This window comes from Anomaloglossus baeobatrachus, chromosome 3, assembly GCF_048569485.1.
Source record: "Anomaloglossus baeobatrachus isolate aAnoBae1 chromosome 3, aAnoBae1.hap1, whole genome shotgun sequence".
Lineage (NCBI taxonomy): Eukaryota > Metazoa > Chordata > Amphibia > Anura > Aromobatidae > Anomaloglossus > Anomaloglossus baeobatrachus.
The window spans coordinates 29,097,362-29,227,778 of record NC_134355.1 but is presented as its reverse complement, the minus strand read 5'-3'; the positions used below and the strand labels follow the sequence as shown (position 1 = coordinate 29,227,778).

The 130,417-nt window shown below is 48.4% G+C and overlaps 1 protein-coding gene across 1 annotated transcript; it reads left to right on the top strand.

Annotated features, from left to right (window-relative positions):
- The first annotated feature begins 27,786 nt into the window (after positions 1 to 27,786).
- LOC142294905 (calpain-8-like) lies at positions 27,787 to 128,000 on the top strand. Its single transcript, XM_075337968.1, has 20 exons — positions 27,787 to 28,053; positions 57,974 to 58,043; positions 60,213 to 60,331; positions 61,250 to 61,383; positions 67,986 to 68,151; positions 77,761 to 77,841; positions 77,937 to 78,022; positions 87,342 to 87,416; positions 87,681 to 87,838; positions 92,047 to 92,207; positions 99,272 to 99,483; positions 101,175 to 101,211; positions 108,117 to 108,167; positions 111,147 to 111,210; positions 116,125 to 116,189; positions 118,145 to 118,213; positions 120,568 to 120,646; positions 123,405 to 123,521; positions 125,448 to 125,506; positions 127,855 to 128,000. Exons 1-20 carry the CDS (start codon positions 27,787 to 27,789, stop codon positions 127,876 to 127,878), a joined length of 2,094 nt encoding a protein of 697 aa, XP_075194083.1. The 3' UTR covers positions 127,879 to 128,000.
- The last annotated feature ends 2,417 nt before the right edge of the window (positions 128,001 to 130,417 follow it).

Genomic DNA, 130,417 nt, shown 5'->3' with positions numbered 1-130,417 from the left:
CTTACTGCCATTTTGTTTCCTTTTGCAGCTCCATAGCCCTTACTATGACCAGTTTACAGCACCCATTGTCTTCTATAGATTTTGAGGTCCAGGGTCAAGTTCGGTTCATTTCCGGGTACCAAACCGAACTTTTAACTAAACCCAGCAAACCCAAACATTCACGGGTCCGCATATCACTACTAATGAATTAACTCTAATAGCTATAGGTGTAACAAACAAAATTTTTATCAACCATTGTTGAAAGTGAGTACAGTAGATCAATTTATTGCACTGGTTTAACAAGTTATAGATGAACTAAAATTAGACAATGCATCTGATGACATATTCAATCCTATGTTAACAAGTAAGGAGTTACAGTATGTGCCTTGAAGGCATTAACTTATGGCAGCTCCTCAGAATCAAGTCGGGTTATAAGGGTGGGTCCTTGGTTGTTGTGAACACAAATCAGTTTTTGGATAAAGTATTGAGACGTTATTGATTTATATGTCAATAATGTCAATAGTGAGTGATCCAAAATTTCAAATTCATCGTAGGATACAGTATTCAGTACTGATAAGAGAGCGCTAAAATGCTTGAGTGCTCGATACTTGACTCAAGCAGTTCGAGCACTCAGATGGGCTCACTTAGAGTAATGAGTATAATGGAAGTCAATGGGAAACTTCAGCATTTTTTGCATCCTCTCTTCCTTCCACCTTCGTCCTCCTTCATAGCCCCATGTACATGACTCTTCATACATTATCCACACAGAGGCCCCCATTTTCACTCTTGTGCATGCTCACTTTGATCTTCCCTGCTGAGGGCAGAGCAAAGTACTATAATGCGTAGGCGCAGGGAGAGGTAAAAAAAACCACCCGTGCATGTGCATGTGCACTAAAATACTTTCATCTTCCCTCAGTAGGACAGATCAAAGTACGCTTGCGCAGGAGCACAATGGAGGCCTCTGTGTGGATGACGTAGGATGCCTCATCCACATGGAGCTAGGAAGGAGGACGGCGACTGCTCAGGAAAGAGGAGGTGCCTGATCTGAGACCAGCGATGTCCATCGCACCGGACCGCCCCCACAGGTGAGTATAATAAAGGTCTTGTTTAAATTAGAAATATCGGCCTGGGCACGTACATAAAGTATTCTAGAATGCTGTATATAAGGGTTTACTGGTGCTGGCCGCTCAGGATGGTCTCTGGAGGCAGGGTCAGCAATGCTGCTGGCTCAGAGGAGGGCATGTTGTGGCTCAGCAGGGTTGACGATAGTGCGGGCTGTGGGGTTGTCGTGGAGGCAGCAGCGGACACCATTGATCAGCCGGTGGGCTGTGGGGATGTCACTGCAGTGGAGCGACTCAGGAGGGTCACAGTACGGGGTGTCTCGGCGGCAGGTGCCATTGATCTAACTGCTATCTCTATCTCTCTATCTCTATCTATCTCTGTTGAATCCCTACGGTTGATGAGATGGACTTCAAGAAAATGGCCACGGAGGCGGCACATGCGCAAATAAGTCTCAATGGCCATGTTCTTAAAGTCCATCATGTCACTCTGCACATGCGCTGCCTCCGCGGCCAGTTCCTTGAAGTCCATTGCATCAACCGCGGGCGATTTAATTGCTCCCACAGTCAGATCAATGCACCTGCTATCGAGACACCCCGTCCTGTGACCATCCTGAGCCACTCCACTGCAGTGACACTCCCGAAGCCCGCTGGCTGATCAATAGCACCTGCCGCCGTGACACCCCGTCCTGTGACCCTCTTGAGCCAATCCACTGCTCCTCCGAGCCCTCAGTATCGCCGACCCTGCCTCCTATGACCCCGCTCCACCACCGCCACCCCGGTAAGCCATATCCGGATTGTAAGACGCACACCCATTTTACCCCCAGTTTTGGGGAGAAAAAAGTGAGTCTTATAATCTGCAAAATACGGAACCAATAGCCAAAATAAAAAAAAATAAAGAAAAAATGTAGCAAAAAAACTACTTTGATTTTTGCTTTTCACTGTATTGATGAAAAAAAGTGGAATAAAACATGACACATGTAAACAACATTTATATGTCTCAAAAATGTCATCTTGTCCAGCAAAATTTATTCCCCAATCAGCAGCATCAGCAGAAAAACAAAATGTATTGCTGTCAGAAAATGGTGATGGAAAAACATTTTTTTCAATAAAATTGTTTTTATTATGTAGAAGCAGAAAATCATAAAAAAATGTATAAATGTGGTATTGCTATAATTGTACAGACCTAAATAATAAAGCCGTATGTGACGGGGTATGCGGCAGAGCAGTAAGGGACGCCAGGCCAAATAACAATCCAAAGGGCTTTATTGGAACCACAAAGATAAAGCACCAAACAAATATAAATCCTTAAAGTCTGCAAGGAGTCCACAACAAAACAAAAGATCCAGGGGCGCCTCCCGGTATTCCAACACCAGGGAAAATATGGCAATGATCCTTATGAGTTCCTTCAGTCCAACAGGGTGAACAACAAAACGCAATCCCACGTGGCCACTGATCTCCAGTCTGTGACAGTCCATACACAGGCTCTAGGATCCAGCCTCAGCAATAGATCCTAGTCCTTCTCCAGTCGAGATCCAACTAACTGAACTAACATGGGTCTCATTGTTCTTCTCTCCTGGGATCAGCCCCTTAGGTGGGCAGAAGAGTCCAACTCCACCTGGACACTTGATACATGAATGGACTTTAGAAGTCCTGGCTCTTTCTTGTTTACCAAGTTGTGGATTTGAGAAGTCCCATGCTGAGAAGAACAAACAATCCCCCACCAGTAGTACATACAGGACAGTCAAGGAGAGACAGACTCTTAAGGCCCCTTTACACACTGAGACTTTGAGCGATCCCACCAGCGATTGCAACCTGGCCGGGATCGCTACAAAGTCTCTGGTGAGTCTCTGGTGAGCTGTCAAACAGGCAAACCTGGCCAACGACGCAACAGCAATCCGGACCTGCAGAACGACCTAGCTAGTCAAACACTGGAAACGAGTGATGTCTCACAATATCTGTCAATCACTATTCTCTGTCAGTCGGTCTCTCCCTCTCGGTCTCTATTCTATCTCTGTCGGTCCGTCACTATCTCTGTCCCTCTCTCACAGTCTGTCGGTCATTTTCCCCTCCTCTCTCATACTCACCGATCCCCGATCCCCGGCGCGGCGCTGCACGGCATTCACACTGCTGTGGCGGCTTTTACTATTTTGAAAAAGCCGGCCGCTCATTAAACAATTTCGTATTCCCTACTTTCCCCGCCCACAGGCGCCTATGATTGGTTGCAGTGAGACACGCCCCCACGCTGAGTGACAGGTGTCTCACTGCACCCAATCACAGCAGCCGGTGGGCGGGTCTATACTGTGCAGTGAAACAAATAATTAAATAATTAAAAAAACCGGCGTGCGGTCCCCCCCAATTTTAATACCAGCCAGATAAAGCCATACGGCTGAAGGCTGGTATTCTCAGGATGGGGAGCTCCACGTTATGGGGAGCCCCCCAGCCTAACAATATCAGTCAGCAGCCGCCCAGAATTGCCGCATACATTATATGCGACAGTTCTTGGACTGTACCCGGCTCTTCCCGATTTGCCCTGGTGCATTGGCAAATCGGGGTAATAAGGAGTTATTGGCAGTCCATAGTTGCCAATAAGTCCTAGATGAATCATGTCAGGCGTCTCCCCGAGAAACCTTCCATGATTAATCTGTAAATTACAGTAAATAAACACACACACCCGAAAAAATCCTTTATTAGAAATAAAAAACACAAACACATTCCCTCATCACCAATTTAATAAGCCCCAAAAAGCCCTCCTTGTCCGGCGTAATCCATGGACCTCCAGCGTCGCATCCAGTTCTGCTACATGCAGGTGACAGGAGCAGCAGAAGACACCGCCGCTCCTGTCACCTCCACGCAGCTAATGAACACAGCCGCGCGATCGGCTGAGCTGTCACTGAGGTTACCCGCTGTCACTGGATCCAGCGGTGGCCGCGGGTAACCTCAGTGACAGCTCAGCTGATCGCGCTACTCACCGCCGCTCCGGTCAGCTCCACGCAGCAACTGAGGTGAGTAGCGCGATCAGCTGAGCTGTCACTGAGGTTACCCGCGGCCACCACTGGATCCAGGTAACCTCAGTGACAGCTCAGCCGATCGCGCGGCTGTCTTCATTAGCTGCGTGGAGGTGACCGGAGCGGCGGTGTATTCTGCTGCTCCTGTCACCTGCATGCAGCAGAGCTGGAAACGATGCTGGAGGTCCGTGGATTACGCCGGACATGGAGGGCTTTTTGGGGCTTATTAAATTGGTGATGAGGGAATGTGTTTGTGTTTTTTATTTCTAATAAAGGATTTTTTCGGGTGTGTGTGTTTATTTACTGTAATTTACAGATTAATCATGGAAGGTATCTCGGGGAGACGCCTGACATGATTAATCTAGGACTTATTGGCAGCTATGGGCTGCCAATAACTCCTTATTACCTCGATTTGCCAACGCACCAGGGCAAATCGAGAAGAGCCGGGTACAGTCCAAGAACTGTCGCATATAATGTATGCGGCAATTCTGGGCGGCTGCTGACTGATATTGTTAGGCTGGGGGGCTCCCCATAACGTGGAGCTCCCCATCCTGAGAATACCAGCCTTCAGCCGTATGGCTTTATCTGGCTGGTATTAAAATTGGGGGGGACCGCACGCCGTTTTTTTTTAATTATTTAATTATTTATTTCACTGCACAGTATAGACCCGCCCACCAGCTGCTGTGATTGGGTGCAGTGAGACACCTGTCACTCAGCGTGGGGGCGTGTCTCACTGCAACCAATCATAGGCGCTTGTGGGCGGGGAAAGTAGGGAATATGAAATTGTTTAATGAGCGGCCGGCTTTTTCAAAAGAGGAAAAGCCGCTGCAGCAGTGTGATTGCCGTGCAGCGCCGCGCCGGGGATCGGGGATCGGTGAGTATGAGAGAGGAGGGGAAAATGACCGACAGACTGTGAGAGAGGGACAGAGATAGTGACGGACCGACAGAGAGAGAATAGAGACCGAGAGGGAGAGACCGACTGACAGAGAATAGTGATTGACAGATATTGTGACACATCACTCTTTTCCAGTGTTTTAAGTCCCCTTTACACACTGAGACTTTGCTGCACAGCGGGAAACAAAGGACCAAAGAATGGTCCTGAACAATTTGTAGCGATCAGCAACTTCACAGCAGGGGCCAGGTCGCTGATGTGTTTCACACACTGCAATGTCGCTGGGGAGGTCGCTATTACGTCACAAAACCGGTGACGTTACAGCGATGTCGTTTGAGATGTTGCAGTGTGTAAAGCCACCTTTACACCATGAGCAAAGGTGGGGGAGGGACACACTGTTACACCGTATTATCAGTACCAAAAGTCAACGGCATGAAAAAAAAATCCAATAAACAACTCCTGAATTGCTGTTTTTTGTTCATCCTGCCTCCTAAAAATCAGAATAGAAAGTGATAATAAAAATGTGATATGCCTGAAAATGGAAGCAATAAAAACTCAAAACAAGCCTTCACATGACTTTGTCAACAGAAATATACAAAAATAATAGTTCTCACAATATGGCGATCAAAAACTTTTGTTTGCAAAAAAAAACAAAGATTTTTTAGTGTGTGATTGTAATGAGTGTACCTCGCTCTGGGAAGACCTCTGGTGAGTCTGCGACCAGAAAGTCCCAATGGCTAGGTCTGCAGCTTGTGTTTGAGTGAATCTCTTTTATTTTAGTGCTGTTGAAGTTAAAGACTCTTTGGTTTCTGGCTATTCTTTGTAGCCTTAATCTCTGGTGCATCTCTTTGTGACCACTCCCTCATTTTAAAAGTCACATGTCTTACCATCTGATGCCGGTTATAGAATCTCGTTCTTGCGCTGACCCCTTTGAAAGGAGCTTGTCTCTGGGAGAAGCTGAGGAGTGGGGACAATTGCATCTGTGGTGCTTAGCTGCATTTTAGGAGATTTGAGTGTTTTCCTTTTTGTATATTTTTCCCTCTGTTTGTCTCTCTTTCCTGTGTTGTATTATTGCAGTGTTGAGAATAGTGCTCTTGCCTGCCTACTCACTAGCCAGGGTGAGTTCAGGGAAAGCGAGAGTCTAAGGGCTAGAGATGAGCAATCTTGATTGGAAAAGATTGAAAAATTTCTAAATCATACGATCCTTGGTGGGATCGGTTTGTGATCGAAAATCTGAAAAGTCAGCAATGTTCGGTTTGGATCAGTACATGTGCGCGGCTTTTCTAAAACTTTAATATTACTTTGGCTATATGATGAGTGTGGAGACTTGTTTAATGATGGGAAGAAGTGGGGAGACGTCAGAGGAGTGGCAACCTAAGTCAAATGTCCCTCTGCATATAAACTACAGACATTTGGCTCCGGCGCCATTTTGTGATTGTTAAAGCTTAGGTAAGGTACTGTTAGAAAGTGATCTTAGCTAGGTGTTTAATCACAAGTAGAGAGAGAGAGATAGGAGAGTAATAGTGTAAAATAGGGAAGTGCAGTGTAGGGAACTAGAGATGAGAGAGTACCAAAATATTTGTAATCGCTATACTTGTAATGAGTTCTTTATAATACTTATACAGGTCCTGATCGTGAGTACGTACCTTATCTGCTTGTTGCAGCCCGTGACGATCGCAGCTCTGTGCCCGGGGCCGGCGCTGGCAGGACTTTACTACAATTGAATCATTTGCAGTGGAGCTGTCTGCACTATACCAATATGTATATAAATATACAGAGTGCAAGTCAAAAAATAGAATCAATAAAGATGCATATCTACTAATTTGATAATAAACACCAAAAAACTGAGCTGTAACAAATGTTCAATGAACATGCAACATTACAAGCATGTGAATTGCAGCCTCAAGACTAGAAAAAAACCAAGGAGAAAAATTGTATGAAAAATACCCTGACTATAAATAAATAAATTGCAAGTGCTTAATAACAGGGTACTTTGTATATACATTTTTGCAAAAAGGTAAGAAGCCGTCCCACCTCGTCACGGTGTACCCATCTGAGACAGTCCCTAACCTACTAAAGTTAAAAACATTTTCTGTACCTGACTTGTTACAGCTCAGTTTTTTGGTGTTTTTTGTATGCTATCTGGTTTTATTGCAAGTTGGGGGCGCAGCCCTCCTTATACTGAGGCTGAACAATTACCTGCTTCTCACTTTGCTGTGTATTTAATCTGGGACACAGCTGACCACTTGTTACCATCCACATTGGAGTTTTGATAGACACAAGTCAGGTATGTATGATGGTTTTAACTTTAGTAGGTTAGGGACTGTCTCAGATGGGTACACCGTGACGAGGTGAGACAGCTTCTTTTTGCAAAAATGTATATACCAGGTACCCTGTTATTAAGCACTTGCAATTTATTTATTTATAGTCAGTCAGGGTATATTTCATACAATTTTTCTCCTTGTTTTTTTTCTAATTTGATAATAGTATAATGCTATAAGAACGCTGAAAAATGCAATTTGCTAACTGGAAAGTGAAAACATGAATAATGAAATGCATACCTGCCAAGATTATTTGGAAAAAAGAGATATTTAGCAATAACATTGGTCAATGTAACCGAGCCCCAATACCTCGCCAAGGTATATCTCTATATTGGTGTCCCTAGCTCTGTGACCCTAACTATGAGTCATCTCAATACAGACAAATTCATAATTTTTTGGCTTGCACTCTGTATATATATATATACATTGGTGCTCACTTCAGTTATCCATTTTAGTATTATGAATTTTTCTGAATGTGAACACAGCTTCGCCCCTTTCGGCCATGTTTTTTGCATCTCCTATATAAGTAAGTCCTTGGTTACCACTCTCCACACATAGCAGTTTTTAATTGCATTGAGATGACACATATATACTGCATAAAGTTTGTTGAAAGGCTGCAGCGCAACCAATCAACAAGCTTTTCGGCTATGGCACTTCTCAGCCATCACAACCATGCCAAGTACTGGCCTGGCTGTAACTGGCTGGTCGCATCACTACATCAGGTCTAAATAGGACCCTCTGAAGCAATGCTCAGCACACACTGTCCTCTGTAAATTGACAAAAGCAAAGTAAGTCTCTCCACCTACATATTGTACACTTCTATCTGTTAGTGCCTTTCATGGGCACTAAAGAGTATTTTCAGCATTGTTTAACTAATAGATAAATAAATAATAGAAATAGAAAAATGGCGCTGGGGAGTCATCCCCCATTTTGGATAATCTGCCAAGTTAAAGCACACAGCTGCGGGCTTTAGTTTGGTTCATTATAAAAAAAATGGGGTGGACCATTTTTAAATTATGTACTTATAAAAAAAAATAAAGAATTGAAAAAAAATGTTGTGGTGTCCCCTCTATTTTTGATAACCGGCCAGAGTAAAGCAGACAGCCGCAGACTGGTTTTATCAGGCTGGGAAGGCCCATGATTATTTGGCCCTTCCCAGTCTACAAATACCAGCCCGCAGCCACCCCAGTAATGGCGCATCCATTAGGTGCTCCATTCTATCATTTCGCTTCCACTCTTCCCAATTGCCATGGCAATCAAAGTAATGATTTATGGGGTTGATGTCAACTGTGAATTGACAGCTGGCAAGAAGCCCAGGGGTTAGTAAAGGAGAGGTGTCTATTAATCACCCCCATTACTAATACATTGAGTATAAAGTAGAAAGAAAACGTAAACAATAGTTTATTTGAATATAGACTCCCCCACGCTATCTCCCGTTCACCAATTTAATATAAAAAAATCTTCAAAGTTTCAAAGTCATCTAATGCTGTAATGTCCCACAACATCCATCGAATCCTATGGAGCCTAGTTCTGAAAATGAACTCCATGGGTAAATCCTGGTCAGTGTCAGACATATAATTGAATACAAGTGCGCCAACCGCTGACCACTTTACCTTGGCTGGTTTTTGAAAATAGAGGGGAGCCCAAGCCTTTTTTTTTAAATTAAAAATGTATTGCCTATCCACATGTTTGCAGGGCCCTTATTCTCCTCTTAGCCCCATTTTTCTTCCTTTTGCAGCCCCCTAGCCTTTACTACGCCCATTTTACAGCAGAAAAGTTTGGGTCCACCTTGACTTCTGTGGGGTTTAGTGTCTTGAGTCAAGTTTGGATCCCAACTATTGAATTAACTCTAACAGCTATGGGCGTAACAAAAATTATTTAATTATTATCAACCATCATTGAAAATGCGAGCTGTAGATCCATTTATTGCACTGGTTAAACAAGTTATAGTTAGATGAACTACAATTAGATAATGCATCTGATGACATATTGAATCCCATTTTGACAGGTAAAGCGGTATAGTGCCTTGAAGGCATTAGCTGATGGCAGTTCCTCAGAATCAAGCCGGGTTATAAGGGCGAGTCCTTGGTTCTTGTGAATACTTATCAGTATTTGGATGAGGTATGCAGACAAGTTAACGATTCAGATGTTAAATATATATGAAAAGATACAGTAGATAGTGATCAAAAATTTCAGATTCATCGTAGGATACAGTCTTTACAAGTAATGACCGAGCACTAAAATGCTCAAGTCCTCAATACTCGAATTGAGTAGGTTGGACGCTTAGAAGGGTTTGATTCAATTGGGATTGGATTATTGCAACCTATTACTATGCGGCCTCCCTTCTAACAGTCTCGCTCCCCTACAATCTATTCTAAACTATGCTTCCTGGCTAATCCACCTGTGCCCCCGCTACTCCCCGACCTCTCCTCTCTGCCAATCCCTTCACTGGCTTCCCATTGCCCAACGACTCCAGTTCAAAACACTAACCATGACATACAAAGCCATGCACAACCTGTCTCCTCCCTACATCTGTGACTTAGTCTCCCGGTACTTACCTGCACGTAACCTTCGATCCTCACAAGATCTCCTTCTCTACTCCCCTCTCATCGCCTCTTCCCACCATCGCATCCAAGATTTCTCTCGTGCCTCCCCCATACTCTGGAATGCTCTGCCACAACACATCAGACTCTTGCCTACCTTGACAAGCTTCAAAAGGAACCTGAAGACCCACCTCTTCCGACAAGCCTACAACCTGCCATAACCCTCAGTCTAATACAGTGCTGCACAATCAGCTCTACCCTCACCTACTGTATCCTCACCTATCCCTTGTAGACTGTGAGCCTTCGCGGGCAGGGACCTCTCTCCTCCTGTACCTGTGTCTTGTTTTGTTAATGATTATTGTACTTGTCCCTATTATGTACACCCCTTTCACATGTAAACGCCATGAAATTGATGTCGCTATAATAATAAATAATAATAATTCAAGTAAAGAGTATAATGGAAGTCAATCGGAAACTCGAACATTTTTTCCAGAAGATCCCAGCAGGAGTATTGGGGAGACGGAAAAATTGTTGAAATGGATGGAAAGAGTGCTGAAATGGAATAAGTACTGCATAGGGAAGACGCCTGGATGCATCTCGGACTTCCAGGTCGCTGCTGGGAACAATGGTGTCAGACTATTGGGCAGTGTGCACAAGTAGTGTTTTATCACATTTTTGATATGTTGTTAACATAAACGAACCTGTTCGATAAAAGTTTAGCGAATTTTAAATTTGGTACAAGCCTTAGCCTGTTCGGCTCGGGCTCGGTGACTTTCCCCAAAAGTCGGCAATGTTCGGTTTTGTTCGATAACTCGTCGCGCTTTCCAAAAATACTTTTCTAATAACATGTTATGATTTTGGATATGATTTTGGTGCTGTATGATGAATGGTGAAATGTATTTAATGAGTGGAGGGGGGGGACTTGGGAGAAGCCCGAAGCGCGCATCTTTTTTCCCCAATTTTATTGGTGGATGTTCCTGCAGCCAATCATGGTGCAGCAAATATCTACAAGGCTCTGACATAAAGGATTGTGTTATTGCCTGCCTAAATGACATGTCCCTTTGAATATAAAATGAGGACATGCAGTGTTAGAGCCATTTTGTAAATGTTAAACATTCGGGAAGCTGCTGCAGCCGGTGCTGCCAGACAGTTAGGTTAGATAGAGGTAGATAGAAGTAGTTAATATAGATAGGAGAGCGATAGTGTAGAATAGGGACGTGCAGTGTAGGGAAAGCTGTGTGCCTCAAATCGGCACTTCATGATAGAAATAGGGATTGCTACTGGTGAGTGCCTGCTAAAGAGTTGCCAGTAAACAATCTAAATAGGTATTGCTACTTAATACTAGTGATGTGAGTGTAATCGTTACTATTCGCTACTCGCACGGATAGTACGGTATTTGGGTTACTTGTTACATTGCGTGTTTTTGTATACTCGCCTCGCATTGCTATGTTCTGAGTGCTATAGCATTTTTATTTTTTTGTTTATGGAGCTGCATCGTGGCTTGTTTTATGTGGGATAAGATGATGTTTTCAGGGGTACCATTTTTATTTATATATGTCTTTTTGATCGCATTTTATTCCACTTTTTTTGTCAGCCGTATGTTGAAGAGTCATGGTTTATGTTTTGTTTTTGTTCTGTTTTTACCTCTCCTATATACTGTTTTTATGTATTTGGATCTTATTGACTGTTAAAATAAACTTTTATCATGTTTCTCTATGAAGTTTTGGATGTATTTAGGCTTTGACACATCAATACATAATTGTAATAGCTTTGGAACGCTTCAACATATCACAGTAACCTTAGATTGTTTTTTTGTGCGACACATTGTGCTTTATGATAGTAGTAAATTTAGGTCAATACGTTTTGAGTTTATTTATAAAAATATTTTACGATTGACAATATTTTTTAAGAATTAGCAATTGCAAAATTTGGAATTTTTATGACTAGAAATGAGCCAACCTGAAGTTCGATGTTTGAAGTTCTGGTTCGAACACAGACTACAAAAAACAGAGTTTGAGTTTGAAGTTCGAGTGAGTTTCTGAGTGCAAACCACTCAAGCGAGCAGCTCTGTGCTTGGGTATGAGTGATACTCAGCCCTGTGGAGCCCAAATACTGACTTACATTAAGGTTTGAGTCAAGTCAGGGTCACAAACCGAACTTTATCTAAAGTTCGACTGTACCTTCCGAAACGAACTTTTAAAGATTCTCTCATCTCTATTTATGACCTTTGCACACATACTGTATATATTCCAAACAAAATAGTTTTTAAATAAGATTTACCATATACAGTGGAACCTTGGATTAAGAGTAACTTGGTTTGAGAGTGTTTTGCAAGACAAGGAAAGCTCTTTACAAATTTGTAACTTGGTTTAAGAGCAATCATTTGCAAGAAGAGCAAATACTCACCGTGCACACTTCCGGTTCTGTCCTTTCACCACGCTCTGACCCTCTCTGGAGGTAACTTTCTGTCCATATGTACTGTAAATTGTACACAGTATACCATTGTACAGTACAGTATATACACTATACAGTATTTCTATCAATTTGCATTTGTGGCTACAGTATTGTACTTTCTTATTGATAACTAGTACAGCACATTACTTGTATTGTACCTCCCGCACACCAACAATTTTATTGTAATCTAATGTGCAGTTTAATTTATTTTGTATGCTTTTACTGTACAGTATTGTGTATCATTGTACTGTAGTAATTTTATGTTAATGCAGTCCATTATTTTGTATTATTGCAATAAGTTTGTATAAATACAGCAAATATTTTTGGGTTGTGGAACGAATTGTCTGCTTTTCAATTAATTCCTATGGGAAAATTTGCTTTGATATAAGAGTAACTTGGTTTATGAGCACACTCCCAGAACCAAGTATGCTCGTAATCCAAGATTACACTGTATCTACTTTTCATAAGCACACATTTTTAATGTCCATATTTTTAGGATATTAGAAAACTTAAAAGTTGTTAAAATCTATAACACAAGTACCCCAACAAGTTTTACAATGGCCTTGGTGTAAAGTGGCTTATAGTAAATACCCTTGATGAAGTTGGATTAATGGTGAAACATGTCATTGATGTTGCTTCATCGGGGTATAGGGACTGATAGCATCCTACTATAGATTCTCTCACCTCTTGGCATCACAGTCTGGGTCCTATCTTGGATCTCTTCATACCTAACCAACTTGACATTCAGCGTCTCTCACACTCCCACTACCTCCTCATTCATCTTGTCCCCTATCTTTCAGTGTCCCTCAAGGTTCTGTCTTTGGACCCCACCTTTTTCCCAGGTACATATTCAGCCTGGGACAGCTCATAGAGTCGTAAGGCTTTCAGTATCATGGCTATGTTGGCGATACTCAGATCTACCTCTCTGGAACTGATATCACCTCCTTACTAACCAGAATCCCACAATGTCTGTCTTCTATTTCACCCTTTTTCTCCTCTCGATTTTTAAAACTTAACGTGGACAAAACAGAATTCATCATCTTTGGCCATTTCACTTAACACCCCGAATAGACTTATTTATCATAGTCAATGGTTGTTTCATTCTCCCCAGTCTCCCAAGCTCGCTGCCTCGGGGTAACCATTCACTCTGCTCTCTCCTTCAAGCCACAGAGCCAAGCCCTTTCCACCTTCTGCTAACTCCAACTTAAAAATATTTCCCGAATACGTACATTCCTTAACCAAGATTCTGCAAAAACACTAGTGCATGTGTGGCGCCCTGGACAAGCCAGGTCGTCACAGGTACTACACCAACACACCCCACACTCCCGGTCAGGCACACCAAAGTCAGACAAAAACCCTTGTTGCCTTCCTCCAGGGGCTGATGTCCACACCAGGGGGTGGGCCAGGCGGTTGGTCCCGCCCACCGAGGAGTTCACAGTCCTGGAGGCGGGAAAAGTGGAGAGATAGAGTTTGGAAGTGAAAGGGAGAGGAAGGAAAGTGGTAGAGGAGCAGACTGAAGTTGGTCCGGGTGTGTGGCCCGGACGGATCAGCAAGGTTAGCAGACGGTGATGCAGGAGTGGCCTATTAGAGCTAACCATAAGGACCGTGGATGGGCGGTGGCCCGGCGGTACCGGACCGGTACGCAAAGAGAAGCCAGCACCATCCGGCAGGGGCTTACAGACCCCGGCAAGGCTAGGAGTCGCCGTGAATTTGCCAAATCCGTTAGCGAAGGGAACCTCCTGGGTTTCCCAGCTGCCAAGTCCCGACAGAAGGCAACAGTCCAACCGAGAGAGGGAAACACAGTCACCGCCAAGGCTAAAGTTCCCAGGGCCAGAGCCTGCGGGCAAAAAGGGCTCCTTCAGCACCCATCCAAGCTGGGGAGCGGGTTACCGGTGGGAACCCATTGGAACCGTACACACTACACAGGTGCAGTGAAAGGCAGTCACCATCAACCTGCCGGGAGGAGAAACACCGCAGCCGTCTGTGGCACCCGTCCATCCAGCCGTTTGTTTTACCGGAGACTCTGTGTACATCATTGGCTGAGTGAGTACCACCGTGCAGTGCGGCACAGCGCTGCCCCCGCGACCCTGCACCTCGCCAGGCCCCGTAACCCGCCTGCAATCCATCCCTACCCCATCACCGGGCCCCGGGACAACCACCCCCTACCCACGGAGGGGAGAACTAACATCCAGGCTGCTCCCTGTCATCGCTCCCGGGACCCCCGTCCAGAGCAGCGGTGGTGTCACCAATCTCACCACAACCGTGGGTGGCGTCACAGACAATATCAAATCCCCACAATCAATCCCCACCCTTTTCACTCACGGGCGAGGAACGCCGCTTGAGTCCCCGGGATCCGGCCCACCGCTCGAGCCACCACCGAGCAGCAGCAGCCGCAGCAGCAGCGGCCGGACCCGAGCAGTGGAAGAGCGCAGCGTCCCCTCCTCCGCCCGCGACACATGCCCTCATAATCTCCCTTGACTACTGCAATCTCCTGATCTGTGGCCTCCCTTCTCACACTCTGCACCTCACCAATCTATCTTAAACTCTGCTGCCCGACTAATCCACCCTCCGCTATTCCCCAGCCTCTTCATTCTTCCAATCCCTTCACTGGCTTCCCCCTGTCCAAAGACTCCAGTTCGAAACCCTAACCATGACATACAAAGCCATCTAATACCTGTGTCCTCCATCCATCTGTGACCTAGTCTCCTGATCTTCACAAGATCTCTTTCTTTATTCCCCTCTGATCTCCTTTTCATACAATCACATACAAGAGTTCTCCCGTACATCCTCCATACTCTGGAATCTCTCCCCCAACATATCAGGCTCTCACCTATTGTGGAAATCTTCAAAAGGAACCTGAAGACCCACCTCTTCCGACAAGCCTATAATCTATTGTAACCCTCAGTCATCTATTATGCTGCAAGGCCATCTCTATCCACACCTACTGTATCCTCACCCAACCCCTGTAGACTGTGACTCTTTGCGGACAGTGTCCTCTCTCCTCCTGTACCATTCTGTGCCTTGTATTGTTCATGATTATTGTACTTGTTTTTATTCTGTATACCCCTTTTCACAGGATAAATGGTGCTGTAATCTAATATATAAAGCTGAATGTGTGTGTGTATGTGTGTGTGTGTGTATGTCCGGGATTGGCATCAGCACTGTCGCAGCTAGAGCCACAAAATTTTGCACACTCACACTTCTGGACCCCGAGAGCGTCATAGGCTATGTTTTGAGGGGAAATTTTAACCCCACTCTTTACAGTTATTCGCCAAAAAAACTGCCTCCATTAAAGTGAATGGAGCTGGGAGCCACAGTGCAGCCAGAACTTCAGAAGAATGCACAGCCACGCCCTTATATGGAATGTTGGCGTGTCACAATGCAGCCAGGGACAGAGACAGACATAGACAGGGAAAGAGGCAGACACAGACAGGGAAAGAAACAGACATAGACAGGGTAAGAGACAGACACAAAGAGACAGACACAGACAGGGAAAGAGACAGACACAGACAGGGTAAGAAACAGACATAGACAAGGTAAGAGACAGACACAAAGAGACAGACACAGACAAAGAGACAGAGACAGACACAGGGAAACAGACAGAGGGAAAGAAAGGGAAAAAGACAGACAGGGCAAGAGACAAAGAGACAGACACGGGGAAAGAGACAGAGGGAAAGAGGGAAAGAGACAGACAGGGAAAGAGAGGGAAAGAGACAGACAGGGAAAGTGACATATAGATAGACAGGGAAAGAGATTGAGACAGATGGAAAAAGAGACAGACAGTCAGAGACAGACAGGGAAAGAGACAGACAGACAAAGAGAGAGACATAGATATGTACAGAGGGGGACACACACATTATAATTACATTTCTATCTATTTGTTTTGTGGTTTTTGTGTGCAGAATACATTTTTGTTAATACATTCTATATTGTTAACAGGAGTTATTAACCCGGGCGAAGCCGGGTAGTACAGCTAGTAATAAATAATTACATAGAGTGTAGTATAGGATATGGATAGTTGAGCTGCGCTATCACCACATCAAGAAAGTATGATTGATTTATGTCTTTATTCTTTCATGCACAGGTCAACGCATTTCAGGAGTCTCTGCTTCCTTCATCAGGACGACAGGCGAAAAGAACATAAAAAAAAATAAGAAATTTTATGTTCTTTTCGCCTGTTGTCCTGATGAAGGGAGCAGAGACTCCTGAAACTCCTGAATAAAGACATAAATCAATCAATCGTACTTTCTTGATGTGGTGATAGCGTGGCTGAACTACCCGTTTCCTATACTACGCTCTGTATACTACACCTGGGGCTGCAGCTGTTCACCTGGATTTATCCTTGCTGTTACAGGGCTTGTGACTGGCACAACCTCTATAGGTGAGTCTGTCGCGGGCGGGGAGGAGGGTGTCAGCACACTACGCTCACCCCTTCTGCTCGGGTCCGGCGGCTGCTGCTCAGTGGTGGCTCTAGCGGTGGGCCGGATCCCGGGGGTTTCTCGAGCGGCACTCCTCGCCCGTGAGTGAAAGGGGGTTGTTGGGTGAGGGGATTGTTTATTGTCCGTGACGCCACCCACGGTTGTGGTGATTTCACCACCGCTGCTCGGTGTGGGGATCCCGGGGATGGTGATGCGGAGCAGCCAGGTGTTGTGTTGCCCCTCCGTGGGTAGGGGTTGGTGATCCCAGGGCCCGGTGATGGCTTGGGAGGTGCAGGGCCTGGTGGGCGCAGGGACGCGGGGGCAGCGCTGTGCCTTGCGGCACTGTGGTACTCACTCAGCCTGAGACGTTGACACAGTTTTTACGGTAAACCAAACGGCTGGTAAGACGGTCCCACGGACGGCTGCGCTTGCTCGCCCAGTAGGTGACGGTGATGTCCCTCTTCCTTGCACCTTTGTGTACTTGTTGGTTGCGATGGGTCCCCACCGGTAACCCGCTCCCCGGCTTCAAGCTGGGCCGGAGGAGCTCTACTCTTTGCCCGCAGGCGCTGGCCCTCAGAAACTGGTGCCCTGGCGGTGGCGGTGTCTCTGCTGTACAGGTTGGGCTGTTGCCTTCAATCGGGACTTGGTTGTTGGGGGATCTACGTCCCCTTCACTGACGGATTTGGCAAATTCTGGCGACTCCTAGCCTTGCCGGGGTCCGAGAGGCCCCTGCCCTGGTGCTGACTGTCCTTCGGAACACTGCTCCAGACCGCCGGGCACACAGCCTCCGGGGTCCTTCCAGGAACTTCCAAACGGTCCCCCTCCAGACAGTCACCGCCGTCGCTGACTTTGCTGACCTGTCCTGCACACAGCTGGACTACTTCAGGCTTTTCTCTCTGTCACCACTCTTGCTTTCCTCCTTTACCACTTTACTTCCTTCTACTTTCACTTCCTTAACTCCTCTTAGCTGTTTACTCAAGCTCTCCCTGAGCTCTAACTGCTCTCTAGCCCTCAGCTAGACTTCCATGTTCTTTCAACTCCACACTCTATCTACTCACTGCCTGGTTCTCTCCCGCCTCCAGAGCTGTGATCTCCTCGATGGGCGGAGCCAACCGCCTGGCCCACCCCCTGGTGTGAATCATCAGCCTCTGGAGGAAGGCAACAAGGATTTTTGGTTAGCTTTGGTGTTCCTAACTGGGATGTAGGGTGTGATGGTGTGTGACCTGTGTCCCCTGGCTTGCCCAGGGCGACACATTCCCCCTTAGCAAAACGCAGACCGTCCGCGGGCTGCCGTCCAACACCGGTTTTATTTTTCTGTAAAAGATAACATGGTAAATCAAACAAAAATACATTTTTAATAACTCTTCCCTTAACGGGAGGCACATTTTACTTTAACGTTGCATAACGGTTTACGGTTACGGTTTCCGCTCTCTCCCACCCAAGTAACCTGGCCCTGATGCTGCCCCTAAAGCCCAGGCAGCACCACTTGACCCACAGTCCAACACACGGTACCCGAGCGGGATCTGTCCTTTCCCTCCAGAGGGTAGCCACCGGTTCCTTTGGTGGCTGGGCCCTAGCCTGCTCCGCTCAGGGCCCTCCCTCCAACCTGCCTCTCCGGAGGCGGCCTGCGGAAAACGGTAACGGTAAACAACATATTTACAAGCCACTAACGTCTGTGGTTGCCCTGCAAGTTCACGGGCTTGTCCATGGATAGTTCTCATGCAAAAACAACTTTTTAAACGGTCCCCACGGGGACAACGGTGCCGGCTCCGGCCGGTTACAAATCACAAGGCAAATCAGGTGAACTTCGGATCATTTTCTTCTTATCATTCAAACTTTCAACTTTTCAACAAAATGGTGGTCCCAACGGGGACTGGACAACGGTGCTCCGCTGCCCTACTCCAGGCCTTCAGCTTCATCCGAGGGAGGGGGTGCCGAGCTCACTCTGCTCTCCTGGCTGCCCCGTAGTTTCACATCCAGGGCAAACCACCCCCTCTCTCCGCAGTGTCGGGTGTACCGCACAAGGTCTCCCGGCATTAGGTTGCGGCCAGGATGCTCCTCGGGCAGGTGGGCATTCACATCCCGCCGGGCTACAAACACTTCGGCCTCCAGGCCCGGCTCGTAGATGAACCCGTAGCCCCGGCGGACATCAAACCGCCTCACCTGTCCCTCGTACAGCGGTCCCCGGACACGGAACGTGGCCTGGCGGAGACTTTCTTTTTCTCGGATAGCTCGGGCCACCAGCTCGGCCTTCTTCCGCTCCCTCTCGGCGATCTCCAGACCCAGCGGTACCGGCTCCCTATCCCAATACGGCGCTGCTGCCAGCGCCGGCGCACGGGTCGGGCCCCGCGGGACATCCTGGACGTTGCCCACTGTCAGGAATCTGGGCGGCATGTCCCGCGGTGTCTTGGCCTTGGGCGCTGCCTTGCAGCAGCAACCCGGCGCTACCTCAGCCGAGGTGTGGGGGATGGGCATAGGGGCTTTCCGCTGCTGGGCCTTCGGCTCGGAGCGGGTCATCGGCTCCGGCTCGGGGGATTTTTCAGGGGATGCCTCCGGTTCTACTTTCGGAATCTTCCACGGTAACACCTCCGGTGTACTGCGGGCTCCGGCTACAGGTTGACCCGCCTGGGCGGGGACGCTGGGTACTGCTACCGGTTGCGGTGGTAGCAGGCCTAGTGGCGGGGTCACGGCCTCCGGGACGGGTGGCGAGGGAGGCAACGGGGGGAGAGGGCTTGGACCGGGCCCCACAGCCGCGATGACCGGCCCTTCAAGGGCATCGGGACGTGGGTCACTCACCCTCCCTTTCTCCGCCTCCTCCTCGCGTCTCCGCACGGTGGCTACAACGTCCGCCATGTCGGCCTCCCACTCCTCCATGAGGAGCTGCATCCTGACCTGCAGCCTTTGGTAGAGCTGCGCAGTTCAGATTTTCACCCACGCCGCGGTTCCAGGCGCGGGGGCTACGGTGTCACGGGACGGCATCCACATGATGGCTTCTTTTTCCAGGAACGGTATGTCTGCAGAGTCCTGGCGTCCCTGCTTTTATAGCTGCAGCTACATGCGTCCAGCCGCCATCGCGTCCCCCTTAGCTCTTTCCGGCCCCTCCTTTTTCGGGGCGGGGTTTTGGCCTTCGCGCCTCTACTACTCGAGAAGACGCTCGAGCGGGAACTTTTCGCGCCAAAGATGGCGGCTTCTGAAATTTTCCTGCCGGATACCTCCGGCGGTAACAAGGCGCACCTCTACCTGACGGCAGAGCGGTAAGATCCTGTTCGTGACGCCAAGTTGTCGCGGGCGGGGAGGAGGGTGTCAGCACACTACGCTCACCCCTTCTGCTCGGGTCCGGCGGCTGCTGCTCAGTGGTGGCTCTAGCGGTGGGCCGGATCCCGGGGGTTTCTCGAGCGGCACTCCTCGCCCGTGAGTGAAAGGGGGTTGTTGGGTGAGGGGATTGTTTATTGTCCGTGACGCCACCCACGGTTGTGGTGATTTCACCACCGCTGCTCGGTGTGGGGATCCCGGGGATGGTGATGCGGAGCAGCCAGGTGTTGTGTTGCCCCTCCGTGGGTAGGGGTTGGTGATCCCGGGGCCCGGTGATGGCTTGGGAGGTGCAGGGCCTGGTGGGCGCAGGGATGCGGGGGCAGCGCTGTGCCTTGCGGCACTGTGGTACTCACTCAGCCTGAGACGTTGACACAGTTTTTACGGTAAACCAAACGGCTGGTAAGACGGTCCCACGGACGGCTGCGCTTGCTCTCCCAGTAGGTGACGGTGATGTCCCTCTTCCTTGCACCTTTGTGTACTTGTTGGTTGCGATGGGTCCCCACCGGTAACCCGCTCCCCGGCTTCAAGCTGGGCCGGAGGAGCTCTACTCTTTGCCCGCAGGCGCTGGCCCTCAGAAACTGGTGCCCTGGCGGTGGCGGTGTCTCTGCTGTACAGGTTGGGCTGTTGCCTTCAATCGGGACTTGGTTGTTGGGGGATCTACGTCCCCTTCACTGACGGATTTGGCAAATTCTGGCGACTCCTAGCCTTGCCGGGGTCCGAGAGGCCCCTGCCCTGGTGCTGACTGTCCTTCGGAACACTGCTCCAGACCGCCGGGCACACAGCCTCCGGGGTCCTTCCAGGAACTTCCAAACGGTCCCCCTCCAGACAGTCACCGCCGTCGCTGACCTTGCTGACCTGTCCTGCACACAGCTGGACTACTTCAGGCTTTTCTCTCTGTCACCACTCTTGCTTTCCTCCTTTACCACTTTACTTCCTTCTACTTTCACTTCCTTAACGCCTCTTAGCTGTTTACTCAAGCTCTCCCTGAGCTCTAACTGCTCTCTAGCCCTCAGCTAGACTTCCATGGGCGGAGCCAACCGCCTGGCCCACCCCCTGGTGTGAATCATCAGCCTCTGGAGGAAGGCAACAAGGATTTTTGGTTAGCTTTGGTGTTCCTAACTGGGATGTAGGGTGTGATGGTGTGTGACCTGTGTCCCCTGGCTTGCCCAGGGCGACACAAGTCGATTACTTTTATTTCCCATCCCTTTACTCTGGTAAGACCCTATTGCACTTCTCCTTCCACAGTCTTTCCGATTTTCAATAAATAATTACAAGAATACAATGCTTACAGACTTAAATTTATACTGTATTAAAGGGAACCTATCTCATTGTACTTACAATCTTTGGGGATAGTATATGTAGCACCCAGGAATATTGGGTACTCGGTTACGAGCAGTATACAACCTGGGAATGTTACGATGGTGGCCGTTACCCGGTTCCGTGCCCTGGGCCCTTTTTGTAATGGGGATATTTACAGGGGATTTGTGAATAGAATTTATTCGTGAGGCCATTTGCGGTGTTGCGGCTAAGTGTTGGGAGCCGCCGCTGCAGAATGTCTCTACTGGGGCTGATTGTATTAGTAGCTAGTATGGAAGTCCCTCCGCAAGTAGGGTATTGCCCCAGCGGGTGTATGGTGCAATGGGCGTCAGAAGAAGGAGTCCAGACAGGTATTCCTTGCAACTGGTTTACTCACTTTGGATATTAACTGGTTACCCGAGATGTTAACTGGTTGACTCGGGTACCAGGTCACCGTTAACCCGAGTCAGGACGTTGCTCAGTCACACCTTTACACTTCCACTGTCAACTCTTGTCTGACTACTCTCCACAGTCCGCCCCTCCCAACTGGTCAACTAGTGGACTGGAGTGGCTCCACCTCTAGGCAGCCATGCATGGGTCCCACCCTAGCTGGGTACCATTGTATGGGCGATTGTTGGAGAAAACTGGGATTACCTGGGTTTTTGGTGGTACCGACACTGGGGTTCTGGGTCCCTAAGGGGGTACACCCTGCATCCTTGTGGGGATGCAGAACCTTGTAGCACCCTGAGGGTTTCAGGGGCGCTACATATACAAGTCCGGTGGGCGGTCCTGCTAAGTTATTGACAACTACAGGGAAAACTGCTAGTCACGGAATTGGACCACCCAATGAATGCATATTAGTGATGGGTGATTCGGAACTATTCATGTTCGGATTATTCGTAATGAATCCCAAAGTTCCATTCCAGTATTTCTCATTAATAACGAACGAACCGGAGTATTTTTCTTGTTGTGACGAATAGTGGACTAGTACTTGGTGTTTGAGTGCCGCCCCAGCAGCAGATCGAACCACTTGGATCCGGGGGTGGTGTTCGTTCGTGGCTCGAGGGTCTCCGGACCCGGGGGCTTGGGGCCACACTCTAAAAGAAAGGGGATATTTACAGGGGATTTGGTAAATAGTTTGTGATGCCACCTGTGGTGTATGGTAATGGGGAAGTACCGCCGCTGCCGTTGGGAGCACCCGTGGTGATGGAGTGGGGCAGCAAGGTGTAGTCGCCCTCCAAAGGTAGGAGAAGGCCCCGGGGTTCTGGATGATGCCACTGGGTGCCGGAAAGGGGAATCAATCAGGTACTATATCAGGCAATAAGCAGACGCTGACAACCGGGTAAACCAAGTCTCTGGGTGCCGCTGCCTCTCAAAGGGAGCTCGTCCGGGTCCCGTCCCCTACAGTGCTGCCTGGTGATCCGTGACCTGCCTCCTGGTGTGGTGCCCTGGACAAGCCAGGGGCCACAGAGAACAACACCAACACACCCCACACTCCCAGCAGGCACACCGAAGTCAAACACAAAACCCTTGTTGCCTTCCTCCAGGGGCTGATATTCACACCAGGGGGTGGGCCAGGCGGTTGGTCCCGCCCACCGAGGAGTTCACAGTCCTGGAGGCGGGAAAAACAGACAGATTAGTTTTGGAGGTGAAAGTGGAAGGAGAAGTGGTAGTGGAGCAACTAACTGACAGCGTCTGGGTGTGTGGCCCGGGCGAGACAGCAAGGTTGGCAGACGGTGGTGACCGTCTGCAGGAGTGGCTGATCGGAGTCTACCGTAAGGACCGTGGACGGGCGGTGGCCCGGCGGTACGGGACTGGTACGCAAAGAGAAGCCAGCACCATCTGGCAGGGGCTTACGGACCCCGGCAAGGCTAGGAGTCGCCGTGAATTTGCCAAATTCGTTAGTGAAGGGAACCTCCTGGGTTTCCCAACAGCCAAGTCCCGACAGAAGGCAACCGTCCAACCAAGAGAGGGAGACACCGCCACCGCCAAGGCAACCGTTTCTCAGGGCCAGAGCCTGCGGGCAAAAGGGGCTCCTCCGGCTCATATCCAAGCTGGGGAGCGGGTTACCGGTGGGAACCCATCGGAACCATCTACCGTACATAGGTGCAGGGAAAGGCAGTCACCATCAACCTTCCGGGAGAAACAACACCGCAGCCGTCTGTGGGACCCGTCCATCCAGCCGCGTGTTTTACCGAGAACTGTGTCCTCATCATTGGCTGACTGAGTACCACCGTGCCGTGTGGCACAGCGCTGCCCCCGCGACCCTGCACCTCTCCAGGCCCCGTAACCCGCCTGCCATCCATCCCTACCCCATCACTGGGCCCCGGGACAACCAACCCCCTACCCACGGAGGGGAGGAATAACAACCAAGCTGCTCCCTGTCACCGCTCCTGGGATCCTCGTCTAGAGCAGCGGTGGTGTCAACAATATCACCACAACCGTGGGTGGCGTCACGGACAATAACGAAAACCCCCACAATCAAAATCCCCTTTTCACTCACGGGCGAGGAACGCCGCTCGAGTCCCTGGGATCCGGCCGACCGCTCGAGCCACCATCGAGCAGCAGCACCAGCAGCAGCTGGACCCGAGCAGTGGGAGAGTGCAGCGTCCCCTCCTCCGCCCGCGACAACTTGGCGTCACGAACAGGATCCTACCGTTCTACCGACTGGTGAAAGTGTGCCTTGTGTGACCGCCGGAGGTGTCCGGCCGAAAAATTTGCGAAGCCGCCATCTTGGGCGCGAAGAGTTCCCGCTCAAGCGTCTCCTCGAGTAGTAGAGGCGCGAAGGCCAAAACCCCGCCCCTATAGAGGAGGAGCCGGAAAGAGGCTAAGGGGGAACGGGATGGAAGATGTCGGCTCCCGGGTCTGATGCTAGCCCCGAAACGCCTGATGGAGCGGCGGCGCCCGCGGGGGCAAAGGATGGTGAGATGGCTGCAGCCCCTGCTCCGATCACAGGAGCCGCGGGCCCCAAGAATGCGGCAGTAATTCCCCGCGCGGCAGCTGACAGCGGCCCGCCTGCCGCGGGAAGGGTGTCTGCCCCGGCAACCCACCCGACCGTGACCGGAATGGCGTGCGGCGCAGAAGACCCAGGTGGAGCCAGCTCGGGACAGGAGACGACAGATGGAAGTAGCTCAGGGGAAGATACGGAGTCCCTGTCGGGAGATGAGGCCCCGCTCATCATCCGCACCTTCGGAGACACATGGATGGCGCGCTGCAGGTACTGTCGGCAGTGGGGGCATTTTCCAGGTCAGTGCCCTGCAAATGGCCGGCCTTGAAGTAAGAAAAGTTCAAGCATGGTAGCGGTTCCCGGTTACCTTGCTGTCGGTCCCCATTGGGACTCTGCTGATGTTCCAGACGGCCCTCAAGGCTAAGGAGTCCAGTTGGAGGGGCAGTCATACCCGCATCATCGGCAGCTGAAAATGGAGTCCTGTGGGACAGTGTCACCCCTGTGTGTGGGTGGCATTGGGGGCTCGTGCTGTTCAGTGGTGGACTGTGGGAAAGCTGCGGAGGAAGTTGTACCGGAGCCAGGTGTTGTGGATGGCCCCTGGAACCCAGCTGACGGTCCCCGTCGGGACCCTACGGCAAGTCCCCGTTGGGATCCTACAGTTTTGTTTGTGGTAGCCCGTTGGCTACGAAGCACTGTTGTTCACCTGATTGTCAGCTTGATTTGAACCGGTCGTTGCCGGCAACTGGTCCCCGTTGGGACCCCCTTCACCATTTTGCATAAGGAACTCCTTATGAACAGGCCCGAGAACTAGCAGGGCAACCACAAACTTGTGGCATGTAAATAAATATGTTGTTGTGGCTTCTACCGTTACCGCCTCCGGAGAGGCAGATTGGAGGAAGGGCCCGCAGTGGAGCAGGCTGGGGCCCTGCCACCACCGGAACCGGTGGCAATCCTCTGGGGGTTTCAGGGGTTCCCCATGGACGTGGGTCCCCTGAAAAGGACAGAACCCGCTCGGGCAACTTGTGCAGGTCTGGGGTCAAGGGGTGCTGCCTGTTTGCTTAGGGGCAGCATCAGGGCCAGGTTGCTTGGGTGGGAGAGAGCGGAAGCCGTAACCGTTACGCAACGTTTTAATAAGAGTACCTCCCGATGTGGGAAGATGTTATTATAAATGTAATGTGTTACCGTTTTACCTTTTCTATTTTTCAGTTGTGAAAATAAAACCGGTGATGGACGGGCAGCCAACTAAGGGGGAATGTGGCGTCCTGGACAAGCCAGGGGCCACAGAGAACAACACCAACACACCCCGAAGTCAAACACAAAACCTTTGTTGCCTTCCTCCAGGGGCTGATGTTCACACCAGGGGGTGGGCCAGGCGGTTGGTCCCGCCCACCGAGGAGTTCACAGTCCTGGAGGCGGGAAAAACAGACAGATTAGTTTTGGAGGTGAAAGTGGAAGGAGGAGAAGTGGTAGTGGAGCAACTAACTGACAGCGTCCGGGTGTGTGGCCCGGGCGAGACAGCAAGGTTGGCAGACAGTGGTGACCGTCTGCAGGAGTGGCTGATCGGAGTCTACCGTAAGGACCGTGGACGGGCGGTGGCCCGGCGGTACCGGACCGGTACGCAAAGAGAAGCCAGCACCATCTGGCAGGGGCTTACGGACCCCGGCAAGGCTAGGAGTCGCCGTGAATTTGCCAAATTCGTTAGTGAAGGGAACCTCCTGGGTTTCCCAACAGCCAAGTCCCGACAGAAGGCAACAGTCCAACCAAAGTGAGGGAGACACCGCCACCGCCAAGGCAACCGTTTCTCAGGGCCAGAGCCTGCGGGCAAAAGGGGCTCCTCCAGCCCATATCCAAGCTGGGGAGCGGGTTACCGGTGGGAACCCATCGGAACCATCTACCGTACATAGGTGCAGGGAAAGGCAGTCACCATCAACCTGCCGGGAGAAAACAACACCGCAGCCGTCTGTGGGACCCGTCCATCCAGCCGTGTGTCTTGCCGAGAACTGTGTCCTCACCATTGGCTGAGTGAGTACCACCGTGCCGTGCGGCACAGCGCTGCCCCCGCGACCCTGCACCTCTCCAGGCCCCGTAACCTGCCTGCCATCCATCCCTACCCCATCACCGGGCCCCGGGACAACTAACCCCCTACCCACGGAGGGGAGGAATAACAACCAAGCTGCTCCCTGTCACCGCTCCCGGGATCCCTGTCTAGAGCAGCGGTGGTGTCACCAATATCACCACAACCGTGGGTGGCATCACGGACAATAACCAAAACCCCCACAATCAAAATCCCCTTTTTACTCACGGGCAAGGAACGCCGCTCGAGTCCCCGGGATCCGGCCCACCGCTCGAGCCATCATCGAGCAGCAGCACCAGCAGCAGCCAGACCCGAGCAGTGGGAGAGCGCAGCGTCCCCTCCTCCGCCCGCGACATTGGCACAAAGTTTAACTTCAAAGTAGTGGCCCAGTAGTATGAAACTTGCCGGGCTCCACTCCCCACTGTGGCTAAGTGTGGGAGCCTGCTCTCTGGGCTCACGCTTAGGATTTTCTTGGACTGCTTGTGTGGAAGGCCCTATCCCCCTCGTTGCGCTAGTGCCCCAATTCTGGAGCAGGTGGGAACAGATCATAAAGGCTCCATTCTCCTCAGGTTAATTGCCGGGTTTCATGAAGCTTCTCCCTGACCTAGGGTCCTTGTACCCCGCCGTGTCTTCGGTCACGGACCGGTGATAGGACAAGGCTGCTGACCGTCCTTCTTGACAGGTCCAGGCACCTAGCCTCAATCCCCTGCGACCGGGGGTCCGACTCCTCTAGGTCCGGACCACCATCTGCAACCTAGACAGCTTCTCCTTGGAGCCACTGTTCCCAACCACTCTCCTTCACTTCTCTTTCTACACTATGCTCTCTTTCGCTCCTCACCTCCCCTCCCTGACCCCTAGGTGGGCGACTCTATTCCTCTCAAGCCGTCCACTGGTGTGCCTAGTGGGTGTGGTGCAGTGTGTTTCTAGGATTTGATTTGCTGTTGGAGGCAACACTGTAGGATGGGGACCCAGAACCATGAGGGATTTGAATACTGCACGGAAGGGCAGCTTGTGCGGTACCCTGTGACGACCTGATAGTCCAGGGGCGTCACATTTGCTAAACATAATCCCAACACGAATAGTTACTATTTGCACAAATGTATACAAACACTATGGATTTCAATGACTACAATGCAAGTTTTACTGATCTACAAAAATGTAGATCAATCTGATCAGGTATTCTTGTTCTATGTAGTCCTGACAGAAAATCAGATACCATCTTCAACATGACAGGTTTCTTTACGATTCATTTTTCCTGAGAAGTCGTTGCATAGAATTAATGTCAGGTTCTCAGCTGTTTAGAATTGCCCCAAAGGTTTATTTACTTTACTGCTTTATCCTTGTCAGTCATATGTTCAGGTCACGAATACCTTAGATGCTATGTCATTCATATCCTCAGGGTTTTCTTTGGTATATAACGGTGTATAAATACCTCTCTGTTCATTCTCTGTAACCACTTGCTACATTACAGAGATCTTTACATTATGTCCGGAGTTGCCGCTAAGATCGCCCAAGACAGGGCCAAGGCTGCGGGTCTTGGCTCCTTCAAGAACCCAATAAAATTTTTGGGTCAGGACTATGAGAAGCTGAAGGCAGAGTGCCTGGCATCTAAAAAACCATTTGTAGATGAAGAATTTAAAGCTGATCAGTCGTCCCTAGGAAAAGAAAAGGCCGGGCTGGGACCAGAATCAGAAATAGTAAAGGGTACAGACAAAAATCCAGCAGTGCCGATAGAGTGGAAGAGACCCACGGTAAGAATCTATTCAATAATATTATGTATGAATGTTCTTCTTCGTTTAAAAGTGATGGCAAGAAGAAAAATCTTGAATCACTCAGTAATTGTTATGGTACTTTCACGTTTTTCATGAATTTACTAAAGTTGCCTTTATTTAAGATTAGACCTTTAAAGAAGTGCTGTCCAAGGTTTAAAAAAGACCTAGATCCAACAAGTTCAACCTTCCTCCACCGATTATACATTTTTTGTCACTTAATTATCTACAGTGTGTCCACCCATATCCTGTCCACCGCCATTAACTTGAGAATGGCACCAGCTATAGGCATAGAAGTGGTGTCTAGGTATAGTAAAGTAGCCATACGCTACGTAATGAAACCACCTATAGTGCCACCTGGTGGAAAACAACGGAGTTAGCATTTTTATCCCGAAAACAGAACGAGATAGAGAAAAATAGTGAATTACAGAGTTGTAGGGCATCATCAATTCAATATGATTCGACACCTTGCATACAGAAATGCTATGATATGAAACCCATGACCCACACATAACATTGAATGTTGGTCACGCATATGGCGCTCATTTAACTTTGATGCTCAAAGTGGCCCCCGTCAGCTGCAATGCACATCTGGGCTCTGCACAGCATACTGTATCTTGCTGCACGTTGTGCAATATGGTAGGGGACACGTTTGCACAAGCATCTGTGATACGTGGTCGTAGGTCCTGCAATGTTGGTGGAAGGGTCGCATACACCTGCTGTTTGATGTGACCTCACAGAAAGAAGTCCAATGGGGTCAGGTCAGGTGAGCGGAGGCCACTCCACACAGCCACCATACCCAATGACTTGTAGGAAGGTCTCCATGAGGCATCGCTTCACGTCCGCAGCCTTGTGAGTTTTACATGTTCTAATCATAAGAAGAATGAGAACAGAATAGACCGAGTTTTTAGATTTGCTTAATAAAAAGAGCCCATACAAGCCAAAGTTTAGAAAGATATTAAATATTTTATTAAAGTGCTGTTGGGTACAAAAATGCATAAATATACATAAGGACCAGAGGGAAAGGTGCTGAAGGGGAAAGAACCCCACGTTTCCCGGAGAGTGGAAAGGGAAGATTATTCCTCAGCCGTGATCATAGAGAGATTATTATAGGCAATTGCCCAAGGCCATAAGCAGAGCTGCATCATAGCATAATGAAAAGGAATCCACATGCAGTGAAAAAACCTTCCATGCGCCGTATAGTAAAAGGCAGCACTACTCACCTACTCAGATCACTAAACACCGGGATAGACACGGGGGACCGGCGTTCCAACACGTGTTTCGCGTTCAGGTATGCTTCGTCGGGGGACGGATAAAAAGTGTGTGCATGTACTGACCTTAAATTGGCACCCAAAATACCTCAGGAATGTACCCTTTTTGTACGTGTGGCGCCCTGGACAAGCCAGGGGCCACAGAGCACAACACCAACACACCCCACACTCCCAGCAGGCACACCAAAGCCAGTACATAAAACCCTTGTTGCCTTCCTCCAGGGGCTGATGTTCACACCAGGGGGTGGGCCAGTTGGTTGGTCCCGCCCACCGAGGAGTTCACAGTCCTGGAGGCGGGAAATCCAGGCAGTCTAGTTTTGACAGCAAAAGTGGAAGGAGAAAAAGTGTTGAGAGAGGAGAAAAGTGACAGCTAACCAGCCTGAAGTTGGTCCGGGTGTGTGGCCCGGACAGATCAGCAAGGTTGGCAGACGGTGGTGACCGTCTGCAGGAGTGGCCGATTGGAGTCTACCGTGAGGACCGTGGACGGGCGGTGGCCTGGCGGTACCGGACCGGTACACAAAGAGGAGCCAGCACCATCTGGCAGGGGCTTTTCGGACCCCGGCAAGGCTAGGAGTCGCTGTGAATTTGCCGAATCCGTTAATGAAGGGGACCTCCTGGGTTTCCAAACAGTCAAGTCCCGACAGAAGGCAACAGTCCAACCGAGTGAGAGAGACACCGCCACCACCAAGGCAACCGTTTCTCAGGGCCAGCGCCTGCGGGCAAAAAGGGGCTCCTCCGGCCCATATCCAAGCCGGGGAGCGGGTTACCGGTGGGAACCCATTGGAACCGTACAAACATCGTAGGTGCAGGGAAAGGCAGTTGCCACCAACCTGCCGGGAGCAACAACACCGCAGCCGTCTGTGGGACCCGTCCATCCAGCCGTGTGTTTTACCGAGAACTGTGTCTTCATCATTGGGCTGAGTGAGTACCACCGTGCCGTGCGGCACAGCGCTGCCCCCGCGACCCTGCACCTCTCCAGGCCCCGTAACCTGCCTGCCATCCATCCATCCCTACCCCATCACCGGGCCCCGGGACAACCAACCCCCTACCCACGGAGGGAAGAACTAACAACCAAGCTGCTCCCAGTCACCGCTCCCAGGATCCCCGTCCAGAGCAGCGGTGGTGTTACCAAAATCACCACAACCGTGGGTGGCGTCACGGACAATATCCATAATCAAAACCCCTACAACCAATCATCCCCTTTTCACTCACGGGCGAGGAGCGCCGCTCGAGTCCCCGGGATCCGGCCCACCGCTCGAGCCACCACCGAGCAGCAACAGCAGCCGCAGCAGCAGCGGCAGCCGGACCCGAGCAGTGGGAGAGCGCAGCGTCCCCTCCTCCGCCCGCGACAACTTGGCGTCACGAACAGGATCCTACCATTCTACCGATTGGTGGAAGTGCGCCTTGTGTGACCATTGGAGGTCTCCGGCCGGAAAATTTGAAAAGCCGCCATTTTGGGCGTGAAGAGTTCCCGCTCGAGCGTCTCCTCGAGTAGTGGAGACGTGAAGGCCTAAACCCCGCCCCGATAGAGGAGGAGCCGGAAAGAAACTGAGGGGGACGAAATGGCGGCTGGCCGCATGTGAGCGTGGCTATGGAAGCAGGGACGCCAGGACCCTGCGGCCATTTACTGGTTCCTGGAAGAGGCCGCTGCTAAGGATGCTGAGTCCGACCGACAACACCGTGGTCCCCGTGCCTGGCACCGCAGCATGGGTGGAAGTCCGGACCGTCCAGCTAAGCAGCCGTCTGCAGGTCCTCATGCAGCTCCTCCTGGAGGAGTGGGAGGCCGACATGGCGGGAGTGGTGGCGGCCATACGGAGACGCGAGGTGGAGGGAGTCTTGGAAGGGAGGGTAAGTGACCCACACCCCTGTACCCCAAGTGGGTCGGTCATCGCGGCTGAGGGACCCGGTCCATACCCGCTCACCCTGCTACCTCCCCCGCTACCCGTGTTGGCTGCTGCTGCCCCGCCACTAGGCCCGCTACCACCACCACCGGTAGCAGTACCCTGCCAATCCGCCCCGGCAGACCGACCTGCAGCAGAAGCTCGTGACCGCCCTGATCCGCTTCCATGGAAGAAGCCGAAGGCTGAGGCCATCAGCAAAGATGCACCGGAGGCATGGCGGGGATGTAGCTGCCAGGAGGCAGAGCAGGCCATGTCACAGCGGGGTCCCTCATTACTGAAGGTGCCGGTTGTAGCCGACACGGAGGGACTCTGGCTGGGTCCGTCCCCCGCACACGCTGAACCGGAGCAAGCAGAAAGTGCTCCATACTGGGAGCTGCGGCAACGGCAGCTGCGCAGGGAGATCGATGCCCGAGAGGGGTGTAGAGCGGATGTGCATACCCGCATGAATATGGAGGAAGATCACCCGCAGTGAGCTACCATCGGGGTCAACAGCGGTGCACCATGTGAAGGTGGCACTAGAGCCCCGCGATTGAGAATGGACTGTTGAGCAGTAAAAGTCGGCGGTCCTCCGCCTAAAAGTTGTCCCCGTTGGGACCTTCAGAGTGCTGTTCACCATTTAAAGTTTTGGAAAATGATAAGGATAATCTACCGATGAAGTCACCTGATTGCCATCTGATTTACTGCTGATTGAAACCGGTTGTTGCCGGCACCGTTGTCCCCGTGGGGACCGTTCAAAAAAGTTGCATAAAGAACTCTTTATGAACAGGTCCGAGAACTTGCAAGGCAACCACAAACTTGTTGCATGTAAATAAAAATGTTTTGTTGTGGCTTCCACCGTAACCGCCTCCGGAGAGGCAGATTGGAGGAAGGGCCCGCAGTGGAGCAGGCTGGGGCCCAGCCACCACCGGAACCGGTGGCAATCCTCTGGGGGTTTCAGGGGTTCCCCATGGACGTGGGTCCCCTGAAAAGGACAGAACCCGCTCGGGCAACTTGTGCTGGACTGGGGTCAAGGGGTGCTGCCTGTTTGCTTAGGGGCAGCATCAGGGCCAGGTTGCTTGGGTGGGAGAGAGCGGAAGCCGTAACCATTTGCAACCGTAACGTTTAAGTAAGAGTACCTCCCGATGTGGGAAGAAGTTATTATAATTGTATGTCTGTTACCGTTTTCTATCTTTTTCAGTTGGTGAAAATAAAACCGGTGATGGACGGGCAGCCCGCGGACAGTCTGCATTTAACTAAGGGGGAATGTGGCGCCCTGGACAAGCCAGGGGCCACAGAGCACAACAACAAAAAAACCCCACACTCCCAGCAGGCACACTAAAGCCAGTACATAAAACCCTTGTTGCCTTCCTCCAGGGGCTGATGTTCACACCAGGGGGTGGGCCAGGCGGTTGGTCCCGCTCACCAAGGAGTTCACAGTCCTGGAGGCGGGAAAACCAGGCAGTCTAGTTTTGACAGCAAAAGTGGAAGGAGGAAAAGTGTTGAGAGAGGAGAAAAGTGACAGATAAGCAGCCCGAAGTGTGTCCTGGTGTGTGGCCCGGACAGATCAGCAAGGTTGGCAGACGGACGTGACCGTCTGCAGGAGTGGCCGATTGAAGTCTACCGTGAGGACCGTGGACGGCCGGTGGCCTGGCGGTACCGGACCGGTACACAAAGAGGAGCCAGCACTGTTACGAGGGGGACCCGGGGAAGCGTGCCAAGATGGGAAATGGACAGCTTCCGCCGGTCAAGGTCCACTGTGCGGTGTAAGGGACCACCGCTATGGTGGGTGAAGAGTGAGCGGGTTGCTGCTAGCGATCGTCTGGAATGTCACAGACGATCTATGTACACCGATCTGCCCTAACCCGTGAGGGTTGTATGGCAGGGATCTCACGGCTCGGTGTACCTGTTGCACGGGGAAGCACAGAGGTGCCCACGCACGTGTGCCAGTGGAAGTCACGAGAATATGGCACGAGGGTAGCACAGAGGTGCCCACGCACGTGTGCTTTCAATAACCAGGTGAGTCCGGTGGAGGCTTGAGGAGCTCACCTGGGACAGGAACACGGCCTGTTGAAGGGGATACTGCCGGAGCAGCAAGGCAGGAACACGGCCTGCAAACGAGGTACTGCCTAAGCAGCAAGGGCCAAGCCCACAGAAGACAGTAATGCCTGAGCAGTGGCGTGGCAGCACGCTGCCAGACATCCAAACATAGAAGGACGGTCGCGCGCCGCCATGATGGCAGGAGGAGCTTTTAAGGAGGTGTCGTTCCACCCAAGGGCGGGCGCGAGGCGGAGATGACGGACTTGACCCAATCAGGGTCCACGACGTCCCAGCCTGGCCAGTCAGGATTCACCACGTCACCTGCCTTGTCATCAAGCCGTGTGACGTCAGTGGGCGAATCAGAACCCACCACGCATAGCACATGCTCACCCTCCTGCCTCTGGGAAATAGAGGCGGGATCCTCGGTCTCACAATGTGCAGAGATAACGGGAGTCTCACTGCTTCCCTGAGCAGTAAACCTCTGCACATTGCGCAACCTCGCAGACCTTCGGGGCTGCTGAGCAGGAGGGCCTGCGGCAGGCCAGGAATGGGAGACCACTTCAGTCCTTGTAACAGGAGAACCACTAGGTGTCGCCCTTCTGCTGCCTCTCTGAGAAGGTATCTCCTGCACACTGCGCAGTCTGGCAGACCTTCGGCGCTGCTGAGCAGGAGCGCTCGTGGCAGGCAAGGAATGGGAGACTGCCTCAGTCCTTGCCTCAGGAGAGCCACGAGATGTAACATTACCCCCCAGTCTAGGCCCCCCCCTTGTCTGTGCTCGAAGGCCGCTATCAACCCCGGGGCGCGGATATGATCCTCCAACTCCCAGGATCTATGCTCCGGACCACGACCGGCCCACTCCACGAGGTAGTACCTCTTGCCCTGTATGACTTTTGTCTCCACAAGTTTTGCCACCTCAGGGTCGTCGGACGGGGAGTCGGTTTGAGCCGGCAGGGACCCCGAGAATTTATTAAGTCGTACGGGTTTCAGGAGGGACACGTGAAAGGTGTTTGCTATAGCCCAGCGTGGAGGGAGCTGGAGTCGGTATGCCACCGGGTTTACCTGCTGTAGTACTTTAAACGGACCCAGATACCTAGGGGCGAATTTGGCTGCCTGTACCCGTAGGTTAACATTCTTAGAGGACAGCCATACTAGGTCACCAGGGGCGAAGGATGGTGCAGGGCGACGGCAAACATCAGCCGTTGTCACCATCCGGTCTTTAGCCCTCTTAAGAGCCTCTTGGGTGTCATCCCAGATCTCCCGGGCCTTGGTCGCCCAATCCTCCACTCTAGTATCGGGTGACGTAATGGGCATCGGAACCGGGATTCTGGGATGTTGTCCGTTATTGAGTAGGAACGGAGTCTGGCCAGAGGATTCATGGACCGAATTGTTAATGGCAAATTCGGCCCAAGGAAGGAGGTTAGCCCAGTTGTCGTGGTGCGCGGAGATAAAATGGCGGAGGTAAGTTACCAAGGTCTGATTAGTCCTCTCCACTAGTCCATTGGTCTCGGGATGGTATGCGGAGGAGATGTTCAGCTCTATCTGCAGGAGCTTACAGAGCTCTCTCCAGAAGCGAGACGCGAACTGGGGACCTCGGTCGCTCACCACCTTGTCAGGCATGCCATGCAACCTAAATACATGCCGAATGAACAAGGTGGCGAGATCACGTGACGTCAGGAGTCGTGGGAGAGGCACCAAGTGGACCATTTTAGAGAAGTGGTCCGTGATGACCCATACGACCCTGTGCCCTGCTGACTTGGGCAGATCTCTCAGGAAGTCCATCCCTACCACTTCCCAGGGACGATCCGGCACTGGCAGTGGGTGAAGAAGACCTGCCGGTCTCTGACGGGATGGCTTATTCCGAGCACACGACATACAGGCTCCCACATATTCCTGTATGTCCTGGGGTAGTCTTGGCCACCAATAATGCCTGGTCACCAGGTCTCTGGTCCTTTTGACCCCGAAGTGACCCCCGACCTTGGAGGCATGGGCCCACGATAGCACCTCGTTCCGTAGTTCAGGGGGAACGAGGGTTTTGCCAGGTGGCACCTGGTCCAAAGAAGTGGGAGTGACCATCCTCAAGCTGTCCGGGGGTAGTATAAGACGAGGCTCCTCCTCGTCCTCCTCCAACACAACCATACAACGTGACAAGGCATCGGCCCGTACGTTCTTCTCACCGGCCAGGTGGCGGATAATAAAGCGGAACCGGGAGAAGAATAAAGACCAACGGGCCTGCCTTGGGTTCAGGCGTTGTGCTGTCTGGAGGTATGTGAGGTTTTTGTGGTCAGAAAATACCTCAAATGGATGCTTCGCACCCTCCAGGAGATGCCGCCATTCCTGGAATGCTAGTTTCATCGCCAGTAACTCCCTATCCCCTATGGAGTAGTTCCTCTCGGCCGGAGAAAAGGTCTTGGAGAAAAAGAAACAAGGATGCTTCCTTCCTTGTTCGTTTTTCTGGTACAGGACTGCACCTGCACCGACCGAAGAGGCGTCTACCTCCAATAGGAAGGGTTTGGAGATGTCTGGACGATGAAGGATGGGAGCTCTGGAGAAGTGAGTTTTGAGAGTGTGAAATGCCTCTACCGTTTCTCGTGTCCATGCTTTGGGATTAGCGCCCTTGCGGGTAAGGGCAATGATGGGTGCTGCCACCGTCGAGAAGTTGGGAATGAACTGGCGATAATAATTGATAAACCCCAAGAATCGCTGGATCGCCTTCAGCGAGCGGGGCTCAGGCCAGTTCATCACTGTCTCCAACTTCCCCGGATCCATTGCTAACCCCTGACTGGACACGATGTACCCCAGGAACGGCAAGGATTCCCGTTCAAAAACGCACTTTTCCAGCTTAGCATATAGCGAATGGGTGCGGAGCCTCTTAAGTACTCGGATGACATCCCTCCGATGGGTGGTAAGATCGGGGGAGAAGATAAGAATGTCATCCAGGTATGCAACCACGGAAAGATACAAATCCCGGAAAATGTCATTCACAAAGTCTTGAAATACGGCGGGGGCATTGCAGAGTCCGAAGGGCATTACTAGATACTCGTAGTGACCGTCCCTGGTGTTAAAGGCGGTCTTCCACTCATCGCCCTTTCGGACTCGCACTAGATTATATGCCCCGCGTAGATCCAGCTTTGTGAAGACCTTTGCCCCGCGGAATCGATCAAATAGCTCAGTAATGAGGGGCAAAGGGTATTTGTTCTTGATCGTGATTGCATTTAATCCCCTGTAATCGATACAGGGGCGCAGATCCCCTTCCTTCTTCTGCACAAAAAAGAACCCTGCACCAGCCGGAGAAATAGACTTGCAAATGAACCCCTTCGCCAGGCTGTCCTGAATATATTTGGACATAGCCTCCGTCTCTGGAGCAGAGAGTGGATACACTCTGCCCCTAGGGGGCTCGGAGCCTGGCTTCAGGTCTATTCGGCAATCATATGGCCGGTGAGGAGGAAGAGTATCTGCGGCCCTTTTGGAAAAGACATCCCTGTAGGCCTCATATGGTGTCGGTAAACCCGGCCCCCCTGTATTCTCTGAGGACCCAACCGACCTAATGGTAGCGAGTGGTTCGGTAGTCACGAGGTGCTCTCTACAGGATCCTGCCCAGGATGAGATCTCCCCTGTTGCCCAGTTGAGTATAGGAGCATGCTGTCTCAACCAGGGAAGGCCCAGTAGGATCTCATCCGTCCCCCCTGGAAGCACCAGGAAGGACACCTGCTCACGGTGTCCCAGTGGTACATCCATCCTGAGAGGGATAGTGATCTGGGTGATAGGATCGAGTAGTATGGACCCGTCGACTACCCGGACCCTGAGTGGCTTGGGCAACAGAACCAGGGGAACTGAGTATCGGGTTGCCAGGGAGGTCGAGATGAAATTGCCTTCAGCGCCTGAGTCCAAGCAAGCCAGGGCAGAGAAGAGAGTAGTGCCGAACTGCAACTGGGCGCTGATAGTCAACCTAGAGGGAGAGGTAGTGTCTAGAGTCCCCCCTCTGATAGAAACTAGACGCTGTCTTCTTCCCGACGGTTTGGGACATCGGGTAGCTATGTGTCCCCTCTGCCCACAGGAAAAGCAGATGACACAAGACCGAGAACCTGGGGCAGAGGAGACCACCTTGGACACCTCCATTGACTCCACGGAGTCGGCTACAGGGCTGGCTGGGAGACCTGTCTGATGGAAGACGGGAGTCAGACGCTTTTTAGGCCGAGAAGACGTGGGTGCTGAAGAGGCCTCGAGCCTTCGCTCCGCCTGGCGGATGTCTATGCGAGAGGCAACCTGAATCAAGGACTCTAAAGTGGCAGGCACCTCACGTGTGGCCAGTGCGTCTTTGACAAACCCTGCCAGGCTTTCCCAAAACACAGGGACAAGGACCTTATCCGGCCAGTCCAGCTCTGCGGCAAGTGTCCTAAAGTGTACAGCAAAGTCCCCGACTGAAGCGGACCCTTGCCGAAGTCGTAAGAGGCGCAGCGCGGAATCGTGGGTGACTTGAGGCCCGAGGAACACCATTCTCATGGCCCCAAGATAAGCTGCTAAGTTATTCACCACACGATCTCTGCGCTCCCACAACGGCGTGGACCACTTCAGCGCTCTCCCTGTGAGCAGGGACTGGGCGAAAGCTACCTTCGCCTTTTCGGTAGCGTAAAGAGTCGCGGACAGCTCTAAGTAGGTGGTAACCTGGTTTATAAAACCACGGCACTCAGAGCTGTTGCCGCTAAAGCGCTCTGGAAGCGCAAGGCGAGGAGACCTTCCGCCCAATAGTACAGCCTGGGTAGCCGCCTGGGTGGCGACTGTCGTCAGAGTAGTCTTATCGGAGGAAGACTGCTCCACTGCTGCCAATCGTGACTCCAACTGCTGCACATAACGCAGCAACTGCTGCTGCTCTTCAGCCATAGCCAGACCTTTGGCGCGACCGTAATGTTACGAGGGGGACCCGGGGAAGCGTGCCAAGATGGGAAATGGACAGCTTCCGCCGGTCAAGGTCTACTGTGCGGTGTAAGGGACCGCCGCTATGGTGGGTGAAGAGTGAGCGGGTTGCTGCTAGCGATCGTCTGGAATGTCACAGACGATCTATGTACACCGATCTGCCCTAACCCGTGAGGGTTGTATGGCAGGGATCTCACGGCTCGGTGTACCTGTTGCACGGGGAAACACAGAGGTGCCCACGCACGTGTGCCAGTGGAAGTCACGAGAATATGGCACGAGGGTAGCACAGAGGTGCCCACGCACGTGTGCTTTCAATAACCAGGTGAGTCCGGTGGAGGCTTGAGGAGCTCGCCTGGGACAGGAACACGGCCTGTTGAAGGGGATACTGCCGGAGCAGCAAGGCAGGAACACGGCCTGCAAACGAGGTACTGCCTAAGCAGCAAGGGCCAAGCCCACAGAAGACAGTAATGCCTGAGCAGTGGCGGGGCAGCACGCTGCCAGACATCCAAACATAGAAGGACGGTCGCGCGCCGCCATGATGGCAGGAGGAGCTTTTAAGGAGGTGTCGTTCCACCCAAGGGCGGGCGCGAGGCGGAGATGACGGACTTGACCCAATCAGGGTCCACGACGTCCCAGCCTGGCCAGTCAGGATTCACCACGTCACCTGCCTTGTCATCAAGCCGTGTGACGTCAGTGGGCGAATCAGAACCCACCACGCATAGCACATGCTCACCCTCCTGCCTCTGGGAAATAGAGGCGGGATCCTCGGTCTCACAATGTGCAGAGATAACGGGAGTCTCACTGCTTCCCTGAGCAGTAAACCTCTGCACATTGCGCAACCTCGCAGACCTTCGGGGCCGCTGAGCAGGAGGGCCTGCGGCAGGCCAGGAATGGGAGACCGCTTCACTCCTTGTAACAGGAGAACCACTAGGTGTCGCCCTTCTGCTGCCTCTCTGAGAAGGTATCTCTTGCACACTGCGCAGTCTGGCAGACCTTCGGCGCTGCTGAACAGGAGCGCTCGTGGCAGGCAAGGAATGGGAGACTGCCTCAGTCCTTGCCTCAGGAGAGCCACGAGACACAGCACCATCTGGCAGGGGCTTTTCGGACCCCGGCAAGGCTAGGAGTCGCCGTGAATTTGCCGAATCCGTTAGTGAAGGGGACCTCCTGGGTTTCCAAACAGTCAAGTCCCGACAGAAGGCAACAGTCCAACCGAGTGAGAGAGACACCGCCAAGGCAACCGTTTCTCAGGGCCAGCGCCTGCGGGCAAAAAGGGGCTACTCCGGCCCATATCCAAGCCGGGGAGCGGGTTACCGGTTGGAACCGTACAAACATCGTAGGTGCAGGGAAAGGCAGTTGCCACCAACCTGCCGGGAGCAACAACACCGCAGCCGTCTGTGGGACCCGTCCATCCAGCCGTGTGTTTTACCGAGAACTGTGTCTTCATCATTGGGCTGAGTGAGTACCCCCGTGCCGTGCGGCACAGCGCTGCCCCCGCGACCCTGCACCTCTCCAGGCCCCGTAACCTGCCTGCCATCCATCCCTACCCCATCACCGGGACAACCAACCCCCTACCCACGGAGGGGAGAACTAACAACCAAGCTGCTCCCAGTCACCGCTCCCGGGATCCCCGTCCAGAGCAGCGGTGGTGTTACCAAAATCACCACAACCGTGGGTGGCGTCACGGACAATATCCGTAATCAAAACCCCCACAACCAATCATCCCCTTTTCACTCACGGGCGAGGAGCGCCGCTCGAGTCCCCGGGATCCGGCCCACCGCTCGAGCCACCACCGACCACTAGCAGCAGCAGCAGCGGCAGCCGGACCCGAGCAGTGGGAGAGCGCAGCGTCCCCTCCTCCGCCCGCGACATACGCGTAATGAGGAGTCCTGGAGACCGGTCATCGACATGTCAATTGTTTTTGCCATTTGGGTTTTGCACTGCAATGCTGTTTTTGACCAAAGTTCTGCCACAAAAAGGCTGCAGTTTGAACTGCATAGTGCGGTCTAGAAAACCAAATTCCCATAGACTTTGCTTGAAAAGCAGAACACATCCATTTTGGCATTAAACGCTGCAGTTGAAAAAGCAGGTAAAAAGCAAAGTGCGTTCTTACCCTAAAGAACCCTTTTCCTATTCAACTGCTGGAATCACCTTTCTTCCACCTGCAGTGAATTAGTATTGTCTTTGGAAGGAATATGTCCAGTGCCAGTCCTTTGTATTGACTAGTCATGTATATATTGTGAGACTGTGACCGGGGTTATCTATGACGGCCGGTATGTCTCGCCCCGGTTGTGCTCACTCCATGATAGAAAGTAAATCCACTCTAGGGTTAATGCTGTTTCCTTACAGGCTGAAGGAAGGGTTAAATGGAAACAGGAACAAGGGCAGGTGTGCCGGGTGTGAGGGAGTGAACAGAACTCCCTGAGCTCTCTGCTGGAGAGGCACATGTATATTGTTGTGGACTTTTGTTTGGACATTAAAACCGTGTGCTGTGAGCCTTAATGCCTGGATCCCGTGTCTTCTGCTGCGCAGCCGACCGTGCTACCTCACATATGGTGGAGAATGCGGGCATGCCAGCTCAGTGAGGTGTAGCATCCATCCCTGGTGACCCAGTAGCACATGTCCTGGATTCGAGCGGCTATACTACAGCCCAAACCCGGCGACGCCATGGAGGACATACTACAGCAGCTGGCTCAGGCTAATGCACAGCAACATCAGGCTAATGCACAGCAACAAGAGACCAATGCACACCTGCTCCGGGCGTTGGAACGTCAGCAGCAATCCTTGCAAGTGCAGGACAAAAGGCACCAAGAACAGCTGGTTCAGGCCAATGCACGTCAGCAGCAAGCCTTACAATTGCAGGAACAAAGACATCAAGAACAGATGGTTCTCCTGGCCAAGTCGATCCGTGCTGGACCGGCAGCAACAACCCCGGGACTGGGTGATGACGGCAGCGTCCGGAAAGCGGTGAGACAAGCGTTGCAAAAGATGACCCCGGGGGATGATGTGGAAGCGTTCCTGGCGGTGTTTGAGCGGGTGGCCGAGCGGGAAAAGCTGCCGACCCCCCAGTGGGCTGAGGTATTGTCACCCTATCTGACGGGGGAACCCCAAAAAGCGTACCTGGACCTCTGTACCGAGGACGCCATTGACTATGTGACCCTGAAAGCCGAAATACTGGCTCGGTTGGGGGTGAATACCTATGTACGGGCTCAGCGGGTAAATCAGTGGTTCTATGAGGAAGCCAAACCCGTACGCTCCCAGGCCTATGACTTGTTGCATCTTGTAAAAAAGTGGTTGCAGCCTGACACTCTGAGCCCGGCGCAAATGGTGGAAAGGGTAGTAGTGGATCGTTTTGTGCGCACTTTACCCGTCACCGTTCAACGGTGGGTAGGACAGGGTGACCCGAGTACCCTGGACCAATTAGTGTCCCTGGTAGAGCGGCATGTGGCTACGCAGGACTTGATACGGGACACTGAGACTTTGCGTACCGCCCGTCGGTCCGGCCCCTCCAAGCCTAGGGCCAAGGACCCACTGCTGACAACGGTGCAGGAGTCCCCTACCGTCCCGTCTGAGGCCGCGGCCGCCATTCCTGAGGTCCGGAAGGTTCTGTACCCTAAACGACAACCCGTCAAGGGGGTTTCCGTCCCCATTAGATGTTGGCGATGCCAGCGGGTGGGACATATGGAAGCCCAGTGTCCACTCACCACGGAGCCCATGGATTGTGGGGTTACCCGGCGGGGTTCAATGTATGCTCAGGTGGTGTGTACCGCTGACCTGGTCTCCCCAGAGACGGAGCCCCACTTGTGCCAAATACAGGTGAATGGATGTCCGGTTACAGGATTGTTGGATTCCGGAAGCTTAGTGACCCTTGTGCGATCCACCTTGAGGGCTAAAGTAAAGGCCACAGGACGTACCGTGGGGGTGGTTTGCATACATGGGGACCGCCGAGACTATCCCACAGGGATTGTCACCATCACAGCACCTTGTGGTCAGGTGCAACATGAGGTGGGACTTCTTAACACTCTTCCCTATGACGTGATCCTAGGAAGGGATCTGCCCTATTTTTGGACTTTATGGAAGGGACCCCCTAAGTCTCCTCAGATATTGGTCAGTCCGGGACCTGAGCCCTACAATCCTGAATCCGGGACACCTGCCGTAGGGGTCCCCATGATAGGGACAGAATGTGAACCCGATAGGTCGCCCCTAGAGGTATTGGCAGGAGAGGCTGAGATGGTCGAACCCATCCCGGAGTTGGAGGCGTCCCCGGATACGTTTGGGACTGCCCAACTCCAGGACCCTACATTAATACATGCCCGGAGTCGGGTGACAGTAATTGACGGGGTGGCACAGCTGCCCGGTGCCCAGGTAAGGTACCCCCATTTCGCTCTTAAGCAGGATTTACTCTACCGGGTAGATGAAATACGGGGCGTGGGGGTAGAGCAGTTGGTGGTGCCCCAGCCGCATCGTCGGCGGGTCCTCGACTTGGCTCATAAACACCTGATGAGTGGCCACCTAGGGGTCAAGAAAACGCAGGAGCGAATATTGCAAAGGTTCTATTGGCCCGGAGTCTTTGGGGAGGTAAAACGGTTCTGCGAAACCTGCCCGGAGTGTCAGCTTTCCGCACCACTAACCCATTTTCGCAGTCCGTTGGTACCGTTACCCATTATAGAAGTCCCTTTTGAACGGATAGGGATGGATCTGGTGGGGCCCCTCGTAAAGTCCGCTCGAGGGCACCAACACATCCTAGTGATCGTTGACTATGCCACCCGGTATCCCGAGGCGATACCTCTCAGACATACTGCAGCAAAGCTTATAGCTCGGGAGTTGTTTGCTGTGTTCTGCCGGGTGGGGTTGCCCAAGGAGATCCTTACGGATCAGGGGATCCCATCCATGTCTAAAGTGACCAAAGAGCTATGCCGGCTACTCCAGATCAAGCAGTTGCGTACGTCTATGTATCATCCTCAAACGGACGGTTTAGTCGAGCGTTTCAATAAAACCCTGAAAACCATGCTCAAAAGGGTAATTTCAAAAGACGGGAAAGACTGGGATATGATGCTTCCCTATTTGATGTTTGCCATCCGTGAGGTGCCACAGGCATCCACGGGGTTTTCGCCTTTTGAATTGTTATACGGGCGACATCCCCGGGGATTGTTGGACCTGGCAAAGGAAACATGGGAGCAAGAGCCCACCCCCCATAAAAGTGTGATTGAACACATTTTGGGTATGCAGAACCGCATAAGCGCGGTCATGCCAATTGTGAAGGAGCATTTACAGGAGGCTCAGGCCGCGCAAAGCGGCCGCTACAATAGACAAGCCACCGTGCGGACCTTTAAACCCGGGGATCGGGTGTTGGTATTAATCCCCACGGCGGAGAGTAAATTCCTGGCTCAGTGGCAAGGCCCCTACGAGATAAAGGAAAGAGTCGGGGTGGTTAACTATAAAGTATTGCAGCCCGGTAGGCGGAAACCTGAACAAATATACCATGTCAACCTATTAAAACCTTGGCAGGAACGGGAAAGCCTGATGGCTGTTTTTTCCCCATCTCCCTCCTCTTCGGGTCGTTCACCTCCGGCTCCAGCGAACTCCGGAGAGGACGAACCGGAAGTAAGGATTGGAGAAGCCCTCACCAAGACTCAGAGGCGAGAGGTCAGACGGTTGGTTCAGCAGAACCCCGATGTCTTCTCCGAGCTGCCCGGTAGGACCAGTCTGATACGACATGATATTGTGACCGAGCCCCACCTGAAGGTACGCCTGAAGTCATACCGGGTACCGGAGGCTCGACGACAAGCCATATCGGAGGAAGTAAAGACAATGTTACGCCTGGGGGTCATCGAAAAATCCCGGAGTGAATGGGCTAGTCCGATTGTCCTAATACCAAAACCCGATGGCTCCTTAAGGTTCTGCAATGACTTTAGGAGATTGAACGAAATATCCAAGTTCGATCTCTACCCCATGCCCCGGGAGGATGAGCTGATTGATAGGCTGGGACAGGCGCGATATTTTACCACGCTCGACCTGACCAAGGGGTACTGGCAGGTGCCACTGACGGAGTCCGCCAAGGAGAAAACCGCTTTTGTTACGCCGGAGGGTCTCTTCCACTATGTTGTCTTGCCTTTTGGGTTACATGGCGCTCCGGCCACGTTCCAGAGGTTGATGGACTTAGTGCTGGAACCCCACCAGGCGTATGCATCAGCGTACCTTGATGACATCATTATTTACAGCTCCGATTGGCAGACCCACTTGGAACAGGTACAAGCGGTGGTGGACGCGCTTCGAACAGCCGGATTGACAGCCAATCCCAAGAAATGTGCGTTGGGACTCACGGAAGCCCGCTACTTGGGCTACGTGATAGGCCAAGGAGTGATTAAGCCCCAAATTAACAAGGTTGAGGCGATCCAGAAGTGGCCGAGACCCCTGACCACGAAGCAGGTTAGGGCCTTCCTGGGTATCGTGGGGTACTACAGGAGGTTTGTAAAGGATTTTGCGGGACTATCAGCCCCCTTGACGGACCTTCTCAAAGGCAAGAAGTCCGTCATGGTGCGCTGGACTCCGCAGGCCGAGGACTCCTTCCGGGCCCTGAAGGGGGTCCTGTGCGGACAGCCCGTTCTCGTACACCCTGATTTCCGGAAGGAGTTCATTGTACAGACTGACGCCTCAGAGGTCGGCCTGGGGGCAGTGTTGTCTCAGGTGGTTCAGGGGGAGGAACACCCCGTCACCTTCTTAAGTAGGAAGCTCACCCCTCCCGAGCGGAATTGTAGCGTAGTGGAGAAGGAGTGCCTGGCGATCAAGTGGGCCTTGGAGTCCCTACGCTATTACCTGCTGGGACGGCAGTTTCGCTTGGTGACGGATCACTCTCCACTGGTCTGGATGAGGTCCGCCAAGGAACGGAATGCCCGGGTTACCCGGTGGTTCCTTTCTCTGCAGAACTTCCGGTTTACGGTTGAACATAGGGCCGGTAGGTTGCAGGGCAACGCCGATGCCTTGTCCCGCGGCCCGTGTTTGATGGCGGGAGTTCAACCCCGCACGCTTGAACTGAGGGGAGGGGTATGTGAGACTGTGACCGGGGTTATCTATGACGGCCGGTATGTCTCGCCCCGGTTGTGCTCACTCCATGATAGAAAGTAAATCCACTCTAGGGTTAATGCTGTTTCCCTACAGGCTGAAGGAAGGGTTAAATGGAAACAGGAACAAGGGCAGGTGTGCCAGGTGTGAGGGAGTGAACAGAACTCCCTGAGCTCTCTGCTGGAGAGGCACATGTATATTGTTGTGGACTTTTGTTTGGACATTAAAACCGTGTGCTGTGAGCCTTAATGCCTGGATCCCGTGTCTTCTGCTGCGCAGCCGACCGTGCTACCTCACAATATATATATATATATATATATATATATATATATATATATATCTATATAATAATGAGATCTCCTGGGAGACTTCTATTTTCTAAACTAAACAAATCAAACTTTCCGAACTCTCATTATGTGGGCGGCCTCCATTCTTTGCAATAATGTAGTTGCTGCCTTTGAAATGATTCTAAATGCCATTCGCTGTCAGTCTCTGCACACAGACAGCGTCGGACTCTACTCACATTGCAGAGTCCGACAGGCAATTTGGTCTCTCTGCTCAGCTTGACTGAGCGTCGGCTGAGTTGTTAGGCTATGTGCGCACTGAGCGTTTTTTTGGCACTGCATTTTTGTGAGTTTTTGGCCGCTAAAAATGCACAAAAACTCAAAAAACGCACCCGCAGCAAAAACGCGCAAAAACGTTTCGGTGCGTGTTTGGCTGCTTTTTGCTGTGTTTTTGATCACTGCGTTTTTCTGTGTTTTTTCCAATGCATTTGCCAAAAACGCAGGAAAGAACTGATATGTCCATTTTTTCTTTAAGCTCAAAAACGCAGCTGAAAAAAAAGTTGTGTGCAGACAGCAAAAATGAAAAGTCATAGACTTTGCTGGGGAAGCAAAGTCATGCAGTTTTGAGCCCAAATACGCACAAAAACGCACCCGAAAATTGCGCAAAAACGCCACGAAAAACGCTCAGTGTGCACATAGCTTTACCCTGCTCCCAGCCGTAAAGGAGTTAATTTTTTTGGAGCAATGTGCAACTTTTCTGAGAGCCAGGCTGCTAATTACCATTTCCAGCTGGTGTCTGCCTATTTAAGGCTGAGGAGTGTAGTAGGAGATCGCCGAAGATAGTTCCTGCTTTCAGTAACGAAATCCCGGTGTCCAAGGCAGTTCTTTTGTGGTATGGTGACCAGTGAATTGTTGTCTGCGCTATTTGAGAGTGCCCTGGTGTGGATTTCTCCTACCCCTTTTGGTTCTTTCCCTCTGGTGTCGTTTTGTCTCTCCTCTGTGGTTATTTTCAGTGTGAGTGTGTTTCAGTTTCATCCCCTTAACTGTGTTTTTGGGAGGTAATTACTTGGTGTCCTGCCCATCCCAGGTTTGGTGGTATGGGGGGTATTAGGACAGGGCCAGACAGGAGACAGGGCCTAGGGTGGAGACCTGGACCACCCTACCATCAAGGGTACCTCTAGGGTCAGGGAGAGTGTAGGGCCTGCATAGCACCCCCGTGATACTAACTTCTGAATATCCTTTCAAAGATGTGGAGCCAAAAACTGGATCCCATATTCTAGATGTGGCCTTACAAGTGATTTATAGAGGGGTAACAATACATTGGGATCACGGATTTTTATCTCTGTTTTTAACCCCTTTATGACTCAGGTCGCCTCCTCACTTTAATGCGGGCTCATATGGCAAACCCGCATAATTCCATGCACATGCCAGGTGATCTGATCAGCAGACATGTGCAGCTAACTGGTGCGGGTAGAGATCCACCTGATACTGTTAAATAGTTAGATTGTAACTAGAGATCCAGCCGGGCCCTGTTCGAAGGCGCTGATTGTCAGTTCGAGTCTCCGCCCACATGTAGTCAGCCATAAGCAGATCAATTCTGGAGGAGGGTGGGCAGGCTTTTTCATTTTTTTTGTTATACACTACATCTAGTCATGCTGTTGTTACCCCTAGTGCAAGCCATTCAAACATTCCAAGCAGCTCACATAGTGCTAAGCACCAAGCGTTTCTGAGCACAGTGATGCTCACTCACGTGGAGTTTGCATATAAAGCCTCCGATTTCTGTTTATTAGAGCCAAGTAAAGTGCTGGGATTGTCACATCTAATGGATGCGACAATCCTGGGTGGCTGTAGGCTGCTGTTTTTAGGCTGGGGCAGCCCAATAAGCATGAGACTCCCCAGTCTGAGAATACCTGCCCCCAGCTGTTGGACTTTATCATGGCTGGGTATCAAAATTGGAGGGGACCGTACTATCCTGTTTTTTAATTATCTATTTAAATAATAATAAAAAAAGCCAAATGTGGTCCCACTTATTTTGATTCACAGCCAAGATACACAGCTGCAGCCTGTAGCCGAAGCCTTTATCTGTGCTGGTATCAATATATAGGGATACTGCACAGCATTTTTAAATTTATTTATTTATTTTACACCAGCAGTATAACACTGTCCGAGAGGGTGAGGGCACTGTCTGACTGCAGCCAATCAGAGATGCTGGTGGGCGGGAAAACCAGTGAATATGCATGAGGGATAACTATCGGTCCCGGAAGTAGTGCTGCAGCCACAGGGAGACTCAGTGTGTACTGCTTTAACTCTTTTGCTTCCTTTTTTTTTTACAGTGGCCAATCACAGCCATGCCAATACTTGACATGGCTGTGATGGGCAGGGAGAGGATGTTTTTGCCATCCGATCATTTACCAATCCTTGGCAAGATCATCGACTTTTGTGGTAAATGCTCGGATGTCCAATCCCGGTCCAATCTGGCCAAAGATTGTACGATTTTAACATTTTTCTGATCTTTGCCAATCAGGATCGCTCATCTCTACTGTCAGATGGAAAGCAAAAGGATTAATGAAAGCTTTAACTTTGTATGGATCAATAAATCAAGGTCCTAACTTTAAAGAAGGTACCTGAAGCTTAATGTTTTCAGTAGATAACCACATTGCCACACATTTACACTTAGAACTGATATCACACATACTGCTGAACATCCCCCCATGTAGATGATAATGATGAGACAAATCAGTGCTCCCCAGGTACCCTAGACGAGTGCTTCTCCTGAAACATACAGAATTGGGGATGTTGACCATAAACACAAAAAAAGGCGATACCCCAGAAGATTCATGGTGATGATTATTAATGACAAAGTCATCGAGAGGAAGGAAAGAGGACCACTCTTCTTGATTAGCAGAAGCAAAACAACGTTAATACTGCTCCAAATTCTGATTCACCCATTCTGTTTGCCCATAAGACTGAGGGTGGAATGCCAAAAAATGAGATAGCTTTTCCCTAAGAGAGAGCAAAAAGCTCTCCAAAACTTGACAATAAACTGAGTTCCTCTACCCGAGACAATATTAGAGGGAACTCTACAAAGACCTGGGCTAAAGTCTTGGCATTAGGTAAAGACAGTAAGGCGATAAAAAGTATCATCTTTGAAAACCTATTCACCACCACCAAAATGACCGTATTACCAGTGGGTGTGGGGGGTGGGGGTTCAGTTATAAAATCCATAGAAATGTATTTCCAAGTTTGGCTAGGACGCCTAGGAGCACTGAAAGGCTGCAAACATCACGGAGGATGCAAGTGAATTGTCTTCGAGCGCACACAAGTGGCACTGGAAGACACATATGTTGCCACATCCCTCTGGACCCTGGACCACCAAAAGAGATGCAATATGAGATCAAGAGTACCTTTAACCCCAAGGTGACCAGCCAGAACAGAATCATGATACTCTCCAAGAACCTTAAGATGAAGATTCAGGGCAACAAATGACTTGTTCACTGGACCTCCAGATGGTGTATCACCTTGAGCCATAACGATTTCAAACTGCCCATCAGTATTGAGTGCCAGCACCACAACTCCCTTCTGAAGAATTACGACAGGTTCCTCACAGGGTGTCTCCCCTGGAAAACTCATGGACACAGCATATGCTTTAATTTTTTTAGACTCAGGGCAATAAGTTACGTACAAATTAAACCTATTGAAAAACAATGACCACTGAGCTTTTTTCAGTGTAAGACGCTTAGCATACTCAATGTAGAGAAGATTTTTAAGGTCGGTAATTACTGTAACAGGATGGATAGCTTCCTCCAGAAAGTGTCACCATTCCTCAAATGCTAATTTGATTCCCAGTTATTCCCTGTTAACAATATCATAGTTACGCAGTGTCGATAATAGTTTCTTAGAAAAGAAGGCGCATGGATGCAGTTTACCATGAGATGGACTCTGAGATAATACAGCTCCAACCTCCACCTCTTACACATCAACCTCCACCATTAAAGGTTGAGATACATCAGGCTGTGTTAATAAAGGTGCTAATGAGAATAATTTTTTTAATCCAGTAAAATGCATACAAAGCATCCTCAGACCATCTATAGATGTCCGTACCTTTTTTAGTCATGTCAGTGAGAAGTTTTGATATGACAGAGACATTTTTTTTAATAAACTACCTACAATGTACTTAGAATTTCATCATCATGCTCTTCCTCTTCATGACCTGACTTCACAGAACAGTATGTGTGCACCTCAGGTATCTGAGTGTCGTCATCATCATCACCTTCACCCCCTAGAGGTTATCAGTTGACGAGGGTCGGGATCCTGCTGGCAGCCTACTTCGTCCGATCCAGTATCCAACTCAGAAAGATTTTGGGCATCGGTGAAGATGCTTTTCTCCTCTTCAGTCGGGGAATCTTTGGAGCAGACCTCTGATTCCCATTGGATAGAATGTGTGAACAGCTCTGCAGACTCGCCCATGTGTTGTTCATCCCAGTCAGTTTGCCAGTTGGAGATTTGTGACGTGGGCGCAAACAAGTGGTAATTCTGGGGAATTAAATGTGTGTGATGTTGAGGTACAGTAAGAGTAGGAGAGACCACTTGATTCAGTGCTTGTTATCCACTCTGGCACCTGCTATTTATCAACGTAATTTCAAAGTTGAAGCAATGAGCGGCTGCCAAAGAAGTCTAGTGGAGTTGGCTGTCCAGTAACAGAAGTTGTTCTCATTTCTCTTGGGATAGGATGAGCCGGCGTTTGACTAACAAAATGTCCCACTCCCTCCAACACCCCAAGTATTCCCCCTTCCACGACAACCTTGTGATTTACCACTCATGGTTAATGTACCATTCGCTTTTCAAACAGATATTTTGCAATCCTATGCCCACACCTGTCAGATACCTGACACAAAAGATAAATTATTTATTTCCTGCCTGAGTTGACAATATTGTGAAGGCACTAAAAAGTACCACTACCTACAAATGCTGTTCACTCCGTAATTTGGAGCAGACAAAGAAAAGTGCCAAAAAGACCTTTTTAGCTTGTTCAATAGCAAATTTTCAGTAGCCCCCACTAACAATACCTATACATGTATTTCACTGCGGAATTTTGAGCAGGCAAATAAAGTTGCCAAGAAACACTTTTTACATACTTCCCTAACAAGTTTTTTAGGCCAGGCACTAACAGGTTACAGTACCTATAACTGTGTTTGAGTAATTTTGAGTAAGCAATTAAAATTGGCAAGAACCAATTTTTAGATACTTCCCTAGCAACATTTTAGGTTACATACGATAAACTAGAAATACCTATAACTATGTTTGAAGAATTTTGACCAGGTAATTAGAATTGCAAAGAACCACTTTTTAGATACTTCCATACCAACTTTTTAGGCCATGCACAGCTAGCTAGCAATGCTTATAACTGTATTTTGCATAATTTTAGCAGACAATAACAATTGGTAAGAACCACTTTATAGATTCTTTCCTAGCAACATTTTTAGGGTAAGCATTAACAAGTAACAATACCTATACCTGTTTTTGCAGAATTTTTAGCAAGCAATTAAAATTGCCAGGAACCAGTTTTTAGATACCTCCAACTTTTTAGGCCACGCACGGGCTAACTAGCAATACCTCTAACTGTGTTTGCAGAGTTTTGTCTAAGCAATTAAAATGTGTGCACAGAATTTTCAGGCAATTAAAATTTACAAGAAACACTTTTTTCATACTTCCCTAGCAACGTTTTAGGCCAGGCACTGCTAACTAGCAATACCTATAAATGTGTTTGCATACTTTTGAGCAGGCAGGAATATGTAGCAATACCTGTTTACATGCTTCACTGGCAACTCTTTAGCAGGCAGTACAAGTACCAATCCCTAATTTAATCATGAAATGTGTCAATTTGTGGCACACAAACCTTTCCCTACTTTGCACGGTCCTCTCCTAAATTACCGCTCTCCAATCTATCTCAACTACCTAGTATTAAACTCCTATCTAAGCTCATTGTCTAGCAGCCCCGGTGGAAGCAGCGACGGCAGTACCTTCCCTAATGCTTCACATTCACAAAATGGCATCAACACAACATGTCCACGATTTATATGCACACTGACATGTGACTTAGGCAGCCAATCAGAGAAGCCCTTCTGTCTAAACCTTGTGAATGATTGCTACGCCATGATTGGCAGCAGCAACATCCACAAATAAAGTTAAAGAAAAAATGACGCCGCGTGCCAAAAGTCTTCACCTAGTCCAAAGTTCCCGCCCTGTCACAGCACCACAATTCTATCCAAAAGCAGAAAATACTATTAAAAAAGCATGTTTGGAAACGTTGAGGGGCAGAAACTGAACAAAAACAAACACCGACTTTTGAGGAAAGTACTCGGGGTAGTAGAGCCCAAATGAACAAGCTAAGGCTCATACCGAATTTGAAATTGGCTTTACCGGACAGGTTTGCTCATCGCTACTCAAAACATGATCATAATTAGAGAATAGAAATGACTTTAGCACAGACAAAGATTCTAATTAAATTTTCTGCAGGTAACAACAGTCACCAATCAGTAGGACGTGTACAGGCCTTTAATTTGAATGACTTCAGCACATCTGTGGCCACAGGACATCACTAGTCTCTCACACTGCTCTGGTGTGATTTTGGTCCACTATTTTTTTCAGTCTCTTCCACAGTTCACTGACTGTTGTGGGTTTCCTGGCCATAACTTTGTCACCAAGGATTTTCCAGAGGTTTTCTATTGAGTTTAGATCAGGACTCTGGGCGGCCATTTCACTGTTTCAATGTTTTCTGTTTCAAGGAACTGCTTTACCAGTTTTGCTGTGTGACAGGGGCATTGTCATGCATGGAAATTGCTGATTGAGTGATGAACGCAAGTAAGGAACCACGTGTTGTTGAAGAAGGTTCTGATCCACACTTGCATTTACTCTGCCCTGTAGCTCCATGAGAGGTCCAACTCCTGCTGCAGAAAACATTCTCCAAACCATGACACTTCCTCCACCACCTTTAACTAACTTCTTAACACACTTTGGGTTCAGTCTTTCCCTAGTTTGTCGACAAACATAATGTTTCCCATGACACCCAAATAAATTAAACTTGTTTTCATCACTAAAATGACCTGTGGACACTTCTCTTCTGTCAACGCAACATGCTTCTCACTAAAGGTGAGCCTAGCCTTTTGATTCTTTCTGCTAATGAGAGGTTTGGTCACTGCAGAGTCGGCTTTCAGTCCAAATGCTCTTAAACATCGTGAAACTGTATGAGACAGATCCTTACCCTGTTCAGTGCTGAAATGGGAAGCAATTCCAGCTGCAGTGTTGAAACGATTACCCATGGAGAGTCTCCGCATTATTCTGTCCTCTCTTGCATTTGTCTTTCAAGGGTGACCAGACTTCTTAGGAGGACTTGAAAGAGTTTGTGAGGTTGTAAAGATGCCATATTCTCAAAATCACAGACATGGAACAAACAACTTCTCTTGCTATGGCTGATAGGGTCACCCCTTTTGCCTTTATCTGGATAACCTGCTGCCGGAGGGTTTTAGTCACTTTGGAACGGGAAAGTCAGTGCAAGCTGGAAAGTTAAGCGGGCTTTACATGCTGCAATATCAGTACCGATATCGCTAGTGTGCGACCCGCCCCCATCGTTTGTGCGACACGGGCATATCGCTGCCATCGCGCACAAAATTGCGCACCTCCGTCACACATACTTACCTGCATAGCGACGTCACTGTGACCGGCGTACCGCCTCCTTTCTAAGGGGGCGGTCCGTTCGGCGTCACAGCGACGTCACTAAGCGGCCGCCCAATCAAAGCGGAGGGGCGGAGATGAGCAGGACGAACATCCCGCCCACCTCCTTCCTTCCGCATAGCCAGCGGCCGCAGGTAAGGAGATGTTCCTCGTTCCTGCGGCTTCACACTTAGCGATGTGTGCTGCCGCAGGAACGAGGAACAACATCGCCCAAATATCAACAACGATAATTGGGAGGAGGGGGGGCATGTCACTGATGAGCGATTTTGAATGTTTTTGCGACGATTCAAAATCGCTCATAGGAGTCACACACAACGAGATCGCTACAGCAAATTCCGTGACCCCAACGAGATCGCTGTAGCGAAATTGTAGCGTGTAAAGCCACCTTTAGGCTGCCAGTTACATAAGGTTTGTCAGATAATTAAGGAAATTAGTAAGTAATGAATGAGACATTAGTAGAGGATTTGAAAATTATTTTGCACTTTATCCACTAGGTCATTTTATTGTGTGTGTTTTCAAACATCAGTAATAAAGGTTACATTTTATAACATCTCCCTAAATTGAACTACTAAAGTATTTGAGCAGTACTGGCAGCATCTGCTTGATTTCCTATATATTTCTATTATAAGAACAGAAGAACAGAGTCTTTGATTTTGCTTATTAAAAAGAGCCCATACAAGCCAAGTTTAGAAATATTAAATATTTTATTAAAGTGCTGTTGGGTACAAAATTACATAAATATTTATCTGGACCAAGGGAAAGGTGCTGAAGGGGAAAGAACCCCACGTGTCCCGGAGAGTAAAGAGGGATAATTATTCCTCAACTGTGATCTAAGATAGATTAACAGGTGGTTACCCAAGACCAAAAAGCAGGGCTGCATCACAACATAAGGAGGAAATCCACATGAAGTGAAAAAAAACATTCCATAAACCATATAGTAAAGGCAGCGCTACTCACCAGTTAAAGATCACTAAAACACCGGGGTGAACACGGGGGGACCGGCGTCCCAACACGTGTTTCGCGTTTAGGTATGCTTCGTCGGGGGACAGATAAGAAAAGTGTGCATGTTCTGACCTTAAATAGGCACCCAAAATACCTCGAGACTACACCCTCTATGGACGCGTCATGGGAAGTCCCGGAGACCGGAATCCCGCCTGGATTCAGCGTCCACAGCGGAGACCGGACGGAAGAAAACTTCCTGTGACGTCACCAGTATTGTTCCGGCCCCGCTGTTAGGGACGCCACCGCAGCAATATCCGGGCAACAGGCACGCCCCGCGACGCATCACAGGGTACCGCCCTTCTCCCTCTCCCCCACCTCCTGAATCATGGAGAGATGCTGCTCGCTGCTAAGGTAAGGAGAATCCTCTCCGTGTGACGCGGCCAGGGATCGCTCGCCCCATGATCAACACAGGAATCCCACCACGGTGATGTCAGGGCAACGGGCATGCCCCATGACACCTCACAGCACACCTACCCCTCCTTCCTCAACGGGGGGCGACTGCTGCTTACCCAAGCATGCAGAAACACGAAAAAAGAAGAGAGAGTTCCGGATCCGAGAGTATATCTCCTGCAGCACATCTGGCGTAATTTATTATGCCATGTGTGGCTGCGGCCTGATATACGTCGGTTTGACTTCCCGTGAGGTCAAAATACGCACAAGAGAACATGTGCGCGACATCCTCGCAGCCAAGGAAGTCACGAACCCAGACACCTTGAAAACGATACCCCGACACTTCAGAGTGGCTCACAATTGTGATCCAAAAACTCTGAAGATTCGAGGTATCGACAAGGTCCACATGGGTATTCGGGGTGGAGACATTAAAAAACGACTGGCACAGGTCGAATGCCGCTGGATTTTTACTCTGGGAACCATGTCTCCATATGGCCTCAATGAGCGCCTCACCTTTGCGCCTTTCCTGTAACCTGACGTCTCGTTGGTATTCTTGATATTGTCCCCTTCCCATGTTATGAGATATATATATATATATATATATATATATATATATATATGTATATATACACCCCTTTTTGAGTTTTATTGATCGCTCCTGTGGTCCGTTTCCTTCCTTTGGGGCAGTCCTTATGGTCCTCAATTTTAACAGTGTGTCTTTTCTTGTTTTTGTTTAGTGATTGGGCATTTTATTCCATCTTCCTCCAGAGGCCGCCCCCCTCCCCCTTCCCCTTCCCCCCCCCCTTTCCCCCCCCTTCCCCCCCTTCCTTCCCTCATTCCCTCATCTTGTTTACCCTCCTCCTTCCCTTCATCCTGTCCCGTAACTGGGCTGAAATATATGCACTAGAACGGATGGATTGCAACTATCAAGAATTACAATATGATCACCTATATGCTGGAGTCCAGTACACATCATGGATAATGAAGATATGGTGTGCTAACATTATCCTGTATATCTCTGGCCATACGGACTCTTATGGGGCAAATTCCTACATTATTGTTAAAATATCATTCACTTCAAAATTTGTTGCATGTGTTAGGAATGAATTTTGTATGATATTTTGTTTCCTTCCCTATCTCTCTCCTATATAAGTGGTTTGATGGGGTATGGTGGATTCCCCTGTACTTTTCTGATCTTTTTTGCTCTTCCTCCATTGCTTTCGATCCCCTTGTGGCATGGGATAACTAATGGATGATTTTTTCGGTGTTTCTGCATGCTTGGGTAAGCAGCAGTCGCCCCCCGTTGAGGAAGGAGGGGTAGGTGTGCTGTGAGGTGTCATGGGGCATGCCCATTGCCCTGACATCACCGTGGTGGGATTCCTGTGTTGATCATGGGGCGAGCGATCCCTGGCCGCGTCACATGGAGAGGATTCTCCTTACCTTAGCAGCGAGCAGCATCTCTCCATGATTCAGGAGGTGGGGGAGAGGGAGAGGGGCGGTACCCTGTGACGCGTCGCGGGGCGTGCCTGTTGCCCGGATATTGCTGCGGTGGCGTCCCTAACAGCGGGGCCGGAACAATACTGGTGACGTCACAGGAAGTTTTCTTCCGTCCGGTCTCCGCTATAGACGCTGAATCCGGGCGGGCTTCCGGTCTCCGGGACTTCCCATGACGCGTCCATAGAGGGTGTAGTCTCGAGGTATTTTGGGTGCCTATTTAAGGTCAGAACATGCACACTTTTCTTATCCGTCCCCCGACGAAGCATACCTAAACGCGAAACACGTGTTGGGACGCCGGTCCCCCCGTGTTCACCCCTGTGTTTTAGTGATCTTTAACTGGTGAGTAGCGCTGCCTTTACTATATGGTTTTTGGAATGTTTTTTCCACTTCATGTGGATTTCCTCCTTATGTTGTGATGCAGCCCTGCTTTTTGGTCTTGGGTAACCACCTGTTAATCTATCTTAGATCACAGTTGAGGAATAATTATCCCTCTTTACTCTCCGGGACACGTGGGGTTCTTTCCCCTTCAGCACCTTTCCCTTGGTCCAGATGAATATTTATGTAATTTTGTACCCAACAGCACTTTAATAAAATATTTAATATTTCTAAACTTGGCTTGTATGGGCTCTTTTTAATTAGCAAAATCAAAGACTCTGTTCTTCTGTTCTCATCATCCATGAGTTGTTGCTTCAAATTGTGATTTGGTGATTTTTCTGTGTGTCCTGCATGTCTCAATATTTCTATTATAATAGATTTGTTTTAACAAATATAAATGACTGTTTGGACCAGTGACTTGTGACGCAGCCATTCAGTGTTAAGGGTGCTTTACACGCTGCGACATCGTTAACGATATATCGTCGTGGTCATGTCGTTAGTGACGCACATCCGGCACCGTTAGCGACATCGCAGTGTGTGACACCAAAGAGTGATGATCAACGAACGCAAAAGCGTCAAAAATCGGTGATCGTTGACACGTCGCTACTTTTCTAAATATCGTTGCTGCTGCAGGTACGATGTTGTTCATCAATCCTGCGGCATCACACATCGCTATGTGTGACACCGCAGGATCGATGAACATCTCCTCACCTGCGTCCACCGGCAATGAGGAAGGAAGGAGGTGGGCGGCATATTCCGGCCGCTCATTTCCGCCCCTCCTCTGCTATTGGGCGGTGACGCCACAATGACGTCGCTATGACGCTGAACGCACCTATCCCTTGAAGGAGTGATTGTTCGGCGGTCACAGCGACGTCGCTGAAAAGGTATGTGCGTGTGACGCTGCCGTAGCGATAATGTTCGCTACGGCAGCGATCACCAAATGTCACACGAACGACGGGGGCGGGTACTATCGTGCACGTCATCACTATCTATCGCTGGCGATGTCGCAGCGTATAAAGCACCCTTTAGTCTTAACAGAGATTCCCGCCGCCGGGTACCACTGACCTGATTGCTGGACTAGAGTCCTGTGAGTCCATCCACTTATCTCTGTTCCAAACCATCCTGGATACAGTGGACATTCTCGGATTTGGGTTTATAACCTGCAGTCCCGGGCACCTGCTGAATGTCTGTCACTGCCCTTACCCCTCGGAAATCTTCTGTTGCAAGGATAGAAAAAAAATGGCAAAAGGGTGTGGCTAGGGGGCGCACCTCCTGGTTTGTCCCTCTTTTGGTTCTTCAAAACTGTTATTATAAGTAAAGCATATTTCCACAGATATAACTAATGCTCCAGAGGAGTTAGATTTCTAGCTCCATACAAGGTCTTGTTGGCTTATGAAATCATTCTTAAATATATTTTGACAAAAATATTTTCTAATATCTGACGAAAAAATGTTTAATTTTACAGGAAATAACAGGTAAACCTGTATTTATTGTCGGAGGGACAGAGAGTGATGATGCCTGCCAGGGAGGAGTAGGTGAGTAGAAGTAAAACTCTATGAAATATGAAAAGTTCACGATGTTTTTGAGATATAAGACATATTGGGCAAAACTATGCGCTATACACAGATATGTGGATATGTATAAATGAAACCAGGCGTCTCGCCGCACTATCACCAATCATACGGATAAGATAAAATTATTCCTTGTCTTTATTGAATTGCCAGGTTCAGGTCAACACGTTTCGGAGGTTGCAGCCCCTTCATCTGGACATCAAGCAATGACAAGGGTAATATTGAGATTTATCCTTGTGATTGCTTGATGTCCTGAGGAAGGGGCTGCGACCTCCGAAATGTGTTGACCTGAACCTGACAATTCAATAAAGACATGGAATAATTTTTTCTTACCTGTTTGATTGGTGATAACACGGCGACACACGCAGTTTTCTTTATACATATCCACTTGAATCCATCGGGGCTGCAGCTACTTCACCTCATTGTTACGCGATTATAGGAGTTGTGACTCACACAACCCCTATAGTTGATTCAATGAAAGTAGGAGAGCCGGGCACCACAGCTGTGCATGCTTGATTACTCACAGTTGGAAGCCTGCAGCCATCGGAGAAGGTCAAAGCCGTCCCTGGTGGTGCTCAGTCCTGTTTAGAGGTCAGCAAATAGTGTCAAAAGGAAGTAATAAATGATGGCACTCAGGTAGGGATCCTCAGCTTTATTTGCTGTAGGTTACAGGCAGAAGCATGTGGGGAGAGAGGGGTGTGCAGGCACGCTGGACGACAGCCGTTTCGCGCTTACACAGCACTTCTACGGCTCCCACTAACCTAACTGAAGAGAGAAGAAAGGAGTTGGGAAGTTAAATGAACAAACACAGGTGTAGGGGAGTAAGGGTTAGGCACACCCCTGCATCTGTACCCGGCACACCACTGTACTATGTAATAACTGTACATTCCTTGTTTTTGGTATTCCGCAACCAGGTGGCAGTGTTGCTATTGGTAGAGCCTGGCACCTGGGTGGGCAGAGGAGGAGGAAGAGGATAGGGATGTATATAAGGACTAGTTGAGGGAGTAGTAAGGATGACCACGTTCCTCTGGGTGAAAAAACATGCAATTCTTTATTCCATCAGTTGTCAAGCATGCATGTTTTTTCACCCGGAGGAACACTGTCATCCTTACTATTGGTATGTTATTTCAAGTGATCCTTTGATCATGGACGTGCGTTCCTATGGTGCTGAATGTGCTGTTGCACAGGCACATATGTTTTTTAACCAAGGTGCTGTGGACTTTTTTTTTTTGGATAGTTGAAGGAGTAGTCAAGAGGAGAGGGACCTGAGAGATATAGGAGTGAAGATGACCCAATGAATAATCCTTGACCCTATGGGTCACCCCCACGGCTGCGGCACGCAGGATCCGGGACGTATGGTGGATCCGTGTCCCCCACAGACAGGGTTTAGTCAGACAGTCTGGGGTCTAGCATTGGTGCCTGCTGGCAATGACAGAAGGAGACCCTCACTCATGGATAAGGTCAGTGCGCCCCCGAGAGGTGGGGGTATGTCTGGATGGCCTGACACAAAGGGGAGACCTCTGCTTGGATGTATGCCAAGATGAAGTGGTGTGAGGGAAAAGAAGGGCTTAGACTGTCGATGGTGCCCAGGTGCCAGAGGACCGATGGCTGCAACTGTGTCAGGTGTATAGGAGAAGAAGTCCCTTTATGAAAACCAGTGCTGGGGAGATGTGGACCGAGGCCTTTAACAAGATCCCAGGAATAAAGTTGAAATGTTTATTCAAGAAGGAACTTTGCTTGAATTGTATTGCATGACGAAAAGGAGTGAATGTTCAACGCCTGAGACTGCAACAGAGTCCTCCTGTGTGTGGTGCCGCGGCAGGAAGGTGAGGGGTTAAACGACAGGTTGTGCTGTCATGGCTACTACATACTGCCTGCCCCATGCCCTCCACCACACAGGGAAGAAATATAACTGGTCTCTGCCTATTAGACAAAATCCTTTAATTGCAGGGCTAGTGCTCCTAGCTGTAATCCACCTAGAACTATAGCCAGTAAAGACGGTTGGTGCAAGGTGAACACAAATAGCCCCACCCAAGCTGTGATAGGACAGGGACAGAATAGGAAAGTAAGAAACACCTGATTAGCAGCAAAGCAATGCATGAAATATTAGCTATAATCCTATTTTTTTCACAGGTGACTGCTGGTTCCTCTCCTCCATCGCATGCCTCACAACAAATAAAGATTTCCTGTCAAATGTAGTTCCATTAGATCAATCCTTTGACAAGGACTATGCTGGGATCTTCCGTTTTAAGGTAAATTACTTAATTGGCAAAGTGTAAAGTTTCTAGCTCACAATGCAATGTTTGTAATGGAGCCTTTACCCACTGGGGTCATTTATAATATGTGTTTTCCTATTTGGTAAGAGGGTATTCAGAACCCCTCAGGCATCAAGGCATGGGTGGGATTGTATTTTTTATGGCTACACCCCAGCTTTAGAATGAACTTGTTTCCAGATGAGCACCCACTCCATTCCTAGTGTTTAGGCAATTTAGCTATATTTGTGTCATGATCCAGGCCGGCTTTTTCCTGCTATGGTTACACCCAGCTCTGGCCTGGTCATATCAGGGGTTAACTTCCCTTGTCTCGTTCTGGATCCCAGGACACTATATCTTGCCTCTCGTGCAGCATGTATACTGGCTCTGGTGAGTGTTCCCGATCTTTCCTGCCTCCCTGCTTCTGTGTCCTGACTTGTACCCTTCCCAGTTCATCTGCCTGTCCCGGTCCCTGACTTCCCGCTCCTGTCTGTTGTTTGTGTTTCCCTCTGTATACCTGATCTCCCGGCTTCCAACTCAGTTCTGTTTTCTGACTTGATTTTGATACTCCCCTTTCAGTGACTTGACTTTTCTGACTAGATCCTGACTGTTTGACTACTCTATTGCCCCCTGGTGGTTTACCTGTTATCTGCCTGTTGAAGTTACTCTGCTGTACTTAAGCGATCTTTCTGTTAGTGTGATTTTGCCTCTCCTTCACTACTCTGCTGCCACCTAGTGGGGAATACACTGTACTACGTCTTACTAGTCCTTTGTACAGCATGAAAATTTGTATATTTAGGGAACCATGAGCTGATTATTGTACTGGCTCCTATTTGGACCAACAATTAACCCAACTGTCAGCATTAACAGAACATGCTTAATGTGCATATGTCAATAGAAAATTCTGCTTTCTTGCAGTTTTGGCAATACGGACAATGGGTGGAAGTGGTTATCGATGACAGGCTGCCTACTAGGAATAACAAGCTATTGTTTGCAAAGTCCAAAACGTCTGATGAGTTCTGGACCCCCCTCCTGGAAAAAGCTTATGCTAAGTAAGTACAATAGATATAAATATTACATTTTTGGAAAAAAAATTGGTAAAATGTATAATAGGTGTGCCAATAGAAAAAAGAAAATGTGGAATATTATTATGGTTCAAAAAATAAATAATAGTGGTGGACCGCTGCAGGTAATTGATCTCTGGTTCTGGTCTGAAAGTAAATAAATGCAATGGATGCTATATCATAACATTATTGTGTCGCCCGTGGATCAGGGGTACTCAGATCTGGGCCACGGGGTCACTTCTGGGGGTATCACGGTGGCGTGACCCGGTCTGTGATCCCAGGCTCCACAGTAAAAAGAGGATTGGGTAAGGGAGATTGTCCGTGACACCACCCACGGTTGTGGTGATTGTGTGGACACCACCGCTGCTCTTTATGGGGATCCCGGGAGTGGTGACAGGGAGCAGCTTGGTTGTTATTCCTCCCCTCCGTGGATAGGGGGTTGGTTGTCCCGGGGCCCGGTGATGGGGTAAGCAGGGAGCAGAGCGCAGTGCTGCGGTGCGGTGCCCGAGGGCACGGGCGTACTGACAAGTATTTCACACAGAGTCACTGGTAAACTAGGAATTGCCGGTGTCAGCAGCCTTCGGTATGGGGGGTGTTAGTGTCCCACACACGGTGCAGCAGCTCCTGTTCTTTCCCTGCAGCCAGGTGCCTCTCTCTCCACTCTCTCTTCCTCCTTCTCCTCAGCCGGGAACGGGGAATCCACTCCCCTGCAGTGATCCGGGTCACCCTAGGTACCGGTGGGCCACTACCCTGCCCCGGCTACCTCTGGCCCCTTCCTCACCAACAGCCTGTCCCGGCCCTTTCGGAGCACGCTTCACTATCAGCCTGGGAGCTACAACTCCAGACTCCTCTTCTGTCTGTCTCTCCACACACTCTGCTCCAGCCCCTCCCCTCTCCTCTGTTTTTCTCTTACCCTGGGGGATGTGGTTTGTCCTGCTGCACTGGTGTGGGATCAGGTTACCAAGGAGGATTAACTCTTTCTGTGACAACCTGGCTTTGCCAGGGCATCACATTATCACCACACACACGCACACGCACACGCACACGCACACACACACACACCAAATAAAAAGTGACCTAGTTATGGAACCATACAGTGCTATAGGGTTAAAAAACCGCCCTAGACCTGCAAATCCACTGTTTGTAGAGGATGTATATAGTAATGTGATAGAGTTAGTATTACATGCACAGAAACATAAGGGAGTTTGTTATAAAGATTCTAGGATGTTTTGTAAGGTAATGTCACCACCTACTAGTCGATAATTGTATTATGGGTGCTTGGTTGGATAATTAATAGTTAATTTGGGTGGAGACAAGGCAGAGACTGCAGGCAGCAGCCATCTTAGAAAGGAAGAGAGTGCAAGAACAGAGTGAAGAGAGGATGTAGGGACCTGGCCTGCTAGGCCAGGCGTGCCCGCTTCTGGTGGGCTGGACCCAGTAAATCTCGGGTGTGAAGACTACTGGAGGTACAAAGCCTCTCGCTCAGGGTTGGTGTTATGAGAACACCTGAAAGCTCCCTTCTCTACAGGGGAAGTGAGACCAGGAGTCACCGGGTGGGAGAGACAAGGGGTCCGAAACAAGAGAGAGAGATTGTGCTAGGAAGTCCTCAAGCAACGAGCAGGAGAAGTCCAGGAACAATATGAATGTACACCACAATGTTACTGAAAGATATTATGCCTCACGTACTGTGAAGGTATATGTTGAATTGGAAATGCTGTCACTGACACTGAGGCTTTCCACAATCTAATGTTGGCAGTCGTCCCATGGTATTTGGTCCCCAGACACTAATATATTTCTTGGTGTGACATCCCGGCCTTACACCAGCCCGTGTCCCATAACATCACCAGTGCACTGACCAGCGCAGTTAGGTTGCAGCAGCAGTATACATATAGAAGGTCTGTAAGGTAATAAACCCTGACTATATGCCTCTAATACAAAACTATCCCACCTCCAGCAGCTATCCCTACACTCAATGTAGCTAAGGGCGGTATTAATAGGGAATAGAATAGATGTAAGCTGTCACAATATGACTGTAGGATAGCAAGGGACAGTGGGTCCTATACTGTCTCTCATGCTAGGGGACCCTAGGCTAACCCTAATCTCCGGTTTACTCCTGATGGTGGAGATGCCGGAGTCCCATGCCTTGTGATGGCAACACAGATTAAAGGGTGCTTTACACGCTGCGACTTCGCTAGCGATGTAACACGCCAGATCGCACACATAGGTCATTTTTGTAGCGCCGGTCACATCTGCGATCTCGGCAGATCGTATGTGCGATCTGGTGTGTTACATCGCTAACGAGATCGCTAGCGATGTCGCAGCGTGTAAAGCACCCTTTAGACAGACAGTGAAAAAATAAAACTCAGAAGCCCTGCAAACTCACAGGAATAAACAATAAGAAAATAAAGAGAACAGCAAAAGAAGTAAGGCAGGAACAAAAGAACAACAAGGGTTAACACAACAATCGCTCAAATCAACAAAGTACTACAATCACCAGAAAGTCTGGATCACAACACCTCACTAGACCAATACAGAGAAGCTATAGTTGGCATTAGGGCTCTTTTCCACTTGCGTACCGCTTCCAATTCGGGATAATCGGAAGCGATATGCTAATGACCCTCTAGTGTGATGTCAGCTGAGGGTCATGCAACTGTGATGCGGTCGACGCCCAAGTCTCCCTGCGCTGATCGCATACATCAAAGAAGTTAGCAGGCAGAGTGCCAGAATCTGTAGTCTCCCCAGATCCTGATGCCAACATGACAGTCAGAGATGTTTGTTAAAACCTCCTGTGACATAACCCTGATAAGAACTCATGGTTTTAGTTTGCAGAAGAAAGGAATGTAAGTGTACCGTCACACTTTAGCGACGCTCCAGCGATCCCACCAGCGATCTGACCTAGTCAGGATCGCTGGTGCGTCGCTACATGGTCGCTGGTGAGCTGTCAATCAGGCAGATCTCACCAGCGACCTGCCCCCAGCCCCCAGCGACACGTGGAAGCGCTTGGTAACTAAGGTAAATATCGGGTAACCAAGCGCTTGGTTACCCGATATATACCTTGGTTACGAGCGCACACCGCTTAGCACTGTCTCCCTGCACTCCTAGCCAGAGTACACATCAGGTTAATAAGCAAACCACTTTGCTTATTTACCCGATGTATACTCTGGCTACGTGTGCAGGGAGCAGGGAGCCGGCACTGGCAGCCTGAGAGCAGTGGACGCTAGTAACCAAGGTAAATATCGGGTAACCAAGCAAAGCACTTCGCTTGGTTACCCGATATTTACCTTGGTTACAGCTTACCGCAGGCTGCAAGATGCCGGCTCCCTGCTCCCTGCATATTCAGATCATTGCTCTCTCGCTGTCAAACACAGCGATGTGTGCTTCACAGCAGGAGAGCAACGTAAAAAAAATGAACCAGCACTGTGTGTAACGAGCAGCGATTTCACAGCAGGGGCCAGATCGCTGCTCAGTGTCACACACAGCGAAATCGCTAATGAGGTCACTGGTGCGTCACAAAAACGCGACTCTGCAGCGATCTCGCTATATGAGACGTACCCCTAAGGCTATAATGCCTGCCTAGATGCCTAGAATACACTATCCCTTCTCCAGCAGCTAGCCCTACAATAAACACAACTAAGAGTGGTATTATTAGAGAATAGAATACATTTTTTACATTGCAGCAGCAAGGACTGTAAGGCTCTAATTCATGCCTGGATGCCTCTAATGCACTTCTCCAGCAGCTATAACCAACATTAAATGCAGTTACGAGCAGTATTATTAAAGAAAATAATAGATTTTTTTTTGTAGAAGCAGCAAGGTCTGTAAAACTAGAATCCCTGCATATAGGCCTCTAATACACTATAGGGTACTTTACACGCTGCGATCTCGCTAGCAAGAACGCTAGCGAGCGCAGCCGCCCCTTCGGTTATGCGTCACGGGCAAATCGCTGCTCGTGGCGCACAACATCGCTTACACCCGTCACACGGACTTAGTTTCCCTGCGACGTCGCTCTGGTCAGCGCACCGCCACCGTTTTTGCGATCGTTGATCGTCGCTCCTTGGTGTCACATGCTGCGATGTCGCTAACGGCGCTGGATGTGCGTCACTAACGACGTGACCCCGACGATATATCGTTAGCAATGTCGCAGCGGGTAAAGCACCCTTATCTCTTATCCAGCAGCTTGATTTTCACTAAATGCAGATGTCGCGGGCGGAGGAGGGGACGCTGCGCTCTCCCACTGCTCGGGTCCGGCTGCGGCTGCTGCTGCTCGGTGGTGGCTCGAGCGGTGGGCCGGATCCCGGGGACTCGAGCGGCGCTCCTCGCCCGTGAGTGAAAGGGGGATTGATTGTGGGGGATTTATTGTCCGTGACGCCACCCACGGTTGTGGTGATTTAGGTGACACCACCGCTGCTCTGGACGGGAATCCCGGGAGCGGTGACAGGGAGCAGCTGAGTTGTTAGTTCTCCCCTCCGTGGGTAGGGGGTTGGTTGTCTCGGGGCCCGGTGATGGGGTAGGGCTGGATGATGGCAGGCGGGTTGCGGGGCCTGGTGAGGTGCAGGGTTGTAGGGGCAGCGCTGTGCCGCACGGCACGGTGGTACTCACTCAGCCTGAGACGATGACACAGTTCTCGGTAAAACACACGGCTGGAAAGACGGGTCCCACGGACGGCTGCTGTTGCTTTGCCCCGGCAGGTTGACGGTGACTGCCTTTCCCTGCACCTATGTACTTCTGACGGTTCCAATGGGTTCCCACCGGTAACCCGCTCCCCGGCTTGGATATGGGCCGGAGGAGCCCCTTTTTGCCCGCAGGCGCTGGCCCTGAGAAACTGTTGCCTTGGCGGTGTCTCTCTCACTGGGTTGGACTGTTGCCTTCTGTCGGGACTTGACTGTTTGGAAACCCAGGAGGTCCCCTTCACTAACGGATTCGGCAAATGCACGGCGACTCCTAGCCTTGCCGGGGTCCGAAAAGCCCCTGCCAATGGTGCTGGCTTCTCCTCGTGTACCGGTCCGGTACCGCCGGGCCACCGCCCGTCCACGGTCCTTACGGCAACTCCGATAGGCCACTCCTGCAGACGGTCACCACCGTCTGCCAACCTTGCTGTCTCGCCCGGGCCACACACCCGGACGCTGTCAGTCAGTTGCTCCTTTTCCACTTTTCCTCCTACCACTTTCACTGTCTACACTAGACTCTAGCTCTGCCTGAGCTCAACTGCCTGCTTTTCACGCCTCCAGGACTGTGAACTCCTCGGTGGGCGGGACCAACCGCCTGGCCCACCCCCTGGTGTGATCATCAGCCCCTGGAGGAAGGCAACAAGGGTTTTGTGTCTGGCTTAGATGTGCCTAACCGGGGTGTAGGGTGTGGTGGTGTAATTACCTGTGGCCCCTGGCTTGTCCAGGGCGTCACACAGATAACAGCAGTATTACAGAATAGAATAGATCTTTTTACGTAGAAATGGCAAGGTCTGTAAGGCTAGAGTACCTGCTTCCATGTCTCTAATACACTATCCCTTCACCAGCAGCTTGCCCTACACTAACTGCAGCTAAGAGCTATGTTATAAAAGAATAGAATAGATTTTTACATTTCAGTAGCAAGACTGTAATGCTAGAATCTGTGCCTAAATACCTCCAATACACTATCTGCAGCAGCTCTCCCTACACTGTTTCCAGGATACAATGTGCCGAGCATGGCGTCTTATATAGACCAGATGCTACTGGCCAATCACCGTAATGCTAGTAGCCAACATGGCTATGGTATTACCGTGATTGGCAATAAATCTCGGCATGTTTAGTGCCTGAAAAAGAGCAGCAAAACATTTAAGGCGGAGACTCGAGCATGGTGCCTGAGCACGAGAATATCGATTGGTCATCACTACTCACAAGCTCCGCATTAACATGGTGAATACAAATCTCATCTTGTTGCAGGGTTTCTAGTTGTCACTCCAAACAATAACATATTTATCCCCAATTCTGTGGGCAGGGAATAAATGCTGATAGGGTACGCTCTTAGAATGATGGAAATTATACAGAGGGTAGTCTGGCACACCACTATGCCCATGTTGTGACAAACTGTTATGGCCTAATGGACTAGGATGAGACAACCTAATTTCGGAGTGCCATGGGAGTTGGTCATTTACTTACGGCTAAGACCTGTTAGATGCTTTTGATGTTCTGTCCTGTGTGTACAATGATAACAAATATTACAACTAGAGTCAAACAAAAAGATTTTTAAGTCTCTGGTCTAATGGTCATGTTGGTAGTCAAGGGCCAATGGACCCGAATCCTGCAATCATCCTCCTACCTGCCGGTATCTCTGAATCTCCTCCGATTAGCAGAGTAAAACTTGAAATAGGTGCCAGGGATGTCAGCAGGTAAGAGGCATCAGGGATCTGGTGTGACGGCCATCTCAACTCTAATGATACTCAACTCCATTTACGAAACTAGTAAAACTGGACATTCATGTTCTGTATAGAAGCATGGAAGCCTTTTATAATCATTTCCTATGATGACATTAAGTAACCTCGGTCAGACTCTCTCCTCTTGAGCACTTACCATTTCTCATTTTACATGAAATACTGCAAATGTTATTCTACACAGGATCATTGGATCGTATGAAAGCCTTGGTGGAGGATATATTATGGACCCACTGGAGGATTTTACTGGTGGGGTTGCGGAAGGAATTGTCACAAATAATGCTCCACAGGATTTGTTCCAGATGATCCAGATGGCAATAATTCAGAAGTCCTTGGTTGGCTGTCTCTCGGTAAGTTATAACATTTCTTAGTTTACATCACTGTTCAATAAAATGAATGAACATTGCAAGGGTAAAAAAAAAATAGTGGCCCAAGTCCCACAAACTATTTTTTCTGCCACCTCCCCAGCCCCTGTCTAAATAAAAACAAAAAAAACCCAAAATAAATATAACCAACATGTAACACTATAGACTCCATGTGCAGGACCACTGCTTGATAGAAGAAGGGCCACTGTGTGATAGAGAAAGGATGAATCTTCTACAGTCCTGCTGCTCCTAAACCTTGCCATCTGCTGTGGTCCTCCAAATCCAATCCCAAAGGACAGAAATATATAACAGGGCAATTTATGCTAAGGAAACTTTATATAGGAACACTCTTCATGGGTCACTGTATTCTGGGACAAAGTAGAGTGGATATTTTGGGGAGTGTTGAACTCGACTTTCTCCTACAGTCCCAGAGACAATGAATGAAGCATAGGCGAGTACGGGCATCTGTGCTTCATTGAAGATAGGGTTCTGCAAGACCAGGTTTCCAAGTTCTAAAGCCCTGAGGTTCCCACCTATGTATAGGCGATAGGTTGCGATCTCAGGAATAACTCTTTAAAGAAAGGAGTTGTATATCGATATGATTTTGTTGACTTATCCTTAGGATTAGCGGAACTATAACCAAGCACCCCACCGATCACCTGTTGAATCTTGAATTGGAGCTAATCAACCGTACCCAGCAGTGGATGATAACAGCTAATCAGTGGGGGTAATGTGTGTTGGACCCCCACCAATCTGATACTGATGACCTATTTCTAAGTTAGACCATCAATATCATATGACTGGGCCAACCCTTTAATATTCACTAGCAGAGAAAAATGTGTGCTCTATGCATTTTTAACCAAGAGGGAGTTTATAGGTATATGTGATGTTAAAAGCTGCCTAGTAAGGCTCATGCGACTCTGATGTGATCCTGCGATCGTATCACAGCTGTAGAGAAGAGGGAGGGAGCACTTTCTCCCTCTCCTCCCCGGCCTGTCTCTGCGTACATCGCACTGCACTCGGATTACATGTGAGTGCAGTGCGATGTTTCACACGCTCCCATAGACTTGTATGGGGGTGCGTGAGCTGAGACTCGTTGCCAAACGCATCATGCTATGATTCATTCTGATATGGCATGAGAAATCAATCGCAGATGGACACTGACCCATAGTTTTGCACTGGTGCGAGTGCGGTCCGATGTTTTATTAGATTGCACTCGTCCATGCAAAACGCAAATGGAACCAAGGCCTAACGGCTGCTTTACACACAGCGACATCACTACCGATATCGCTAGCGAAAGCACCCGCCCCCGTCGTTTGTGCGTCACGGGCAAATTGCTGCCCGTGGCGAACAATATCGCCGGTACGCGTCACACATACTTACCTTCCTAACGACATCGCTGTGGCCGCCAAACAACCTCTTTTTTAAGGGGGCGGTTCGTTCGGCGTCACAGCGACGTCACTCAGCGGGCCACCAATAGAAGCGGAGGGGCGAAGAGCAGCCCCATTCACTAGATTATCATTAGATATCATTAGATACGTTGTTGCGTGTAAAGCGGCCTTAAGGCTGCATATTGTCGATGTCTCAAGGGAACTAGGTATTTCCCATAGTAAAGACAGACAGTGAGGCAAACAGTTCATAATCAACAAGTTATTTAGTTCAACACATTAAATGTCACAAGTGAGACATCATCGGACAGGACTACCTTTCTCGTTTCACGTCCGTTCCCCTATAATCCTGGTTGCCCAAGCCTATGCTAAGTGTTCTCCTCCAGGCCCTTCTCTGCTGAGGTCACTCGGTCATGGTCAGAACTAGCTTCTAATGTGTCATGCGCCGTCCGTATCCACGCAGACCGATTACATCTATGGCGTTGGACTGTGTTCACATTGCAGAGTCTGACAGACAACCTGGTCTCTCTTAGGTGTTCAACTCAGCTGGGCCTCATCTCAGTTGTTTTACTGTTCCCAGCCATGCAGGAGTAAATCTTTTGGAGCAGCGTGCTATGAGCCAGGATGCAAATTTCCTCCCACAGCCGGTTTCCTCCTATTTAAGGCTGAGATGTTGTTACGGTTGCTGCGAGCACTGGAGACTATGTCCAGATTTCTTGCTACTGCACATGTGCGAGCGCTGGAGACTAAGTCCAGATTTCTTGCTACTGCACATGTGCGAGCGCTGGAGACTAAGTCCAGATTTCTTGCTACTGCACATGTGCGAGCGCTGGAGACTAAGTCCAGATTTCTTGCTACTGCACATGTGCGAGCGCCGGAGACTAAGTCCAATCTTGGAGCCATTGCACATGTGCGGGTGACATCATCGCTGACACGAGGTCACATGTCCCTGACACCTTCTATGCCGATTGGTCGCTGGTCATGTGCTTGTGACGTCTTGCTCGGTGATAGGCCAGCATGACGTCACTCCTGTCGTTCTGGCAGCGGATTGGCTCTGGTGTCCTCCATCTTGGATGAGGCACAGAGTCTATATAAGACCCTGACACACGCCGCATGGTGCTCAGTCCTCTTGGTTCATGCATATGAGTAGACGCTCTGTGCGCGTTCCTCTAGGCATTCCTCTGTCTATGCTAGGTGAGCGCTACCGGCAGGGTAGCGTTCTTATACCTTACAGCTTCGGCTGCTGTCCGTATCCTTACCTCTTAGGGGAGCGGACATAGGCAGGTGCCTGAGGCACATGGTCTGGCTGGGCCTTGTGATTCTACTCGTAGGTGGACGTTGCCGCTAGGGTAACGTTCCTTATACTGCGTCTGGCAGTTGTTCGTATCCTCGCACACTAGGGGAGCGAACAGAGGTAGGAGCTTTGTGCGGCTTACGCTGCTGTTCGTCTCTTTTGCACCACTAGAAGAGCGGACCTAGGCAGGTGCCATATCTAGTGGTTCGTGTCCTCGCACACTAGTGGAGCGAACGCAGGTAGGAGCTTTGTGCGGCTTACGCTGCTGTTCGTCTCTTTTGCACCACTAGAAGAGCGGACCTAGGTAGGTGCCATTTCGCACACATTGCCTTTGTCTCTGTGATTGTTAACAGAGATCATTCCACACACCCTCCAAGTAAGGGAGGAATTGCTTTACTTACTTATTATATTCTTCTGTGAGTTAACAGAGGTATTGCACTCTGCCATAGTCTGCAGCAAAGTCTTTGCACGGTGGACCCTGACTGTCTGATACTCCTTTCAGTTATTATCAGACAGCCCCCCGTAACATTAGGACTGAGCCAAGGGTCTGGCAGATATGGCAGAATATCAGCAGTTACACCGTTACCTACAAGTACTTGAGTCACGGCTCAAGAGTATAGAGGATAAACCACAGACCATGGTGACATCTGCACATGATCCTCGACTTGCTCTGCCAAACAGATATTCTGGCGATGCCAGATCATGTCGTGGTTTCATTAGTCAGTGTCAGATACACCTAGAGGTCAACTCTTCTCGCTTCTCTACGGAGAGGTCCAGAGTAGGCTTTATCATCTCCTTACTTCAGGACAAAGCCTTGGAATGGGCGACTCCCCTATGGGAGCGCTCTGATGTGGTTACTCTGAGACATCAAGACTTTCTTGATGCTCTTAAGGCGGTATTCATGGGTCCGCAGGTTACCCATGATGCGGCCCTGAGACTGTTAGATCTATCTCAGGGTTCGTTATCCACTAGTTCTTATGCCATTGCTTTTAGAACTCTGGTGGCAGAACTAGATTGGCCAGAGAAGGTGTTGATTCCTATCTTCTGGAGAGGGTTGGCAGGCTATGTCAAGGATGCCCTTGCTACTCGTGAGGTCCCTGCTTCTCTGGAGGACTTGATCACAGTAGCAACGAGGATCGATGTACGCCATAAGGAACGTAGACTCGAGGTCTCTTCCTCACGCCCTAAGCATCGGGCTATTCCAGTTGTTGAGGGTCCACTACCATCTTCCTCAGCATCTGAAACATCTCCCACTCCTATGGAGTTAGGTCATACGTCCTCCAGACTACGCAAGTCTGGTCCTCCTATATGTTACGTATGTCGTCAGGCTGGGCACTATGCCAACAAGTGTCCTAGTCGTCAGGGAAACTTCCTGGCCTAGTAACCATTAGAGGGGGGTTACTAGAGACGTCTTCTGCACCCTCTAAGTGTTGTATCCCAGGTCAGCTCTCGTTATCTGAGAATACATGGCCTATTATGGCTTTTGTGGATTCCGGAGCTGACGGGATTTTTGTGTCCTCAGGATTTGTAAAGGGACACAATATTCCCTCTATCATGTTAGAGGCGCCTATTCCTGTCCGTGTTGTTAATGGAACTATGTTGTCTGACTCCATTACATTGAGGACAGTTCCCTTGCGCCTTTCCCTGTCTCAGGGTCACATAGAGGATATTTCTTTTCTTGTTTTGCCTGAGGGTATAGACGACGTCCTTCTGGGTCTTCCATGGCTTCGGACTCATGCTCCTCACATTGACTGGGAGTCTGACAGCATTATTAGTTGGGGTTCGAAATGTCAGTCCCGATGTCTTCCCTTACCACCTAAGGTCGTTGCGGTTGCATCAACTGATCTCTCTCCCATACCTACACCCTATTTGGATTTCGCTGACGTGTTCTCCAAACAGGGTGCTGAGGTTCTTCCACCCCATAGGCCGTATGACTGTGCCATAGACCTTATCCCAGGTTCGGTTCCACCTAAAGGCAGGGTTTACCCCCTGTCGATACCTGAGTCGGAGGCCATGTCGACCTATATAAGAGAGAGTTTAGAGAAGGGGTTCATTCGTAAGTCTGTCTCTCCCGCGGGAGCTGGGTTTTTCTTTGTTCGGAAGAAAGAGGGTGATTTGCGTCCCTGCATAGATTACAGGGGTCTCAACGCAATCACAATAAAGAACAAATACCCATTACCTTTAATTTCGGAGCTCTTTGACAGACTGAGAGGAGCTCAAGTTTTTACGAAGTTGGATCTGCGGGGTGCGTATAACTTGGTACGAATTCGAAAGGGTGACGAATGGAAGACCGCTTTTAACACCCGAGACGGTCACTATGAATACCTCGTCATGCCTTTTGGGTTATGTAATGCACCCGCAGTATTTCAGGACTTCGTAAACGATGTGTTCAGGGATTTACTGTTATCCTCAGTAGTGGTGTATCTGGACGACATCCTGATTTTTTCTCCTGATCTGGAGACTCATCGTCAGGATGTCGTTCGTGTCCTTTCCCGTTTAAGGGAGCACTCATTGTTTGCTAAACTCGAGAAATGTGTATTCGAGCAGTCCTCATTGCCTTTTTTGGGTTACATTATCTCACAAGAGGGTCTGGCTATGGATCCTGCGAAGCTCTCTGCTGTCCTGCAATGGTCCGAACCTCATTCCTTGAAGGCGGTGCAACGCTTCTTAGGATTCATAAATTATTACAGGCAGTTCATACCCCATTTTTCTACTTTGGTGGCCCCTTTGGTGGCCTTGACTAAGAAAGGTGCTAATCCCAAAGCCTGGTCTACTGAGACATCTCAGGCTTTTGAGGCAGTAAAAAGACACTTTTCAACTGCTCCCGTTCTTCAAAGACCCGATGAGAATAAGCCCTTCCTCTTAGAGGTTGATGCCTCTTCAGTGGGTGCTGGTGCGGTCTTGTATCAAAAGAACGGTGCAGGTAGAAAAAGGCCGTGTTTCTTCTTTGCTAAAACCTTTTCACCGGCAGAGAGAAACTATACCATTGGGGATAGGGAACTGCTCGCCTTGAGATTAGCCTTGGAGGAGTGGCGTCACTTGCTGGAAGGAGCGAAACATCCTTTCCAGGTCTATACAGACCATAAGAATCTGACGTACTTACAAACCGCTCAGCGTCTGAATCCTCGCCAAGCCCGCTGGTCCTTGTTTTTCTCCCGCTTTCACTTCTCCATCAACTATCTGTCTGGGAGTAAGAATAACAAGGCAGACGCCCTGTCTCGCTCTATGCTTTCTACCCAGGAAGAGATTGACGAACCTCGTCTTATCCTTCCCTCCAGGGTTTTTCATACGCTCTCCCCTGTGACGTTAGACCAAATCCCACCGGGCAAGACCTTTGTTCCGCCTGATCGACAGAATGATATACTGTCATGGGCCCACACCTCAAAGGTGGGTGGGCATTTTGGTATTAGGCGGACACGAGAGTTACTGGAGAGGTGGTATTGGTGGCCACACTTAGCCAGCCACGTCAAGAGATATGTCGGTTCCTGCTACTCGTGTGCTCGCAACCGTCCATTACGGCAGAGACCGGCTGGGCTCTTGCATCCTTTACCAGTGCCAGATAGACCATGGGAGGTGGTAGGCATGGACTTTGTGGGTGATCTTCCATGTTCACAGGGACATAGATTTGTGTGGGTCATTACGGACCATTTCTCCCGGATGGTTCATCTCGTACCGTTATCGAGAATCCCATCTTCCAGGGTACTAGCCAAACTATTCCTCAAGCATGTCTTTAGGCTTCACGGGATGCCAGATCGTATCATTTGTGATAGAGGCCCGCAATTTACTTCCCGTTTCTGGCGAGATCTTTGTAGCCTTCTGCAAATTGAGTTGAATCTCTCTTCGGCATACCATCCGGAGACTAATGGTTTGGTTGAACGTACCAATCAATCTATGATTATATACCTTCGACACTTTGTTGCTGAGAACCACGATAACTGGTCCTCCCTCCTACCCTGGGCAGAATTTGCCCTTAACAATTCGCTGGCTGAGGCCACTGGGCAGACACCGTTCGTACTCAATAATGGGCAACACCCTAGGGTACCAGTACCGTTTCCCGCTGCTGCACCTCCTCCTCTTGTGGCCGACTGGGCAACTAATGCCAGAGAGGTTTGGGATCGGACTCAAGAGTCGATCCAAGCAGCTAAGGACCGTATGAAGACGGTGTCCGATCGGTTTCGTCGCCCGGCTCCTGTCTTTTCTCCAGGGGACTTTGTGTGGCTCTCTGCAAAACACGTGAAACTTAGAGTGAGCTCTGTCAAATTTGCTCCTCGCTTCCTGGGTCCTTATGAGGTTCTTCGACAGGTAAATCCTGTAGTCTATCAATTGAAGTTACCTGTCCATCTTAGGATTCATGACAAATTCCATGTCTCACTGCTAAAGCCGGCTATTTTACCTCACGCTCGTGAAGTGCACTCTCCTGCCTCTGATTCCTCTCGCTCTAGCTATGAGGTACGAGCCATAGTTGGTTCTAAGATGGTTAGAGGGCGCAGGTTCTTCTTGATAGATTGGGAGGGCTATGGCCCGGAACATCGCTCTTGGGAGCCTGAGGAGGCTGTCCATGCTCCCGACTTAGTTGCCGATTACCTGCGTCGCCGGGAGGGGGGCCCTTGAGGGGGAGGTACTGTTACGGTTGCTGCGAGCACTGGAGACTATGTCCAGATTTCTTGCTACTGCACATGTGCGAGCGCTGGAGACTAAGTCCAGATTTCTTGCTACTGCACATGTGCGAGCGCTGGAGACTAAGTCCAGATTTCTTGCTACTGCACATGTGCGAGCGCTGGAGACTAAGTCCAGATTTCTTGCTACTGCACATGTGCGAGCGCCGGAGACTAAGTCCAATCTTGGAGCCATTGCACATGTGCGGGTGACATCATCGCTGACACGAGGTCACATGTCCCTGACACCTTCTATGCCGATTGGTCGCTGGTCATGTGCTTGTGACGTCTTGCTCGGTGATAGGCCAGCATGACGTCACTCCTGTCGTTCTGGCAGCGGATTGGCTCTGGTGTCCTCCATCTTGGATGAGGCACAGAGTCTATATAAGACCCTGACACACGCCGCATGGTGCTCAGTCCTCTTGGTTCATGCATATGAGTAGACGCTCTGTGCGCGTTCCTCTAGGCATTCCTCTGTCTATGCTAGGTGAGCGCTACCGGCAGGGTAGCGTTCTTATACCTTACAGCTTCGGCTGCTGTCCGTATCCTTACCTCTTAGGGGAGCGGACATAGGCAGGTGCCTGAGGCACATGGTCTGGCTGGGCCTTGTGATTCTACTCGTAGGTGGACGTTGCCGCTAGGGTAACGTTCCTTATACTGCGTCTGGCAGTTGTTCGTATCCTCGCACACTAGGGGAGCGAACAGAGGTAGGAGCTTTGTGCGGCTTACGCTGCTGTTCGTCTCTTTTGCACCACTAGAAGAGCGGACCTAGGCAGGTGCCATATCTAGTGGTTCGTGTCCTCGCACACTAGTGGAGCGAACGCAGGTAGGAGCTTTGTGCGGCTTACGCTGCTGTTCGTCTCTTTTGCACCACTAGAAGAGCGGACCTAGGTAGGTGCCATTTCGCACACATTGCCTTTGTCTCTGTGATTGTTAACAGAGATCATTCCACACACCCTCCAAGTAAGGGAGGAATTGCTTTACTTACTTATTATATTCTTCTGTGAGTTAACAGAGGTATTGCACTCTGCCATAGTCTGCAGCAAAGTCTTTGCATGGTGGACCCTGACTGTCTGATACTCCTTTCAGTTATTATCAGACAGCCCCCCGTAACAGATGTGTAGTAGGAGACCGCTAAAGATAGTCTTTGATTGCAGTGGTGAAATCCTGGCTTCCGTGGCATACTTTTATTTGGTGACCAGCTAATCATTGTCTGCCCGGTTTGAGAGTTTACTGGTGTGAATTTCTCCTACCCCTTTTGGTGTATTCCCTCCGGTGTCGTTTTGTCTCTCATCTGTGGTCATTTGCGGTGTGAGTGTCTTTCAGTTCTATCCCCTTGTCTGTGCCTTCGGGAGGTTGTTACCTGGGGTCACGCCCTTCCCAGGGTTGGTGTTTTAAGGACAGAATCGGACAGGAGACAGGGCTTAGGGTGGTGATCTGGACCTCTCTACCATCAAGGGTACCTCCCGGGTCAGGGCGAGTGCAGGGCCCACAGTTACAGGGCCAGTGTAGCACCCCCTGACATAACGTTGACCATACATGAATCCATCCATTTCTTCAAATCACACTGTCTCACAGTTGATGTTCTGCTGCTTTGGAGTAAACAAGATCACCCACTAACTGCAGCGTTTTAGGTATAACTCCACCTACATGTGCGAACTCAACTGTAGCCAAACTTTATCTAACGCTATGATGAAGTCGGTTCTGTTCTTCTAGGACCTGGCTTGTGCCCCTGTGGGCTAACCCCACAGCTTAACTATTTCTTGACCTACACTCCGCTAATAAAGGGCAAGTCCTATCTTACAACACATCCTATTATTTACATTTCTACATTATTATACATATTCTTATACTCTAGGCAATTTATACATTAATATGCTTGCATCTTCAGGGTCAAGAATCTGACCACCTCTTTACCATTATTTGCTGTAGACATTTAGCCCTTTGTAATTTTATTGATTTATTGTGGTTTGCCAATGTGTCTGTAAAAAAATGTTGCCTGTCCGTAATTTTTTGATAAGTTGCCCAGGAAAAATAAAAAGTCAAGTTGGCAACCCTGACTTCAATTCCAGACACGGTCTGTGATGCCCAAACAGAAAATGTAACCTCATACAATCCATATAATGTTCATATCCATATGATCAAATGATTGAGGAAGTTGATCTTGATGGTCACCACAATGTATTGGACAAAAGCCAAGAAAATGTTATAAGTCATCCAAGGAAAGAAACTAAATCTTATGAACTTTTCTCTGCAGAGGTCTAAGGTTCCTAACGAAAGTGAATTTAGCAATAGTATCGGTAGAGGCCATGTATACTCTATCAGTAGAGCGGAGGAGGTGAGAAAACTCCAACACATACTTGACTTTAATCCATGGTAATTATAATCAGAGGACTTTATTTTGATTAATATATTGTGATCTTTACTTTGAAGGTCACTTATGGGGAAAATAAGGAACATCTCATCAGACTGCGAAATCCCTGGGGTCATGGTGAATGGACCGGAGCCTGGAATGATAAGTATGGTCTAAATTTCCTAAAATATAATTCATAATGTGTAGATATTCTTACTTTGTGGGATAACCCCTTTAAGGCTGTCCACAGTGGTCGATGCAATCAGTCTGGATTGCACATTTTCAGTTTACACTGACAATGATAATTTTCAGGCCTGCAGAAAAAACCCAATCAGAAGTCAATAGAAGGTTTTGCTAATTCTTCAACTGATCGCTGCCATGTTTACATGAGCCAATGATCACGAATGAAAATTCTAATGACTATTGGTCGCCAATGTAAAAGGGATTTTAGTCAATGCGGCGTTAGTCCTCATTCGCATGTCAGTATTTTTCATGTACAAGAAAAAAAAAAAAAAAAAATCGAGGTTTTGGACCAGAGTTGCATTTTAGCTTCATCAGTTTTTGATCTGAGTTTAGTCTGAGTGTCATCAGTTTTTGATCTGAGTTTAGTCTGAGTGTCATCAGTTTTTGTTGAACGTGAAAAATAGATTATCTATTCTTGTCCTGGGTTGGCATGGTGTCTTATTGGTTAGCATTGTAGTCTTGCAGCACTGGGGTCCTGGGTTCAACTCCCATAAAGGACAACATCTGCAAGAAGTTTTTATGTCCTCCCCGTTTGTCATGTCCCCATCAGAGTCCGAATCTGCGACTTCTGCTTCGATCACCGGAGTTTTCATGTCCTCCCCGTTTGTCATATCCCCCCATCAGAGTCCATATCTGCGACTTCTGCTTCGATCACCAGGCGACGACGTGTTCCCGCAAAGGACTATGCTGGTGATAGGAGAGGAGTCGTGCCAGTGGCTCTGGTGGGCGCAGGCTCCGCTCATCCACTTAGCTGGGTTTCCCTGGGACCTGTAGTACCACTGGCTGGCTGTAAGTGGCATGTGTTTTCCAGCTGAAGTTACCACCATTCAGCTTCAGCAAATGAGAAGACACCACACCCTTCTAATTCCTCCTCCTGTCTGCTGGTCACTGCCAGAGATAGTTTTGTATTTCTGCTTTCTGGTTCCCGCTCTGTTCTGAATAGTAGTCCCTATGTTTTGTGCCTCACTGCCATATCCAGATTTGACCTCTGCCTGGTTTCCTGACTACATCCTTGTCTGCCAATTTGTCCCTGTTCCTGGTTTGACCCTGCCGGACTACTACTCTCCTCTGGACTGCAGCCTTTCTCAAGTAGCAATCTCCGGGGCCCTGCAGTAATTCCAAATTCCTGTATAGGGGTTAAAGGGTTTCCGGGTTCTCGGGGTCCTGCTTTGTGAGCGGCTTTCCTCTAGCCTGTCCGTGACAGCCAGTCTGAGTCTGTGGTTCCAGGCAGGCGTTACACCATGTTTGTGTGGGTTTCCTCCAGGTTCTCCGGTTTCCTCCCACACTCCAAAGACATACTGATAGGGAATTTTACACTTTGAGCCCAGTGGGGACAGTGATGCCAAATGTATCTAAAGTGCTGAGGAATATGTTAGCGCTATGTAAGACGAAAGAGTATCTAGCAGTCCGTGAAAATTGGACAGCACTCAGACATCATCCAAGTGCTGTCCGATTTTTTTTTCATGGACTTGTAGACTTGTATTGCTAATTTTGATCCAAAACTCGCATCAAAATCAGTCTAGTCTTCACGATTTTGCATGGACCATAGCTCGGTCGGAAGAAAATCGTGGACATGTGAATGACCTCTATTCACTAAAGTAGGTGCAAGTGCTATCCGTAAAAATGTGGATTGCACTCATATACAAAGCAGATGTCTCAGGGCTTATTTTGACATTTAGCGCATGGATAAAGAGTTGCACAGAGCTCAATATCACCGTCAGTGCCACAATCAGTCATAGCTTCTTGTTAGCTGCACCTTAACTTTTGCTGTCAGAAGACTTCTAGCCAATCATAAACTTTTTAATAGATCAGTAAATCAATTTGAAACAAATGTAATTATTTTTTAACTTCTCAAACTTTGGGCATTTTAGTGAATCTCAGTTTTCGGGAATTCATTTCAGACATCTAGAAAAAATAGTTAACAATTAACCTCTGTTTCGTTGGATATGCACAGTCAAAGAAGGAGTTAACAGCACAATATCATCATCCTCACTTAGCACCCCACCTTTCCCTGCGAACACAGTTGCTCTCCAGTCTCCCGCTAAGGAGCGCCAGGACGGGTGATAGCGACTGTCACTCTACAAAATCACATGGGGTGGTGCATGGAATGATATCTCAACCTGTATCAAGGTCTAGCCGGTGATGGAAGCGCGAGTGAAGTTGAGACTAGAGCTGAAATCAGAACTGGTGCCTTATTAAGCCAGTGGAGGACCTAAAAATCTTAAATTTCACTTGGACTAGCAATCTCAGATTCTCACCCAGTCATGAACCGTTTTAGACCCCATACCCTCAAAAAATACTTATTAGATATAGGTGTTATCGCTAAGGGCTCATGCAGACATCTATGAAACTCGGAAACACACGGGCAATCTGTACATTGCAGTTAGTGTAAGAACCATGTTTCACAGATGTCTATATCAGCCACTAAAGTGAGTCTATCAGCCCAGACTGAATGTATAAAGTAAACACATGAGCCATTCTTAATGAGGGATGACCAGGAATAGGAAGCACCTCAGAAACTGGAGTAACATTTCTAGTCTACGAAACACTGGCACAGTTGATGAATTTCACAGGCAGCCATAGCCATGCCGTCCACCCAAGCTCCTCGTATTTGAATGTAAGGTGGTGGACTGTGTGCTGTCATGTTCCTTCTCTTGAACACACCAATCGTGTTTTTGTATTGTCATATAGTGTAATGTAAACTGTGTTATGTGTCCTTTGTAGATATTGTGATGTGTGGATTATATTGTGATATATCCTTGTATATTGTGTAGCACTTATATATGTGGTTCCCAAGCTATAGGGCAAGAAGTAGTTAAGTGTTGTGGTTAGCCCACAATAGAAGAGGTTAGGTGCTTGGGGAAGAGACGGTTCATTCTAGAAAAGTTAGTGAAGATCTAGAGTGCGATAGATAGACAGTTTCTAGGTCATGAAGACTTTATATAGTGGGTGACTTGTGGCAGCAAGAGAAGAAAGGAGACTAGAGTTGTGATAGCGTGATCCTTGAATATTAACCAAAGACACAGAATGCTAGGGAATGCTGAGGCTTGAGACCGGCCTCTATACGGACTTACCCCCAGGTAGAAGGGTCCAAAGAACAGTAGTTTAGCGACTAGGCCCCAAGCCTTAATGGTAATGAATTTGAATGGACTGAGATTTGAGCAGAGTTGAATTTCCCTGAAGGAGTCTCTCTAGGCATCCAAGAACACGTGATTCTACTCCGGCACTAGTGGCTACCACTTATATTCCCTCCTATACATGGAGAAGATTCTAAACTATTCTAAACTACTGCTCTCCTATCTATCACAACTACCTTGCATTAAACCCCTATCTAAGCTCACTGTCTAGCAGCCCCGGCAGCAAAGGCGGCAGTACGTTCCCTAACGTTTCACACTTACAAAATGGCAAAAAGAACATGTTATCACAGCTCACCTAGACCTATATGTATCCCAAATGGTGGACGGTGCCACACAGATGAGACCGGATCCTGGTGTAATAGCGATGAACAAGAGAAGTGGAAAAAGCCACCAACCATCTTGGAAAAACTCTGAAGCTTTATTGTGAAAAATCCATAAAAAACATACAGTGGATAAAAAGCTCAGCGTGTAGACAAGGGTCTATGTGTCGCCCAGGGTTATGGGGTACTCGGTCCCGGATGGTGTACTGCTGGGGAAATGTCACTTGGTGGTCATTGCCCTGTCCTGTGTCCGGGGTGCTTTTTTTTAAAAAGGGGTATATTTACTGGGGAATTTAAATGGACGTTTATACGTGACGCCACTGCGGTTTGCGGCTATGTGGATGGAGCCGTCGCTGCACAGTTCTTGCTACTGGGGCTGGTGTTAGTGGCAGCCTGGATGTTAGGCCCTCCACAAGCAGGGCCAGGCCCCAGAGGGTAAGTGATGTAGTCGGGTGTAGAAAGAAGGTAGGCCACACAAGGGGTTGCAGTTTAACTGGTTCCTTTACTCACAGTAAGATGGAAACTGGTCACCCGAGGAAGTGACCTGGTGGCTTCTTTCCCCTGCACCTCTCTTTGGTTGGTGGGTCCCCATGGCTTGGAGCAGTTGGGGGTCAGAGTCTCTGGTCCTGGTTCCCGGTTCTCCCGTTGCTACTGTGTCCCGAAATTCAAGGTCAGTAAGGTCCTTGATGGTCCCCTCACTGTGCATATTTTATCAGGTCTGCCTGGAGCATGGTCCCTCAGGTCACCGACACACTCCTGTCAGTGCTTCCACTTGCTCCCTCCGTCACCGACTCACTCTGACTGTCTGTCTCACTGTCTGCCCCTCCCACCTGGTCATCTAGTGGACTGGATCAGCTCCACCTCTAAGTAGCCGTCCTTAGGTCCAACCCTAGTTTGGTACCAGTCTATGGGGAATTTGGGGAAAAACAAGGATTAACTAGAATGTTTTTGTTGTTACCGGCACTGGTCTTCTGGGTCCCTGGGGGGTAGGCCCTGCATCCTGGTGGAGATGCAGTACCTTGTAGCTCCCTGATGGCTTCAGGGGCGCTACATTCCCCCTTGGTTAATTCCAGCACGTCCTCAGGCTGCAGAGTGATACAGGTTAACACTTTTATTTTGCATATTAAACATCAACGTTCTTCCCATGCAGGGGAGGTTCTGACTTTAACGTTGCAACTGGATACCCCTTTCCCTTCACCCACCACCCAAAGCTCCTGTTCCCAAAACCCTCTAGGAGGCAGGTCACTGGTTTCTCTGGTGACCAGGTCTCGGCCGCAAGGTCAGTGAGGTCCTTGATGGTCACCTCACTGTGAAGATTTTATCAGGTCTGCCTGGAGCGTTTGCCTGGCGTACGATTCTGTACCCCATTGGTGCTGTGGTTCCAGGAGTACTCCACCGTACTCCCCTGGCAACTAACCGCCTGGACCCTCAGGTCACCGTCACACTCCTGTCAGTGCTTCCACTTGCTCCCTCCGTCACCGGCTCACTCTGACTGTCTGTCTCACTGTCTGTCTTGTACCTTGTAGCTCCCTGATGGCTTCAGGGGCGCTACATCTACGCGTTTCCAAACCCTTGTGTACACACTGAGCTTTTTATCCACTGTATGTTTTTTATGGATTTTTCACAATAAAGCTTCAGACTTTTTCCAAGATCGTTGCTTTTTCCCCTTCTCTTATTCATTTACAAAATGGCGCCTACACAACATGTCCGCAATTTATATGCACATGGACATGTGACTTCAGCAGCCAATCACAGAAACCCTTCTATTCTGAACCTTGTGGATGTTTGCTGCACCGAGATTGGCTGCAACAAATCCACAAATAAAGCTAAGAAAAAAAATTGCGTTGCGCATTCCTCCTCTACTGATTTTTAACATCCCACATTAGACAGCACCACAATCCTATACAAAAGCAGAAAATGCTATTACAAAAGCATTTTTGGAAATGTGGCCAGCATTCAGAGGTAGAAAACAAACATTAACAACTTTTGGCGAAAGTGCTCGAGGTTACCGAGCTCGAATAAACAAGCTCAGGCTCACACCGAATTTGAAATTGGTGACTCTTTACCGAACAGGTACACTCATCTCTAGTAAGGGCTCATAAAGAAATCCGTGCAAATCTATCCAATCGCAGACCGCAATGCACGGACTGGCCGCAGCTATCCCACCCTGAGCGTCACAGCTTCTTAGAGATGTATAAAACTGTCACACTGCAGATGGAAGAGCCACGTTCAGTCCGTGCACTGCAGTCCACGATCGGATAGATTTGCATGGAATTTGCCATGAGCCCTTACACAGCAATATTGGAAAATCCACTCATTGAGAACTTAGCTCACCACCTGTATCTGAATAATTCAGTTTGTGTTCAGTATGTTTTAATTAATAAGTACTAAAAATTATCTATATATATAATTGCCTTATTCTGTCTGTCTTGCTCCAAAATTGTGTCCCGGGACATGTCCTTACGGTGACAAACAGCGGATTGGCTGCTGGCCTCGCCATGGCCCTGCCCCCCCTGCACGGATTGGCCGCTCGCCTCACCTCGGCTCCTCCCCCCGCACGGATTGGCCGCTCGCCTCGCCTCGGGTCCGCCCCCCCTCGCACGGATTGGCCATTTCCTTACGGTGACAAACAGCGGATTGGCCGCTGGGCTCGCCATGGCCCCGCCCCCCCACACGGATTGGCCGCTCGGCTTCACGGATTCGCCATGGCCCCGCCCCCCGCACGGATTGGCTGCTCGCCTCGGCTCCCCCCCGCACGGATTGGCCGCTCTCCTCGCCCAGGCTCCGCCCCCCACACGGATTGGCCGATCGCCCAGGCTCCGCCCCCTACACGAGGTGAGCGCATCAAGGTCCTGCAGGGGCGGAACACACACACACACACACACGATCGCATCCACATACTCACAACATCCCGTGATATCGCTTGCTTCTCGGCAGCGATACTGTTCAGTGATCTTCCAGGACCTGCCGGAGGATCACATGGCCGGAAGCATGTGGTATCTCCGGATGTTGTGATTGTGTAAGCGCGTGTATGCGATCGGATGTGTGTGAGTGTATGCGATCGGATCTGTGTGTGTGTGAGTGTATGCGATCGGATGTGTGTGTGTGAGTGTATGCGATCGATTGTGTGTGTGTGAGTGTATGCGATCGGATGTGTGTGTGTGAGTGTATGCGATCGGATGTGTGTGTGTGAGTGTATGCGATCGGATGTGTGTGTGTGAGTGTATGCGATCGGATGTGTGTGTGTGAGTGTATGCGATCGGATGTGTGTGTGTGAGTGTATGCGATCGGATGTGTGTGTGAGTGTATGTGATCGGATGTGTGTGTGAGTGTGTGAGTTTATGCGATCGGATCTGTGAGTGTCGGCAGAGGAGCAGGGCGTGCAGCACAGCTGCTGGGACCGGCCACCGGTGGGCACAGGGAGAAGTGGGGTGTGTGTGTGAGTGTATGCGATCAGATGTGTGCGTGTTTAATGTCTGATGTGTGACTGTGGAGCACGATGGGGAGTGCGCAGCATGGGGGATGGAGCACGATGGGGAGTGCGCAGCATGGGGGATGGAGCACGATGGGGAGTGTGCAGCATGGGGGATGGAGCACGATGGGGAGTGCGCAGCATGGGGGATAGAGCATGATGGGGGGTGCGCAGCATGGGGGATGGAGCACGATGGGGAATGCACAGCATGGGGGATGGAGCATGATGGGGAATGCGCAGCATGGCGGATGGAGCACAATGGGGAGTGGGGATGGAGCACGATGGGGGGTGCGCAGCATGGGGGATGGAGCATGATGGGGGGTGCGCAGCATGGGGGATGGAGCACGATGGGGGGTGCACATCTCCCCCCAAAACACACACACACACACTGCCACACACGCACTGCACAACACATCACACACACACTTGGAACCACAAACACTGCCCTACACAGACACCCACACACACAACGCCGCACACACACAACACCCAACACACAAACACCGCGGCACACACAAATATACGCACATACCGCGCAACACACACATTGCACAAAACATACCTCCCCCAAAACACACCACACACACACCCAACACAAACCGCGCAACACACATACACAATGATACAGACACACAGCGCTCTACAAACAACGCAACACACGCAACACACAAACAACACCGCTCTCACCCCCCGCCACACCCAGACAACACACAGAACATGTACAGCCCCTACACAAACACTTGCTAACTACAGACAACAACATCTATATATATATATATATATATATATATATATATATATATATAACAAAAATCATACATTAACTACACAATACGTAAATTCTAGAATACTCGATGCGTAGAATCAGGCCACCTTCTAGTATTTTAATAATGGAGGAAGAAGAATAAAATATATAGTCCATTAAGACAATGGTATATGCATTTTGAATTCCCATGGTTAATATGAAAATAAATTTGGAGCCTAAGTTTCTTGTGCTATTGAGAATAATGGAGTCTTAAATGACAGAGGTGTTTTGGTCCCCCTAAGCACCTAAGTTCAAATCAAATGCTAACTATTCTTTCTACATAGCTGTTCTCCTGCTAACCTATTTGGCATGTGTATCAACCTTCCATATTGCTGTTTGGATGCAGGGAGCCAGTCAGGGAACCCTGAGGTCACCTGTTAAAGATACGGAGCCTACAGCTCACCCCGGCGGGCTTAGGGAAGTCTTGAAACCAGACAGTCTTTGGGGCTCAGAAGAGAGCAGCAGTGTCAAGAAGTATGGGAGAACTAAGACACAGGTTCCCGGCAGCTTGCGGACAAGATCCAAGATAGCAGGGAGAGTACACCTAAAACATAGTAACGGAAGAACCGTAAAAAGTGAGGTCATGTCTCTCATAGTGAGAAAAGAATAAACTGTTCAAGTTTTGGTTTGCCAAGAGTACTCCGGTTTCACATATTTGTCAACTGCAACTACGACAGCGATCAGGTATGGGGTGATAGACACCAACCCAAAGAAAATAGAAAGTGTTGCATACTCCACGCAAAGTCTTAAGGCGCCGTCACACGCGCCGATAAGTCGTGCGATCGCATGAGCGATCGCACCTGCCCCCGTCGTTTGTGCGTGACGGGCAATTTGTTGCCCGTGGCACACAAAGTCATTAACCCCCGTCACACGCACTTACCTCCCTAATGACCTCGCTGTGGGCGGCGAACATCCTCTTCCTGAAGGGGGAGGGACGTTTGGCATCACAGCGACGTCACACAGCGGCCACCCAATAGAAGCGGAGGGGCGGAGATGAGTGGGACGTAACATCCCGCCCACCTCCTTACGCATTGCCTACGGCCGCAGGTAAGCTGCAGTTCGTCGTTCCCGAGGTGTCACATGTAGTGATGTGTGCTGCCTCGGGAACGATGAACAACCTGCGCACAGAAGGAGGACCGACATTTTGAAAATGAACGACGTGTCAACGAGCAACAATAAGGTGAGTATTTTTGCTCGTTCACAGTCGTTCGGAGGTGTCACACGCTACGACATCTCTAACGATGCCGGATGTGTGTCACAAATTCCGTGACCGCGCCGACATATCGTTAGATATATCGTTGTGTGTGACGGGGCCTATACGCACACAATGACTCTCTCTTGTGAAGGAGTTCGGAGCCTCCACAGCCCCGCATTCGTACCATCCTTCAGGCACAATAGCCACTTTTGACTGAAATAATACATCAATTGGTGCATAGACTGTGTTGAACCAATATTTTAAAGTTAAAATTTTCAATTTGAAATTTCATTATTTTTTCATGTCCTCTCAGGTCTGAAGATTGGAACAAACTGGATCCTGACAGAAGAAAAGAGCTCAACCCTGAGAGGGACGATGGAGAGTTTTGGTGAGTTGTCAGCTTACACATTTAACAGTTGCCTTCCCGATCAGGTCTACTTGCGACAATCCCAACTTGCTAGAAGGGTCTTTTTTAAATGTACCTAGCTAAGTGTCTATTAATTACATGCCACTTGCCCCTACATTAGATGCTGTGTCACGCACCCCCTGAGCAGACCATACCGCAGCTCACATCATTTCCATCCTAAAAGGTTTTTTTTTAGGTATCATAAGTTTGAAAAATCTGTAAAAACACAGTTTTGGTTATTTGCAGGATGCCGTTCTCTGAGTTTGTGAAAGAGTATTACCAAGTAGAGATATGTGACATCTCCATGAGTGAAGTCTGCGCTGGTGACAACTATAGGTGGTGCCTGACAGAATTCAATGGGAGCTGGAAAAAAGGAAGCACGTCTGGAGGGAAAAATTCTGAGGGTAAGAACACTTGTATTCCTGATCCAAGTGTAAATAGGTACGAGGATGCGGCAGCACAGAGAACGTGGACTCAATGATACAATAAAACAAGCTGTTTATTAACCCCGGCCATAACTGTACGTCCTAACCTACATAGGTGTAATCACCGGCGGCTGCTGCGGGCAGCTGACGACGAGCCACGCAATGTCAGCTGATTTGAACAGCTGACATGTGTGCCTCGTAGGCACGAGAGGATCCACGATCAACCCTTTAAACCATGATGTAAAAATGTGACCGCGATTTAAATCTCCGCTGCGGTAAATCTTGACTGACCTGGCCCCATCGGAGGTGCTGTGGCGGGATCACTGCGAACCAATGGTCGTCATGGTAGGACAGGGTCATGTGATGACTCCTGTAGCTATCATGACTCACTTCCTATTTCACCCGGACAAGTTCTGCCAGTAACAAGAGGTGAGTATTTCTAGTGATCACAGCTGTGCTGCTGTGATCAACAGAAATGAATGAGCGATCAGACTGCTGATCCTTATAGTCCCCTAGGTGCACTTGCAAAATAGAAAAAAAGTAAAAAACAGTTTTCAAAAATTAAAAAACCTAAACGTTCAAATCACCCCGCATTCACCCCATTGAAAATTAAAGGGTTAAAAAAATAAAAAATATACATTTTTTTTTGTATCACCGTGTTCTGAAATGCCTGATCTATCAAAATATAAAATCAATTAATCTGATTGGTAAACGGCGTAGCGGCAAAAAAAAATGTCACAATTCCATTTTTTGGGTGCTGCAAAATTAGACTTGAGCGAGTATCTAAGCTTGAGCGAGTAACGGAGAACAGAGACACCCATCTGACCGGTCTGCACCGCCCCTTAGGTGAGTATTACAAAGTGATTTTTACGTTCTACACAGCGACCTGGTTTCTTATATACAGTATTCTGGAATGCTGTATATAAGAGTCCACTGGTGGTGGCCACAGGTTATAGTCGCGAAATCTGGTGACAGGTTCCCTTTAAAGGTAATAAAGCACATTTAAACAAGATTATTATGGATACACTGGACTGTCAGCTGTCAGTGTCCGCGTCAAATCCGTATGGTCCTTCTGCAACCCGACTTTAATTTTTGGTAACCGCATCAGGCCTTAGCAGGAACCAAACTACACTCTACTGCTAGGCCACAAGTCATGTACAGTAGGCTGTAGACAGTTTCTTTTGCCACCAACTACCTCCCATTCTGTCTAATCCACGGAAAGACAACTCACAGTCCGCTCTGCTCTCTTACCAACTTTCCAACCCTCCAATCAGGTCTCCACCCACACAAGCGGGATTCTGTTTCTCCAATCTGGTCTCTGCATACTCAAACAAATTTTTGTGGCTCTGATTGGGTGTCTGTCTACACGAGCGGGATTCTGTTTCTCCAATCAGGTGTCTGCTCACTTTTTAGGGTCGCTACTTCCAATAGGTGGCGCTGCGCTAGAGTTTGTCTCCTTTCCTGGAGAGACAATTTGCTCAATAGAACACATTTTTGTTCCTCTGTTCTGGTCTCTACACACACGACTGGGATTCGGTTATCTTAGCCTTGATGTTCAGGGTTTTCTATCCTTTATGCAGACTCTGTAGCCATTCCTTCATCCACATCCGATGATGGTCTAGTATTTCCGGTACTTTCTTGTATGCCTTGGCTCTAAGCCTATGCATGGGTGACTTGTTACAAGTCTGGGTGATGACTGATTGCCTGTCCTGACCTGACCCCTGGAGCTTTTTTTATTTTTCTACTGCGTCACAGCAGGTTACATGTTCCCTTTTGTGATTAGCTTTTGTTTTCCTCCTATAAAAGTAACAATATTTATTCACTTATATAATGCCATTAACTCCACAGCGTTTTACATACACTGTCCCCATTAAGACTCATGATCGAAAGTCCCTATCAGTATGGTCTTTGGAGGGAAACCAGAGTACCCAGAGGAAATCCACGCAATTGTGGGGAGAACATACAAACTCCTTGCAGATTTGTTCCTTGTTGGGATTTGAACCCAAGACCCCAGCACTGTAAGACTGCAGTGCTAACCACTGAGCCACCATGCTGACCCTATGCAACCTGTGTCTTATCCTTTGGTTCCAAGTTCCTACCTGCGTCACCTCTGATCACTAGATGGCAGCATCTGCCTACAAATACTTTACAGGACATTATGATTACATGAGGCATTCCACTCCTCTTGCTCATGCCCTTGACCATCAAACATTATACAGATGTCTACTTTTCCAGACATATTTCCAAATGCCGCAAGCCATTTACAACCCTGCCATACATATGAGTGCACAAATTTGAGGCAGTGAGTATTTTCGCCATATCATTATTTTTATCCAGATTTGCCACCTCCAAGCTGTATAAACAACAATAAGGTTGGCACACACTGTTGGTAGTATGTTGGCCCATTCCTCCATGCAGATCTCCTCTAGATCAGTGATGTTTTGGGCCTCTCGCTAGGCAACACAGATTTTTTGAACTCCTTCCAAAGGTTTCCTATGCGGATCTGGAGACTGGCTAGGCCACTCCAGGACCTTCATATGCGTCTTATGAAGCCACTCCTTCGTTGTCCTGGCGGTATGCTTGGGATCATTATCATGCTGAAAGACCCAGCCATATTTCATCTTCAATCCTTTGCTGATGGAAGGAGTTTTGCACTCAAAATCTCACGATACATGTCACAATTCATTCTTTCAAGTACACAAATCAGTCGTCCTGGTCCCATTGCAGAAAAAACAGCCCCAAAACATGATGTCACCCCCATGTTTCACAGTAGGTATGGTGTTCTTTGGATGCAACTCAGCATTCTGTCTCCTCCAAACACAACGAGTTTTATTTCTACCAAACAATGCTGCTTTGGTTTCATCAGACCATATGACATTTTCCCAATACTCTTCTGGATTATTATTATTATTATTATTATTTATTATTATAGCGCCATTTATTCCATGGCGCTTTACAATTGGGATAATCCCAAACTGCAGACGGGCCCGGACATGTACTAGCTTAAGCGGGGGAACACGTCTGGCACTGCAGGATCTGAGTCCCTGATGGTGTAGTGTGTTACTGATGGTAGCCTTTGTTACGGTGCTCCCAGCTCTATGCAGGTCATTCACTAGGTCACCCTGTGTGGTTCTGGGATTTTTGCTCACCGTTATTGTGATGATTTTGACCCCACGGGGTGAGATCTTGCATGGAGCCCCAGATCGAAGGAGCCCAGATCGAAGGAGATTATCAGTGGTCTTGTATGTCTTCCATTTTCTTATTATTGCTCCCACAGTTGATTTCACCACACCAAGCTGCTTGCCTATTGCAGATTTAGTCTTCCCAGCCTGGTGCAGGACTACAATTTTGTTTCTGGTGTCCATCAACAGCAATTTGGTCTTTATTATAGTGGAGCTTGGAGTGTGACTGTTTGAGGTTGTCGACAGGTGTCTTTTATACTGACAACAAGTTCAAACAGGTGCCATTACTACAGGTAATGAGTGGAGGACAGAGGAGCCTCTTAAAGAAGAAGTTACAGGTCTGTGAGAGCCAGAAATCTTGCATGTTTTTAGATGACTAAATGCTTATTTTTCTACCATAATTTACAAAAAAAAAAAATCTTGCCAAATCAGACGCGGTGATTTTCTGGATTTGTTTTCTCATTTTGTCTCTCATAGTTGTAGTTGTGATCTACCTATGATGTCAATTACAGGACTCTCTCATGTTTATATGTGGGAGAACTTGCACAATTGGTGGCTGACTAAATACTTTTTTCCCCCACTGTACGTGTTCCAGCTGTCACAGTCAGGGGTAGTGCCTTCATCTCCTCTGGTTTAACCCCTTAAATGCCACAATCAATAGCGATTGTAGCATTTAGAGGGCTGGGAGAGGGAGCGGGCTCCCTGTCTCACTTGATTGGCACTGGAAACGAGGGTACCGATGGTAATCATGGCAACCGCAAAGTCAAATCATGACCTCCGGATCTGTTAGCTACGGTGGCCTGTTAGACCATGTCAGGAGCATTGTCTAGAAGGCGTTCAGTGTCCCATATAGTAACTAAGTAAAAAAGTTAAAATAATCACAAGATAAAGAACAAACAAACAAAGCAAAGAAATATTATACTAACAACTACATATATTTATGTAAAAATAAAACAAAAAAAAAATACTGATATATGTCTCATGTAGTAAATTTCACCTTCACAGAAACGTTTTGGATGAACCCTCAGTACCGGATCACACTGGAAGGACCAGATGGAGACACCAGCAAGAAGTGTCCGATTGTTGTATCTCTGATACAAAAGGATCGAAAGAAGTTAAAATATCAGTATAAGGCTTACATTCGCCCAGGCTTCTACATATATAAGGTTGTTACTTTTATATTGCTTTATAATTAATATTTATATATGTCAACTTTAAAGGATTCTCTTCTAGGAGGTCAATCCATATCCCCTCCATCAATTTTCTACCCCCTGATTGTGCCTTCGGATGGCAGGGTTTGCCATGAGATGAAGCATTGCAGCATTAAATACAAGAAAATGTTCAGAAGTGCAGCTTCTCGGAAGCTTTTAAATGTATTTGACTATGCCTGGAAAATTTGACACATCTAATGGAGGCCTCCATCTTTTCCAGCAACCGTAAGAATGGTCTGGAAAAGTTGGCAATTTAGTTTATATTATTAGGTTAGGTTTTGTCTCCTGCAGCCTGAGGAAGTGGAATATTACATGGGAGCAGTGATAAGCGGGCACTACCATGCTCGGTACTCATCACTAGTGATGAGCGGGCACTACCATGCTCAGGTGCTCGGTACTCATAACTAGTGATGAGAGGCACTATCATGCTCGGGTGCTCAGTACTGGTAACTAGTGATGAGCGAGCACTACCATGCTCGGGTGCTCAGTACTCGTAACTAGTGATGAGCGGGCACTACCATGCTCGGGTGCTCAGTACTGGTAACTAGTGATGAGCGGGCACTACCATGCTCAGGTGCTCGGTACTCGTAACTAGTGATGAGAGGCACTATCATGCTCGGGTGCTCAGTACTCATAACTAGTGATGAGCGGGCACTACCATGCTCGGGTGCTCAGTACTTGTAACTAGTGATGAGCGGGCACTACCATGCTCAGGTGCTCAGTACTGGTAACTAGTGATGAGCGGGCACTACCATGCTCAGGTGCTCAGTACTGGTAACTAGTGATGAGCGGGCACTACCATGCTCAGGTGCTCGGTACTCGTAACTAGTGATGAGAGGCACTACCATGCTCAGGTGCTCGGTACTCGTAACTAGTGATGAGAGGCACTATCATGCTCGGGTGCTCAGTACTGGTAACTAGTGATGAGCGGACACTACCATGCTCGAGTGCTCAGTACTGGTAACTAGTGATGAGCGGGCACTACCATGCTCAGGTGCTCAGTACTAGTAACTAGTGATGAGCGGGCACTACCATGCTCGGGTGCTCGGTACTCGCAACTAGTGATGAGCGGGCACTACCATGCTCCGGTGCTTGGTTCTCGTAACTAGTGATGAGTGAGCACTACCATGCTTGGGTGCTCGGTACTTGTAACTAGTAATTAGAGGGTGTAACACCCCGGGGTCGAGGGGTTTTTACCTGACACGTCGCTGGGCCGGGGGTGCAGATCCTCTGCGTCTTCACGGGCTAACCTGGCCCAGTTTCATGACCCCGAGACGTACAGGAGGGAGGGAAGCTGGTGGACGGGAGGAAGGATGGAGGATGGGGGTGGTAGTGACGGTGAGGAAAGTATTTTATGATCGTGACGCCAACTGTGGTACGCGGCTAAGGGCTGATGGTGAAGGTTGCAGCTGGAATGGTGTCGCTCCCCACAGAAGGAGCGGGATTACCTCGGGGAGGTTGATGGAGGAAGAACGGGTGTGGTGGTAGTCCCTGTAGGCGCTGCAGCGATGGTGCCGGTAAACGAGAGGCAGAGGCAGGGGCTGCAGTTCCAGGTCTTACTCAGAAATAGTTCAGGCACTGCCCCAGAGTACCGATCTCCGCCACGATGAGCTCCAGCTGATCCCAGATAGTCGACGGTCACCAAGTGTCCCTCGGTTGCTATCTGGAACCCGGGCCGAGCCTCCAGCTCCAAGCCACGGATCCCACGAAGAGAGAGAAATGCTAAACTCCAGTTGTCTGTGCGTGATGTTATCCCAAGCTGTGCCCGAGAAGGTCTGCTCAAGTGTGTTGGTTGCGCCTACTTCTACCCCATGTGGTGCCCGCCCCCAGTGGTTGTCCTTGTGACTGGGGAAGTCCCATGCTACCCATTCTGTCTGCCCTAGTCCAACTCTCTGTGGGAAAGCACCTTACTGTTGTATATGTGTGGTATTGTGAAGGCACCGGCAGTTAACCCCCTCCTGACTAAGAATAGATATTACCCCTTAAAAGTGGTGTAATGCCCTGTGGCGCCTGAAGACAATGTAGCACCCCTGAGGTATCAGGTGCCACAAAATGTAACCTGTGGAAACCCAAACCCCAGAATATCCATGCCAATCAACACATCAGCACCTTCAGGCCATACACAACCCCAACACTAGACTCGAAAACTGCCTAACAACAGGTAAAAGGGATGGGCACTGATTAGATAGTTGCCACACAATCTGTAGGGAGAGACCCAGTGAGGGGGAGGGGCCAGTGGTCGGTTGGGAAGTTGGAGGAGAAAGTGAAGCAGTAGTGTGTAGGAAGTGGAAGTTGTGAGGAGAAGGAGATGAGAGGAGTGTGGAGGAAGAAGTCAAGGAGAGTTGAGAGTGAAAGTACAGAAAGAAGGAAAAAGACCTGAAGTAACACCGGAGTGCTGTAACAGGAGTGAGGGACTGTGGAGTACGGAACCAGAACTCCAGGAACCGTGGGTTACCTGTGGAAGTGGAATACTCCAGGAACCGCAGGACGCCTGTGGAAGTCTGGAACCAAGGCTCACAGGACTCAGCACGCGGCGGGGTGCAGACCCTAGGACAGCGGGACACTTTATGGTCAACTGTTAATTCTGCCAGGTGAGGGGATTTCCAGGATCCCTCACCAACCCAAAGAGTCTGAAGCATCAGCAGCAAAGAGGGGATTGGGGAATGAACCCTTTAAATAGTCCAGGCTGCCTGCAATAGGACCCAGACTGAAACGGAGGGGTTCCCCAGAAGCTCTAGGCCACGGAAGCCCAATACAAACAAGTGTGCACAGAGGACAGCTAACCCAGGTCACAGCTGGCGCGGCGATCAAGGGGAACACCTGTAACCGGCACCAGCGGGTCGAGGTACCAGCCACAAGTAAAAGGCAAGTTAAAACTGCAATACCGGTGTGGACTGTTTCCTTCTCGTCTCTGCATACATATTGACTGTCCCTTACCATTGCCCCCTTCACCATTCACTGCTGGGGCCTGTCCCTCCTTGTGGAGGGCCCAAAACACCTAAGCTGCACTACTCTATCAGCCCCAGCAGGACCCTGCAGCGGCGGCCCAAATAACCTGGCCGCACACCGCAAGTGGCGTAGTCGAGAACTCTTTTATTTTTATGTCCTTTTTATTTTTCACCCCTTTTTTTCGGACCGACCCCCAAGATCACAGAACCGGGCATCGGCTGCGACCACGACTGTTCCCCCTGCGCACCGAACGCCCGGGACCGAGTACCCCACAGCCCTGAAGCGACACACCCAGAGGCACCACAAGGGTACTACCATGTTTGGGTGCTCAGGACTCGTAACTAGTGATGAGTGAGCACTACCATGCTCAGGTGCTCAGTAATCATAACCAGTGATGAGCGGGCACTACCATGCTCAGGTGCTCAGTACTCGTAACTAGTGATGAGCGGGCTCTACCATGCTCAGGTGGTCGGTACTCGTAACTAGTGATGAGCGGGCACTACCATTTATTTATTTAGTGGACCATTTACAGTGTTCTGTGGACCAGAATTATGATGTATCCATAAAAAAGGAACGGCATATGTATGGTCCATGTGCCGTCCGTTTTTCCTCTTGCACCCATACACTGGCATTGGCTCATCCGATGTACGCTGGGAATCACAACAAGCTGTAATTTTTTCCTTAGTTCCATTACAGCTTGCAGATCTGACCTGATTCATTGACTAACATTGATTCGAGTGAAATACAATTTTTTCTCACATTTTATACGCCCATGTTGAGGGTTGTATACACATGGAGATTTTTTAAAAAAATGATGAGTTTTATAAGCGGAAACTGCATCAGGAAAACCTCCTTTTTAGGCTATGGGCACATGGGGTCTTCTAAACTCCGGTGAACCCAATGAGTCTTTCAACCACAAGACACATTAAGAAACTCTGGAGGTTTTGCTCCTGGAGCATCTTTTATGTTATTTTTTTTGGTCCCATGCTTTTTGACGTCTTTTTTTTACTGTTATTTTTTATTGAATTTTTTCCTTCAACTGCAGCTATAAGACTCCTCACTGGCAGCCAGATTGGTTTGTCAGTCTCCACAAGGAAAAAGCTTTCCCCTTAGACCCTACTATAGCTTCTTATACAGCTAGATCAGATCTCATACTTTGCAGTGACGAGGGGCAATCACCCTGAAACACCATGTCTGCAAATTGAAGTTATGATCTGGTATAAATCCTAAGTCATATGAAAAGCCTCATTAAACGGCCACTTTTGACTTTTAGCATTGCTATTTCCAGTAGGTGGCACTAGAGTTTGCCTCCTTCCTCCCTGAATAGACAATTTGAATATTTTCTAGAGGAGCATTGCAGCTATAAGACTCCTAACTGGCAGCCAGACTGGTTTGTCAGTCTCTGCAAGAAGAAAAGCTTTCCCCTTAGGGGTACTTTGCACGCTGCGACATCGCAAGCCGATTCTGCGATGTCTAGCGCGATAGTCCCCGCCCCCGTCGCAGCAGCGATATCTTGTGATTGCTGGCGTAGCGAACATTATTGCTACGGCAGCTTCACATGCACTAAGCTGCCACGCAACGTCGCTCTGGCCGGCGAACCGCCTCCTTCCTAAGGGGGCGGGTCGTGCGGCGTCACAGCGACGTCACACGGCAGGCGACCAATAGCAGTGGAGGGGCAAGATGAGCAGGATGTAAACATCCCGCCCACCTTTGTCCTTCCGCATTGCAGCCGGGACGCAGGTAGGAGATGTTCCTTGCTCCTGCGGCTTCATACACAGCGATGTATGCGGCCGCAGGAACAAGAAACAACATCGTACCTGTCGCTGCACCGGCATTATGGAAATGTCAGACCCCACACCGATGATACGATAACGACGCTTTTGCGCTCGTTAATCATATCAAAAAAGATCTGCACACTACGATATCGACTGCGATGCCGGATGTGTGTCACTTTCGATTTGACCCCACCGACATCGCACGTGCGATATCGTAGTGTGCAAAGCCCGCCTTAGACCCCACTATAGCTTTTCATATAGCCAGATCAGATCTCATACTTTGCACTGACAAGGGGCAATCCTCCAGAAGCACTGTGTCTGCAAATTGAGGTTCTGATCTGGTATAAACCCTTAGTCATATGAAAAGGCTCGTTAAATGGCTACTTTTGACTTGCTACTTCAAGTAGATAGCACTAGAATTCGTCTCCTTCCTCCCTGAAGAGACAATTTGAATTTCTTCAACTGAAAATTGATGAAACTGCTAGTGGTTTTTTTTTAAGCAAAAATTATGGAAAACGCTCCAAACAATATTCAGTCGTCTTCTGGGCATCTTTTGAGCTTTCCTACTGACTTGTATCATAAATTAGAGAACGTCTTCTGAATGGAAAATGACAGAAGAATGGATATGGAAGATGGACTAGTTAAGAAAAAGAAGACTATAGGGTATGATCCGATAACTAGTGATATTAGTAAAAAGGAGGTGCGTAACTGGTGCACAACATATTAACAAACCCTGAAAATATCAGTTGCTGTAGTCCCATGGCTAAAAAATGGTAAAGTAACAAGCAGAAATAGATGGGTTTTTTTGCTGGGGAAGATCCAAAGGAAGATTCCATGAAGCAGGAGTGATGGCGATGCAGTGTTATTGTCAACACGTTTCGAGGTCGTCCAAATTCTTCATCAAGAAGAAAGCACAAAACTCAGAGAAATGGATGTCACTTTTACAGCTTGGTGTTTTTAGTAACCTGACGTGGTTAAAAGACGTTAAAAAAACCTGAAGTATTGAACAGCGACTTGGGCTTGTTCTTACACAGAAATGCAGTCATTCTTTTGAATGTTTTTTTTATAGGTTTTTAAGGTGAAATCTGCCTAAAAAATACTTTTTTGTGTACATAGTCTTAGGGAATTTTTGGAGAAGTTTTTATTTTCCTGAAGTAGTTTTAAATCACATTTTTTTTCTGCCATCGATTATATGCACATGGATTTTTCTTATATAGTTTCCGGACAAAAAACAAATGAATGGAAACTTAAGTTCGTGAGGAGTTTTAAGATTTCCAGGAAGACTTGGAGAGTTTCTTTTTAGTTTCTGCTCCAAAAACTCCTCGAAAAAGTCTGTATGCACACAGCCATCAGATGTTTTTTTTTAAGCCTCTCAAATAATCAAAAAACCCATATGAACAAATGAAGTTCATATACAATTTAACAGGCTCTTTTCAAGCAGTTTTTGAGAAGGATTTTGGAGCAAATCTGCACCAAAAACTTTGTAACTCCTAAATTTAGCCAAAAGATGGAGAAGGGCGTATCTTATCTCTCGGTGCTTGGGACTATGCGCTCCCCCTGGCTGCGTCACACTGCCATGTGATCTCTGTCATGTGGTTCTGGGGCTCGGCTAGGGGTTGTCCACAGCCCCTCCCGGTGGGATGACGCGCTTCCTGGATTCCATGCTGTGGTTGTCCTAACGTGCACATGCGCCGCACATCATTAGGCTATTCAGCCACATATTTTGATTGGATGCCACTCATACGTAAGGACATTTAATGCCAATATGACGACACCCCCTGACGAAGGCCCTGTGCTGAAACACACGTCGGGAGCTGACGCCATCCTGGCAGAAAGAGCTGTCTACAGGTCAATCCATGTTATAGTTCTATTTATTTTGATGCATTGTTCATTTACTGTCTGAACTCTTGAGTGGATTTCTTACCTATACAGGCTTTTCTTAAGAATCACAATTACTTTTTGGCTACTTTATAAACTTGCTTGCGTTCTTTACCTGGTCAACATACACTTACCATCTGACTTGTTGCCTGTCTCCTGTGGATGTGGGCCATGTTGTGTGCTATCATTGTCCTTACACCTTATCTTCTATTTTAATAATTAAATAAAACTTTTTCTAACTAATTACTGTTTTGTGAGTTGGGTTTTCAGTGAGTTGGTTGTCTTTGACCAAAAACTCTGTGAATATAGTCGAGAATTATTGGTGCCACCAAGTTCAATTCAGCACAACCCTACTCATCTCTTCAAGTAGATACGACTTTTTGTTCCTGTATATTCACTATTTTGCCTCTTTAACAGGTTAACCCTTTGGATAAATTACCTTTGGAGAAAGAATTCTTTGCCAATAATACGTGTGCAGAGTCATTAACAACATTTTTACGCTACCGAGAGACGGCAAAACGATTTGAGCTTCTTCCGGGGAATTATGTCATTGTGGCAGCGACCAATAACCCAGAAGAAGAAGCTGATTTTTACCTCCGAGTCTTCACTGAGAAACCAGCCGGAGCACAGTGAGTACTGCATGCAGAAAACACTTCCATTACTTGCGAATGATGCCTGTGGATTACAATTATTTCACTTTACATCTCAAATAGAAATGTGACCTGGCATGATTTTAGCATGGCTCTGACTCTGCAGAGCCAATGCATGTGTTTTGTCTCCGAGTTAGATCCAAGGGGAGGGGCATGTTCTGTTATGTCTAGTTCCGGAGGTCACGCCACCATATTTTGGTGTTGTTACCTCCGAGACACTGTCATTAATAGTTCCTCCTCTGTGGCGTGCAACTTTTTCCTGTGAGTGTACTCAGATCAAGTCCCACTACCCAGTATCGTTCTGCCTGATCGTCGTCCCTCCTGCCTGGTCTGACCTCCCAGCCCTCCTGTCCAACTTGACCTCCCTGCTCACCTGAACCGGGTCTCGTTCCATGTCCTCACCTCCACTCCCTTTTATGTGTGTACCTGCTCTTACCGACCTCCGCACCTCCTGTCCGGTCTGTCTTCTCTGTTTTTTTGACCCTGGTCCCGTTTTGTTATTCGACCTCCACTCCCTCCAGTGTGCTTTCTTCTTCTCCCAGCCTCCGACTTTGGTTTTGTTCTTTGACTTTGGCTTGCAGATATGATATCGCGGCATAGACCTTGGCTGACTGACTATCCCTGTGCTTAGCGACCTCAAGTGGGCCTCTGTCTTCCGGCATTCAGGAGCTCTTCCTCTACCTGAGTCCCAGCGCCCCCTAGTGGTAGCTTTACATGACCATATTATAATAACTCACATGTAAGAGTCAGAGCTAGAGCCAAAGTTATGATGTCTCTTTTCCTTAGCTATGACTGTGTCACCCAGGGCTATGGGGTACTCGGTCCCGGGCAGCATATACAATAGGGGATGTCACTGTGGTGGCCGTTGCTCAGTCCCCTGCTATGGGTGCTTTTTATAAAGGGAGTATTTACAGGGGAGATAAGAGTTAATGTTCATGTGACACCACCTGGGGGTTGCGGTTATAATGGAAGAACTACCGCTGATGATGTGGGTACTCCCAGAGCTGGTGGTAGTGGCAGCTGTGGTGGTAGGCCCTCCGCAGGTAGGGCTAAGCCTGGGAGATGTATCGTGCAGTAATAAGGGAGGCCAGTCCGTAGATGATATTAAACAGTCCTCCTACATGCCCCCGGGTCACCGTTACACAGACCCAGCTAGAGGCACGTTTGCTCTCTTCACTACATTTATGCAGACTCCCATGTCCACTCCCACCAGGCTGTCTAGTTCCTGGTCAGGCTCTGCCCACTGGGTGGTCCTCCCCTTATTTCACTAGCAGTGATCCCTGGTGTGGTGAGGGAACTAGAATTTTAGGTGTGTGTTGCTGTTGCTGGCACTGGTGTTACAGGACCGAGGGGGTAGGTCCTGCATCCCTGGGAGGATGCAGTTCCCTGTAGTGCCCTCAGTGGCTCAGGGGTGCTACATGACTTTTTTGCTATAAGTGGAAATCGGACGTGCAGCCATATTATTTGTCATCATTGTATTGTATTCTCAGGAAATGTATGGGTATACGACGTTATTGTCAATTTCTTAGACACTAATTCAGAAGTGATAACTAACATGGTCGCCCATCCTTTTGCCCTAGTAACTTCTTTATTAGGAGTTAAGCAACATGGTCACATTTGCTTCTTATGACTGATTCTCACCGTCTGCTCTTACTTTTCCTTTTTCCTAGGGAACCAGGGAACAGCATGCCACCGGATGTATTTCAGGTAAAACTATTTCTGGTCTGGGCCTAATACATCAAACTGTGTTATAGCAAGCAGTGACCTTGCCGCCCAGAGGGGTTATGTGAGAGGAAATAGGAGATATTATATGTCTGTAGAGAAATGGAGGACGTCTTTGTGACATCAGCAGGGGAGTATTTGAGGGTACCGTCCGCCAGACTGAATACACTCTGGTATAACAATTTCGCCATCATACTTATAACACCATGGAGGCCATAAATGGAGACCCCCTATGGCAAAAGCCTACTCCAAATAGCATGCATAATAGGAGGACAAAGGAGATTGGGCAACAACGTGCACATAAAAAATTCAATTTTATTAGATAAAATCATGTGAAAAACAACTAGTACAAAAGACATATAGTAAGACAAGTCGTACCAGGATGAGGAACAATGGAAAAAAGTGGTAAAAATTAGGTGGGCAATTCAATGCCACACAGCCTGCCCATATACTGTACAGGAGTAAAAAGGCGTCACATTCCACAATTATATGGCGTGGTGATATAGCAATAGAGTGACAGCCTAATGGAGAAAAACAATAGCAGGCATAAAGTGGCGTGCTAAATATATAGAGTCTTAAGTGTACAAGACTAATATTAAATTATATTGTCTCCATATAGGCACATCATAAAAACAATAACACCGCGTCACAGGGGCACTCAGGCAAGGACAAAAGGGAAATGCTATCCCAGTATAGGTATGCGCTGATGGATATGTCCCAGCATGAGTGACCCGGCTGTCAAAATAACACAGGGAGCGTGAATAATACCTGAGGTGTAGCGGGGCAGGCTGTGGGGGCAGAGAGCCTCCTTGACAGCTGTTTCGCCTATGGCTTTATCGAAAGGAGGTGTAGATACTACATGTTGCACCATTTTTATTTAGGAACCAACAGGTGTGTGTGATCAAACTGACTGCGACGTGTGTACTGCGCGAGCGCCGGCGCCGGAGTACGGAGGGCGGCAGGGAACAAGGAGCCCGCTGTGTAAGGCGCACGCGCGGGACCACAGGACGCGTCGCTATGGTACCCGGGCGCGCGCACCAGCCAGGCTCGCTCCCCACCGTCGCCCGCAGTCAGCGCGCCGAGGGACGCGCAACACCGCAGCCAGGTGATCACAGAAGGAGTACAATGGCGGTCGGACACTGTGTAAGTATACAGTGCATTAGATGAAACCAGAATAGCATATATTAAGACCACCAGTGACGTAATGAGATCAATATCAAAATAGCAGGGTAATCTTGTCCAAAAGGAGGAGACGTGAAAGGGACCTAAAAAGAGAAAAACAGACATAAAACGAAAAAAGTAAATATCAGATAAAAACAACACATTAAAATAAGGGAGCCCACATGATACCACTTATTCCATATAGCATGTGCCACACACATATTGTGAGGCACAAATGACCCGAAAATAATATCCTAAGACAGTGGAGTATAAACCTCCACTTCACAGGCAATCAATTAGGAATTACAGGGATAGAAGCAAGGGAACGGAAGACATCACAAAAATGGAGCATAGCTCACCACTTCATTTAAACCAAAGGGCACGAGGGTGTTCAGAGAGACAATCCACCTCGACTCCCGCTGGGCGAGGATCTTGCGTAGATTGCCGCCCCGAACACCCCCGTGAATAACATCAATGCCCCTAAACTGCAGAGATTTCGGGCTGCAATTATGAACAGTTCTAAAGTGGCGAGGCAATGTTTTCAGCAGAGTAATGTCCTCCACTGAGGCCGCCGCAAGGATGTCTCTCACGTGCTCCCTGACCCTAATGCGGAACTCACGGGAGGTGAGTCCGACATAGATCAGGGAGCACGAGCATGTGGCATAATAAACCACATGTGTGGTGCCACATGTAATGTAATCCTTGATGGAAAACACCTTTTTACCATCCGAAGAGGAGAACGTAGGTGCCCTGACGATATTACCACATGCGGCACAATGACCGCATGGAAAGCAGCCACGGAGAGGACCCCTGGACCCAAAAGGATTTTGTCTGGGGGGAACATAATGGCTCCTGACGAGAAGATCCCCCAGGTTCTTCGCCCGTCTAGCCGTCATGAGGGGTCTCCTAGGAAGCACACCGGCCAAAGTAGGCTCGGTGAACAACACCGGCCAGTGCCTCTCAAGGATTCCCCTCATCGTGTCCCATTCATGATTAAATGTCCCAATAAACCGGATCTCACTGCTCATGGTTGGCCGACGTTGTTTGTATTGGAGAAGATGTTCTCTGGGGGTATTTTTTGCACGCAAATAGCCTTTTTTAATACATCTATTGCTATACCCCCTCGCTCTAAACCTGCACCGGAGATCGGACGACTGGGTTTCAAAGGTGGAAGAGGTGGAGCAAATCCGCTTCATCCTCAAGAACTGTCCGGTCGGGATGGCGCGTATGGTTGACATGGTATGACCCGAGGATGCGTGTAGGAGGGCATTCACCGACGTGTCCTTACGGAAGACGTCGGTTTGAATGCCCCCCAACGCATCCACATAAATATTGATATCCAAAAAATCCAGCTGTGTTTTGCTGGATCTATATGTCAATTTGATGTTAAAGGAATTGGAATTGAGGTCATCCATGAACTGGCTGAGCTGCCCGGCAGTGCCCTGCCAAACAATAAAAATATCATCAATGTAGCGGAGCCAGCACTGCACATGGGAGCCCCCCACAGCGCCACCATCCCCAAACACCAACCTCTCCCAGAAACCCAGAAAGAGGTTGGCGAAGGCGGGCGCGCAGGAAGCCCCCATCGCAGTGCCGCGCCGCTGCAGATAAAAAAGATCTTTAAAAACAAAAAAATTATGTGTCAGGGCAAAGTCGAGCAGCTCTAAAACCAGAGCAGCCATGGCGCCATCGAGACCGGAGGTTGAGAGGTAGAAGCGGACCGCCTCCAGACCGTCCGCATGTCCGATGCAGGTGTAGAGCGACTCCACGTCGGCACAAACCATGAGCATATCCGAATCCATAAAGATGCCATCAAGGCGCCTCAGGACGTCCGTGGTGTCCTTGACATAGGAGGGTAAGTTTTCAACTAAAGGTTTCAAATAAAAATCAACAAATTTACAAATTGGTTCACATAACCCTCCTATGCCGGACACAATCGGACGTCCCGGGGGGTTGAGGGCATCTTTATGGATTTTGGGTAACAAATAAAATGTAGGGACACGTGGACAGCTAGTGAGCAAACCCTGGAGCATCTTCTCGTCAATGATGCCTTTTTGGTGAGCCTGTGTCAAAATTTTCTTTAAAAGGAGGGAAAAAGAAGTGGTGGGATTATAACTCAAACGTTCATAAGTTGTCTTATCCCTCAATTGCCTATATGCCTCTCTTTCATATTTATCAACTGGCCAGACCACTATGTTCCCCCCCTTGTCTGCCCCCTTGATAACAATGTCATCATAACTCTGTAGAGAGGTGACCGCCGACCTCTGCCGATAAGTCAAATTATCATACCTACGTTTTGTAGAGATTTTCTTGAGGTCCGCGGTCACCAATCTGAGGAAAATGTCTATGGCCGGGCAGAGAGACATGGGGGGGAAGCGCGTGGATCTGGGCCGTAAAAAATCAGGAGACCCACCTGGGTTGGAGTTTTGTTCCTCAAGTAGATCCTGTAGATCCTGAAGGGCGCCCCTCTCGGTCTCGTCCAAATCATTCTGTAGTTGTCCCCGTGAATATAACTTTTTCAGAAGTAATTTCCGGGCAAATAAATTCGTGTCCTTTAGCGCTAAAAAAAGATCAAAAGAATTGGTAGGACAAAAATTAAGTCCCCTGGAAAGCACATCAAGCTCATCGTAAGACAGGACATGTGTTGATAAATTAATTACCTGCAATGTACCCTTATTGTTGCTTCCCCCGAGTGGTTTGGAAAGAACGTCAGATGTCTTTTGGCGACTTCGGGTCCTGGCACCAATTGGATTTGCAAGGTTGCGTGTCCTGTCAGATGAGCCCGATGGTGCCTCCTCCAGGGATGACTCTGAGAAGAGTGAAGTTGAACGAGAACTAGAGGGGGGCCCTTGTCTTGAGAATTTTCGACCTCGGTTAAACCGATGGCTCCACCTGTAGGCTGTCCCCGAGGAGTAGTCCTGGGCGTCACGTTGGAACTTTTTTGATTTTAGGTCACAAACTTCTTTTTCCCACTTTTGGGCATCACCGGCAATTTCTTGGTTGAATTTATCAAAGGCATCAGCCAAGCATAAACTCTGAATGGTCCTTTCCAGAGCCTCCAATTCAGATTCAAGAGCCTCCAATGCCGTACTGTTGTGTTTGGACAGGAGGTCCATGCATTTAAGGGAGCATGATTGCAAATTGGTCTCCCACTCATTCTTAAATGTATCCTCAACCATGGGGAAGGAAGGGAATACCTGTATCCGGAGTCCCCGGGGTACCCAGGAATTCTCCGTATATTTTGTCAAAAAGGCACGGTTCCACCATAGGCGGATCCTCCTCCTATACAACTCCCTGTATCTCTGCATGGAAAGTTGTAAGGATTCATTTTGCATATTAATCGGGTCACTAGTAACATTAAAACTTGTAGTCCCACATTCCTGGAAGACTTTGTCCACTTGAGTGCGCCACGCTTGGTCGCGTGAGCGGAAATTCATTTTAATTGGCTTAAAGGCTGTGAAAAACACAGAGAGACAAATTAGGTATAACAATTTCGCCATCATACTTATAACACCATGGAGGCCATAAATGGAGACCCCCTATGGCAAAAGCCTACTCCAAATAGCATGCATAATAGGAGGACAAAGGAGATTGGGCAACAACGTGCACATAAAAAATTCAATTTTATTAGATAAAATCATGTGAAAAACAACTAGTACAAAAGACATATAGTAAGACAAGTCTTTTTTATCTGCAGCGGCGCGGCACTGCGATGGGGGCTTCCTGCGCGCCCGCCTTCGCCAACCTCTTTCTGGGTTTCTGGGAGAGGTTGGTGTTTGGGGATGGTGGCGCTGTGGGGGGCTCCCATGTGCAGTGCTGGCTCCGCTACATTGATGATATTTTTATTGTTTGGCAGGGCACTGCCGGGCAGCTCAGCCAGTTCATGGATGACCTCAATTCCAATTCCTTTAACATCAAATTGACATATAGATCCAGCAAAACACAGCTGGATTTTTTGGATATCAATATTTATGTGGATGCGTTGGGGGGCATTCAAACCGACGTCTTCCGTAAGGACACGTCGGTGAATGCCCTCCTACACGCATCCTCGGGTCATACCATGTCAACCATACGCGCCATCCCGACCGGACAGTTCTTGAGGATGAAGCGGATTTGCTCCACCTCTTCCACCTTTGAAACCCAGTCGTCCGATCTCCGGTGCAGGTTTAGAGCGAGGGGGTATAGCAATAGATGTATTAAAAAAGGCTATTTGCGTGCAAAAAATACCCCCAGAGAACATCTTCTCCAATACAAACAACGTCGGCCAACCATGAGCAGTGAGATCCGGTTTATTGGGACATTTAATCATGAATGGGACACGATGAGGGGAATCCTTGAGAGGCACTGGCCGGTGTTGTTCACCGAGCCTACTTTGGCCGGTGTGCTTCCTAGGAGACCCCTCATGACGGCTAGACGGGCGAAGAACCTGGGGGATCTTCTCGTCAGGAGCCATTATGTTCCCCCCAGACAAAATCCTTTTGGGTCCAGGGGTCCTCTCCGTGGCTGCTTTCCATGCGGTCATTGTGCCGCATGTGGTAATATCGTCAGGGCACCTACGTTCTCCTCTTCGGATGGTAAAAAGGTGTTTTCCATCAAGGATTACATTACATGTGGCACCACACATGTGGTTTATTATGCCACATGCTCGTGCTCCCTGATCTATGTCGGACTCACCTCCCGTGAGTTCCGCATTAGGGTCAGGGAGCACGTGAGAGACATCCTTGCGGCGGCCTCAGTGGAGGACATTACTCTGCTGAAAACATTGCCTCGCCACTTTAGAACTGTTCATAATTGCAGCCCGAAATCTCTGCAGTTTAGGGGCATTGATGTTATTCACGGGGGTGTTCGGGGCGGCAATCTACGCAAGATCCTCGCCCAGCGGGAGTCGAGGTGGATTGTCTCTCTGAACACCCTCGTGCCCTTTGGTTTAAATGAAGTGGTGAGCTATGCTCCATTTTTGTGATGTCTTCCGTTCCCTTGCTTCTATCCCTGTAATTCCTAATTGATTGCCTGTGAAGTGGAGGTTTATACTCCACTGTCTTAGGATATTATTTTCGGGTCATTTGTGCCTCACAATATGTGTGTGGCACATGCTATATGGAATAAGTGGTATCATGTGGGCTCCCTTATTTTAATGTGTTGTTTTTATCTGATATTTACTTTTTTCGTTTTATGTCTGTTTTTCTCTTTTTAGGTCCCTTTCACGTCTCCTCCTTTTGGACAAGATTACCCTGCTATTTTGATATTGATCTCATTACGTCACTGGTGGTCTTAATATATGCTATTCTGGTTTCATCTAATGCACTGTATACTTACACAGTGTCCGACCGCCATTGTACTCCTTCTGTGATCACCTGGCTGTGGTGTTGCGCGTCCCTCGGCGCGCTGACTGCGGGCGACGGTGGGGAGCGAGCCTGGCTGGTGCGCGCGCCCGGGTACCATAGCGACGCGTCCTGTGGTCCCGCGCGTGCGCCTTACACAGCGGGCTCCTTGTTCCCTGCCGCCCTCCGTACTCCGGCGCCGGCGCACGCGCAGTACACACGTCGCAGTCAGTTTGATCACACACACCTGTTGGTTCCTAAAAAAAAATGGTGCAACATGTAGTATCTACACCTCCTTTCGATAAAGCCATAGGCGAAACAGCTGTCATGAATACACTCTGGACAGTATCACAGAATAAGATGGCGCTAAACACATTTTGCGAAATTAACAATCTTTCTCATTTCCAGCCTGGCATCACTCCAGAGAAGGATTCAGAATTTGACATTGTGAAAGATGAGGTATCTACCTATCTATCTAACTATCTGATGGAAGGAAGGTCTATCACCCCACTGCTGGTCCTCGTTGTAGACGAAATAGTAACACACGCAACACCAGAATTCACTTGGCAACCAAACTTGTTCAGTTTATTCCTCACACCATTATGACAAACATGGCCTCCCACTTCTGATTCTACTGTTTCTGGGGTACTCTTTCTCAACCTGTCCCCCGCTATCTTGGATCTCGCCCTCATGCTGCCAAGTCTGTGTCTCCATCTTCATCTTCCTTACACCTTTGTCCACTTCTGGACCCCCACGGATCTCTAGTTGCATGACTCTCTAAGTCCACCAGGGTCAGCTGTGGGCTCCAAACCTCTTGAGGTTACCTCAGGGATTCCTGACTTGCCCTGATACCGTGGCTACGTCTTCTCTTACTCAAACCCTATCCAGAACTGGCACTGCATCAGATGAGGCCTGCACTACTAGCCAACCCTCTTACCACTTGTCACTCTTCCTCTACCTTGGCTGCACCCTGTCCTATCTGATATTTAATCTACCGCTGCTCCAGCTCGCCCTCTTGGTGATGTCTGCGGGTAAACTGCCCAGACTCTGCTACATCAGGAACCTACACTCCGCTATATAAATTAAAAAACACATAATAATCAACACCATATATAATATGATTGGTATAAAATACCTTTTGCAGTAGAATTAAATAACATATAACATAAAACAGTGTAGGGAGACAATAACCTCTACATACCTACATCTATCTATCCCTCTATCTATCTATCCATCTACAGTTTTGCATTTTTTTAACAGTGTGATTACTTCTGTCTGGTTGTTGCCATTTTCCTGGTGCTGAATTGACAATACATGAATTTGTCATCATTCGAGACCTTAAATTTAACCAAAATGCTTTTCAAAATAGATCTGGTCATTAATTAAAAAAAGGGTGCTGATGTCATACCCATGTGACTAGAAGGGACGGGGCCTCAGTCAATAGAAAAATAATGTTGCTTCCTGGTATCAGCTATGTTGGCTGAGGCCCTGCCCCTTCTGGTCACATGGGTATGACATCAGCACAGGTCCTTCTAGTCACTTAATAGAATTGGCATAAACAACAGGTAGAGGATGGACAGGAAGGGGGGCGGGAATCACTATGAATATCCACCTCAGCTATCAGCTGATCAGCAACTGCTGCCACCCAAAAAGCTGTGCATTTTACAACCTTTACTTGCTTGTGTTTTAAAACCTAAACATCCGAGCTGACACCTACAGGTATGTATAGAATCAGCATGATAGTGCCAGTATAGCACTGGCTTTAGGTTATATAGGAAAATCCTGGTGATTAATGCATTTTAAAAATGTGATCAACTTTGGAGGAAGTTTCCCGTGGTGGCCACTTCTAGGGTTGTCAGCTGTCCCATAACCTTCTATTTCTTGCTTTATTATAAGTGACACTTGACACTGAAAAATGTTGGATTAAGTAGCTTCCTCTTTTTGGTTTCACTCTCAGAATAATAAGTTTCCTGACATCTGGGGTAAATTTCACTTTGTTTTTACCATGTTTTATCCAAAAAAAAAACACAGAAAAAAAACAAGAAAATTTAGGCAAAATGAGACTGCCCATGACAAAAATGTTACATAGTTACATAGTTACTAAGGTTGAAAAAAGACCTAGGTCCATCCAGTTCAACCTTCCTCCACCAATTCTACATTTGGTCACTAAGTCATTTATAACCAACAATGTTGTGTGTACTGAGGAAATCATCCAGCCCTGATATAAAAGCTGTTATAGTGTCTGCCATTACTACCTCTTGTGGTAGTGTATTCCACAGTCTGACTGCTCTAACTGTAAAGAACCCTTTCCTATTTAGCTGTCGGAATCACTTTTCTTCCACTCGCAGTGAGTGCCCCCTGGTCCTTTGTATTGTCTTTGGAAGAAATGTCATGTGCCAGTCCTTTATATTGACCACACATATATTTATACATATAAATGAGATCTCCTCTGAGACGTCTTTTTTCTAAGCTAAACATATCTAACTTTTCCATCCTCTCATCATATGGGCGGCCTCCATTACTCATCATATGGGCGGCCTTCCATTCCTTGTAGTAGTCTAGTTTCCGCCTTTGAACTGACTCTAGCTTCTAAATGTCCTTTTTAAAATGTGGAGCCCAAAACTGGATCCCATATTCCAGATGTGGCCTTACAAGTGATTTATAGAGGGGTAACAATACGTTGGGATCACGGGATCTAATCTCTCTTTTTATACACCCTAGAATCTTGTTTGCTTTAGCAGCTGCTGCCTGACATTGAGAGCTGCTGCTCAGCTTATGTGTAATGAGAATACCCAAGTCCTTCTCCTGTTCTGTAGTCCCGAGTTTACTTCCATTTAATTTATACGCAGCTATAGGATTACTCCGTCCTAGGAGCATTACTTTACATTTATCAACATTAAATCTCATTTGCCAAGTATCTGCCCATTCTGACATCTTATCCAGATCTTTTTGTAATATTGTACTATCAAGGTCAGTTTTTAATATCCTACATAGTTTGGTGTCATCGGCAAAGACTGACACTGTACTATCAATCCCATCCACAAGGTCATTAATAAAGAGAGTAAAAAGAATCGGTCCAAGCACAGATCCCTGCGGCACCCCACTGCTGACTGTGGCCCAAAACACAGAAAAAAAACAAGTAAATTTAGGCAAAATGAGACTGCCCATGACAAAAATGTGAAAACATTTGGCCCAGCAAATGTGGAAAATGAACATATAAAGGGATAAAACAATGCCAAACAAAATTTCTTCCTTAGAGGTGACAAAATTTGCTTCCGGTTTACTAAAATCACCAAGAAAATGGCCTCCCAACAACCGGACAGAAGTTATCACACTGTTAAAAAAAAAATATGCAAAAATTTTGGTCGCTACTGTAGTCATCGATCTGTTGCAAACCAAAGTCTTATACTCAAAGATTGTATTCTATATGTTCTATAGTTACAGAAAGGAGAATTCTATGAGAATGACGTGAAGGACATGCTGAACAAGATGTTATCAAAATGTAAGTAATGTGGCCAGCATACTAGCAGATGGGGAGACCAACATCATAGTAGGAGGTGATTTTAACACAGTTCCAGACTCAGCTGAAGACAGGAGGAGGGGGAAGGAGAGGACAGGGGATGTGGACAGAAGGCCGGACCATAGGGATGTGACATTAGAAGACGTGGGTTTGAAGGACATCTGGAGATTAGCTCACCCGCATGATAGAGAATATACACACTTCTCGCATCCTCATGATAGCTGGTCGCGTATTGATCAATTTTGGATTTCTCAAGGCCTAGTTTATGGGGCACAAGAATGTGTGATAGAAAACATGGTGATATCTGATCATAGTCCGTTGAGATTGGGTATCAGAGAGCAGTTCAAGAGAGGTACAGATATCATATGGAGATTTCCATCATTTCTTCTCAGACAAGATAATTTCCACAGGGTATTACGAGAGTGGTGGGGAGAATTCACAGAGGAAAACAAGGAACACAAAGGGAACCCAGTGCTATACTGGGAAACGGCAAAAGCGGTCTTGAGGGGTCGCCTGATTGGATATGCGGCCATGATCAAAAGGAAGACCAATGAGAATTATAATGCCCAGAGTGAAGCAGTGCGGGTAGCATACACAAAGTATTTGGCTAATAGATCTCCCACGACGAAAGACAGATGGTTGGAGGCAAAAAGGGGGTTCGACGAATGGGCAAAAAAAAAGGAACAATTATTTTGGTCGCACAGGGAAGCAGAGCTACATAGATTTGGCAACAAGGCGGGGAGGATGCTGGCAAATTTGGCAAGGGGTAGCAGGAAAATGACAGTGATTTCCAAACTAAAAAGAAAGGGGGGGTAGGTGACCACAGATCCTAAGGAAATTAATAAATTGCTGGGACATTTTTATAGAAAACTATATGGGCCAGGAAACAATGACATGACTGACGAGGCAGAGTGGTTAAGACAAGCGCACTTGCCTAGCGTAACAGAGGAAGATCTGAGTGACCTAAATGCAGATATCACAGTTGAGGAGGTGACTAGAACAATCGGGGAGCTTAACACCAACAAGGCACCAGGCCCCGACGGTTTTAACAGCGAGTTTTATAAGGCTATGAGGGATCTGATCTCGCCAGATTTAACTGCGGTATTTAATGCATTTTTGGAAGGAGAGGAAATTCCTAAAAATTCAAACGTAGCATATATCAAATTACTCCCTAAGGGAACTAAAGACCTGGATGATCCCTCTAGTTATAGACCCATATCACTTATAAACCAGGATTTAAAAATAATATCTAAGATTATGGCTAATAGATTGGCCATGATTCTTCCAAGGATCATTACAGAGCATCAGGTAGGGTTTATTAAAGGGAGAAATGCTGTCACTAATATCCGGAAGACAATACTAGTGGTGGATGCGGTGAGATTGGATCAGATAGAGAGGGGGGCAAGACCCGCTCTAGTTACACTCGACGCAGAAAAAGCGTTTGACAATGTAAATTGGAGCTGGCTGGACAAAGTACTAGAGGCCACAGGGATTGTAGGCAAAATGAGGCTTTACATTAGGAATCTTTACGCTAACTCGGGAGCTAGGGTACACACTCCAGGTTTTTTATCAGACGTGTTCCCTTTGATGAAGGGAACAAGACAAGGCTGCCCGCTATCTCCCCTCCTATTCGACTTGGCCATTGAACCATTGTCAAGAATATTGCAGGGCCCGAATAGTTTTAATGGGATTAAGGTAAGGGGAACTGAAATAAAGACAGCACTTTTTGCCGATGATGTCATACTATATATGGGGGACCCTAGCGTGGATTTGCCACAGACTCTAGCCCTAATTGAAAAATTTGGATTAGTCTCAGGATTCAAATTGAATAAAAAAAAGTGTGAGATCCTGTTCCTAAAAGGGGGGAATGTAAGGGATGGTTGTATATGTGGCATTCCTATAGCACAGACATCACTTAAATATCTGGGAATTCATATAGGAAGAACGGTGGAATCAATTTACGAGATGAATTATGGCCCACTAATTAGGAAAATTATAGCACAACTAAAGGGTTGGAAGGGTCTGCCTCTACCACTACTGGCAAGGTGCCACCTGATAAAAATGATGAGCTTTCCTAGACTGTTGTACCCATTCCAGACGATCCCGATATTGCTAAAACTGAGGGACGTAAATAGGCTCAACTCAGCGTATGCGGATTTTATATGGCGGGGAAGGAAACCTAGAATAAAGTTACGAACATTGATGAAGTCAACGGAGGAAGGAGGTCTTAGTTTCCCGGATGTTCGGGGTTATAACCTGGTGTGTATAATGAGACATGTGTTTGATTGGTTGAGAGGAACAAGCAGGCACTCAGACTATGGCATGGAAGCCAAGTATGCATCACCGTGGGATTTGGCGTCCATTTTACACTCCCCATTGTCCAGGGCGGATGGGCATATAAGGAACTCAATCTTATTCCGAGACACTATGCTAACATGGAAACTGGTAAGAAAGAAATTGGGACTGTCATGGAAAGTATCTAAGTACTTAAATCCCTGGGCATCTCCGAACTTTCCCATGGGACGGGAAAATAAGCTATTTACTAGATGGAAAGAGAAGGGCGTCGAGAGAATGAAGGATGTCATGAATGTGGAGGAGAGAAGGTGGCTGACAGGACGGGAAGTGCTTGACAAGTATGAACTTAATAGCTCACATATCATCCAGTATGAACAACTGAAGCATGGAGTATTTGTAGATTTGGGGGAGCTTGGAAAGGAATTGAATAAGAGTTTGATTGATGAGCTTATGGAAAGTGATGTAGCAAGTGTAAATGTTTCCAAAATTTACCGAACATTTCGGGGAATGCTTATATCTGGGGAGGATAGCCGTACTCTAACAGCGTGGGGGAAACAATTGAAAGGGCAGGAAGTTGTAGGGGATATATTGAAGGGATGGGTACAGATGCGGAAACATGTTACCAATGAGAGATGGAGAGACACCCAATTTAGAATTTTACACAGGGCTATTATGGGCTTCAACATTCCGGGAAGAGATATGCGGTGTCCTAAATGTCAAAGAGAAAAAACAGATATGCTACATGGACTATGGGAGTGTAAGGAAATTCACAGGTTCTGGAATCAAGTTAGATTATTTGTCCAGGCAACATGGGGAATTTCTGGAAATCTAGAGCTAATGGTGTGGATTTTCCATTCCTTTGAGGGAGGAGTAAGAGGGGGATCGGACATGCCGGGAAAGAAGAAATATACAATAGTACATGACATAGCCATGATAGCCAAACGGTCCATATTAAAGCATTGGATACAAAGGGAGGGACCATCCATAAAAGAGGTCATCGGGGAATTACATAATTTATTGAGGCTGGAGAAAGTGGAAGCGGAAACGGACAAAGACAGGTTGACACCCAAGTTCTTTGGGAAATGGAGAAATTTCATTGAAAGTCAATTTACTCAGGGAGAAATAAATAATCTGATGACACCTTTTATACAATCGGAATGGTACCTTCTGAATGATATCCAGGACAAACTGGGTAAATTGAAAATCACGGAGGTGTGGGTTCCGGAGGAAAGGGAGACGAGACGCTAAGGTAGCCACAAGACGTGCCAGAAAATTTGGAAGCATTCGGGGTTGGCTTAGGGGCTTAATGACTCTAATTGACTTGTATCGCGTCTGTTATTTCTTAGTACTTTTGCCTTGGTTTAATAGAGACCATATCAATCAGATAATCAGTTTAAAATATCAAGTTGGGGCATTGCACCCTATTATGTCACATATTGTCAGACAAATGTTTTTCCTTGCGTAACCTTGAATATCTTGTTATGTTTATAAAAAATTGGAAAATTAATAAAAAGTTTTGGAAAAAAAAAAAATGTAAGTAATGTGAAGCTACCAATCAAAAGCCAAAAAAAGAGGACGAATTTAGCGTTCCCATCTATACGACTTAGTTGACCGTCCTGCTTGTAGAACACGTTCTTCTTACGACACTTATGCCGGTCACTGCCAGCTTTAGTCTCTAATATCTAAGTGAACTATAAACTGGTAGGCGGTCACTGGTATTGGAAAAAACACATCACTCTATGTTTCATTTGGGCATTTTAGGCCAATATATCAGCGATTTATCAATATTCTGCACATATCCTGCCAGTCAATGCCTAAATATTAACTCTAGACAGTGCCACCAATAACATGCGCTATGATGCCATCATTATTATTATTATTATTTATTATTATAGCGCCATTTATTCCATGGCGCTTTACAAGTGAGAGACGGTATACGTACAACAATCATTAACAGTACAAGACAGACTGGTATAGGAGGAGAGAGGACCCTGCCCGCGAGGGCTCACAGTCTACAGGGGGAGAGAGGACCCTGCCTGTGAGGGATCACAGTCTACAGGGGGAGAGAGGACCCTGCCCGCGAGGGCTCACAGTCTACAGGGGGAGAGAGGACCCTGCTCGCGAGGGCTCACAGTCTACAGGGGGAGAGAGGACCCTGCCTGTGAGGGATCACAGTCTATAGGAGGAGAGAGGACCCTGCCGACGAGGGCTCACAGTCTACAGTGGGAGAGAGGACCCTGCCCGCGAGGGCTCACAGTCTACAGGGGGAGAGAGGACCCTGCCCGCGAGGGCTCACAGTCTACAGGGGGAGAGAGGACCCTGCCTGCGAGGGATCACAGTCTACAGGGGGAGAGAGGACCCTGCCCGCGAGGGCTCACAGTCTACAGGGAATGGGTGATGTTACAATAGGTGAGGACAGAGCTGGTTGCGCAGTGATCTACTGGACTGAGGGCTATTGTAGGTTGTAGGCTTGTTGGAAGAGGTGGGTCTTGAGGTTCCTCTTGGAGCTTTCCACGGTAGTGGAGAGTCTGATGTGCTGAGGTGACTGGTAAATGACGGTCTGTGACTACCGGTAGAGAAATCACCTGTTTATTTGTGCAGATCCAGAGCTACAATCAAAGGGACTCGCTATAAAAACCATCCGAGATCTGATCAAACTCATGGATGTATCCTTTCCACAAATCGGGAACCCGTCTCGGTTTATTTGAAAGCCCCTATGACCTGATATGATGGTTTGAAAAAAGTTTTGCATCTTCTGACATGTGGCAAAGCACGAAAAAATACTATTAAATTGCAATATATAGAAATATTGCTCATTCCCCTAGGAAGAACTGTTTTTTTTTTTTTAAAAAAAAAGTGAAAAAATAAGCAAGAATTTAAATTACCTTCCTTTTTCCCCATTAAAAAAAATATTTAAAAAATAAAAAAAAATCATTTTCAGTATTAAAAGTCCAATTTGCCAAAATGTAACGTTTGGTAAATGTCGTTAAAACAAATTGAAATACCAGAGCTGCCATTTTTCAGTGTCCAAACCTCCTCAACAATGAAACAAAAAGTGATCAAAAATTAGTATGTACCTTAAAATGTTTTCAGTCAAAACAACAACTTTCTTTGCAAAACACTGATCCATTAACGGAAAAATATGTTATGTGTCTCAGGAAATAGTGACACAATTAAAGATGACTGGACCTGTGGATGTTCTGGTTCGGTGGGTCATCTGGACTTAAAAAAAAAGTTTGGTTCGGGAACTGAACTTGACCCAAACTTGACTCGGCACAATGAACCCCATGCAAGTCAATGGGGACCAAAAAGTCTGTGCTGAAAAATGGCTGTAAAATGGTCATAGTAAAGGCCTGAAAAAGGGAGCAAAATGGAGTCAGTCAACTGCAGCAAAGCAATGACAACAGACGCCAGCGACGGCTTTGTGCACCCACAGCGATCACGGAGGAGGTCTGTGTGCCAGCGGTCAGCAAGAACAGATAAGGCCGGAGTCTCGCATCGCATCACCTGGCACGGCCTGACACTCTCCAGACACAAGTGTCTCAGCTGCATAGAAATACATGCAGCTGACCCGCACCTGTCAGGAGAGTGTGCGCTGTATCGGGTGATGTGAGAGTCACCCGCAAATGTGACCCCGGCCTAAGAGGAAGCGCAGAAATGGACAACAGGTGAGAATATTTTCTTTTTTTTTGTGTATATGAACGGCATAATACGCGTAGGGGACAAGAAGGGGACCTAAATGAGGACATTACTAAAGGATGGGCACATTACTAAGGGCTTATTACTACAGGGGACATTGCAACAAGGGGCAAGCGGACATTGCTACAAGGGGAAAGCGGACATTGCTACAAGGGGCAAACAACAATGGGGCACATTGCTACAAGGGGCATGCAAGGATGGGACACATTGCTACAAGGTACATGCAAGGATGGGGCACATTGCTACAAGGGGCAAGCAACGATGGGGCACATTGCTACAAGGGGCATGCAAGGATGGGGCACATTGCTACAAGGGGCATGCAAGGATGGGGCACAATGCTACAAGGGGCATGCAAGGATGGGGCACATTGCTACAAGGGGCATGCAAGGATGGGGCACATTGCTACAAGGGGCATGCAAGGATGGGGCACATTGCTACAAGGGGCATGCAACGAGGCACATTGCTACAAGGGGCAAGCAACGCTGGGGCACATTGCTACAAGGGGAATGCAAGGATGGGGCACATTGCTACAAGGGGCATGCAAGGATGGGGCACATTGCTACAAGGGGCATGCAAGGATGGGACACATTGCTACAAGGGGCATGCAAGGATCTACAAGTAAAGTATCTCATTTTTTTAAACATAGTTCCAGTAGCAGTAATACAGAACGAAAATTACCATATTCAATGTTTGCATATTTTAGCTTTTCAGAGTGCTGCTCTATACTTTTATAATTAGAGCATATTGAATTTTCAGCATGCACCTATTCACACCTATACAATGCACTGGTCAGGCTTTTATGTTTGGGCTCTTACATATGCACCTCTCACCGGACTTACACTCCCTAAATTTTCAGAGATGACGTAAAAAAATATACGTTTAATTCATGGGGAAAAAAATCCCTTAACTGCAATGTATCCAGGAGGACAACACCAAGACCCTGAGCATTGATGAATTCAAGAAGACCTGGCTGAAGGTGGACAACTGCAGGGTAAGGACTGATAGCTCTTCTTTCTATAAGTGCATTTTATGATTCACTTTTTTAAAACAGATAGGATTCAGGAATTGACAAGACAATTCTTTTACGGAGTGAAAAAAAACCCCAAAACAGTAGAATGTGAACTGCAGACGTCTTTTCCCTTAGAAATTTACAGCAGGTTTATTTTCCATGTATTTAAAGTTGAAATTCATATAAATTTTATATTCAAATCTGCTGCAAAATCCACATAAAAATGTGTTGTTTTTTTCACATGGATTCCAAAGCAAAATCCACATCAATAAAGCGCTTCAAATCAACTTGTAATAAGCACCAATATACCATATTTTTTGTTTTATAAGATGCACCAGATTATAAGACGCACCACATATTTAGAGTTGAAAAAGATAAAAAAAAGGGTCTGTCTTATACTCCGGTGGTGTTTTACCAGAGGGGGGGGGGGCACAGCAGTGGTGGAGCAGGGTCACAGGAGGCAGGGGTGGTGCTGGAGTAGGGTGATGCTGCAGGCACTGCGGTGGGGGCTGTGATGGCAGTGGTGGGGTCTGTGCTGGCAGTGGTGGGGACTGTGATGACAGTGGTGGGGACTGTGACGGCAGTGGTGGGGGCTGTGCTGGCAGTGGTGGGGACTGTGATGGCAGTGGTGTGGGCTGTGATGGCAGCGGTGGGGGCTGTGAAGGCAGTGGTGGGGTCTGTGCTGCCAGTGTTGGGGTCTGTGCTGGCAGTGGTGGGGTCTGTGCTGGCAGTGTTGGGGTCTGTGCTGGCAGTGGTAGGGGTCTGTGCTGGCAGTGGTGGGGGCTGTGATGGCAGTGGCGGGGTCTGTGAAGGCAGTGGTGGGGTCTGTGCTGGCAGTGGTGGGGTCTGTTCTGGAAGTGGTGGTGACTGTGATGGCAGTGGTGGGGTCTGTGCTGGCAGTGGTGGGTCTGTGATGGCAGTGGTGGGGTCTGTGAAGGCAGTGGTGGGGTCTGTGAAGGCAGTGGTGGGGTCTGTGCTGGCAGTGGTGGGGTCTGTGCTGGCAGTGGTGGTGACTGTGATGGCAGCGGTGGGGGCTGTGAAGGCAGTGGTGGGGTCTGTGCTGGCAGTGGTGGGGTCTGTGCTGCCAGTGTTGGGGTCTGTGCTGGCAGTGGTGGGGTCTGTGCTGCTAGTGTTGGGGTCTGTACTGGCAGTGGTGGGGGCTGTGATGGCACCAGTGTGGCATGTGATGGCAGCGGTGGGGACTGTGATGACAGCGGTGGAGGCTGTGATGACAGCGGTGGGGTCTGGGATGACAGCAGCGGGGTTTGTGCTGGCAGCAGTCGGGCTGTGCTGGCTGTGTGGACCAGAGTGGTGCGGTGAGTGTCCCAGATGCTCTGTCAACGGTGTGGGCTTCAAAGAAATAGCGCCCTGAGGCGGCACATGTGCAGATGAGATCTTGAGCCTAGAGCTCAAGCTGCGCAAGTGCTGACTCCAGGCGCCATTTTTGAAGCCAGAGCATCTGGGACACCCACTGCACCGCCCTGCTCCATACAGCCAGCCAGCCTCCTGCACAGCCAGCCAGCCTCCTGCACAGCTAGCCGCCCGCACAAACAGCCGCTCGCACAGACAGCCTCCACTGCAGCCAGCACAGCGCCAACTCTCCACCTCCCAGTACCCTACATTCGAATTTTAAGACACACCCCTCATTTCCCTCCCAAATTTTTGGGAGGAATAGTGCGTCTTATAATCCGAAAAATACGGTAATTTATTTGGGAAAGTCCCCCCCCAATGTGCACATACCGCATTTTAATTTTTCTGTGTTTTTTTTTTTTACAGAGAGTCAAAAAAATAATCATTTCAATTCTTTGCTAATTTTTTTGTTCTGCAAAATGACAAACTGCCATTTCTAGTCTGTTTTTATCCTATACTACGCTCCATACTGTGCAAATAGCCCGGTCCCAGAGAAGGAGAGCAGAGTCTCTAGTGCCACTTACTGGAATGAGCAATCCTAAAAGTCAATATCATCCAGCGGCCATGTTGTTAGTCCGTGGCCACTGAAGCCGAGCCGTGCCAACCTCCGAGCCGCCGGCGTCCCTGGTGTCTTCTGGTTATTAGGACTCGCACCTTCCTTTTTAATCCAGTCTCTGCTCTCTGACTCCATTGTGAGAAAAGCAAAGTAAAAATGTTTTTGTTGCTTGCAATAAAGTCAGACTGGATGAAGCCTAATAAACCACTAAAAAAACCGTCAAAACCACATTTTCTTCAGAAATATTTTAGCTTCAAAAATTTACGTCAAAATAAGTATGTGTGATCGTTCTCTAAGATGACGAGATAATCTCAAGATAGAGGGGACAATACTTAATGATGAACATGATTCTGTCTACTTTTCCTTTCAGCGCATTTTCCAGTCTGTGAATACTGACAAAAGAGAAACCCTCGAACCTACCGAATTCCGAAATGCAATGATACAAGCAGGTACCTGTCATGACTGTAGCTTGGCTCTGACGGGGTTAAGTCAGGTGGGAGGGGTCTGTTCTCTTGTGCCTCGTTCCGGGACTCACACTGCTTTATCAAGGTGTGGAGACCTCCGGAACGCCGCCAGTAATAGTTACTGCTCTGCAGCGTGTAGTTCTTGTGAATTAGCAATGATTCGTCCTGCTACCCAGCTTACCTCTCCCTGACCTCCGTTTCCCTGTTTCCCGGACCCCGATCGCATTCTGTGTCTCAGTCCCCTCCCCCTCCTTTGTACTTACTTGCTCTCCCTGCCTCTGACTTCGGTAACGTTTCCTGACCATGACCCTGCTTCCCCTTTTTGGCTTTTGACGTGACCTCTTGGCTCCTAACCCTCGTGCTTCCACCTGTTTATGGCTTACTCGCTCCTCTTGTTTCTGTCACAGGCTAGGCCCTAACTGACGTTCCAACAGAAACCGTTTCTTTCCCTCAGCACTAACTTCTCCTTTGGAGGCTAATCCCAAAATCCGAACTGTCACTTGTCTATTGCCACCAGATTTAACCTTTCACTGCAGACCTACAGGTGCATCTAAATAAATTAGCATATCATCAAAAAGATAATTTATTTCAGTAATTCAATACAAAAAGGGAAACACATATTATATAGAGTCATTACACACAGGGATCTATCTCTATATATTATATAGAGTCATTACACACAGAGGATCTATTCATATATATTATATAAAGTCATTACACACAGTGGAATCTATTTCAAGCGTTTATTTCTGATAATGTTGATGATTATGGATTACAGCCAATGAAAACTCAAAAGTCATTATCTCAGAAAAATAGAATAATTACAACAAAATACCTGCAAAGGCTTCTTTAGCATTTAAAAGGAAATGGTCCCCTAGTCTGGTTCAGTAGGCTACACAATCATGGGGAAGGCTGCTGACTTGACAGATGTCCAGAATCCAGTCATTGACACACTCCACAAGGAGAGTAAGCCACAAAAAGTTATTGCTAGCTGTTCACAGAGTGCTGTATCCAATCATATTAATGGACAGTTGAGTGGAAGGAAAAAGTGTGGTAGAAAGAGGTGCACAAGCAACCGGGATAACCGCAGCCTTGATAGGATTGTTAAGAAAAGGCCATACAAACAAATTGGGGGAGAATCACAAGGAGTGGATGCTGCTGGAGTCAGTGCTTCAAGATCCACCGCACACAGACGTATCCAGGACCTGGGCTACAAGTGTCACATTCCTTGTATCAGGCCACTCATGACCAATAGACAACGCCAGAAGCGCTTACCTGGGCCAAGGAGAAAAAGAACTGGACTGTTCTCAGTGTCCAAGGTGTTGTTTTCAGGTGAAAGTAAATTTTGCATTTAATTTGGAATTCGCGGTCCCAGAGTCTGGAGGAAGAGCGGAGGCCACAATCCAAGCTGCTGAGGTCTGGTGTGAAGTCTCCACAATCAGTGATGGTTTGGGAGCCATGTCATCTGCTGGTGTAGCTCCACTGTGTTTTATCAAGACCAAAGTCAGTGCAGCCGTCTACCAGAAAATTTTAAGCACTTCATGCTTCCCTCTGCCGACAAGCTTTCTAGAGATGGAAATGTAATTTTCCAGCAGGACTTGGCCCCTGTCCACACTGCCAAAAGTACCAATACCTTTTTTACTAACCACAGTATCACTGGGCTTGATTGGCCAGGAAACTCGCCTGACCTAAACCCCATAGAGAATCTATGAGAGACACCAGAGCCAACAATGCAGACGAGCTGAAGGCGGCGATCAAAGCAACCCGGGCTTCCATAACAGCTCAGCAGCGCCACAGGCTGATCGCCTCCAGCCACATTGCCGCATTGATGCAGGAATTCATGCAAAAGGAGCCGCGACCAAGTATTGAGGCATTTACTGTACAGACTTTTCAGTAGGCCAATACTTCATTGTAACATGTAACATCATTTTTTTTAGTTGATCTTACATAATATTCTAACTTTCTGAGATAATGACTTGAGTTTTCATTGGCTGTAAGCCATAATCATCAACATTACCAGAAATAAACACTTGAAATAGATCCCTCTGTGTGTAACGACTCTATATAATGTATAGGAATAGATCCCTCTGTGTGTAATGACTCTATATAATATATAGGAATAGACCCCTCTGTGTGTAATGACTCTATAATATATAGGAATAGATCCCTCTGTGTGTCATGACTCTATATAATATATTGGAATAGATCCCTCTGTGTGTAATGACTCTATATAATATATAGGAATAGATCCCTCTGTGTGTAATGACTCTATATAATATATAGTAATAGATCGTTCTGTGCGTAATGACTCTATATAATATATAGGAATAGATTGTTCTGTGCGTAATGACTCTATATAATATATAGGAATAGATTGTTCTGTGTGTAATGACTCTATATAATATATACGTTTCACTTTATGTATTGAATTACTGCAATAAATATTAATATTAATATATTAATCATCCTACATTATATACTACATAACATTATGTCTTATACCAATACACATACAGTATATCTATAGATATTTAAGAACACTTTTGGTGTCGTCAGGAGTAGGAACTCGAACACCATCTTACAATATGTAGCAGTCAATAGAGAACGTCTACCATATGTTCACCGCAGCGGTTCCGCCTTCCGACACATCCACTACGTCAGGTTTTATCCCTTTTGTTCTTCATTTTTGGTGCAGAAATAGAATTTAATATTTCATGTCCTTTTACTTTTTCCTTTTTTTCAGGTTTTAACTTTAATATCACGATCCTAAATGCCGTGGTGGATAGACTCGTCCATGACAACCTCACCCCGGACTTTAATGGATTTATTTCCATCGCAGTACATTTGGAGACCGTGTACAGTGAGTGATGTGATATTATTCCACCTCAGCTGCTGCAGATCAGTGATTTCTTCCTAGGCCAACTTTACAGTCGATGAAGTGTAGTAGAAAACGCTTCTTTTTGCCAATCATAGTGCACTACAAAAAGAAGAGGTGCCACCATGTAATGCCGGGCACATTTACTAGCCCTATCAGTTAGCATTGGTGGATGAAATACGAGCGGATCCAAAGCTGAAGGGTCTGGTATTTTCAACAGACACTTGTCTGATAATGTCTAAGGGGCACATGAGGTTGCAAAACTTTATTTCTCTTGCTATCTTAGGACCTATGAGAATCAACCTCTGAAAAAATGCCATTAATATGATGTGAACAATGACCAACTCCAGGCATAATATATAACACCTACAAATAACTATGGAGTGATAGGTCCAAAAAATGTGAACTTTTTTTTTCCAAAATATAAACCTTTATTTATCACCAAAAATTATTTTACACACAATTTACATGATAAAAAGTTAGAAGAGCTAGAATCCAAATGCGCAATGATTATGTAAGATACCCCTTCCCAGAGTAAACCCTATTCGAGACACGCGTCGGGGCCTGTGGTCGTCGTCCTCTCTTTTTCCTCAAACCAGGACAACAATGCGTGAGTGACTTTGTGCTGTATTATGAGCACTATCCATACCGATATCACTTCATCGGTGTACACTGGACACCTTATTAAATAATAGGAGTATTCACTTGCTCTATTTTATTTTCGCTGGGTATGCGTGGGTCGTTCATCCAATCACATGGTAAGACCAATTCATGTCTCAGGGTCCTCTTTAATATTGTATTGAGCTGTTAACTCTTTGTGTACAAATTTGGATCTATGATGTATAGGTTGTTCTGTCACATAGACCCGTGTCTTACTATGGTGGTAGGGTAGGGAGTGTGGGACGCACTGCAGTTCTTCTGACTTTTTAACATGTAAATTGTTGGTGATAAAGTTTTGTATTTCCCAAGAAGCTGCAAAAACCCTAGTACATGCCCTTATTATCTCCCACCTGGATTATTGCAACCTCCTGTTCTGTGGCCTCCCTTCTAACAGTCTTGCGCTCCTACAATCTATTCTAAACTATGCTGCCCGACTAATCCACCTGTCCCCCCGCTACTCCGAAACACCTCTCCTCTGCCAGTCCCTTCACTGGCTTCCCAAAGTCCACAACTCCAGTTCAAACCCCTAACCATGACCTATAAAGCCATCCACAACCTGTCTTCTCCCTACATCTGTGACCTAGTCTCCCGGTACCTACCCGCACGTAACCTTCGATCCTCACATGATCTCCTTCTCTACTCCCCTCTCATCTCCTCTTCTCATCATCCAAGATTTGTCCTGTGCCTGCCCCATACTCTGGAATTCTCTGCCACAACATATCAGACTCTCACCTACCTTGACAAGCTTCAAAAGGAACCTGAAGAACCCACCTCTTCCGACAAGTCTACAACCTGCCGTAACCCTCAGTCTGATATAGCGCCGCACGACCACCTCTACTCTAACCTACTGTATCCTCACCTTTCCCTTGTAGACTGTGAGCCCTCGCAGGCAGGAACCTTTATCCTCCTGTACCTGTCTGTGCCTTCTATTGTTTATGATTATTGTACTTGTCCCTACTATGTGTTCCCCTTTCACATGTAAAGCGCCATGGAATAGATGGCGCTATGATAATAATAATAATAATATTTTTGAAAAAAAAAATTTATTGGACCTATCACTCCATAGTTATTTATAGGAGTTATATCTTAGGACCTATGTAGATCTATCAGCAACTTGGTGAATCAGTTCTGCTGACAGATCCCATTTACCGGTGGACGGTACCTATCTGTCAACTGCCATTATGCAGGTAATAGAATTGATAGTAAGTCACATAACAGTAATCGGATGTCTATATTGCTTTATTCCTACAGACATGTATAACCTGCTGAATCCTGATCAGGGAGGATCCATCACTCTGTCCTTAGATGAGGTGAGAGGAGCAGATTTTCTTATTATTTTATACATTATGTGAGAAGATATCTGGATAATAACACTGAGAAGATGCCCTGAATTCATTAACCCTAGAACGCATACCTGGGGCCTCGCAGGCCTGCTAGGTCATTTGTTTTCTATGGTAGATTGTTATGCTTGCGCGTTCTAGGGTTAAGTGAATTTCGAAAATCATAATTCTTGTCTATACATCGTCAGTCTTAAGGCCACTTTACACGCAACGACATCGCTAACGAGATATCGCTGGAGTCACGGAATTCATGACGCACATCCGGCCTCGTTAGCGACGTCCTTGCATGTGACACCTACGAGCGACCGCTGACGATCAAAAATACTCACCTAATCGTTGATCGTAGACACGTCGTTCCTTTCCAAAATGTCTTGCTCATTTTGAACGCAGGTTGTTAGTCGTTCCTGAAGCAGCACACATCGCTACGTGTGACACCCCAGGAATGACGAACAACAACGTACCTACATCTTCCGGCAACGAGGTGGGCGTGTCGTTAATGCGGTTGCTCTCCGCCCCAAAAAGATGTTGTTCGCCGCCCACAGTGATGTCGCTAGGAAGGTAAGTATGTGTGACGCGTACCGGCGATATTGTTCGCCACCGGTAGCGATTTGCCCGTGACGCACAAACGACGGGGGCGGGTGCTTTCGCTAGCGATGTCACAGCGTGTATAGCGCCTTTTAAGAAACCATCCCTAGAACTATAATTCACAAGACGTAGTTGCGGTTCCCAGTTGGCGTCACACGGCATTCTCCGCACATGCGGCACAATCCAGCGCCATACCGGGCTCGTTTGTATCCAGAGCGGTGGAGCCTCTGACCATAATCCGTCCCTGGAGTTTGGGGAACCAATCACAGCATAAAGATAACAATATTTACAGGGTGAGAAGATGTCGGAGCTCCTCAGAAGAAAGGAGGACGACTTGTAACATAGTTTTATCTGGCGCAGATCTGTACTATACTTTTGCTCACTTTCTACAATAGAATACGGAATCTTTTTGGACAATTTGTCATACATTGCTATAACGTGTATTAGAAAGTTGCAGAACCTTTCATAAGATGATTCAGCTTTAGGAACAAAATACAAGGACGTTTAAAAAGGGAAATGTGTCATCAGAAAATAAACTATTGATAAAAAATGGTGATTATGATGCATTTATTTTTTAAAACTTATTGGTAAAGGCTTTTTTATTTTCCATATTTCTATGATAGAAGATAATCTTGCCTTTTTGCACGGTCCACTAAAAGTCTAATATCAGCCTCTCTATTCCTTTTATGTTCAGAAGACTTTTCAGCAGTGTCATTATCATCTCACATAGAATTAGAACAGCAGATAACACTTCTACATACAATAGAGATAAAACGGCAGCCCACAATCACAATAGATAACGTCACAGCTCAAAAACACCTCTATATACAAAAGATAACACAGTAATCAGAATTTAGTAAAAATTACAGAATTTCATATTTTTTAAGATAGTTACAAAATTAAAAAACTAAACGCACAAAAAAAATTGGCAAAAAATAAAAATATTTACAATAAAATCCTGATTAAAACAATAATTTCTCCTTTCCTGTAAAAGACCCACAACAATATCCAGAAATCGTGACCGGCAGTGCAGTGTTACCAGGCACATCGGGGGACGAGCCGAGAACTGACCGGCAGTGCAATGTTACCAGACACACTGGGGGGCGAGCCAAGTACTGACCGGCAGTGCAGTGTTACCAGACACACCGGGGGACGAGCCGAGAACTGACCGGCAGTGCAGTGTTACCGGACACACCGGGAGGCGAGTCGAGTACTGACCGGCAGTGCAGTGTTACCGGGCACACCGGGGAGAGCCGAGTACTGACCAGCAGTGCAATGTTACCAGACACACTGGGGGGCGAGCCGAGTACTGACCGGCAGTGCAGTGTTACCAGACACACCGGGGGGCGAGTCGAGTACTGACCGGCAGTGCAGTGTTACCAGACACACTGGGGGGCGAGCCGAGTACTGACCGGCAGTGCAGTGTTACCGGACACACCAGGGGGCGAGTCGAGTACTGACCGGCAGTGCAGTGTTACTGGACACATCGGGGGGTGAGCCGAGTACTGACCGGCAGTGCAGTGGTACCGGACACACTGGGGGGCGAGCCGAGTACTGACCGGCAGTGCAGTGTTGCCGGACACACCGGGGGGCGAGCCAAGAAGTGACCGACAGTGCAGTGTTACCGGGCACACCGGGGGGGAGCTGAGTACTGACCGGCAGTGCAGTGTAATCCTGACTGCATATTAATGCCATGTTTATTTTTTTCCTAATTTCTCTTTTTTTTCTCACAGTGGCTCCTCGCAAAATTGGCCTGAGATCCACAGATACAATGATAAGAATCCAGGATAAAGGCTTCATTTAATCCCCCAATCACAACGCTCAGAAAATCATATTATATCTGTTATAAGCAAAAAAAGTTGATTATTTCAATAAAATCTGCAGAATATTCTCTTGTGTGAATTGAGCCTCTTGTTGTCATTATCCTCATGTGTTTTATAGGTTTCTACAAAGATTCACTTCTCTACATTAAAGAAAGAGCTTTTTGCCGGTTTCCTCGGAATCTGGCACCAAGTGAAATGTTCTCCCAACCATCCCTAATCTAAACTCCTGTCTGGAATAATATAATATGGTCAGGAGTCAGGACTTAACATTTAGAGTCATTAAGGTCTCCCCTTTTATCTGAAGACTAAAGAGTAGTGATGAGTAGAGATGAACGAACCTAAACGGTAACTTTCAGGGTTCGTACCGGAAACTCAGGGGCACTTTGCACACTACGACATCGAAAAGCCGATGCTTGCGATGCCGAGCGCGATAGTCCCCGCCCCCGTCGCAGCTGTGATATTATGGTGATAGCTGCCGTAGCGAACATTATTGCTTCACATGCACTCACCTGCCCTGCGACGTCGCTCTGGCCGGCAAACCGCCTCCTTATTAAGGGGGCGGGTCGTGCGGCGTCATAGCGACGCTACACGGCAGGCGGCCAATAGAAGCGGAGGGGCGGAGCTGAGAGGGATGTAAGCATCCCGCCCACCTCCGTCCTTCCGCATAGCCGGCGTGAGGCGCAGGACGCAGGTAAGGTGATGTTCCTCGCTCCTGCGGCTTCACACACAGCGATGTGTGCTGCCGCAGGAACGAGGAACAACATCGTAACATCGGTCCTTCCAAAATTATGGAAATGACGCTACACCAATGATACTGTGACGCCCTGGCACAGCCAGGTTGTCACAGAAAGAGTTAATCCTCCTTGGTAATCTGATCTCACACCGGTGCAGCCAGACAAACCACAGCCCCTAGTGTAAGAGAAAAGCAGAGGAGAGGGGAGGGGCTGGGGCAGAGAGTGTGTGGAGAGCAGACAGGACAGAAGTCTGGAGTTGTAGCTCCCAGGCTGGGAGTGAGGCGTGCTCTGAAAGGGCTGGGACAGGCCGTAGTGAGGAAGGGGCCAGAACAGGTAGCCGGAGCAGGGCGGTGGCCCCTCGGTACCTGGGTACCCGGATCACTACAGGGGAGTGAATTCCCCGTTCCCGGCTGAGGAGAAAGAGGAAGAGAGTGGAGAGAAAGACACTTGGCTGCAGGGGAAGAACAACAACGGCTCCTGCACCGTGTGTGGGACACTAACACCCCCGTACCAAAGGCTGCGGACACCGGCAATTCCTAGTTTACCAGTGACTCTGTGTGACTTTCTTGTGAGTACACCCGTGCCCTCGGGCACCGCACTGCAGCACTGCGCCCTGCTCCCTGCTTACCTTATCACCGGGCCCCGGGACTACCAACCCCTACCCACGGAGGGGAGAAATAACATCTAGCTGCTCCATACCATCGCTCCCGGGATCCCCGTCCAAAGCAGCGGTGGTGTTCCAACTTCACCACAACCGTGGGTGGCGTCACGGACAATTTCCCTTACCCAAATCCCCTTTTACTGTGGAGCCTGGGATCACAGACCGGGTCACGCCACCGTGATACCCACAGAAGTGACCCTGTGGCCCGGATCGGAGTACCCCTGGTCCCCGGGCGACACAATTTGGCGTCACGAACAGGATCGAACCCATCCAGTTACCTGGAGGAAGTGCGCCTTATTCTGGACTGTCAGCGGTGATCCGCTGCAAAAATCTTGAAAGTCGCCATCTTTGCCGCCATTTTGGGCGCGAAAATCTCCCGCCCAACGCCTTCTTCCCCAAGCGGTGGGCGCGAAAAAGAGGCTCCGCCCCCTGAGAACGCGGGCCGAAGTGAAGCTCCGGAGGACCGGAAGCGAAAGGGAAACTTTAAAAGTTGCTGGAAGGACTGCTCCCGAGTACCAAGGGGGAGCGGGAAAAAGGAACCGCAGCTTATGTGACAAGGACTGTAAAGGTAGGGACGCCAGGACTCTGCCAACATTTGGTTCCTGGAGAGGCCGCCGCAGCGATGCACCGACCCGTTATCCCTGTTACCGGTAGCGGAGCCCGCAGCGCCTGTTGGGGAGGACCCAGACCTGGGGTCCCCAGGCCTCACCTTTGTCACCACCCTGCCACCGGCCCCGGCAGTCCGCCCGACCGCGACGGAGATGACGACGGCTCCGGCAGTCCGCCCGGCCGCAACGGCAGCAAAGTACCGGTCCCGTTGACCAATCTGGAACCGTTTCTGGACTGGGGTCAAGGGGTGCTGCCCACTTCCTAGGGGCAGCACCAAGGCTAGGTTGTTTGGGTGGGTGACTAAAGGACCCGTTACGTTGACATTATTAAAAGTGTTGTTTGTTGTTGCAACGTTGAAGCAATGTGCATCCCGCTGTGGGAAGATTGGAAATGCATGTGTGAAAATGTTTAAAATGTTTTATCCTTTTTCCAGTTTTAATAAATGTTGGTGCCTAGACGGCCCGAGGAC

Bases quoted from the DNA above. Each gene is read 5' to 3' on its own strand.
- LOC142294905 (XM_075337968.1), top strand. From the start codon at position 27,787: ATGTCCGGAGTTGCCGCTAAGATCGCCCAAGACAGGGCCAAGGCTGCG. The intron at 58,044-60,212 runs GTGAGTAGAAGT...TTTTTTTCACAG, and splicing joins TGCCTGCCAGGGAGGAGTAG to GTGACTGCTGGTTCCTCTCC. The intron at 123,522-125,447 runs GTGAGTGATGTG...TTATTCCTACAG, and splicing joins ACATTTGGAGACCGTGTACA to ACATGTATAACCTGCTGAAT.